A 120,770-nucleotide genomic window follows, 5' to 3' on the forward strand; every position below is an offset into this window, starting at 1 on the left:
TCTATTGATATGTAAACCACTTTGTTAAATCAGAAATTAGTTAACATGATTAATTTTTTGACAAGAAATATGTTGAAGGATGCTATACCTGGCTCAAGCTGGGCTTCTCCACATCTTCCTGGGTGGAAGGCCCAGGTTGTATGTCGGAAGCCTCAGCTGAGGTGGAAGGAAGGGTGGAAGGAAGAGTAGAAGGAGGTGTAGATAGTGATTGCCTGGGTTCACTCTGGACTGACAAAAACCGCAGTCTGTCATAATACCAGAGCCTGGGGACATAAATGTCATCTGCTGCTGCTCCTGATCTCATGGAATCCTGGACCTTTTTGCGCTTCCTATTATATGTGCTCCTCAGGCCACCAATTTTGCACTTCTAAATAGTTGATGTCTGCTGTGGGAATCACCAGCATCACCAATTCCAACAGTTGATCCAGCGCTGCCTTCTTCTTTATTTTGTTGTTATAAAATTGGTGTTTCACTTGCCACAGACAGGGCAGCTCTCTGTACATATCAATGAAGTTGGGGAGGAAGTCGTGGTTATTAAATTTATCCATTTTCCTGACAGACTCCATGGCAGCAACGTGTGGGTTAAGTCCCGCCTCTACTACCCTATAGGACACTACTCCCATAAATCTTTGCTCCCTGCCCCCGGCCGTGTTCTTTTTTTGTCCTCCTCGCAAGACCTAGTGTTGGTCTTCCTACCTGAAGATGTTTATCCCCACGATCAAGGTTGGCCGAGCTGCGACTTGGATCAGGATAAGTCGCATTACTCCGCTAAGCCCTAGCTATTAGCAGGGTATGGAGTGGGGCAATGGAAGAGGCGCAGGAAGAAGCCGTTTTCCCTGGCCACTGGCAGGCGAGGCCGCGCATGGGTTGGATAGCCAGCTATTAGCAGGTGACCCCTTGTTGCCCCTGGAAAGTCCGGTGTTTACCTTCGGCCTGATGATCGTGGTGGGATTGGTGAGATGTTTCCTTGCTATCATGGCAGCAGTTTCTGTTGGAATTCCTTGTTGTTCCTCTCCCTTGTGTGTCTTTCCCCCTCGTCTTACTGTTCATGTGGTTGCAGGCATGGCGGCTGGTTCTTCCTGCGTTCCAGCCGCCGTTTTTACTTTCACTTTGTGTCCGGCCGTACTGCGCATGCGCGGACGGCACGAAACCGAGGCTTGGTTTTCGCGCATGCGCGATAGCGGCAAATCGACGCTAATCGCGCATGCGCACTGGCGTTCGCTCGTCACGGGCGGTGACGTCACTGGGGCGCCCTATTTAAACTGGGAAAATAGCCTGCAGACCCTGGGAATGCCTGCAGGCTGTTTTTGGCTCTTCCCCACGCTCCAGTGAATCAGCTACTGGTAAGTAGCTTTACATACAGGAGGGCTGTCGCTCCCTGGCTCATAGCCAAGTTAATTTGTATGCTTTACGTTAACTTTGCAGTCAGATGGATATTTCTGAAGACATGAGCTCTCCACCGCCTGCCTCTGGCCAGCCTCCTCTCACAAGGTACAAGGGCAGGTCCCATTGCCGAGGGTCCTTAGGCGGGTGGGGGGGTGTATTTCCGCAGATGATCGTTCTTTCTAACTGCTCTGTTTTGTTTCTGTGGTTCTCTGTCTTTTGCTTTAGCCCTTCCAGGTCAGAACAGCGTCGCAGCTCGCACAAAGGAAGTGATTCGTCAAAGTCGCATCACCGGCAATCCTCTTCCAAATCTAAGCATTACGGCTCCTCCTCAAAATCAGGACACCGTAGTGAGGAGCGCTCGCACTCCTCAGTGGCCCACTCCAGCCACTCATCAAGTGTCTGCTGGGGATGCAGATCACAAGTACCTGTCGGTAAATCGCTGTGCGATTCCTGCTTCGCCAAAGCTTCCAGGGAAAGAGGTGATTCGGACCAACAACTTAAAGCCCTAGTTGAGAGGGTTGTGAAGGAATCACTTAAGGGTATTGAGGCAGTCCGGCCTGTTACCCCTCAGGCAGAGCCACCAGGTTCCCCAGTGAGGGAAACTCAGTTGCAGGACACCTGGGAGTCCTCTGTACCTAGCCACCCTTCAGTGGTCAACTCTGACAGTGACTCGGATGAAGATAATACCTGTGTGGGTTTTGACTTCGCTCTGCTACCTCCCTTGGTCAAGGCGATTAGAGAAACTTTAAATTGGGAGGATCCGACGGCTGTCCCTCCCAAACAGAGAAAATTCTTTAAACAGCTAAAGAAGGAGCGAGTTAACTTTCCTTTCTTTTCTGAGTTGGGCGAGATCATCACAGATGAATGGAGCAAGGTGGAGAAGAAAAACTCCATGCTTACTAAAATTTCAAAGCTTTATCCCTTTAGGGAGGAAGAAGTGAAGCATCTGGATTTAGCTCCTTTGGTGGACGCAGCTGTGATGAGGCTGGTGAAACACGTGACACTCCCCTTGGAGGACACAGTGTCCTTTAAAGACGTTCTGGACAGACGGATTGATGCTGATTTGAGGAGAGTGTACCTTACAGCAGGCATGGCTTGCAAACCAGCCTTAGCCCTGGCAGCCCTGTCCAAAGCTATGGAGGTGTGGACGGATAGTGTTCAAGATACGCTAAGGAATATTTCAGATGACACAGCGAAGAACTCGCCTATTCAAGAATTAAGGCTAGCATCGGCTTTTCTGGGTGAGGCCTCGATTGACATCATTCGCCTGGCGGCCCGAGTAATACTCTCGTCGGTCACCGCCAAGCGGGCTCTTTGGCTCCGCCCTTGGCTGGCTGACCCAGCCTCTAAGCAGGTATGGTGCCGAATTCCCTACGGGGGCTCTTCTCTTTTTGGCAACAAGCTGGATGAGGCCATTACACGGGCTACTGGCGGGAAGTCGGGGTTCCTACCTCAGGATAGGCGCCTGCAAGGCCAAAGAAGATCCTTCCCGAAGAGGCAATATCAAGATCGATCCAGAGAGGCTCGTACTTACAAGCCAGGCCGGGAATTCTCCAGATCCTGGAAATCAAGGCAATCGTCCTTTAAGAAGGCTGCAGGTAGTGAGTCGAAAGGGGAGAGGCAACCTTCCAAATCTTTTTGAAAGTGGGCCCGCTCAGGCAGACCGTGTGGGGGCCCGTCTCTTCCACTTTCGGCATGTCTGGGCGGCTTCGATTCACGACTTCTGGACAATCAAGACAGTCTCCTCTGGTCATGCCTGGACCTTTACCGACCCTCCCAGACTCAGGTGGGTACCCACTACTCTTCCGGCATCAGAAGAAAAAAGGACAATACTTTTAGCCTACATAGAATCTTTGTTGGCCCAAGGCGCTGTCATCCCAGTCCCAGTCAGCCAGCAAGGCATGGGAATGTATTCTCCCCTCTTTCTGGTTCAGAAGAAGAGTGGGGCCTGGAGGCCGGTCATAGACCTAACCCATCTAAATCGCTTCATCAAAAAGGAGAGGTTCAAGATGGAAACACTCTCCACAATTCAACAGTCAGTTCAACCAGGGGACTGGATGGTGTCCATAGACCTCAAGGACGCCTATTTTCACGTTCCCATCGCGGAAAACTTTCAACAATTTCTCCGCTTCTCCGTGGGCAACCTTCACTTACAATTTACATGCCTTCCCTTCGGGTTATCAACTTCTCCTCGGGTTTTCTCAAAGGTGCTGTTGGCAATAGTAGCTCTCCTGAGAACCAGGGGGATTCGTCTACATCACTACCTGGACGACCTGCTTCTCTTGGCACAGGACAGGGTGCAACTCATAGCACACAGAGGGCAAGTGATTTCCACACTACAGGAATTCGGATGGATTCTGAACCAGGAGAAGAGCCAGTTAGACCCATCGCAGTCTCTGGTGTTTTTGGGTGCCCTCTTCGACACGGTCAGAGGCACCATTTCGTTACCGGAAGAGAAGATCTCGACATTCAGAGACAGGATCCACCCAGCTCTTTCTACTCCTCATCTTCATGCTCTCCAATGCCTGAGGATCATTGGCACTATGGTGGCGGCGATTCCGATGGTGAGGTGGGCCCAATGGAGAATGAGGCCTTTTCAGAAGGGCTTCCTTAACCAGTGGAAGGGCAGCAAGACCCAGCTGATTCGGATTACTGCATCCATGAGGCATTCTCTCCTATGGTGGCTCCAACGGGAAAACCTCTCCAACTGCCATTCCATCCTTCCCATTGCTTGGGTGACTATAACAACAGACGCCAGCAACAGGGGCTGGGGTGCCCACTGTCTGGCAGAAGTGGCTCAGGGCACTTGGGAATTCCCCTCCAGAAGGATAGTGTCAAACATCCTGGAGCTGAGAGCAGCCTTCCAAGCACTTCTGGCGTTTCGGCATCTCATTCAAGGCTCCTCGGTCCTACTCAGAGTGGACAATACCACAGCAGTGTCATACATAAGAAGGCAAGGGGGGACTCGAAGTCTCTCCTTACTACAAGAGGTAGAGCCAATTATGTCCTGGGCCCAGAAAAACCTGAAGGATCTGACAGCGACATATGTTCCAGGGGTTCAGAATGTTCAGGCAGACTTTCTTTCTCGGAGGCTCCTAGACAACAACGAGTGGTCTCTCCACGAAGAAGTATTCAAGTGGATTCTTTCGTTGGGGTTCCTTCCGGAAGTCGACCTGTTCGCCTCCCCCTGCAACAAAAAGATGGCAAGATACTATTCAAGGTACAGGGACCCTCAAGCGTATGGGGTGGACGCCCTGACGGAGAAATGGTGGTTCAACAGAGCCTATGCCTTTCCGCCAACTCCGATCATCCTCCAATTCCTGAAGAGGCTCAGGGCAGAGACAGCAGAGGTGTTAGCGATAATTCCTTATTGGCCCAACAGGCCCTGGTTCCCTCTCCTAACACTCCTCAGTGTCCGAGATCCGATCCCTCTTCCATCCAGACCAGACCTCCTGTCTCAGGGGTCGAGGCTACACCCTTGCCCGGATCACCTGCGCCTAAGGGCTTGGCTTTTGAAAGGGGAAGGTTGGAGGCGCTAGGCTGCCCGGATGAAGTAATTCCCACTCTCCTTAGTTCAAGAAGGAATAGTACTAACCGAGTGTATGAGAGGATCTGGGCGAAATTTAGCAGCCATATGTCTTCCAGGTCCAACTCCTGTGATAATCTGGCGATTCAGGACGTTCTAAGTTTTCTGCAGACGGGTCTGGACATCTCACTGTCAGTCAGTTCTCTGCGTGTCCAGGTTTCCGCAATATCAGCTTTCTCCGGAGTCGCATGGGCCAAGCACCCTCTGGTCCAGCAATTTTTCAAAGGAGCAGTCAGGCTTAGGCCACAGAGGAAACCTAGATTCCCCAAATGGGATCTTCCGTTAGTCCTGGATTTCTTTGCTCAACTTAACAGATCTCTCTCAGTCAGAGAATTAACCCTCAAGACTTCGTTCCTGATAGCTATAACTTCGGCGAAGAGGGTCTCGGAAATTCAATCCCTGGGGTCCAAGGAACCATTCATCACCTTTTTTCCGGACAGAGTGGTCCTAATACCAATGCTTGGGACAAATCCCAAAGTTACCTCGGTCTTTCACGAGAACCAGGATATCACACTCCCTACCTTCAAATCCACTGGAGGTCCAGATCCACACCCTCTCGATGTAGGAGCTACTCTCAATCAATACCTGGAAGTTACGGCATCTTTCCGTCAATCTGAATTTCTTTTTGTTCTATTCCATGGGAAAAACAGGGGCTCTAGGGCTTCTGTCAGATCCATCGCGACTTGGGTGGTTCAAGCCATTCAATGGGCTTACAGAGAGAAAGGCTTGGCTCCTCCTGAGGCGGTTACAGCTCACTCTACGAGAAGTCTTTCGACGTCCTGGGCGGCCTCACGTCATGTTGCTCCTGATGTGATCTGCAGAGCAGCTTCTTGGTCTTCGATTCATACCTTCATGACCCATTATTGTGTTGAGCCAGCAACCTTATCTTCTGTTAAATTTGGTTTAAAAGTGCTGTCGGCTGACAGTGTTAAATAAATCTTTTGTTCAGCATTTAGCCCACCCGGGTGTGTATGGCGAGTTATTTCCCACACGTTGCTGCCATGGAGTCTGTCAGGAAAACGGAAAATTCCTATCATAATACTTACCGTAATTTTCCTTTCCTGATGGACTCCATGGCAGCAGGAGTTCCCTCCCCGAATGGCTGAAGTAGGCTAGTTACCGAACACGGCCGGGGGCAGGGAGCAAAGATTTATGGGAGTAGTGTCCTATAGGGTAGTAGAGGCGGGACTTAACCCACACGTTGCTGCCATGGAGTCCATCAGGAAAGGAAAATTACGGTAAGTATTATGATAGGAATTTTCCGTTTTATCTGCAAGAAACAACACAAGACAAACCCTAATGTCAGGCTAAACTCTCCTAATCTTGTCCCAATATAGGCCACTAACCACTGATGCCCCAAGTTAAAATTATACCTTCGTTAGCACGATCGGCGCTTACGCTACTCCTTCCTCCGCTAACAGATCGTACGTATGACGCACGCGTGTTAAGCTTTATCTACACTGCGCATGCGTGAAACTCCGCCCCTGATCTTCTTTCTAGTATATTCTCCACCCCTTCTCTTTCAGCGCAGTAGGAGAGCACATGGGGGAGAGACAACAGGTGCATGATAATAGCAGCAACGACGAGGAAAGCCCAGAGCCAGAAACGTCCCGATCCAGGAGGAGATTTAAGGCCTCAAATATGTCCTTTGTAGAGATGGTGGAGATAGTGGACATCTTGAAGAGGGCCAACTATCATGGGAAGTATGGACCGTACCTAAACCCAAATGCGAGAAAGGCCAAGATCATGTCTAAAGTTGTGGGAAGTCTGCACAGGAATTTTGAGGTACGACGATCCAAGGAGCAATTGAGGAAACGCTGGTCAGACCTGAAATTGAGGGAGCAGGATCAGTATAGAAGGATCAGGAAACTGCTTCTAAAAAGTAAGCATTTGTCCTGTGTTACTATAATTATTACTTGCATGCTGCTCCATGTACTTTTCTTTACTGTTGGACAGTTTAAAATGGCGGTTAAAATGGCAAGTATCAGGTTCGCGGGGACAGTAATCGTTCGTAGTAAACATTGTTAGTTCGACCACTAATACAATGTTTTTGGCAGATGCAGGTTAACTACATTTGTTCAGGGCTATTTGTATTAAAATAAGTTTAGTACATTGTTGTCTAAATGGGTTTGTAACTAGAATGAAATGCAAACTTGATTCAGTGTAAGGAGAGGACACTCAGCAGCTGTTTACACATCTGGACACTGGAGCACTAGTGTGGGATACCAGAACACTCTTTTTAGGGTGTGCCACACAGGTACTCCAGTGGATACTGAGGGTGTCTCCATGTGTGAAACTTTACCAAAACAGGTAAGTATTCCAGCTTTAAGAAAGGGAAAAAATCATGTCTTCAGCTTGGAACTCTGCCAAAACAGACAATTGTACGACACTTCCAAGCAATGTTTCATCTTCCTATTTCTGGCCTCAAATATCTGTGTGCTAAGTATACCTTTTTTTTTATTCACATAGGGGAGAAAAGACTCGGGACATCAGAGGACACCAGGGACCCCCCACCTCCTGAAGAAGGGGAAATCCCCACACACCCTGAAGGAGATGTGGAGGAAGGAGCGGTTCATGAATTAGGCGAAATAATGACCACAACAGGTGAGTGTCTGAGACCACAGCTTCAGGTAATAGATGGATACATAATATAACTGGGTACTAACATTTATAGGTAAAGTTGATCCAGGGAAAATCCGATTGCCTCTCGGGTGACCAGGAAGGAATTTTTTCCCCTGCTGTAGCACATTGGAGCATGCTCTGCTGGGGTTTTTTGCCTTCCTCTGGATCAACTGAGGATATAAAATTGGGTATATTGGATTGTACGATATTTTTTATTTTATTTATGTATTGTTTTTAAGGTTGAACTGGATGGACTTGTGTCTTTTTTCAACCTGACTAACTATGTAACTACTATGTAACTATGGATGCCTGCATAATTATAATACATGGTGTGTTTTTTTATTTTTAGGTGATGTGGATGTTGTGGAAGAAGAAACTAATTTCACCAGTGCAAGTGCACATGTCCTCATCGAGGAGATAATGGCGTGCAATCAGGAATTAGAGAAGATAAAGGAAAACATCAATGATGTTGAAAAAAGACTCAACAACATCATTGATGTTTTAGGCAGAATATAAAACACCTAAAAATCTTTACAGTTTGTCATTATGTTTTTTAATTTTAAAAAAGTTTTAAAGTAATTTGAAAGCCAAATTTTGAAGATGCACACAGTGTGTCAACATGTGCTATCTGCCATCAGGGGAGATCAATGTACGCGTATTGTGGGTGCAACCCCTTCTTCGCAACCTGAAGTAGCTGAAAGGAAGGGGTCCATTGATCCCCCATGATGGGAGATAGCACATGTTGACATTAGGCATGGGATCAGGAGGGAAATCCACATTTTGACTCCCAATTTGTGTGCATCTTCAAAATTTGTCTTTCACAGGGGTGACATCACCCCATCTGATGAAGGCAAGATCAACACAGTTTTGACATACTAATGTCACATATTGCCTTCAATTTATCAAAGTTGAACTTTGTAAGTTCCTGAGTGGTGTATGTTATGGTTTTAAACATGCCTGTTTAACCAAAAAAAGGATATTTCGACTGTCAAACATAAAAATGTTATACACCAAAGATGTTGGTTTGTTAAAAAAACCTTTTCTAATGCACATGTGAATGTGCAAGAAGTAAAATGTTTTTTACTCAACAATGTGTGGCTTCTTCTTTCAATGCTCAATACCAGTTTTTGGAGTAAGTTGGTTGTAGTTTACAGTGACAATGGGGGAATTTACTAAAGGCAAATCCACTTTGCACTACAAGTGCACTGCCAAGTGCACTTGCAGTGCACTTGTAGTGCAAAGTGTATTTGCCTTTAGTAAATAACCCCCACAGTGCTCTAAATTTTGCCCCAATCACACCATTTTAGGCTCGATTCACATATATGCATGTTGCTTTTGAGCGTTTCTGCAGTGTTTTTTGTGGTGCTTGCTTTTATTTTAGACTGTATACAGTCTAAAATAGAAAAAAAAAAAAAAAAACGCACAAAACGCCGCAAAAATGCTGTAAAAACGCTGTACTTGCGTTTTTGATGCTGGTCCATTGAATTGTATTACATGCAAAACGCTGCATTTTGCATGAAAAAAAGTCCCTGAGCCTTTCCAAAAACGCAGAGGTACAAAAATGCATTGATGTGAACATGTTCCATAGGTACCCATGTTAAAAAATTCCCATGCATTTCTGCAAAATGCAAAATGCATCAAAAAACGCGTTAGTGTGAATGGAGCCTTAGGGACTCAAAGCAATTAAATCATGGAGCTGAAAAGGATGATTATTGTTATCATTGATGCATTACATACATTAACAACAAAAACAATGTGTGTGTGTGTGTAGCAGACCCACAACATAATAGTTAGCTGAAGAAGAGATTGTCACCTCATGTATCAAATAAATTACGTTTGCGCTATTGAATAAAATGGCCTAAAATAAAAGGCCATTGGAGAACCTAGGAGACAGCTAAAAGAAACACAAGCAGTAAATCAAATGAAATATGAGTTCAGTTTATACTAAAAAAATGTATTTTAAAAATCTTTCACACTTTGGCTGGCGTATCAATGGCCCCCCTACCCGCAAAGTACTCGACATACTTCTGTCTGGGCACTTTGGGGGGCAAGCCAGGACGTCCAGCTTCAAGAGCCGTCAAGGTAGTTGGATTTTGAACGCTAGCCTCAGTCCCAACTGAGGCCACATAGTTTGTAGCATTTTCCTTAGGAAATTGTGAAGAATGCAGCATGCAAGGACAATATGATTCAGTTTATATTCCGCCATACGGATCGCTGTCAGAAATAGGCGGAACTGGCTGGCCATTATTCCAAATGCATTCTCCATGACTCTTCTGGCTCTGGCCAGCCGATAATTAAAAACCCTCTGCTCCGGGGTGAGGGTCCTCATGGGGAACGGCCACATCAGATGGTCACCTAGCCCAAAGGCTTCATCAGTGACGAACACAAACGGGAGACCAGCCACGTTGTCTTCCAGAGGTGGCATGCCCAAGCCGCCATTCTGGAGACGTCAGAAGAACTCCGTGTGGGCGATGACTCTACCATCCGACATCCGGCCATTCTTCCCCACGTCCGCATACAGGAACTCCTATGTCGCAGACTCCACCGCCAACATCACTATACTATTAAACTCCTTATAATTATAATAGTATGACCACGAGTTGGGGGGTGAGACGATGTGGACATGCTTCCCATCTATTGCCTCTCCACAGATGGGAAAGTCCCAATGCTGGGCAAACTGGGAAGACACACTCTGCCATTCCTGTGGGTTTGAAGGAAACTGTGGAGTCAAACAAGAAAAAAAAATAGTACGTTTGCAGATAACATGCAAGCAGATTAGACACAAACATTCTTGGCCAACATCAGTATAACATTTATTTTAAGGCATAAGGCCAACTTATCAGATTCTTCATCCCCTCTGATGGCCCATTGTAGAAATTTTAGGGGGGGGGGGGTTTTGGACAGGTAACCCTCTCCACTTCATTGGGAGATGAATGCATACATAATGTGTGTTACTTTGGCCAGCCCCTCCTTACTTACACTATTGGCAGCCCACTGGACAGGTAAGAAGTGTCATATTCCAAAAATATGAATACACACTGTACAAATTGAAGCACATTTTTACATTCTGCAATTACCTATCAAGATAATAGGAGAACAAAACTTTAAACAGTACCATTTGAAAGTATTCAGGCAGGCCCTTGTACTACATGCTTTGCTAAATTCATCCATAAATATGACCACAAAAGAGGTGGGTATAGTGTGTATGGGTTTGGCAAAGTCAGCAGATAGAGTATTGGTATCGGCTGACTTAGCGATTAGGAGGGAGAAAGGGTTCCAAATGAGTCCCCCCCCCCAAAAAAAAAAGCCTTTGGCACTATGCCTGAATTTAATGACAAAAATAACATTTGGACACATTTTAGGTGGTGTTTGGGGTAAAGCACTACTATGGAGCTGACAAAATACATTGTTAAGTGACTAGGCTAGGTGTGTATGGGCCTAGGATAGCATGCTGGGGAGGTTAGTGAAGGCAAATATGCATGAAGGACAAAATAGGAGCATTAAAAGCTTCCAGCATGCATGAGGATAAAGAGGACATTCACAGCATATTACAATCATGGTATTTATGGAATGATGAAATAAATACAATAGATTAACATCACATTCTATCTATTTAATGTTTGCTAAAGGAGGAAACTTACCTTAATATAGTCCTTCTGCATGACCTGAATGATGGCAGAACAGATCTCTGGAATAATGATTCCCAGAGCCTGGGGGGAGATGCCTGTCGAGAACTTGATGTCCTGGAGCCTTCTCCCCGTCGCCAAGTACCCCAAGGTGGCAACAAGCCTCTGCTCGGGAGTGATGGCTTGCTGCATGCAGGTGTCCTGCTTCGTAATATAAGGGGACAGCAAAGCCAACAGACGGTGAAAAACAAGGTCCGTCATCCAGAGATAATTCCTGAAATCATCAGGATTATTCTCCTGGATCTCCCGCAACAAAGGCATGTGCGAGAATTGGTCACGCTGGAGCAAACAATTCTTCGCCCATGAACTCCTCCTCGCCCTGTTCATGGACTGGACTTGGGTTAAATCAAGAACTCCAACACCAAGCCCCTGCACAGCACGAACTCTACGATGAGTACGTAACCGCAACATGGCTTCAAAACGGTCGGCTGGTCACAACGAACTAACAGAACGCACTGAAAATCAGAAAGAACCTGAGAAGAATGAGCTGAAAATCGGAAACGAGCAGACAAGAACGCACTTGTAAAACAGATACAAACTGATAAAAAGAATGCACTGAAAGACAGCAACGAACTGACAACACGCACTGAAGAACAGATACGAACCCACAACTGAAGAGCAGTAACGAACTGAAAAGCACGAGGCTGAAAAGCAGCAAATCGTCTCTCCCCAAACTTCTACTAACACGAGATAAACACGAGATTAGCAGAAGGAGCCCAAAGGGTGACGCACTGGCTATTGAACTTCCCTTTTATAGTGCCGTCGTACGTGCTGTACATCACCGCGTTGTTGACGTTCGGAATTTCCGACAACATTTGTGTGACCGTGTGTATGCAAGACAAGTTTGAGCCAACATCTGTCAAATAAAAATCCAAATTTTTGTTGTCGGAACGTGCGATGGTGTGTACAGGACATAAGACTGGGATGTCATTAAAGTTCATGTGTGTGTAAAAGCCGGTATATATAAATGTATGTATATATACAGTGTATATAACAATTTTCTATCTATACCCCAAGCACCGGCAAAATTTATTTGCCTGGAGCCGCCCTGAGTCAATCATCAAATCATTAATCTGATAGCGATCGCAGTGTTTGTATTGTACTCTTTGTATTCAGTATTTGTAGAGAGAGGAGCCTATTCTTTATATAAATATGGAATTTTCCGCCGATACTCAGAGAAGAGGAAAGTGAAAGAGGGTGAGGAGTATATAAGAGAGGAGCCAGAAATCTGGAGGAAGCAAACACAACGCAGAGACCATGGCTGGTGCTCCAGGGACGGGTATGACTACATATTGTTATAATGGGGGAATTGTAGGGGGAAATTATGGGGGATTCATGGCCGGTGAAGACGTCTCTGGATTATATACAAAATAACAGAGCGGTGATGAGTCTTTATTAGTTACATTAGTCCAACTGCTGGTTGGAAGCTAAACAGTGGGGACCTTGAGTGGAGAGTGTGAACAACTCTTGCTTTTTGACTGCTGGTGATTGCTGGGTTGCATTTTTAGGTTCTTTTTGGGGCTTTTCCTTGTAGCTTTTTAACACCTTTTTCTGACACTTTTTAAACAGATTTTTTTTCCTTTGCTTCCTTCAGCCTACTAATTAAGGGGAGTGGTTGATTGGTCACAAGTGCCTGAGGCCTATATAACCTTTTCCTGTCGCATCATGGCAGCATACACGTTGGGTTGTGACTCCGCCTCCACAACCTGATAGGACCACATAGCTATAAATTAGAGAGTAGACACCTGCCCCAGTATTCTCTTATTTTTCCTCACCTGTCAGGACGCACGGATCAGCACCCCCTTACCGCTTCGCCCCAGCCAGGTTCTAAGCCTCTCCTGGATGGAAGTCCTTCTTGTACAGCCTCTAAACGAGCTAAATGGAAGGAGCCCCACTCTGGTGATCTCAGGGGCATACTCTCATCTCATTCAGCTGTCTGACCACAAATATAAGCCTTAAACAGGCTTCAAGTGCAGCAGCCCACAAAAGCCTTAAACAGGCTTGCTGGAGGAATGGCCAGGAAAACTTCATTGTGGCCTCATGAAATAAGCCTTAAACAGGCTTAGTTGTGTGCAGCGGTCTCCCCCCCCTCTTTCCCCCTCTCCTACCAGTACCTCTGCCCGTCTGCTGGGCTCTGTGGTTCTCCAGATCTGCTGTCAGGAGCGCCGAGCGTTCTCGGCGTCCTCGCGCATGCGCGGTGCGTCGTTTGGGCACCGCTGGGCTGCTTTCCAGCTTCCAAGATGGCGCCGGGTGTCCCGCGGCGCTACTGCGCATGCGCGAGCGTCCGACGCTGATGGCGGCGGATTTAAAAACCCAGCAGTAGCTGTATTTGCTGCTGCTGGTTGTCTATGCATGACAGATTGTTTGTTTGGACTCCAAAGCGCTCTACAAAGGTAAGTGGCCTTCCTTTACACTGCCTTTAAGTCAGGATTCCTGCTCCCCCTGAAGTCTCCTCTGCATAGCGCTGTTTATTCTTTCTCCCTGCAGGTTTCCAGTCCGCTTTCTCTCCATGGAGACCGCTGCCCCAGCAGATCACCGTCAGCCTATTAGGTAAGGGGGGGAAAGAAAAATGTAAGTATTGAAGATTGAAAAAGAGAGCACTACTAACGCTGCCTAAATTGGTCAGCCCTACCAGGTCTTCAAGAACGTCTGCCTCAAGACAAAGAGAGTCCTCACGCAGGAGAAGTCGCTCCAGACACAGAAGGAGCCGTTCCTATCACAGAAGAAGCCGCTCGAGAGGAAGCCGCAGAAGAAGCCGCTCCCGGTCGCGCTCTAGACACGGCCGATCCCGCCACAGAAGATCGCCCTCACGCAGGCATCGTTCCCCCGCACGCCACTCCCGTCCTGCCGGGAACGCATGCTGGGTTTGCGGCGCAGCGGCTCTTCCGGGAAAACTGGTCTGTCAAACATGCCGGGAAGAGGCCACAAGAGAGTGAATCTTGGAGGTCGGAGATTCAGCTGGGGCTGTAGCCCCCCAGGCCTCGGTATCAGATGTGGATTTCTCCACTTCTACCTCTCCAGCCCGGGCTAGCACATCGAAGGAGCAAGACTCCCTGTCTGATAAAGAGGGTCTGGAGGTATCGGCCGGATTCGACTTGTCTGGTAGAGCCGTTTATAAAATCGGTTAAGGAGGCGATAGGATGGGAGGAACCCCAGGAAGCCCAACCGAAACAGAGGAAGTATTTTCCTCAGCTCAGAAAGGATCCAGAATCCTTCCCGTTCATTGATGAACTTGAGGACCTGATCAAGGAAGAATGGCAGAGGCCAGAAAAGAAGTCTAGTCTGAATAACAGGCTACTGAAACTATACCCACTCAAGGAGCCTAAGGTGAACCCTCTGGTGTCCCCTCCGGTAGTGGATGCATCCCTGATGCGCCTAGCCAGGCATGTTACCCTCCCGTTAGAAGACTCGGTAACGTTTAGAGATGTCCTCGACAGAAAGATCGACACGGATCTCAAGCGGGCTTACCTGTCGGCTGGAGGCGCCTGCAGGCCTGCAATAGCACTTGCTGCAGTAGGAAGAGCCATCTCGAGCTGGTCCACAAGCGCGGAAAAGCTTGTATCAGAGGGGGCAGACCAAGAAACAATAGTAAAGGCGTTGCAAGAATTAAGCCTGGCGGGCGACTTTGTGGCTGAAGCTTCAGTCGACACCATCAGGTCTGCATCTAAATCTATGCTGGCCTCAGTAACAGCCAGAAGAGCATTATGGCTGAAGCCCTGGACGGCGGATCCAGCTTCCAAATCCAACTGGTGTCGTATTCCGTTTGATGGTGAGCACCTCTTCGGAACAAAATTAGACACAGCCATCTCCAAAGTAACCGGCGGAAAGTCCGGGCTCATCCCCTCAGACAGGAGGCCCAAGCAACAGAGACCTCCTCCCTTTAAGCGGAACCTCCCAGAGAGGTATAGGGACGCGAGAGCATACAGACCAGGCAAGGAGTATCGAAGGAGCTGGAAGAATCCTCAAACCTCCTTTATGAAGTTTCAGAAGCCTAAGGCACCTGCTTCCAGTGACCAGAAGCCCTTTTGAAGGTGCGCCCGTCCGACCAGCGGTAGTGGGAGCAAGACTCTCCAGTTTCAAGCTGGTCTGGGCGGAAACCATAAGGGATACCTGGACCCTGGCCACTGTCACCTTTGGCCACAGGTGGTCCTTCAAAAACCGGCCCCCAGGGGATCAGTTCTATCCAACCCGTATTCCCCCATCTCGGGAAAAAAGGTTGTCGTTACTGAACTACATCCAAGATCTTCTCCAAAAACGAGCAATAGTAGAGGTTCCACTGGCACAACGAGGCAGGGGATTCTACTCTCCATTATTTCTCGTCAAGAAGAAGTCAGGGGACTTTCGTCCGGTTCTAGACCTAAAGAACCTCAACAGGTCCATCAGAGTGGAGTCATTCAAGATGGAGAGCTTGCAGTCTATCCTACAGGCCATAAATCTGGGGGACTGGATGCTCTCCATAGATCTCCAGGATGCCTACCTGCATATTCCGATCCACGGGGCATTCCAGAAATTCCTGCGATTCTCGGTGGGTCAAGGACACTTCCAGTTTCGAAGCCTTCCCTTTGGCATCTCAACAGCCCCCAGAACATTTACGAAGGTGTTACTACCAGCAATAGCCTTTTTGAGGGAGAAAGGTCTAAGGGTCCACCATTACCTGGACGACATCCTCCTCCTCTCAAGCAGCCAGGAATCACTCGTCCAACATCGCGAGATCCTGGTTTCCACCCTAATGAGTTTAGGATGGATAATCAATTGGCAGAAAAGCAACACCCAACCTACCCAAAGGATGGTCTTCCTGGGAGCCGAACTGGACACCCGAGCAAACACAGTGGAATTGCCAAGGGAGAAATTGTCCCTACTCATTCAGAAAGTGAAAGAGGCTATCCCAGCGTCATGTCTACCGGCCAGAGCATACCTCAGCCTCCTAGGTTCCCTATCAGCAACCATTCCAATGGTCAGATGGGCGCAATGGAATACCAGACCCCTACAAGCCTCCTTCCTGCGCCAGTGGGACGGATGGTCCATGTCCCAATTGATTCGCATCCCAGAGGAAGCCAGGCTATCTTTACGGTGGTGGACCCACCCCGACAACCTCAGCAGGAGCAAGCAGATAGTCATCCTCCACCAGGAGGTAGTAACTTCAGACGCCAGTCTGGAAGGATGGGGCGCACACTACCTACACTATGCAGCCCAGGGCCGCTGGCCCTTCAAGACCAAGGATGTAGTATCGAACGTCCTAGAGATGAAGGCAGCCTTCCAAGCCCTCTTGGCATTCAGCTCACTCCTGAGAGGGAAGCAAGTCCTCATTCAAATGGACAACCGAGTGGCGGTAGCCTACATCAACAGGCAGGGGGGTACCAAGAGCATCTCCATGATGCGGGAAGTCGGCCCGGTGATGCAATGGGCTCAACTGAACCTGTGGGACCTGAAGGCGACCTATATTCCGGGGTTCAGAACTTACTGGCGGACTCTCTCAGCAGAACATTCGTTTCTAAGCCCACAGGCCTTTGCCCTCATATGCCAGACATGGGGTCATCCAGACATAGACCTCGCAGCAACACCAGAGAACAAGAAGTGTCAGAGGTTTCTGTCGAGGAATCCCTTCCCCACAGCGGAGGGTACGGATTGTCTCCAGCACGCCTGGAACTTTCGCCTAGGCTACATTTTTCCACCAACCCCACTGATAGCCAAGTTCCTTCTGAGGCTCAAACACTCAACAGCTCTAGTACTGGCTGTGATTCCCTTTTGGCCACGGAGGCCTTGGTTCACCACCCTCCTGCAACTGAGCACAGCGGATCCACTTCCACTCCCGGTAACAACGGATCTACTAACCCAGGGCCAGCTACTACATCCGAATCCAGAGAGATTGCACCTAGCGGCCTGGAGACTGAAAGGTCTAGGTTCCTAGATCAAGGATGTTCTCAGAAGGTAGTCGATACCCTGCTTCAAGCCAGGAAATCCTCCACGAATAGCACCTATGAGAGAATCTGGGAAAGATTCTCTTCCTTTGCTCAGGAACAAGGTTGGGACCCGTCTTCCCCATCAGCAGTACAAGTGCTTGAGTTCCTTCACTCAGGTCTAGACAAAGGCCTTAGGTCTAACACCCTGAAAGTCCAAGTCTCTGCCATCTCTGCCTTGACAGGGGTCAGGTGGGCACTTAACCCTCTGGTGGTGCAATTTCAAAAAGCCTGCCTGAAGCTAAGACCGCCCAGGAAACCTTCATTTCCAACATGGGACCTATCGACTGTCCTAGAGGTTTTATCCGGAGAACCATTCTTCCCACTTGAGGATACCTCCCTCTGGGACCTGACTCTAAAGGTATCATTCCTAATTGCCATCACATCAGCGAAGAGGGTCTCAGAAATGCAAGCCTTGCTGATCAAAGAACCGTATCTGATGGTTTACCCAGACAGACTAACCCTGAAGCCTTCAGACAGGTTTATCCCAAAGGTCTCCTCTGGGTTCCACTTTAACCAGGAGATTGACCTCCCGGCTTTGATCACGGATCAGGGCGTCCCTCATCCCCTGGATGTCAAGGGCAACATTCTCCATTACCTTTCGGTAACCAAGCCATTCAGGAAATGCGAGAACCTTTTAGTCATCCCACATGGGTTCAGGAAGGGCCAGGCAGCTTCTGCCCGTACCATCGCCTCATGGCTCGTGAAAGCTATCAAGAAGGCCTACTCCTTAAGCACCTTGCAGATTCCGGGAGATCTAAGAGCGCATTCCACCAGGGCAATGGCTACTTCATGGGCAGCTTACTGTAAAGTTTCAGCGGAAACCATTTGTAGAGCGGCCACTTGGTCTTCGAGGAACACCTTCATTTCTCATTATAGAATAGACGCTGCACGCTTAGCAGCAGTTGAGTTTGGGAGGGCCGTTATACAGGCCAATTCTTCTGTTTCTTGTCAATAAATTTTGATTTTGCATTCCCACCCAGTTTGGCGAGTTACTCCCCAACGTGTATGCTGCCATGATGCGACAGGAAAACGGAAAATTGTATACTCACCTTTCCGTAATTTTCCTTTCCTGTCGCATCTTCATGGCAGCATACAATCACCCACCCTCTAAGGTGACATGTGTATATATTTACAGAGAATACTGGGGCAGGTGTCTACTCTCTAATTTATAGCTATGTGGTCCTATCAGGTTGTGGAGGCGGAGTCACAACCCAACGTGTATGCTGCCATGAAGATGCGACAGGAAAGGAAAATTACGGAAAGGTGAGTATACAATTTTCCGTTGTGTAGAACTCATTGGGGGTTATTTACGAAAGGCAAATCCAATTTGCACTGAGAAGCACTTTGAAGTGCAGTCGCACTAAAACTAATGCCGCGTACACACGGTCGGACTTTACGGCAGACTTTGCCCGGCAGACTTTTCAATGTACTTTACAACGGACTTTCTGAATGAACGGACTTGCCTACACACAAACCACCAAAGTCTGTCAAATTCGTAGGTGATGATGTACGACCGGACTAAAACAAGGAAGTTCATAGCCAGTAGCCAATAGCTGCCCTAGCGTGGCTTTTTGTCCGTCAAACTAGCATACAGACGAGCGGACTTTTCGACCGGACTCGATTTCGACGGATTAATTTAAAACATGTTTCAAATCTAAGTCCGTCCAACTTTTGAGAAAACAAAGTCCGCTGGAGCCCACACACGATCGAATTGTCTGACGAAATCCAGTCCGCCGGGCAAAGTCTGCCGTAAAGTCCGCTCGTGTGTACGCGGCATAAGGTGTAGATCTGAAATGAGCGGAAGCTCTACCGAGCTTGAGTACCTGTGTATTGTCTCGTTGAGTACCTGTGTATTGTCTTGTTGGGTACCTGTCTATTGTCTTGTTGAGTACCTGTGTATTGTCTTGTTGAGTACCTGTGTATTGTCTTGTTGAGTACCTGTGTATTGTCTTGTTGAGTACCTGTGTATTGTCTTGTTGGGTACCTGTGTATTGTCTCGTTGAGTACCCGTGTATTGTCCTGTTGAGTACCTGTGTATTGTCTCATTGAGTACCTGTGTATTGTCTTTTTGAGTACCTGTCTATTGTCTTGTTGGGTACCTGTGTAATGTCTTGTTGAGTACCTGAGTATTGTCTTGTTGGGTACCTGTGTATTGTCTTGTTGAGTACCTGTGTATTGTCTTGTTGGGTACCTGTGTATTGTCTTGTTGAGTACCTGTGTATTGTCTTGTTGAGTACCTGTCTATTGTCTTGTTGAGTACCTGTGTATTGTCTCATTGAGTACCTGTGTATTGTCTTGTTGAGTACCTGTGTATTGTCTTGTTGAGTACCTGTGTATTGTCTTGTTGAGTACCTGTCTATTGTCTTGTTGAGTACCTGTGTATTGTCTCATTGAGTACCTGTGTATTGTCTTGTTGAGTACCTGTGTATTGTCTTGTTGAGTACCTGTGTATTGTCTCATTGAGTACCTGTCTATTGTCTTGTTGAGTACCTGTGTATTGTCTCATTGAGTACCTGTGTATTGTCTTTTTGAGTACCTGTCTATTGTCTTGTTGGGTACCTGTGTATTGTCTTGTTGAGTACCTGTGTATTGTCTTGTTGGGTACCTGTGTATTGTCTTGTTGAGTACCTGTGTATTGTCTTGTTGAGTACCTGTGTATTGTCTTGTTGAGTACCTGTCTATTGTCTTGTTGAGTACCTGTGTATTGTCTTTTTGAGTACCTGTGTATTGTCTTGTTGAGTACCTGAGTATTGTCTTGTTGAGTACCTGTGTATTGTCTTGTTGGGTACCTGTGTATTGTCTTGTTGGGTACCTGTCTATTGTCTTGTTGAGTACCTGTGCATTGTCTTGTTGGGTACCTGTGTATTGTCTTGTTGAGTACCTGTGTATTGTCTCGTTGAGTACCTGTGTATTGTCTTGTTGAGTACCTGCGGGTGTGGAGAGGCGACTCGTTGTACATCTTGCTGCATGTATGCGTTCCTTGATCATCCGATCGAGGGCGAATACTGCTGTGCAAAATGTAAGCACATTGTTTCCCTGGAAGCCCAGGTTCTGAATCTGGGGAAGCAACTGTCAGCACTGAGAAGTCCCCCCATACTAAAGGAGATCCAGGAACGTACACGGCAGGTGCCGGCAGGGGCCATCACAAAGGCGGGTGGAGACAAAGAGGTGCAGGCACTAGGAAAGAGTAGATGGGTGACAGTCAGGAAGGGTAGAGGGGGAAGTGCCAGGGAGGCCGATCCAGGACTGGAGCATCCCAATAAGTACGCTCCATTGAGTGACATTGGTGAAACCAGTCAGGGATCAGCACTGCTGGAGCTGAGGGACTCTCCTAGCTGCCCTGGAAGAACTCCTCCAGTGAGAGTGGGGGGGCAGCGAAGGGAAAGGAAAGACAGATTCTGGTGGTAGGAGACTCAGTTCTTAGAAGGACAGAGAGGGCAATCTGTAACAAAGACCTGAAGCGCCGAACAGTATGTTGTTTACCGGGCGCTCGGGTTCGCCACATCACGGATCTGGTGGACAGATTACTGGGAGGGGCTGGGTAAGACCCGGCTGTCATGGTGCACGTTGGCACCAATGACAAAGTCACAGGCAGATGGAGTGTCCTAAAGAACGATTTTAGGGACTTAGGAGCTAAATTGAGGAAAAGGACCTCCAAGGTAGTATTCTCAGGAATACTACCGGTACATCGAGCCACATCAGAAAGGCAGAGGGAGATTAGGGAAGTAAACAAGTGGCTGAAGAGCTGGTGTAGTAAGGAGGGGTTTGGGTTCCTGGAGGACTGGGCCGACTTCTCAGTCGATGACCAGTACTATCGAAGGAACGGACTGCACCTAAATGAGGAGGGTGCAGATCGGCTGAGATTGAAGATGGCCAATAAGTTAGAGGGGTTTTTAAACGAGGCGATGGGGGGGAGGGTCCAGAGGTAGAGATAGTCAGCGCAGAACATATTCAAGAGTAGGGATGAGCTTCGTGTTCGAGTCGAACCCATGTTCGACTCGAACATCGGCTGTTCGCCCGTTCGCCGAATTGCGAACGATATGGGCCGTTCGCGCCAAATTCGTGTGGCGCGTCACGGCCCATAATTCACTGCGGCATTGCAGTGCATTGCTTGCTGATGATTGGCCAAGCATGCACTATGACCAATCACAGCGCCGCCTGAACAGAGAGCTATAATTGGCCAAAGCCAAGGAGGCTTTGGCCAATTATGGCTCAGGGGATTTAGTACACGCCCCACACTATATAAGGCCGCTGCACGGCGGCCCTGTGTAGTGTGTGTTCCGGCGTTCATTGAGAGAGAGAGAGAGACAGACAGTGTCATTTGATTTGAGTTAGATAGATTAGGCAGAACAGTCAGTCAGTTAGCTGCACTTAAAGTGTATTGTGTATATATATGCATCCCAGGTGTTGCATATATATATATACACTGTATTCAGTTTAGCTAGATCCGTTCCTGTTATCTTCTAGACTATTTACATTTAGTGCAGTGCGTCCTGCTCACAGTGTTCAGCTAGATCCGTTCCTGTTATCTTCCTACTGACAGGCAGGCTTGTCTTGTTACAGTATATAAAGCTACCTGAAGAAAATTACTGGTGTTCTATCCCAGCTTAGTGCAGCTACAGGCCATTAGTATGTCTGGAAGGCCAAGAAGGAGAGGCAGACAGTCACAAGCCAATAAGAGAGGGCAAGCAGGCTCTGTGTCTAGTGCTGGTCGTGGAGACGGTGCATCCTCATCAGCACGTGACCATGGGACACGCTGGGCCTTTTTTTCGGCAGCTGGCCGTGTTGAGCCGCAACATGCGGAAGACTTGGTCGAGTGGATGACCAAGCCGTCCTCATCCTCCTCATCCTCTCTCACCCATGCCCAGGGTGCTTTGTCTGGCAAAGCAGCGGCCTCTTCCCTCAGCTCAATGTCATCAGTGACTCCTTCCCTAGCTCCACCATGTCCTCATGAGGATTCCCTCGAACTGTTTGACCACAGTGTTGGGTACATGCTCCAGGAGGATGCCCAGCGTTTGGAAGGCTCTGATGATGATACTGAGCTCGATGAAGGCAGTAACATGAGCACGGACAGAGGGGGTGCCCAAGAAGGACAGCAATCTGGCAGTCATGCTCCCCCTGCTGCAGCATACTGCCAGGTTTGCTCCAGTGATGAGGAGGGAGGGGATGATGAGGTCACTGACTCAACGTGGGTGCCTGATAGGAGAGAGGAGGAGGAGGAGGAGGAGGAGGCGGCACATCACCAACGAGGCAGGATGTCCTCCAGGGGCCAGCCTAAGGGCAGCACATTGACTGCATCACACCCCAAAGCTCCACATGTGCAGGGCGCTGCAGTCTCTGCGCGTTATTCAAAAAGTTCTTTGGTGTGGGCCTTTTTTGAGACGAGTGCATCAGATCGCACCGCTGCTATTTGCAACATATGTCTCAAGCGTATCTCACATGGCCAAAACATCTCCCGCTTGGGTACCACATGCTTGACCAGACATATGTTGACCTGCCATGCAGTTCGTTGGCAAGCGTATCTAAAAGACCCACACCAAAGAACAAAGAGGATCTCTCCTTGCTCCTCATCAGCTGAGATTTCCAACCCCACTAGACCTCCAGTCCTCTCTGAGACCTGCAGTGAGAGGAATGAAGGTGTAGAATTAGGTGTGTCACAGCCAAGTACTTGTGGGCAATCTGCTTTTGGTACACCGACGTCAGATTGTACCAGGCAAATTTCCCTGCCCCAGCTGCTGCACCGCCGAAAGAAGTTTGCTCCCAGCCATCCACATGCCCAGCGGTTGAATGCTAGCTTGGCAAAATTGCTAGCACTTCAACTGCTGCCTTTTCAGTTGGTAGACTCTGCCCACTTCCGTGAGTTTGTGGAATATGCGGTTCCTCAGTGGCAGGTACCCAAATGCCACTTTTTCTCACGGAAGGCGATTCCGGCTCTCTACCGGCATGTGGAAGGCAATGTCCATGCCTCGCTGGACAGGGCGGTCAGCGGTAAGGTGCATATTACCGCTGACTCATGGTCCAGCAGGCATGGACAGGGTCGTTACCTAAGTTTCACGGCACATTGGGTGACTCTGCTGGCAGCTGGGAAGGATGCAGGACAAGGTGCAGTAGTGTTGGAGGTTGTTCCGCCACCACGCCTCCAAAATGCTGATTGTGACACACCTCTCTCCTCCACCCCCTCCTCTTCTTCTTCCTCCATGGCCTCTTCCTCGGAATCAGCGGTGCTCCGTAGTCGTTCAAGGGGCTACGCAAGTACGCAGGCCAAAAAATGCCATGCGGTGCTTGAGCTGGTGTGCTTGGGGGACAGGAGCCACACTGGGGCAGAGGTTCTGTCAGCTCTGCAGGGGCAGGTTCAGAGGTGGTTGACGCCACGCCAACTTAAGGCAGGAATGGTGGTTTGCGACAATGGCACCAACCTCCTCTCTGCCCTCCGACAGGGACAAATGACCCATGTGCCCTGTTTGGCTCACGTCCTTAACTTGGTGGTGCAGCGGTTCTTGGGCAGGTACCCGGGCTTACAGGATGTCCTGAGGCAGGCCAGGAAAGTCTGTGTGCATTTCCGCCGGTCATATAATGCCAGTGCTCGGCTGACGGACCTCCAAAAGGAGTTTAACCTGCCCAAGAACCGCCTAATCTGTGACATGCCCACCAGGTGGAACTCAACGTTGGCCATGCTGCAGCGGCTGCACACGCAGCAGAGGGCCATCAATGAGTACCTGTGCGACTATGGCACCAGGACAGGGTCAGGGGAGCTTGGTTTTTTTTCACCACGCCAGTGGGCCATGATCAGGGATGCATGCACTGTCCTGTCACCATTCGAGGAGGCCACGAGGATGGTGAGCAGTGACAGTGCATGCATCAGTGACACTGTCCCCCTTGTCCACCTGTTGGAGCACACGCTGCGTGGAATAATGGACAGGGCACTTGAGGCAGAACAGAGGCAGGAAGAGGAGGACTTCCTTAGCTCTCAAGGCCCCCTTTATCCAGACAGTGTTCCTGCGTGCCCGCCGATCACACAGGAAGAGGACGAGGAGGAGGAGGAGGAGGAGGAAGATTGTGTCAGTATGGAGGTGGAGCCTGGCACTCAGCATCAGCAGCAGTCTTTAAGGGATCAGTCCCAAGAAACACATGGACTTGTACGTGGCTGGGAGGAGGTGGCTGCGGACGTTGTCGTCCTTAGTGACCCAGAGGACTCCGGACCGAATGCCTCAGCAAACCTACGCTGCATGGCCTCCCTGATCCTGCAAAGCCTGCGTAAGGATCCTCGTATTCGTGGTATCAAGGAGAAGGACCAATACTGGCTGGCAACCCTCCTTGATCCACGTTACAAGGGTAAGGTTGCGGACCTTATCTTGCCATCGCAGAGGGAGCAGAGGATGAAACATCTTCGGGAGGCCTTGCAGAAAGGTCTGTGCAATGCGTTCCCAGAGACTGGGAGGTTACAAACTCCTGTTTCTGGACAACGTGTTGCTGAGGCTTCGGTCAGTCAAAGAAGGAGCGGTGGAGAAGGTGGCCGTCTGACCGATGCGTTCAGACAATTTTTTGGTCCGCAGCGCCAAGGTATGATCGGTTCCAGCAACCATCGCCAGCGTCTGTTTTACATGGTGCAGGAATACCTAGGGGCAAGATCAGACTTGGACACCTTTCCCACCGAAAATCCTCTGGGTTACTGGGTCTTGAGGATGGATCACTGGCCAGAGCTTGCACAGTATGCAATTGAGCTACTGGCCTGTCCTGCATCCAGCGTTCTTTCGGAACGCACATTCAGTGCTGCTGGAGGCGTGGTAACCGATCACAGGGTGCGTCTGTCCACCGACTCGGTCGATCGGCTGACCTTCATAAAAATGAATCAGTCTTGGATCACCACCAGCTACCAAGCACCTGATGCTGATGTAACCGAATAATTTTTTTTGAAATCTCAAATCCCTTCAAAGACTGCCTATGCTGATGCTGAGTGACTATCCCTGAGTAATTATCCTCTTCCTCCTCAATCATCACGCTGATAGCTTGTAAGAACATTTTTGGTTCTGGGCGCCACCACCAGTGCCTAAGGCACAATTTTTCAGCCCCTGTTTAACAGGGGCGTGTTAATTACAATTTTTGATGTAATACTTTGCAGCAGGGCTCGTTCCTGCATTCCAACTAGAGTGTCTGTGAGGGGTTGCAGTGTTGTGGCACCAGCACCAGTGCCTAAGGCCCAATTTTTCTGCCCCTGTCTAACAGGGGCGTGTAATTACAATTTTTGATGCAATACTTTGCAGCAGGGCTCGTTCCTGCGTTCCAACTAGAGTGTCTGTGAGGGGTTGCAGTGTTGTGGCACCAGCACCAGTGCCTAAGGCCCAATTTTTCTGCCCCTGTCTAACAGGGGCGTGTAATTACAATTTTTGATGCAATACTTTACAGCAGGGCTCGTTCCTGCGTTCCAACTAGAGTGTCTGTAAGGGGTTGCAGTGTTGTGGCACCAGCACCAGTGCCTAAGGCCTAATTTTTCAGCTCCTGTTCAACAGGGGCATGTAATTACAATTCTTGATCTAATATTTCACAGCAGGGCCCTGTGAGGGCTTACAGTGTTGTGGCCACAGCAACACCTAAGGCCCAAATTTCTGCTGAGTATATAGGGCAGGACCCTACTTTCAAACATCTAACTTACAAACGACTCCTACTTGCAAACGGAAGGAGACAACAGGAAGTGAGATGAAATCTACCCCTAGGAAGGGAAATTCTCTCCTGTAAGAGTTAATATGGGAAAACAATTTCTCCTTTCCACTGATGCTTTCCAATCCTTGTTCCACAAAAAACCCAAATTTTCAAAAAACATTTTTCATTGGGACAAAAAGTGAGGTGAAATCTTCTGAAGAGGAGGAAAGACAGCAAAACAAATGTCACAGGGGTGATAACCCTTCCCTATGTTTTCCAAAAAGCTTAAAAAAGATTTTTTGGCTGGAGCTAAACGCTTTAAAAATGTACCCGTTCAAAATTACAAAGAGATTCTACTTAACAACAAACCTACAGTCCCTGTCTTGTTTGCACCGCCTGTATACTGCTGTTCAGAGTATATAGGGCCTTTCCTTATTTTAATTTGGGTGCGGGGTTCCCCTTAATATCCATACAAGACCCAAAGGGCCTGGTAATGGACTGGGGGGTACCCATGCCGTTTGTCTCACTGATTTTCATCCATATTGCCATGACCCGACATGACATTAAACCCGCAAGCAGTTTTAAATGAGATTTTTTCCTTTAAAAATGACATTTGGTGCAGGGACTGTTCTAAACACGGGAAACACGCGTCACTTTACAGGCATACTATAGACACCCCCCAGGTACGATATTTAAAGGAATATTTCACTTTTTTTTTTTTTACTTTAAGCATCATTAAAATCACTGCTCCCGAAAAAACGGCCGTTTTTAAAAGTTTTTTTTGCATTGATACATGTCCCCTGGGGTAGGACCCGGGTCCCCAAAACCTTTTTAGGACAATACCATGCAAATTAGCCTTTAAAAGAGCACTTTTGATTTCGAACGTTCGAGTCCCATAGACGTCAATGGGGTTCTAACGTTCGTGCGAACTTTCGGTCTGTTCGCAGGTTCTGGTGCGAACCGAACCGGGGGGTGTTCGGCTCATCCCTATTCAAGAGGGTAGTATTGGGGGCATTAGTTGTAGGTTGACCAAAGCACATAAACCCAAGGTAAGTATAGTAGCAGGTCCTAGCTGCAATCTCGGAACACCCAATAAGAGGACAGTATGCAACCGGTCTAAACTATGTGGCATGTTCACCAATGCCAGGAGCCTGGCGGACAAGATGTCTGAACTAGAGATACTGTTGTACAAGGAGGATTTGGATTTTGTAGGAATTTCAGAGACCTGGTTCAACAGCTCTCATGATTGGCTGGCAAGCATTCAAGGGTATACCCTTTAATGCAAGGATAGAGAGGGTAAAAAGGGGGAGGGGTATGCCTATATATCAAGAATAATGTACAAGTGAATGTGAGAGATGACATCACTGAGGGAGCTAGGGAGGTGGAATCCTTATGGGTAGAGCTCCAAAGGCATGAAGCTAAGGGGAAAATAATACTGGGAGTATGCTATAGGCCCCCTAACCTGAGGGAGGAAGTGGAGACGGATCTCCTATCACAATTTGGATTAGCAGCAAGGATGGAAATTATAATGGGGGATTTTAACTATCCAGACATAGACTGGGCGGAGGGAACCGCGCATTCATTTAAGGCTCGCCAGTTCCTAAATGTCTTGCAGGGCAATTTTATGGGTCAGATGGTAGATGCACCAACTAGAAATAAAGCATTACTGGATCTACTGATTACCAACAATACAGACCTGATCACGGATGTGGAAATAGGGGGCAATTTAGGTAACAGCGATCACAGGTCAATTGGCTTCAGTATAAATCACACAAATAGGAAACATAAGGGGAATACAAAGACACTGAATTTCAAAATTCCAAATTTCAAAAGCCAACTTCCCTAAACTACAAACCTTGCTAGAAGGCATAAATTGGGATAAAATCTTAGAAACAAAGAACATGGAGGAGAGATGGGTTTGCTTTAAGAACATATTAAATAAGGGCATTAGCCAATGCATTCCATTGGGTAATAAATTTAAAAGAGCGAACAAAAGTCCTGGATGGCTTAACTCCAGTGTAAAAATGCATATAAAAAGCAAAGGAGAAGGCCTTCAAAAAATACAAGATTGAGGGATCATCCTCAGCATTCAGACTTTATAAAGAATGCAACAAGAAATGTAAGGGTGCAATAAGGACAGCTAAGATAGAACATGAAAGACATAGCGGAGCAGAGCAAAAAAAATCCCAGGAAATTCTTTATGTATGTAAACAGTAACAAAGGGAGGACAGACCATATTGGCCCCATAAAGAATAAGGAAGGACATCTGGTTACAAATGATGGGGAGATGGCGAAGGTATTGAATTTATTCTTCTCCTCAGTCTTTACGAGGGAATCGGGGGGCTTCAGTAAACAAAACTGCAGTGTTTATCCTCATGACACAACACAGGAAGCACCTCCATGGTTAACAGAGGACAGAATTAAAATTATACCTGGGTAACTTAACATTAATAAATCACCGGGACCAGATGGCTTGCATCCGAGGGTACTTAGGGAACTCAGTCAAGTGATTGCCAGACCGTTGTTCCTAATTTTTACTGACAGTCTACTGACTGGAATGGTACCAGCTGATTGGAGAAAAGCCAATGTAGCACCAATATTTAAAAAGGGCCCAAAATACATCCCTGGGAATTACAGACTAGTTAGCCTAACATCAATAGTATGTAAACTCTTGGAGGGGATGATAAGGGACTATATACAGGATTTTAGTAATAAGAATGGTATCATTAGCAGTAATCAGCATGGATTCATGAAGAATCGTTCTTGCCAAACCAATCTACTAACCTTCTATGAGGAGGTGAGTTGCCATCTAGATAAAGGAAGGCCCGTAGACGTGGTGTATCTGGATTTTGCAAAAGCATTTGACACAGTTCCCCATAAACGTTTACTGTACAAAATAAGGTGCGTTGGCATGGACCATAGGGTGAGTACATGGATTGAAAACTGGCTACAAGGGCGAGTTCAGAGGGTGGTGATAAATGGAGAGTACTGGGAATGGTCAGGGGTGGGTAGTGGGGTCCCCCAGGGTTCTGTGCTGGGACCAATCCTATTTAATTTGTTCATAAACGACCTGGAGGATGGGATAAACAGTTCAATCTCTGTATTTACAGACGATACTAAGCTAAGCAGGGCAATAACTTCTCCGCAGGATATGGAAACCTTGCAAGAAGATGTGAACAAATGAATGGGGTGGACGACTACATGGCAAATGAGGTTCAATGTAGAAAAATGTAAAATAATGCATTTGGGTGGTAAAAATATGAATGCAATCTATAGACTGGGGGGAGAACCTCTGGGGGGATCTAGGATAGAAAAGGACCTGGGGGTCCTAGTAGATGATAGGCTCAGCAATGGCATGCAATGCCAAGTTGCTGCTAACAAGGCAAACAGAATATTGGCATTAAAAAGGGGATCAACTCCAGAGATAAAACGATAATTCTCCCGCTCTACAAGACTCTGGTCCGGCCGCACCTGGAGTATGCTGTCCAGTTCTGGGCACCAGTCCTCAGGAAGGATGTACTGGAAATGGAGCGAGTACAAAGAAGGGCAACAAAGCTAATAAAGGGTCTGGAGGATATTAGTTATGAGGAAAGGTTGCGAGCACTGAAACTATTAGATAAGCACCTGAACGACCGCAACATACAGGGATATACAATCTAATACTAACATATAATTTGCACACATAGGTTGGACTTGATGGACTTGTGTCTTTTTTCGACCTCACCTACTATGTAATTATGTAACATTGTTGGTGGGAAGACGGGTTTTCTCTTTATTTGGATCCAATTTGTAACATTTTATATCCTCAGTAATAAGACTTTTTTTATCATTGAAATTACACTGCGCTATTGGCATGGCATTTTTAAGGCACAGCATTCATTTTACTGTTAAATAATTTAGTTACCATGTAAGAATAAATATATAAAGTCTATATAAAGTTTATATTGGTGGCTCCTGGCGAAGAGGATAATGTCCAAGAAACGCGTTGAGCCATAAAGACTATTATATGCGAACACACTATAGTATTAATGATGACCTATTTTTATATTTTTGCATTTTATTATGATGTATCTATGTTGTGCAATAAGAGTATATATTGGTGTTCTTTTTAGGATGGGAGGAGATGTACGGCAGAAGCGAGGAGGAGGAGAAGACACAGGATGCCCGCCACTGCCTGATGCCCACCAATGCCCACCAAAGACTGAAGCCTTATGCCCACCGGTGCTCACCGCTGCTTAAAGCCAGATACCCGCCACTGTCCACCGATACCCGATGCCCATCACCTAGCTGGGGTAAGTGCTGCAGGACCGATCGGCAGACAGCGCGTGGGGGCTGTTGCACAGCAGAGCCCCCTTGGTCTGCCATCTCTCTTCCCCTTCCTTTACCTCCCTACTCCCTTTTCCCACTCCAAGCCTTCCACCCCCCTTAACAAGAGAGGGAGGGAAGAAGAAAAGGAAAAAAAGGTGGAGATGATTTCCTACCTTCTCCCTCCCACCCCCCTCCCTCCCCTCTCCCCCCCCCCCCCACTTCCATCCCCCCTTCCCCCTCTCAGTCTCCTCTTTTTTATATCGCATCTACTAAAATGCCATACTTCCCAGAGCTGCCGTACCTAAACACATCAATGGTCAACAGGTACCTGATATTTTGTTGATGAGGTAAAATTGGTCCATTGCGACCATGTTTTACGGAAGCAGAGCTTCTTGCTGATTTAGCGATGCCGTAAGTTCCTCCATTCTCATGATTTCATTTACTGCTCTGATCCATTGACCTATAGTGGGGGAGGGGGATTTCCAATGTGTTGACACACAGGCCCTAGCCATATTTAAAAGATGTCTCACCACTGATTACTGATATTTACTTTTAGAAAGAGAGCTAAGATATAATAGACAGGCTGCTGGATTCTGATCAAGTGCTAGGCCAGTAAGATCCTTAATTATGATACATATATTTTGCCAGTAGGGGCATTTTTCGTGGCATTTTCAGAATATAATGTAATTATTTTACCAAAAAAAAAAATTCAAGTACCCTTTTCCTAATTGATATCCAGCTGTCACATGATCCAGCTCTCTCCCAGCCTGTCTGCAGGGAAACGTCAGCAGGAGGAGCTTCTAGTCCTCTGCTGCTGGTCACATGTTAAAAAAATCAGCCTTTGGAATACAGAGTAAAAATGAATCATTAATATCAATAAACCATTTTAAATTGTCATACAAATTTTATATTTGAAAACAAATCTTTTATTATTTTTTGGCAATAACATGGGGTGGGTGGATTTCTGCCAGTCACAGGTTGTGTCACACCCCCTCCAGCCTGTGTCTTAGAATAAAAGGGAGGTGAAGCCTCCATCAATCTACATTTAAAATCCCGCCCCCCATTGTCAAGAATATGCCAAGTTGGCTCCATCACTTCAAACATCATATAATACTGGATATTCTGTACAAAATTTAACATCCTCTGGCGGAGTATAAATGCCCCTGCAAACCATTTAGCAGAATGCAGGGAAAACTGCTGTCTTGTTGCTGATCCAAACATTGCACAACAGCCTCTGCACGTGTTGGTGGAGGAAGAGGAAAGGAAGGGGGCTGTCATTGTGTATACGTCCACATGTGTGACTCTATAGTCACATGGGCTGCTCAGATGTGATAGGGAGGAAATGCTCAGAATAGAAACTCACTGAAAACTGAGCTGCCACCACTGCACTGCAAAATTCTCAACTGCATTGGTGACATGGACAAGAGGGGGAGATAGAGAGCATGTCAGAAACCATGAATCAGACTGAGACAGAAGTACAGTAAAATCACACTTGTTTAATAATAATAAAAAAGGTATGCAGAGTAAACGTAGTCAAAACATAGCCAGAGTTCAGGAACCAGAACGCATAGTCAGACAAGCCAAAACGTCAGGGAGCCAGAGATGAGCGTAGTAGAACAGCAAGCAGGATCTAGAGCCAGAAGGAATGTCAGCCAAGCAAGTCTTTAACAGGAACACAAGAGAGCATCTCTAGAGATGTGACCAAGGCGAAGGCAGAGATCATCTGGACTGACGGCTTAAGTAGGCAGGACTGACGAGCAGGATATCATCAATAGGGGAGTCACTGTGGAGAGATAGGTGAGCTGAGCGGCCAGCTTTGAGAAGGAAGGGCTGAGCCCAGCCCTGACAGTACCCCCTCCTCAATGACCCCTCCCCCTCGGAGGACCACCAGCCTTGAGGGGAAACCGTCTATGGAAATCGCGGAGGAGGAGACCCAAGAGTGTTCCTCAAGGCCGTGCACTTCCCAATGCATCAGGTACTGTATGCGCCCACGGAACCTACAGGAGTCAACAATGGACTGTACTTCATACTCCTCATGGTTATCAACCTGTACGGGGTGAGGATGAGGCACCGAGGTGGTAAAGCGGCTGCAGACCAAAGGTTTTTTTAAGGAGACATGAAATACATTTGAGATATGCATATTAGAAGGAAGGTCTAATGCGTAAGCCACTGGGTTAATCCTGCGAAGAATACAGAAAGGCCCAATAAACCGTGGTGCAAACTTCAGAGAGGGAACACGAAGTCGGAGGTTGTAAGATGACAGCCAAACCCTGTCCCCAACCTGGTAGGAAGGTGCAGGCAGGCGCCTGTGGTCAGCATGGAGTCTGTACCTATCATTAGCATGTCGCAAAGCCTCCTGGACTTGTGCCCAAGTGAAGCAAAGACCACAGAGATGCTCCTCTAATGCAGGAATACTCTGCGGAACAGACGAGTCAACATGGAAGGTTGGAAACCATAATTCGCCATAAATGGGGACAATCAGGAAGCAGAATTCTGGGCACTATTGTGAGAATCTCCGCCCACAGTAAGAGGTCTGACCAGTTGTTATGATGGTTAGAAATATAGCAGCGTAGGACTTGCTCCAAGGACTGATTGGCTCGTTCTGAGGCCCCATTAGACTGCGGTGATACGCAGAGGCGAAAGCAAGCTGAATTCCCAACTGTGCACAAAAGGCTCACCAGAACCGGGACACAAACTGACTACCCCTGTCTGACACAATCACCTTGGGTAGCCCATGTAAGCGAAAGATCTCCCGAGCAAAAATCAAAGCCAGTTCCTTAGAACTGGGCAACTTCTTAAGTGGAATACAATGGGACATTTTCGAGAAACAGTCAACCGCAATAAGGATAACTGTGTTGCCCTGGGAGTTGGGTAACTCCACAATGAAATCCATAGACAGGTGGGGCCAGGGCCTCTCTCCATTGGGTATGGGTTGTAGGAGGTCCACTGGAAGGTGTCGTGGAGTCTTACTCTGAGAACACACAGAACAGGCAGCTACGAAAGCGGTTACATCAGCACATAGACTAGGCCACCAGAATTGTTGGAAAATGACCCAAAAGAGTTGATTAGTTAATTCCTCCAAGGGTGGCCAGCAGCATTGGGAGAATGGTAAGTCTGGAGCACGGCAGTACGGAGACACTCTGGAACAAAGCAGCGGTCACAAGGTTTCTCAGGAGGAGCATGGACCTGAGTAGCAAGAATTTTGTCACCCAACGGAGAAGTGGTGCGAACCGTAGCCAGAATACGATCAGGAGGAATCACAGGAACCATCTTGGAAGTGGAGCAAAATTGTCATGACAAAGCGTCTGCCTTTACATTTCATATTAGGTTACATAGTGTTGTAATATGTTGGCCAATTTATAATGTATAATATTGGCCAATGTATAATATTGTATTGGAGTATGGGTTGAGCAGAAATTGTCCAAGCCAACTCAATTTTAAGATAACAGTTGAAGATCCTTTGATGTGCTAGTCTCATGCAAGTCTACCTAGGGGTGTGAGGTATGGGCTGTTAACCTAATTGAACATTTCAAAGGGTACATTGTTTAAAGGACCATAGAAGAAATATTTATTGATGGTAATTAGACCTGAGGGGGTAACAATGGGATCAGGAAGTGTTTTGGGTTGGCCTAGCGGAGGCTCCCTCCTGTGGGGCTAATATATCAGGGGGGCTTGTTGATATGCAGGAATGTAGCTATTCCAAGGGCTCAAAAGGGTGTTCTGTTTATCTAATTAATATATCTAAAGGGGACTTGTTGATGTTGATATGCGGGAGTGCAAATTGGGGTGGTTCACGGCTGTTCACGGCTGGGGGTTGTTGTCTGTTTGAAAGACTAAAGCTAATCAAAGTCCTAAATTGAAACAGCCAATCAAATTGCTCAGCCATATAACACGGCATTCAGTCTATAGGTTTTGGGGAGTGAGGCTTGTCTGTGCATGGCTGGTTAGACTGAATTATATGGGAAGACTGAATAATATGGGTCTCTGAATTATATTTCCTCTGTCGGATTTCTTTGTCATCTGTGGACTTTGGACTTTGTTCTGTGTTGGAAGTCAATAAAGTGCATCTCTCTGGAAGAATTGGGTTGCTGCGGAAGAGTACTTACATCATCATTATATAATAACCTAAATATTAATTATCATACCCACTCTACATCATATCACCCAATATACATTAATATATTCGATCACTACACATAGTAGGGGAGGTCGAAAAGTCCATCAAGTCCAACCTATGTGTGTGATTATATGTCAGTATTACATTGTATATCCCTGTATGTTGCGGTCGTTCAGGTGCTTATCTAATAGTTTCTTGAAACTATTGATGCTCCCCGCTGAGACCACCACCTGTGGAAGGGAATTCCACATCCTTGCCGCTCTTACAGTAAAGAACCCTATACGTAGTTTAAGGTTAAACCTCTTTTCTTCTCATTTTAATGAGTGGCCGCGGGTCTTGTTAAACTCCCTTCCGCAAAAAAGTTTTATGCGTATTGTGGGGTCACCAGTACAGTATTTAAAAAATTGAAATCATATTCCCTCTCAAGCGTCTCTTCTCCAGAGAGAATAAGTTCAGTGCTCACAACATTTCCTCATAACTAAGATCCTCCAGACCCTTTATTAGCTTTGTTGCCCTTCTTTGTACTCGCTCCATTTCCAGTACATCCTTCCTGAGGACTGGTGGCCAGAACTGGACAGCATACTCCAGGTGCGGCTGGACCAGAGTCTTGTAGAGCGGGAGAATTATTGTTTTATCTCTGGAATTGATCCCCTTTTTAATGCCAATATTCTCTTTACTTTGTTAGCAGAAGCTTGGCATTGCATGTCATTGCTGAGCCTATCATCTACTAGGACCCTCAGGTTTATTTCCTTCCTAGATTCCCCCAGAGGTTCTCCCCCCAGTGTATAGATTGCATTCGTATTTTTGACACCCAAATGCATTTTTTTACATTTTTCTACATTGAACCTCATTTGCCATGTAGTTGCCCACCCCATTAATTTGTTCAGATCTTTTTGTAAGGTTTCCAAATCCTGCAGAGAAGATATTGCCCTGCTTAGCTTAGTATTGTCTGCAAATACAGAGATTGAACTGTTTATCCCATCCTCCAGGCCGTTTATGAACAAATTAAACAGGATTGGTCCCAGCACAGAACCCTGGGGAACCCCACTACCCACCCCTGACCATTCCGAGTACTCCCCATTTATCACCACCCTCTGAACTCGCCCTTGTAGCCAGTTTTCAATCCATGTACTCACCCTATGGTCCATGCCAACGGACCTTATTTTGTACAGTAAACGTTTATGGGGAACTGTGTCAAATTCTTTTGCAAAATCCAGATACACCACGTCTACAGGCCTTCCTTTATCTAGATGGCAACTCACCTCCTCATAGAAGGTTAATAGATTGGTTTTATTACTTCAAAGATGATGCTGGACTACCTGAGTGGAAGTGTGTATGGTGGGCCAGTAAACAGGTCACAGGCGCTGGCAGGTGAGACTTATGACACACTACTCGAGTGCTGGTGGACAAGGTTCTGAATACAGTGCACACAATGTAAACCCGATCATGTCAGGAGGGGTAGTGGTCAGAAAGAGATGTCCTCCTGACGGTAAAGAGCAGACCCCCTCTATGAAACACTTGTCAGGTGATCTGGGCTCCTATGTTACATGGGCCCTAGGTGTTCTTCAAAGCCCTGATCTGGAACCAGGGGTGTTGCTAGGTGGGAAAAAGACCAGGGGCTTCATGCCCGAAGGTAAATTTGATAACCCCTCCCACATTTTAAAGTAAGTCCAGCCATTGCTCCTCGAACTACCCCCTTCACCCCTGTCCAATGCTGCACCATAAAATTAACCCATTAAGACACCAAATCTTGGAATTCTTCTTAATTATCAATTAATTCAGAGTATATAAACCTATATTTAAGACAGTACTAATCTCTTGCAGGGAACAAGATAGACTATATGTACGCACACACACCCCCTTGTGCCCACATCAAAACACACTGGCAGAAGAGAAAAGTTACCTTTAAAAAGATAGATTATATGCAAACATACTATAGTATTAACCACTTCCGGACCGCCGCAAGCCAATATACGTCCTATCTTTGAAGAGGAATATCGTTGTTATGGCAGCAGCTAGATCCCATTTTATTGCGTTTTAGTGTAAATATGAGACGTGAGGTCTTTTTGTCCCCAGATCTCATATTTAAGAGAAGGACAAAATGGAAAAAAAGGGACACTCCTATAGCCACATCCGTATAAATTGTATGTCATAAAAAGAAAAAAAAGGGGGTCAACAAGGACACCCTGGGTGGACTTTAGAGGCACAACAAACTTGAGAAAGCATAATCAAAATAACAATATAATCAATTTAATAAAATATAAATACATACAGTACAAAGACACTGACAAAAGATAATAAAAAATCATCTATATAGAAATATACATGATACAAGCCCAGATGTGTCTACGCGTTTCATATAGAACTTCTTCAGGACACATTCAGGTTTCAGTTAATACACAAGAGGGTTTCACTTGTAAAGAGGCTTTCACAACCTCAAAAACAGTAGTTCAAATTCATTCATGTATAGACGTCAAGGTCCTAGCAGTAGATGTGGATGACCATCAACTGTTTCCATTTACAACCAATCTCGGGGTTCAGTTCCAACAAGGAAAAAGCCAATAAATAGTCGCAGTGCAGCAACCATAGGAGGGCATCAAAGAGCCCATATTCCTCTGTATCCTCCTGGGAACTTACATCCAATTCTACCTCAAGCCCCCCCCCCCCAGTGCATTTTGCACGGTTCCATATGGACCATTGAGCAGATACGGTCTATGGGCTCTTTGATGTCCTCCTATGGTTGCTGCAGTGCGACTATTTATCACCGGCTATTAATTGGCTTTTTCCTTGTTGGAACTGAACCCCAAGATTGGTTGTAAATGGAAACAGTTGATGGTCATCCACATCTACTGCTAAGACCTTGACGTCTATACATGAATGAATTAGAACTACTGTTTTTGCGCTTGTGAAAGCCTCTTTACAAGTGAAACCCTCTTGTGTATTAACTGAAACCTGAATGTGTCCTGAAGAAGTTCTATACGAAATGCGTAGACACATCTGGGTTTGTATCATGTATATTTCTATATAGATGATTTTTTGTTATCTTTTGTCAATGTCTTTGTACTGTATGTATTTATATTTAATAAAATTGATTATATTGTTATTTTGATTATGCTTTCTCAGGTTTGCTGTCCCTCTAAAGTCCGCACAGGGTGTCCTTGTTGACCCCCCTTTTTTTTTCTTTTTATGACATACTCATATTTAGGAGGTCCTGTCATGCTTTTTTTCTATTACAAGGGATGTTTACATTCCTTGTAATAGGAATAAAACTGACACATTTAAAAAAAAAAAAAGAACAGTGTAAAAATAAAAAATAAAAGGTGCAGAAGCGAATGCATACGTGAGTAGCGCTCGCATATGAAAACGGTGTTCAAACCACACATGTGAGGTATCGCAGCAATCTGTAGAGTGAGAGCAATAATTCTAGCCCCAGACCTCCTCTGTAACTCAAAACATGCAGCCTGTAGAATTTTTTAAATGTCGCCTGTGGAGATTTTTAAGGGTAAAAGTTTGTCGCCATTCCACGAACGGGCGCAGTTTTGAAGCGTGACATGTTGGGTATCAGTTTACTTGGCGTAACATTATATTTCACAATATAAAAAAAAAATTGGGCTAACTTTACTCTTGTCTTATTTTTTAATTCAAAAAAGTGTATTTTTTCCAAAAAAAGTGCACTTGTAAGCCCGCTGCACAAATACGGTGTGACAGAAAGTATTGCAACGACCGCCATTTTATTCTCTAGGGTGTTAGAAAACAATGTATAACGTTTGGGGGTTCTAAGTAATTTTCTAGCAAAAAAAAAATGTTTTTAACTTGTAAACAACAAATCTCAAAAAGAGGCTCGGTCCTTAAGTGGTTATAATGATGACCTCTTTTTATATTTTTGTATTTTATTATGATGTTCCTATGTTGTGCAATAAGAGTATATATTGGTGTTCTTTTTAGGAGGGGAGGAGATTCACGGCAGAAGTGAGGAGGAGGAGAAGACACAGGAGCCTGATGCCCACTACTGCCCGATGCTCGTCGATGCCCACCGCCTCCTGAAGCCCGTCAATACCCGCCAAAGTCTGATGCCTGATGCCCCTCGATGCTCACCGCTGCTTAAAGCCAGATACCCGCCGCTGTCCACCGATACCCGATGTCCATCACCTAGTTGGGGTAAGTGCCGGAGGGCCGATCAACAGATAGCGAGCGGGGGAGGGGGGGTGTTGCACAGCAGAGCCCCCTTGGTCTGCCATTTCATTACCTCCCTACTCCCTTTTCCCACTCCAAGCCTCCCCTCCCCCCTTAGCAAGAGAGGGAGGGGAGAAGAAAAGGAAAAAAAAAGGGAAAAAATGATTTCCTCCCTCCCCTCTGCCCCCCTTCCCCCTCCCAGTCTCCTCTTTCATATCGCATCTACTAAAATGTCAGGGAAACATCAGCAGGAGGAGCTTCTAGTTCTCTGCTGCTGGTCACATGTTCAAAAAAAAAAGCAGCCTTAGGAAAACAGAGTAAAAATGAATCATTAATATCAATAAACCATTTTAAATTGTCGTACAAATTTATATTTGAAATCAAATCTTTTATTATTTTTTGGCAATAACATGGGGTGGGTGGATTTCTGCCAGTCACAGATTGTCACACCCCCTCCAGCCTGTGTCTTAGAATAAGAGGGAGGTGAAGCCTCCATCAATCTACATGTAATATCCCGCCCCTATTGTGTTTAGCTGGTTGGTGGAAGAGGAGGGAGGGGGGGAGTGGGCTGTCATTGTGTATACGCCCACATGTGTGACTCTATAGTCACATGGGCTGCTCAGATGTGATAGGGAGGCTCAGCATAGAAACTCACTTAAAGTACTGAGCATGTGCAGAGCTGCCACCACTGCTCTGCAAAATCCTCAACTGCATTGGTGACATGGACAGGAGGGGGACATAGAGAGCAGCAGGATCAACCAGGTTTTTTGCAGAATACAGAAAAGGAATCTCATAGTGATGAGTGAGTATGATGGGGGTTTAGTGACACTTTTAGTAAGTTCTTTATTCGGTCTGTTTATTATAATTGTCTTTTTTACTTCATTGTTTTAAAAATGTTGCTACACAATTCTTGCCTGTTACATATTCTGTGTGGTAGGCATGAAAACCCAAGACAAAAGACAGAAGGAAAAACAAGAACGCATAGTATACTCCTACAATGAAGTTGCGTGGATATCAGACCCCGGGGCACCCTCCTGGGTAGGAATGAGCTCAGGGGGGTTCAGACGCGAGTCCCAACCCGCCCAAGGTAGGTATCCCACCTGAAAACTGGCAATGAATCATAAGCAGCGGAGGAATTGCCATCTCCCAGCTGCACTTACAGTGCCTTGAAAAAGTATTCATACCCCTTAAAATTCTCCACATTTTGTCATGTTACAACCAAAAAACGTAAATGTATGTTATTGGGGTTTTATGTGATTGACCAACACAAAGTGGCTCATAATTGTGAAGTGGAAGGAAAATAATAAATGATACAAATAAATATGTGAAAAGTGTGTGTGTGGGGGCATTTGTATTCAGCCCCCTTTACTCTGATACCCCTAACTAAACTCTAGTGGAACCAATTGCCTTCAGAAGTCACCTAATTAGTAAACAGAGTCCACTTGTATGTCATTTAATCTCAGTATTAATATAGCTGTTCTGTGAAGCCCTCAGAGGTTTGTAAGAGAACCTTAGTGTACAAACAGAATTATGAAGGCCAAGGAACACACCAGACAGGTCAGGGATAAAGTTGTGGAAAAGTATAGGTTATAAAAAAAAATTTCCCAAGTTTTGATCATCTCACGGAGCTCTGTTCAATCCATCATCGGAAAATGGAAAGAGTATGGCACAACTGCAAACCTACCAAGACATGGCCGTCCACCTAAACTGACCGGCCGGGCAAGGAGAGCATTTATCAGAGAAGAGCCAAGAGGTCCATGGTAACTCTGGAGGAGCTGCAGAGATCCACAGCTCAGGTGGGAGAATCTGTCCACAGGACAACTATTATGCCGCGTACACACGGTTGAACTTTATAACACTGCAGCAAATTTGTGGCAAGTTATCCTTGTTATCTGTGACAGTGAATGGGAGTGTCTTTTTCATTATCAATCAGCTGCTGCAATGATCTAAAAACGAAAGAAGCAGGGTTGGTATCCCTTTAGAAACGATTAGCCCTTTGGGTGTATCTCACCAAAAATGCCATTTGTGTTGCAGGGGATGCCCAAAATCTTACTTGTATATTAGTGCAGAATTCTGGGGAAATCAGTCAGCCAATCACAAAAGCAGGAAGTGACATTTCTGGTGGGGGGGAAGGGCTAGCTTCAATGGAAGTGAGACATGCAAATACACTTTTAGAAGGCTATACTTCATGTAGGAAGGAGTTAATTTATTCCCTGGCTATAGCCCCCTCCTTTATGGAATGTGACCAGGTGTTCCTGCCTCTCTGGCAGAACCTCATATATAAATTGGGAGGAATCTAGTAGGAAAGAGAGAAGTGTGAACCTTGGAGAGGAAGGATGTAGCAGAGAGCTGAGTGGAAACCATGCTGGTTCCTCCATGTGAGCTTCCCTAGATATGGACCTTGAGATACAAGACTTCCAACACTGACCTGAGGGAACAAGGAATAACCATTGTACCCGAAGAGATGGGTTTACTGGATGGAAATCAGAAGTGCCTTCATTGCTTTGCCAATGTTTGGAAATTGTACTCTTTATTGCCAGGTAGAAGAAGATGGACTTTGTTTCTATCTGGAGTGATGTACTTCAAAGATGATAATTAGGGATGAGCTTCGAGTTCGAGCCGAAGCTCATGTTCAACTCGAACATCGGCTGTTCGCCAGTTTGCCGAACAGTGAACAATTTGGGGTGTTCGCGGCAAATTCGAAAGCCGTGGAACACCCTTTAAAAGTCTATGGGAGAAATCAAAAGTGCTAATTTTAAAGGCTTATATGCATGGTATTGTCATAAAAAGTGTTTGGGGACCCGGGTCCTGCCCCAGGAGACATGTATCAATGCAAAAAGAAGTTTTAAAAACGACAATTTTTGAGGGAGCAGTGATTTTAATAATGCTTAAAGTGAAACAATAAAAGTGTAATATTCCTTTAAATTTCGTACCTGGGGGGTGTCTATAGTATGCCTGTAAAGGGGCGCATGTTTCCCGTGTTTAGAACAGTCTGACAGCAAAATGACATTTCAAAGGAAAAAAAGTCATTTAAAACTACTTGCGGCTATTAATGAATTGCCGGTCCGACAATACACATAAAAGTTCATTAATAAAAACGGCATGGGAATTCCCCAAAGGGGAACCCCAAACCAAAATTAGAAAAAAAATGGCGTGGGGTCCCCCTAAATTCCATACCAGGCCCTTCAGGTCTGGTATGGATATTAAGGGGAACCCCGCGCCAAAATTAAAAAAAAAATGGCATGAGGTCCCCCCAAAAATCCATACCAGACCCTTATCCGAGCACGCAACCTGGCAGGCCTCAGGAAAATAGGGGGGACGAGAGAGCGCCCCCCCTCCTGAACCATACCAGGCCACATGCCCTCAACATTGGGAGGGTGCTTTGAGGTAGCCCCCCAAAGCACCTTGTCCCCATGTTGATGGGGAGAAGGGCCTCATCCCCACAACCCTTGGCCGGTGGTTGTGGGGGTCTGTGGGCGGGGGGCTTATCAGAATCTGGAATCCCCCTTTAACAAGGGGGCTCCCAGATCCCGGCCCCCCCTGTGTCAATTGGTAATGGGGTACAAATGTACCCCTACCATTTCACAAAAAAAGTGTCAAAAAGGTTAAAAACCACAAGAGACGGTTTTTGACAACTCCTTTATTAATTTCTTCTTCTTTCGGCTTCTTCTTCCATCTTGTTTCTTCCGGTGTTCTTTCGGTGTTCTTCTTCTTCCTCCATCTTCTTCTTCTTCTCCATCTTCTTCTTTCTCCGCTCTTCTTGTCCCGCATCTTCCTCCAGGCTTCCTCTCTGCTCCATCCTCACGATCCGCCTCAGTGGGAGTCTTCAGCCGTGTGACGCTTCGCTTCTTCTGACATTTCTTATATAACGGAGAGTGAGGCCACCCGGTGACCCGCCCTCCTCTGACGCGGGACTTCCCTGTGGCTTTCCCCGTGTTGTCAGAGGGGGGCGGGGTCACCTGCCGGGTGTCGAACAAATTTTTTGCCTGTTCGCAATTTCTGCTGCGAACTGAACCGGGGGGGGATGTTCGGCTCATCCCTAATGATAATATTTAATAAACCTGTGTGCCACAATATCTAAATAAATATCAAACAAAAACCTAGTGAAGCTGCCACCCAACTTGTGTATCTCACAAAGGTGAGTACACCCCTCACATTTGTGTAAATCTTTTCTTCTATCTTTTCATGTGACAACATTGAAGAAATGACACTTTGCTACAATGTAAAGTAGTGAGTGTACAGCTTGTATAACAGTGTAAATTTGCTGTCCCCTCAAAATAACTCAACACACAGCCATTAATGTCTAAACCGCTGGCAACAAAAGTCAGTACACCCCTAAGGGAAAATGTCCAAATTGGGCCCAAAGTGTCAATATTTTGTGTGGCCACCATTGTTTTCCAGCACTGCCTTAACCCTCTTGGGCATGGAGTTCACCAGATCTTCACAGGTTGCCACTGGAGTCCTCTTCCCCTCCTCCATGATGACATCACGGAGCTGGTGGATGTTAGAGACCTTGCATTCCTCCACCTTTCATTTGAGGATGTCCCACAGATGATCAATAGGGTTTAGGTTTGGAGAAATGCTTGGCCAGTCCATCACCTTTAAGACACACTTGTCTTTGTACTTCTCACCTGGTTGCCACCACACACGCTTTACACCATCTGAACCAAATAAGTTTATCTTGATCTCATCAGACCACAGGACATGGTTCCAGTAATCCATGTCCTTAGTCTGCTTGTCTTCAGCAAACTGTTTGTGGGCTTTCTTGTGCATCATCTTTAGAAGACAGCCATGCAGACCAATTTGATGCAGTGTGTGGCGTATGGTCTGAGCACTGACAGGCTGACCCCCCACCCTTTCAACCTCTGCAGCAATGCTGGCAGCACTCATACGTCTATTTTCCAAAGACAACCTCTGGATATGACTCTGAGCACGTGCACTCAACTTCTTTGGTGGACCATGGCGAGGCCTGTTCTGAGGGGAACCTGTCCTGTTAAACCAGTGTATGGTCTTGGCCACCATGCTGCAGCTCAGTTTCAGGGTCTTGGCAATCTTCTTATCGCCTAGGCCATCTATATGTAGAGCAACAATTCTTTTTTTTTAGATCCTCAGAGAGTTCTTTGCCATGAGGTGCCATGTTGAACTTCCAGTGACCAGTATGAGAGAGTGAGAGCGATAACACCAAATTTAACACACCTGCTCCCCATTCACACCTGAGACCTTGTAACACTAATGAGGCACATGACACCGGGGAGGGAAAATGGCTAATTGAGCCCAATTTGGACATTTTCACTTAGAGGTGTACTGACTTTTGTTGCCAGCAGTTTAGACATTAATGACTGTGTGTTTGAGTTATTTTGAGGGGACAGCAAATTTACACTGTTATACAAGCTGTACACTCATTACTTTACATTGTAGCAAAGTGTCATTTCTTCAGTGTTGTCACTTGAAAAGATAGAAGAAAAGATTTACACAAATGTGAGGGGTGTACTCACCTTTGTGAGATACACAAGTTGGGTGGCAGCTTCACTAGGTTTTTGTTTGATATTTAATTAGATATTGTGGCACACAGGTTTATTAAATATTATCATTAGGGATGAGCCGAACACCCCCCCCAGTTCAGTTTTCAGCAGAAATTGTGAACAGGCAAAAAATTTGTTCGACACCCGGCGGGTGACCCCGCCCCCCACTGACAACACAGAGAAAGCCACAGGGAAGTCCCGTGAATTCCCTGTGTGTCAGAGGAGGGCGGGTCACCGGGTGGCCCCGCTCTCCGTTATATAAGAAATGTCAGAAGAAGTGAAGCGTCACACGGCTGAAGACTCCCACTGAGGCGGATGGTGCGGATGGAGGAGAGAGGAAGCCTGGAGGAAGATGCGGGACGAGATGAGCGGAAAAAGAAGAAGATGGAGAAGAAGAAGAAGAAGGAGGAAGAAGAAGAACACCGAAAGAACACCAGAAGAAAGAAGATGGAAGAAGAAGCTGAAAGAAGAAGAAATTAATAAAGGAATTGTCAAAAACCGTCTCTTGTGTTTTTTAACCTTTTTGACACTTTTTTTGTGAAATGGAAGGGGTACATTTGTACCCCATTATCAATTGACACAGGGGAGGGTGGGATCTGGGGGCCCACTTGTTAAAGGAGGCTTCCGGATTCCGATAAGCCCCCCGCCCACAGACCCCCACAACCACCGACCAAGGGTTGTGAGGATGAGGCCCTTCTCCCCATCAACATGGGGACAAGGTGCTTTGGGGGGCTATTATAAACCTATATTTAAGACAGTAGTAATCTCATGCAGGTAACAAGATAGACTATATGTACACACACACACCCCCTTGTGCCCACATCAAAACACACTGGCAGAAGAGAAAAGTTACCTTTAAAAAGATAGATTATATGCGAACATACTATAGTATTAATGATGACCTCTTTTTATATTTTTGCATTTTATTATGATGTACCTATGTTGTGAAATAAGAGTATATATTGGTGTTCTTTTTAGGAGGGAAGGAGATGCACGGCAGAAGCGAGGAGGAGGAGAAGACACAGGTGCCTGATCCCCACCGCTTCCTGAAGCCCACCAATCTCCACCAAAGCCTGATGCCTGATGCCCACCGATGCTCACCGATGCCTAAAGTCAGATACCCACCGAAACCTGATACCCGATGCCCATCCCCTAGTTGGGGTAAGTGCTGGAGGACCGATCGGCAGACAGCGAGCTGGGGGGGGGGTGTTGCACAGCAGAGCCCCCTTGGTCTGCCATCTCTCTTTCCCTTCTTTACCTTCCTACTCCCTTTTCCCACTCCAAGCCTCCCCTCCCCCCTTAACAAGAGAGGGAGGGGAGAAGACAAGGAAAAAAAAAAGGTGGAAATGATTTCCCCCTTCTCTCTCCCCCTCCTCCCTTCCACCCCCTCCCTTCCACCCCCTCCCTTCCTCCCCCCTCCCTTCCTCCCCCCTCCCTTCCTCCCCCTTCCTTCCCCCTTCCCCCTCCCAGTCTCCTCTTTCATATCACATCTTCACATCTACTAAAATGCCATACTTCCCAGAGCTGCCGTACCTAGACAGATCAATGGTCAACAGGTACCTGATATTTTGTTGATAAGGTAAACTTGGTCCATTGTGACCATGTTTTACGGAAGCGGAACTTCTTGCTTATTTAGCGATTCTGTAAGTTCCTCCATTCTCATGATTTCATTTACTGCTCTGATCCATTGACCTATAGTGTGGCGGGGGGGGGGGGGGGGGGGGGGGGGGATTTCCAATGTGTTGGCACACAGGCCCTAGCCACATTTAAAAGATGTCTCACCACTTACTAATGTAATAGGCAGGCTGCTGGATTCTGATCAAGTGCTAGGCCAGTTAGATCCTTAATTATGATACATATATTTTGCCAGTAGGGCGTATTTCGTGGCATTTCCCAGGCTCTCTCCCAGCCTGTCTGCAGGGAAACATGAGCAGGAGGAGTTTCTAGTCCTCTGCTGCTGGTCACATGTTCAAAAAAAAAAAAACAGCCTTTGGAATACAGAGTAAAAATGAATCATCAATAACAATAAACAATTTTAAATTGTCATACAAATTTATATTTTAAATCAAATCTTTTATTATTTTTTGACAATAACATGGTGTGGGTAGATTTCTAACAGTCATGTGATGTGTCACACCCCCCTCCAGTCTGTGTCTTAGAATAAGAGGGAGGTGAAGCCTCCATCAATCTACATGTAATATTCCGCCCCCATTGGTTTAGCTGGTTGGTGGAAGAGGAGGGAGGGAGTGGGCTGTCATTGTGTATACGCCCACATGTGTGACTCTATAGTCACATGGGCTGCTCACATGTGATAGGGAGGAAATGCTCAGCATAGAAACTCACTGACAACTGAGCATGTGTAGAGCTGCCACCACTGCTCTGCAAAATCCTCAACTGCATTGGTGACATGGACAGGAGTGGGAGATAGAGAGCAGCAGGATCAACCAGGTTTTTTGCAGAAAAGGAATCTCATAGAGATGAATGAGTCTGATGATCACAGGAGAAGATCACAGGACTGATCACAGGAGAAGATCACAGGACTGATCACAAGACTGATCACAAGAGAAGATCACAGGACTGATCACAGGATAAGATCACAGGACTGATCACAGGAGAAGATCACAGGAGAAGATCACAGGGCTGATCACAGGAGAAGATCACAGGACTGATCACAGGAGAAGATCACAGGACTGATCACAGGAGAAGATCACAGGACTGATCACAGGACTGATCACAGGAGAAGATCACAGGAATGATCACAGGAGAAGATCACAAGACTGATCACAAGACTGATCACAGGAGAAGATCACAGGACTGATCACATGAGAAGATCACAGGACTGATCACAAGACTGATCACAGGAGAAGATCACAGGACTGATCACAGGAGAAGATCACAGGACTGATCACAGGATAAGATCACAGGAGAAGATCACAGGACTGATCACAGGATAAAATCACAGGACTGATCACAGGAGAAGATCACAGGAGAAGATCACAGGAGAAGATCACAGGACTGATAACAGGAGAAGATCACAGGACTGATCACAGGACTGATCACAGGAGAAGATCACAGGAGAAGATCACAGGAGAAGATCATAGGACTGATCACAGGAGAAGATCACAGGACTGATCACAGGACTGATCACAGGAGAAGATCACAGGAGAAGATCACAGGAGAAGATCACAGGACTGATCACAGGAGAAGATCACAGGACTGATCACAGGAGAAGATCACAGGAGAAGATCACAGGACTGATCACAGGACTGATCACAGGAGAAGATCACAGGACTAGATCACAGGACTGATCACAGGAGAAGATCACAGGAGAAGATCACAGGAGAAGATCAAAGGACTGATCACAGGAGAAGATCACAGGAGAAGATCACAGGACTGATCACAGGAGAAGATCACAGGACTGATCACAGGAGAAGATCACAGGAGAAGATCACAGGACTGATCACAGGAGAAGATCACAGGAGAAGATCACAGGATTGATCACAGGACTGATCACAGGAGAAGATCACAGGAGAAGATCACAGAACTGATCACAGGAGAAGATCACAGGACTGATCACAGGAGAAGATCACAGGAGAAGATCACAGGACTAGATTACAGGATTGATCACAGGAGAAGATCACAGGACTGATCACAGGACTAGATCACAGGACTGATCACAGAAGAATATCACAGGACTGATCACAGGAGAAGATCACAGGAGAAGATCACAGGACTGATCACAGGAGAAGATCACAGGACTGATCACAGGACTGATCACAGGAGAAGATCACAGGACTGATTACAGGAGAAGATCACAGGACTGATCACAAGACTGATCACAGGAGAAGATCACAGGACTGACCACAGGAGAAGATCACAGGACTGATCACAGGAGAAGATCACAGGACTGATCACAGGATAAGATCACAGGACTGATCACAGGATAAGATCACAGGAGAAGATCACAGGACTGATCACAGGAGAAGATCACAGGAGAAGATCACAGGACTGATCACAAGACTGATCACAGGAGAAGATCACAGGACTGATCACAGGATAAGATCACAGGACTGATCACAGGAGAAGATCACAGGAGAAGATCACAGGGCTGATCACAGGAGAAGATCACAGGACTGATCACAGGAGAAGATCACAGGACTGATCACAGGACTGATCACAGGAGAAGATCACAGGACTGATCACAGGAGAAGATCACAGGACTGATCACAGGACTGATCACAGGAGAAGATCACAGGAATGATCACAGGAGAAGATCACAGGACTGATCACAAGACTGATCACAGGAGAAGATCACAGGACTGATCACAGGAGAAGATCACAGGACTGATCACAGGAGAAGATCACAGGACTGATCACAGGATAAAATCACAGGACTGATCACAGGAGAAGATCACAGGAGAAGATCACAGGACTGATAACAGGAGAAGATCACAGGACTGATCACAGGACTGATCACAGGAGAAGATCACAGGAGAAGATCACAGGAGAAGATCACAGGAGAAGATCACAGGAGAAGATCACAGGACTGATCACAGGAGAAGATCACAGGACTGATCACAGGACTGATCACAGGAGAAGATCACAGGAGAAGATCACAGGACTGATCACAGGAGAAGATCACAGGACTGATCACAGGAGAAGATCACAGGAGAAGATCACAGGACTGATCACAGGAGAAGATCACAGGACTAGATCACAGGAGAAGATCACAGGAGAAGATCACAGGAGAAGATCAAAGGACTGATCACAGGAGAAGATCACAGGAGAAGATCACAGGACTGATCACAGGAGAAGATCACAGGACTGATCACAGAAGAAGATCACAGGAGAAGATCACAGGACTGATCACAGGAGAAGATCACAGGAGAAGATCACAGGATTGATCACAGGACTGATCACAGGAGAAGATCACAGGAGAAGATCACAGGACTGATCACAGGAGAAGATCACAGGACTGATCACAGGACTGATCACAGGAGAAGATCACAGGACTAGATTACAGGATTGATCACAGGAGAAGATCACAGGACTGATCACAGGACTAGATCACAGGACTGATCACAGAAGAATATCACAGGACTGATCACAGGAGAAGATCACAGGAGAAGATCACAGGACTGATCACAGGAGAAGATCACAGGACTGATCACAGGACTGATCAAAGGAGAAGATCACAGGACTGATTACAGGAGAAGATCACAGGACTGATCACAAGACTGATCACAGGAGAAGATCACAGGACTGACCACAGGAGAAGATCACAGGACTGATCACAGGATAAGATCACAGGATTGATCACAGGATAAGATCACAGGAGAAGATCACAGGACTGATTACAGGATAAGATCACAGGACTGATCACAGGAGAAGATCACAGGAGAAGATCACAGGAGAAGATCACAGGACTGATCACAGGATAAGATCACAGGACTGATCACAGGACTGATCACAGGAGACGATCACAGGAGAAGATTACAGGACTGATCACAGGAGAAGATCACAGGACTGATCACAGGGCTGATCACAGGAGAAGATCACAGGACTGATCACAGGAGAAGATCACAGGACTGATCACAGGAGAAGATCACAGGAGAAGATCACAGGACTGATCACAGGACTAGATCACAGGACTGATCACAGGAGAAGATCACAGGAGAAGATCACAGGACTGATCACAGGAGAAGATCACAGGACTGATCACAGGACTGATCACAGGAGAAGATCACAGGAGAAGATCACAGGACTGATCACAGGAGAAGATCACAGGACTGATCACAGGAGAAGATCACAGGACCGATCACAGGAGAAGATCACAGGACTGATCACAGGAGAAGATCACAGGAGAAGATCACAGGACTGATCACAGGAGAAGATCACAGGACTGATCACAGGAGAAGATCACAGGAGAAGATCACAGGATTGATCACAGGACTGATCACAGGAGAAGATCACAGAAGAAGATCACAGGACTGATCACAGGACTGATCACAGGACTGATCACAGGAGAAGATCACAGGAGAAGATCACAGGACTAGATTACAGGATTGATCACAGGAGAAGATCACAGGACTGATCACAGGACTAGATCACAGGACTGATCACAGAAGAATATCACAGGACTGATCACAGGAGAAGATCACAGGAGAAGATCACAGGACTGATCACAGGAGAAGATCACAGGACTGATCACAGGAGAAGAATACTCCAGATGTATTGAAAAGCAGACAATTTATTTCAGATGTGTCGACACAAAAGGGTGATGCTTACAAGCCAAAAGATCGAGCAGAAATCACACAGATGGATGTACAGCCCCCCTCCTAATACTTACAATAATACAGCTATAACGCTTCTGTTGGCTTAGGGAACACTGATAGCCTGCTGGTACATCATGGTATATACTTTATTTGCTAGTCAGCGTTCCCGTACAATCTGTTATCATATATGGCAAAGCTTGTTAGACAAAGACAAAAAGAAGTTAATGCAACATGTGCTTAGAAGCCATCTTAAAATCATTCTCAGTTCTAATAGTCACACAATAAACATTTAAAACTTTTCTAATGTTCCCTCCTCTTGTGTGGCTATTTTATCTCAACACATTTCGATGATAGTCCCTGTGTTGTGCACTTTCGGACTGTATGTCATTGAGTTGAGCTTCAATGTCCACATAGGTCCTCTCAGAGGTAGGAAGGGCTTGATACATCGTTCTTGAGACTGCGGTTTCAATCAATTTTTGTGAAGGTCCTCGAATACAGGGAATTCAGCAGCATTTACAAGTGACCAGAACGGCCAAAGCCACAGCAATTGAGATCAAACATCAAAGTCCAGTCCACTTACCGAACCACATCCTTCAAGCCAGTTTGTGAATGGATTGTTAATACCTGAGTTTTCCGCTAATTCATTGGATAGAGCAGTCAGTCCTTCCAGGGCTCTGGTCACGGTCTCTCCAGGAGCTGGATTATTAGGGATAAAAGTACAACACATGCTACCAAACATTTTGCATACCCCTCCTCTTTCAGCCAGGACCATATCTAAGGCCATTTGGTTTTGCCATGCCATTTACAGCGTCCCTTGTATAATTTACAAATCATTGTTGGTTATAGTATATATATATATATATATATATATATATATATATATATATATATATATATATATATATATATATATATATATATATATATATATATTGTAATAGTCCCTGTCACTGGGAAAAGGGATGGGATCTCTAACCCTGTGTCCATGTCTTATGGAGAGCCAGCAGGTTGTGTGCCCAGGTGCACACAGCCCATATAACGAGGGGCTAGTGAGAGCAGAGGGTGGAGGAAGGTGGAGTGTGTGTAGCTTGTTGCTACTGCTGTGTGAAGACAGACCTGTGTCTGGAGAGTGGTCTGCCCTGTGGGAGTCTGCAGCCTATGTAAAGGGGATTCTTTGCCCAGGGACTGGGAAAGGCTGGCCAGCCTTGAGAGTCGGGGAGACTGAGGAAGCCAGTGAGTCCAGGGGGCTGTAAAGAATTGGCAAATCTGTTGAGAGCAAGCAGAGGAACTGCTGATAAGAGAGCCAGGTGGCTTGGTATGTTTTCCTTATTTTTGGAGTGCTTAATGAAGTTAAACCCCTGCGTGGGAATCCTGAATGGACCTTTTTGCTTTTGTTTTTCGGTTTAATAAACGTGGGCTACCAGGCCCTTAACTATAATGCCTGTCTGAGGTGGACTCACTGCACTAAAAACGCATTTATCGCTTGAGCTAAATACCCCAAACATTACAAGTGGTGTTCGAATGCGGGCAGACAGACGGTGAAGTCCGGGTCTCTGCGCCAGTAGTGAGTCATTTCAGGAATTGCTGCTAGCGGTGTGTGGCAGCCAGGCAAACTGCATTGCGCAGAAGTTAAATTGATGAACTGTGTTTGTGTGCATGAGACAGCACAATCTGTGTGTGCACTGTGCAGGTGAGGAAAGCTTGCATGAAGTGAAAAGCAACTTGCTTTAAAGTAACAGTGCTTCATTTTTTGCTGGAAAGCGCAAAAGTGTGGTGGAGTGACTGCAGAGATGAAGCAAGAGTTTGAGCCTGCCGGAGAATATTGCAGACTGTTTTTTGCTACACTTAAAGGGGAAGTGCATGCTGTTGCCCCTGGCAACGCTGGTGCAAGCAGGCCAGCTATTAAGGTGCAAAGTCCCAAGCTTACAAGAGGATGCAATTTGGGAAGCCCTGTCAAGGCTCTGAAGCAAGAGCGCTGTTTTCGGTGCAGAGAGTGGGGGCATGTTATCTCCAAGTGCCCTTTGTCTCAGTCTCCAATACAAGGCGACACGGCCAGACAGAGGTCTGCAACAATGTTTAGAAAGCCTGATTTAAGTCCCAGGAGTGTCCAAAAGGCTTATCAGAAGTTTGACAAGTATGTGGTTGCCCGTAGCAACGGCAGTGATGTCAAGTCTGTGGACTACGCGAGAAACGTATTGCCGACAGAGGATCGTGGCATGTTTAAAGCAACAATGCTTCAAGGAGCGCAAAGTCGCTGCTTTTGGGAGAGTCAGCAAAGTACAGCTGGAAGAGTGCCATCTCCCTTAGCAACAAGGGATCGGGTGTTAACCGGAAGGAGGAGATACAGTGGAGATGTGGAGCGGCATCCCATTAAAGATATGTGTAAAAATGTACCATGCCTGGAATGTGGTCAACTGGGGCATGAAATTTTTTCTTGTCCCAGGTTATGGAACATGCCTGGAGATGTGGTTACTGGGCAGAAGTCTTTGTCTGCAAGCCCAGATTTTTGTGCAAACCTATTTTCAGTCACCTCTGGCAACAGTGAGGAAGTACCTGTTGTGCCTGCAGGGGGTGCTAAGGAGTCAGAAGTGGCTGCTGCAGTTTCATCCCATGGCCACCAGGGAGAGTTAGTCAGTCAGTAAAAGTGCGATAAAGGATAGACAACGTACTCAAATGAAGCCAGAGTTACCTGCTACAGATTATGGTAAGACTGTTGCAGTTTGCGGGACTGATCCCAGTGAAGTGGGAGTATATCCGGCTGGGAGATCAGCAGAAGTGGTAAAAATGGACTTGCTGCAGTTTGCTACCCCGAGTAGTGGGGAGACACAGGTTGAAGCTCAACCTGCAGCAAGGTTAAGAACTCAAAAAGACTGGACTCTGTATGTACCTGGTGTAATCCACCAGAGTGCTGGAAGTGGTAACCTAGGGGTGACCAATACAGTTTGTGTGCCAGGTTCCCTAGTGACAGGTGCTACAGAGATGCCCAGGGAAACCTCCCAGGAGCCCGCAGTGGTGAGGCACATGGTTTCCCAGGACAACTGTGGAGCCGCCCTAGTGGGCAAAAGAATGCCTTTGGAGAGGAAGGGTGGTGTGCTGAGCGTTACACGGGGTGCTGTGTGTTCTGACCAAAAACAGCCTGTTAAAGCTTATAACACTGCTATGTCTATGGCTGATGATACATGTACTTATTGTGATGTATTCAAAAGTAATGATGATGTTGAAAAGTGTATTACTGACAATGTTGATGGTTTGGTGTCTCCCATGGTAACCACAGGTAGTGCAGCAGAGTTGTCCCAGGAAATCTCAGGAGGACTCCCAGTGTTGGAGCCGGCGGGGCTCCAGGACAGCTCTGATACTGCTCAGGTGGAAAACAATGGGAAAATAGCTCAAATGATGGAGTATGTATTATCACAATCTGATGTGGTTGACAGTGACTGGTGCAGATTGTCTGCTGCTAAACCACTCTGTCCACCTGTGTCTCCATGGGCAGAGGGAGCAGTACTACAGAGTGCTGATGACTGGAGCACAGACAGGATAGACTGGGATAGTCTCGCCATTAAGGTGATAGCGTGGTGGAAAGAAATTTCTGAAGGTAATAGTAAGCTGGACACTATTGCTGCTGTGACAAATGGAGAGGCTGCAAAGCCAGTAGACACAGGTGCGTTGGCTGTTGCAGAACTTAACCCCCTCCAGGCGGAAGGATCGGAAAAGGGCGCATATATAGCAGAAGTTTTGTCCACAGCAAAAGAGATGAGTCATGTTGAGTGCCAGGATGATGGGATAATGGATAGGGACTTGGAAGGGCTCAGTGTTGCTGAAAATGAGACAGTGTGACACATGCATTTAGCGGTGCTCATTGGGAGCCGCAAGTTTTGTCAGTGGCCTCTGAGGTGGAGGTCTCTTTGAGTGTCACAGCCTCTCAAGCCTTAGCAAATGAGCCCCTCCACGTCGTTAGTAAGGGAAAAGTCCCTAGAGTTCTGTGTTTAGATGTGGCATGTCTAGAAATAACTGAGATGTTGTTGGAATTGGTGAAAATCTTTCCGCTGTATACCTGCATGTATCCACCGCAGATGGGCGACCTGGTACTGCGTAGTACCAATCAGTGGAGACACGTGGTACAGGCGATGTTAAGCAATGTTGATAAAAATTGGTTACTGCAATGTTGGTTACTTTTGCAGAAAGTGGTCTCGCAGTTCTCTGCGAGAATGCTTCCAGTGACAGTTATGTGCGGAAGGCGTTCAGGGGAACTGCTAAAGGAATCAGAAATGATAGACATAGTAGAAGTCTCTCCGTATGCTGGTGTGATGAGGTGCATTCCTGCTGGTGCGATCCGAGGTTCAGCTGAGCAGTGGTTGGTACATGGCGCGTGTGCTGTCTCACCCGCTAGACCTCGTGAAAGGGAAGGGCCCGGAAAAGACGCAGCAGTAGTGGGAATTCAATCCATCACTCGCAGGGAGGTGCAGTTTGAGGTACCCGGAGACACTTTGACAGGAAATGGCAGTGTTGGTAACTGTAATGAAAAAGTGTATGAGAAGCACTGTAGAGCACTGTCGGACAACTCAGAGGTATTGGTTGAGGTACCAATGGACACAGAAATGGTTAAAGAGATTGGTGTGGAAAAATGTGGCGCAAAATGTGTGTTGGTAGGACAGTCGCTATTGGAGTGTTGGACAACAGGGAGCGATGTGAAACTGCGGGAATGTCCCATAGGGAGTAACTGCTTGCCTGTAGATGGTCCCTCCCTAGACCCTGTCCTAGCAAACCAGGTGACAAGAGGTCTTGATGATGATGATAATATTGAATTAAATAACCCCTTGTGGAACATTGCTATCGAGGTTAAACAGAAGTATGTGGTGTTGATCTCAGATGATTTGGTTGCCAAGGGTAACCACACAGGGGTTAGTGAACCTGATAAACAGATGTTGTTGGTTAGTGTTGCGTCAGGTAGTGAGAGGGGTCAGTCCCTGACAGATTTCATGGAAATGGGTCCCCAACAGTCCCAGGAGAGTAGGTCTGTGGGAGGGAAAAGGAGGATCCCGTGGCCAGAAGGTGGAAGGGATAGAGAGATTAGTGGGAGCCCATGGTTCAAGGTGAAGTGCTGGTGGAAACATACCCGGAAAAAGAAATGGGCCTACGCAGCGAATGGCTGGCACAGAGGTGTCCCATTCTTAGTGACTGGTTTATGTGTTCCTCCCTCCGGTGCGAAACAAGGGGGGAGTATAGGGAAATGTAGGACCCTGTTAAGATCCAGGGTGGGACGTACCTGGAAGCGCACCCGAAAAAAAGGTTGGGCCTACGTGGCTGACAGCCAGCACAGAGGTGTTCCAACCATGACGGGTGCTGGTGTTCCTCCCTCCGGATCGAAACAAAGGGGGGGGGATATGTAATAGTCCCTGTCACTGGGAAAAGGGATGGGATCTCTAACCCTGTGTCCATGTCTTATGGAGAGCCAGCAGGTTGTGTGCCCAGGTGCACACAGCCCATATAACGAGGGGCTAGTGAGAGCAGAGGGTGGAGGAAGGTGGAGTGTGTGTAGCTTGTTGCTACTGCTGTGTGAAGACAGACCTGTGTCTGGAGAGTGGTCTGCCCTGTGGGAGTCTGCAGCCTATGTAAAGGGGATTCTTTGCCCAGGGACTGGGAAAGGCTGGCCAGCCTTGAGAGTCGGGGAGACTGAGGAAGCCAGTGAGTCCAGGGGGCTGTAAAGAATTGGCAAATCTGTTGAGAGCAAGCAGAGGAACTGCTGACAAGAGAGCCAGGTGGCTTGGTATGTTTTCCTTATTTTTGGAGTGCTTAATGAAGTTAAACCCCTGCGTGGGAATCCTGAATGGACCTTTTTGCTTTTGTTTTTCGGTTTAATAAACGTGGGCTACCAGGCCCTTAACTATAATGCCTGTCTGAGGTGGACTCACTGCACTAAAAACGCATTTATCGCTTGAGCTAAATACCCCAAACATTACTATATATATATATATATATATATATATATATATATATATATATATATATATATATATATATATATATATATATATATATTGTAAATCCAGTCAACATTTTTATTTATAGTCACCCACCAGAGAAGAGACTCAAACCCAGCTATCACCTGATTCCTGGCCTTAAACTCATCCGGCACCCCGCAAGGAACCCCAATCTCATCTATGTAGATCCGAGAGTCAAATGACCCCTTGGGAGAGGTGTCCCTATGATACCGTTGGTGACTCTTAGTCCACGGGTGTTCTGACAGTATTCTCAGGGGCATAGCTAGCTGGACCATAGCACAATCCCCTTGGGCATTGGCCGGCATCCTAGCTCGCAGTTTCTTATCCCCACACATCCACCAGACATCAGCTCTCTGAGTTTCATGTTCAACCTAGTCACCATTGCCCTTGTTAATCCTCTTCCTGCAGTAGTCATCGAGTAGTGACCCAAGATCCACCCCGCTACTGTTCCCTGGGAGTGCAAAACAAGTAAAGTTGCCCGGATATATATAATCAATCTCACCTGGGCTAACACGCACCCTTTCAGTATAATGGTATAATGCATGTTACTTAACCCATGTCTCCCGCATTTCCCAAGTAAACAGACATGACCATGCTTATGTCCTCATCTCAGCAAGACTACCCCTCCTGGGCAGAGGCTCATGCTTTTATTCACACACACAAAGGAAGCCACAAACAGGAAGCCAGAAACAGGAAGCCCTGACCCCAACAGCCAATCGCTTCCTCCACAGGATATGACCTCACAGGATATGACAAAACAAGGATATGATCAAACAAGGATATAAGTTTATACAACAATCAATGACTACCGTTCCTGCTGATGGGAGACTATCTGCAGGTGTATGCCAGGGCACCCCAAATATGTTGATCAGGCATACAGGGGTGACACGAGTGCACATCCACTAAACCGATAATGTCTTTGTAGAGCGAACACACCCCCCCCCAGGGCGAACGTCTGTGCATCGCACAGGGGCCCTTTCGCAGGCAGACATATCCCCACTCTGCAAACACCTCTCTCCAAACTACCTAACAGATCTCAACCAGCTTCAGTCTGCCCCAGTCAGCTCTTTAGAGCGGGTTGCGGGAGAACTAACACTAGGAGACACTATGACAATACATATTAAAATACATCTTCATAAAATTTCCACAACAGTGTGACAGGTAGAATTTGTTTCAGGTTTATAGCTCTTATTATACAACTGCAACATACATTTCAAACCTTCTGGATCTGTATTGTGATCTAGAGGTAAAGGGACCGTTGCTAAATGTGGTCTGGCTCCAGCACAAACTAAACAGTTTTCCTTTTCTAGAGTTTTAACTGTGTACCTCAACCATTCTAACCACTCTTTTTTTTTCTTGGTAACCCGTCTCCAAAGCTATGGCATCTTCTACTGTTAGGTTAGTAAATCTTATAGTTTTACTCAGAACTTCTATTTTAGTATGGCCTTCTTCTTTCCCTTCTGTGTCTACCCTTTCCTGTTGTCTGGTTTTATTGGGTGGTAATACCCCAAGGAAAAAATTACCTAAGGGATCTGTTCCCGACACCCATGGTCTCATAGAATATAACTGCTGATCCCTTTTTTGAGGTTCTTTTAGTGTTATCAGCAATTGGTTGCGATCTCTGCTATGTGTACAGGGGGAATTAGCTGTCTTTGTTATGGTCAGTCTTTCTTTTATTCCACTCTTAGGCCCTGGTAGATTATACCCCCAATCTTGATGCGCTGTGGTCCACAGGGCCTGATCCCATGATGTATACCCAGTCCCACTTGGAAGATAACAAACATATTTATCTGCCCATAGGAGCCTTTTTGCTTCAGTTGTATCCCCACAATCTGCAATCTGACAGAAGTCTACCAGTATAGTGCTAGTTATTCCCTCTATAAAGGTTAAGTTCAAAGCCTTTCCTGTACTTGCCCACTCTAGAGGTTCCTCCACTTTCCAATTTCTGCCTCCCTGTATAGACGTCTCCCCTAGAGTCACCAGTAACCCAAGGATAATTACTATCCCTTTCATCCTAACCAGCTACAGAGCTCCAGCGGATAGGGTAGGGGATTTGGAAGGGGGGGAGGCTTCACCGGTTTGAGACAAGTCCCACCTTGTGTGAGACCTCCCTTTGTAGCCGGACTTTCTGGTTCTCTTGTAGCCAACTGGCCCTGCTCTGCCTGTAAAACCTTTTTGCAATGGGACTGGTGAATCCAGGTAGACCTTTCTGCAATCCTTCCTAGCCGTGGGAGTGGTGATAAGAACCTGATACGGCCCCTCCCACTTGGGTGAGTGCCAATATTTTCTTTTTATTACTTTAACCCAGTCTCCTACATGCACCTTTTCATCTTCTTGGATTGGACCTTTTGGGACAGAACAAAAATCATTAGTACGTTTTTGTCTTAACAGCCTAGACATGTATTCTGCTAGTGTGTGCTCAGAATCCTCAGTAGGTGTTTCATTTGGTAATAATGGTATCTTATATGGTCTACCATGCATCATTTCAAATGGACTTTAACCTGTTTTTGTAGATGTAATATGCATATTAGTTACGGCTAATGGTAGACAATACATCCAATCCTTTCCTGTTTCTTCCATGGCTTTCCTCAGTTTGCTTTTTAGAATGCCATTATGTCTTTCTACCAATCCAGCTGATTGGGGATGATAGGCACAATGGTATTTCACTTGAATTCCCATAGTTTCAGTTAAATGTTGTTTTATGTTGTTTTATTTACAAAGTGTGGCCCATTATCGCTGTAGATCTTTTCAGGGATTCCAAATCTAGGAATTATGTCTCTTAGTAATGCTTTGGCCACAGTCTGTGCGTCCGCACTTCCTGTCGGGAATACCTCCACCCATTTGGTCAAGGCGTCTATGATTACCAAACAATATTTCTTCCTATCACATTTGTCTAATTCAATAAAATCCATAAAAATGTGTTGCAATGGATATTGCGGTGTGGGGAACTTCCCTTTCCGTGGTCTTATGCCTCCTTGAGCATTGTGTCTTGCACATATTATGCATTGAGAACAAAAAGTTTTTTAGTAGTTAGTGAAGCCATAGGCTGTACATATCTTATTTAACATCTCAGTCATCCCCCTGTTTGACACTAGACATGTGCACAGCCAAAAAATTGGTTCATTTTCGTTTTCGTTTCATTAGTTTATTTTTTTTTTCGTTTTTCAGGTCATTCGTTATGATCGAATTTGTAAATTCGTACATTCGTAAATTCGTACATTCGTTCATTCGTACATTTGTACATTCATGAATTTGTACATTCGTACATTCGTACATTCGTACATTCGTAAATTCGTACATTTGTAAATTCGAAATTTGAAAATCCAAAAACCCGAAAATTCGAAAATCTGAAATAGTAATTAACTATTAAATTATAGGTATTGTTATTTCTTTTTAAATTTGGCTGTCAGTGAACGTAACAAACACGAATTTATCCGAAGTTACGCATTATCTGTAATAACGAATGCTGCATCTAAACGAATGGAACGGAACAAATTAATAATAAATAATAATAATACAAAGTTTTTATTATTATTATTGTTATTTATTATTATTAATTCATTACGTTCCATTTGTTTGGATAAGGCATTCGTTATTTTGGATCATTCGTAACCTTCGGATAAATTTGTATGTGTTACGTTCACTAACAGCCAAATTTGAAAGGAAACTACAATACCTATAATTTAATAGTTACTAGTAATAGTAGTTAAGTTATTATTAGTTAATTATTATTTCAGATTTCCGAATTTACAAATTTACGAATTCACTAATTTACTAATGTACAAACGTACGAATTTACGAATGTACAAATTTTTCAAATTTACAAATGTTCGGAAAAATTCGTTAAACGGGTTTTCGTTAATTCGGATATTTCCAAATTAAGGAATTTGTCGAAATTCGTTAAAAAACGAATTTGGAACGAAACAAATTGCACATGCCTACTTGACACATGAGTTACTCCATGTGTCAACACTGCTGCATACCTAAATAAGGATTTTGGCAATACCGGTTTTCCTTCAGGTGACACGTAGATGTTATCTATTATTGTGCAACCTTGTTTTCCATCATTTCTTTTCACTAGTTGGTGCTACATGTTTCATGTCCCTAAGGAATACTGAATATTTATTTTTTTAGACCCGATTTTGAAGCAGAATTTAATAAAACATGAACCCCTTTTTGTTCCCCTTATTCTCTGGACCCAAGCGAAATCCACAGGGTCCCAAAACAGAACATTTTACCAAAACACATATTCTGACTCAGAACTAAGCTTTTTACCTTTATAAATGTATCCAAATATAAACAGCATTGCATCATTAACACTTTACAGTTGAAAGTCTGGAAATTCTAATAGTAATATAGCCAAGAAATATTTAGGCTATTATTTGGACAAACTTTCATACCGAAAATCTGAACACTTCACAGATGCACAAATTAACCTCTGTGTGCTCAAAAAGTTAATGCTGCCCTACTAGTTATCCATCACCATCTCCCTCTCTCTTCTGCTACGTCTGTCAGGCAATCTACATTTTCTTATTTTTGCAGTAAACTTAACACTCAGTCACATCCACATTTATTATTATTTATTTAAGGTACTTATATAGCGCCGTCAATTTAGGCAGCGCTTTACATATACATTGTACATTCACATCAGTCCCTACCCTCAAGGAGCTTACAATCTAAGGGTCCCCAACTCACATTCATACATATACTAGGGACAATTAAGATAGGATCCAATTAACCTACCAGCATGTCTTTGGAGTGTGGGAGGAAACTGGAGTACCCGGAGGAAACCCACGCAGGCACAGGGAGAACATGCAAACTCCAGGCAGGTAGTGTCGTGGTTGGGATTCGAACCAGCGACCCTTCTTACTGCTAGGCGAAAGTGCTACCCACTACACCACTGTGCTGCCCACTACACCACTGTGCTGCCCATTTACTGTCTCTGTCATGGACTGGACACATTTAAAAGTAATCAAAACATCCATCAAGCCATCCATCAAGCCTTTTCTTTTCTCACATCCATCAAGCCACTTGATAATAATTCTACAAACTCTGTTCACTTTCTTTATAGTGCAATTCACTTTCATGTTTTCTATCTACTGCTTTAAACCATCAATAACCTTCTGATAACTTCTGGCATGTGCTTCCTTTAATATTCTGCCATGCTAAAATACTAAATCAATCCGGTCTTATCAGCGCATGGAACCTTTTCCCTTTTCACGCTCAGTTTCAGTACCTACAATATAACCCTTCTGTATTGTCATAGCTGGTCAAGAGTAAACATTTTACAAACACAATCTCTCACTCATGAATTTGAAGGGTGGGGCACCTCACTCCTTTCTGACACAGAGATACACAGCGCAAACAATGAGCAATCTTCTCTCATCTCATCTCATCCAAACGTAATATTATCCTTCTGCTTCTCAAACATTTCTTAAACTTTTAGATAACACTTGCATTGCCTAGTCTAATTCTCTTTTGCTAGACCCATCAGTGATATGCATTATATGATTCTGCTAATTTGACTATTGGATAACACTCTATCTCTTATTCTTTGGGGTCATCTTTCTCAGTTCTAACTGCTATTGTAGCTATCCTTGTATATCACATTTAGCATACTTATAGGTTTTCCATGAACTTCATAGTTCTGGATATCTTGATATTTTTGTATCGGCACCTAAGACATGTGCCTAAGACATGCACCGACACAAAATCCACACTCACTTCACTGCTACACTCATACAAACACAATTCACATCAAACTCTGTCACCCCGAAATTACTGACTGACTGAGGGCCACCCGGGATGCTCTATCATCCAATTGGGTTTTCCTTTTCGGAAGTTGATCAGACTTCCCTTCCCTTCGAGTACGGCCGAGAGGCCGACTGATTAATATTCTAAATCAAAAAGCAGAGATTTTACCTGTTCCTGAAGTTGCAACTGGTAATTTACATATTTATCTGCCTAATACATCGGCTAGCAAGGTATTGGCTGCTTTGCAGAGCGAAACTATAAAACAACTAAACATATATTTAAACTTTTGCAAAGTTTTCCTGCTTCTCTGCGAGTTCCTTATCTGTGTTACTGATAGGCAAGCAGGCTACAGCTCAAAAGGGGGGGGGGGGGTGAGTCCAGTGTCTAACTGCGAGTTTTTGGGTCTTTGGGTCCTAACAATTTAAGTTTATCCACCAAATCCTGACACCCTTTCACAGTTAGTTTACCATTGAATGCAAACTTCCCCTCCCACTTAGTACAATACTTAACAGATTTAGGTTTTTTGCTCTTCATAAATTTCTTATCTCCTTCTAAGGGCACATTAGGAACACAACAGCAACATAAACAGGCACAAGACATTCTTTTGCAGAGACTATTCCCCATTGTCAGCGTTAGTTGGTTCTCCCAACCTATAAAACACTGGAATAGTGACCCTCGGCTCACGGTAACAATAGGAATACAAGAAGAGTAAAATATCAGCACTCCCAACACTATAGGGAGAATCAAAAAATAATTAAAACTTGTCTGTGCAGTACTGTTGTTCTTCAATGAGGTAACAGCGTCAACAGAAAGGATTAAACATGAGAAAGGAGAAACTAAACACACAGAAGAAAGTTAGCCTTGTGATCTTTCTAGATCACTCAGCTAAATAGCGCTTAAACCGTCGGGCAGTCAACCTTCGACGACATCAGGCAATCAACCTCTGACATTTGGTATACCTCAAATCTTTTTTTTGTCTGTCCAGGACAGCAGGGACATCCATTTTACCGTAGGCAAGGCCCCAAGTGCCTCTGTCTTCGAGCATCGGATTACCAAGATATTACGCGATCAATCCCAATGTCAGTAATTACAATTCATTTATAACTCATGAAACCAGAATCAAACAGAAAGAGGAGAAGAGACTTAGAAAGAATTAAGGATAATTTAAATTATCTTACCTTACAAACATCCGGAGGACTGGATCACGTAGGTTCGAAACCAGACGGAGGATCTGGGTCTCAGTGCCAACTAGCCCCTGTTTTGCCACTAACATTGAGTGGGGATTCTTTGGTTCTCAGTGAGCTTTGAGGTCCAATACTCACCAAGGTCTTGGTCGGGACCATCCGACCCGGGATCCACTTGTTGGTTCCGACTCGAAGGACCAAAATGTTAGGATTATTCTTCTCCTGTTATCAGTCAAACTCCAGATGTATTGAAAAGCAGACAATTTATTTCAGATGTGTCGACACAAAAGGGTGATGCTTACAAGCCGAAAGATGGAGCAAAAATCACACAGAGGGATGTACAGCCCCCCTCCTAATACTTACAATAATACAGCTATAACACTTCTATAGGCTGAGGGAACACTGATAGCCTCCTGGTACATCATGATATATACTTTATTTGCTAGTCAGTGTTCCCGTACAACCTGTTACCATATATGGCAAAGCTTGTTAGACAAAGACAAAAAAAAGTTAATGCAACATGTGCTTAGAAGCCATCTTAAAATCATTCTCAGTTCTAATAGTCACACAATAAACATTTAAAAATTTTCCAACATACCCCTTGAAATTTCCCACATTTTGTCATGTTACAACCAAAAACGTAATGGTATTTTATTGAGATTTTATGTGATAGACCTACACAAAGTGGCACATAATTGTGAAGTGGAAGGAAAATGATAAATGATACAAATAAATATGTGAAAACTGTGTGGGGGGGCATTTGTATTCAGCCCCCTTTACTCTGATACCCCTAACTAAAATCTAGTGGAACCAATTCCCTGCAGAAGTCACCTAATTAGTAAATAGAGTCCACCGGTGTGTCATTTAATCTCAGTATAAATATAGCTGTTCTGTGAAGCCCTCAGAGGTTTGTTAGAAAACCTTAGTGAACAAACGGCATCATGAAGGCCAAGGAACACACCAGACAGGTCAGGGGTAAAGCAGTGGAGAAGTTAAGAACAGGGTTAGGTATTTAAAAAAATCGCCTAAGCTTTGAACATCTCACGGAGCTCTGTTCAATCCATCATTGGAAAATGGAAAGAATATGGCACAACTGCAAACCTAACAAGACATGGCCGTCCACCTAAACTGACCGGCCGGGCAAGGAGAGCATTCATCAGAGAAGAGCCAAGAGGTCCATGGTAACTCTGGAGGAGCTGCAGAGATCCACAGCTCAGGTGGGAGAATCTGTCCACAGGACAACTATTAGTCGTGTTCTCCACAAATCTGCCCTTTATGGAAGAGTGACAAGAAGAAAGACATTGGTGAAAGAAAGTCATAAGAAGTCCTGTTTGCAGTTTGTGAGAAGCCATGTGGAGGACACAGCAAACATGTGGAAGAAGGTGATCTGGTCAGATGAGACCAAAATTTAACTTTTTTGCCTAAAAGCAAAACACTATGTGAGGCGGAAAACTAACACTGCACATCACCCTGAACACACCATCCCCACTGTGAAACATGGTGGTGGCAGCATCATGTGGTGGGGATGGTTTTCTTCAGCAGGGACAGGGAAGCTGGTCAGAGTTGGTGGGAAGATGGATGGAGACAAATATAGGACAATCTTAGAAGAAAACCTGTTAGAGTCTGCAAAAGACTTGAGACTGGGGCGGAGGTTCACCTTCCAGCAGGACAACGACCCGAAACATCCAGCCAGAGCTACATTGGAATGGTTTAATCAGGGATCCCCAAACTACGGCCCTCCAGATGTTGCGGCACTACACGTCCCATGAGGCATTGTAAAACTCTGACATTCACAGTCATGACTAGGCATGGTGGGAATTGTAGTTCCTGAACAACTGGAGGGCCATAGTTTGGAGACCCCTGGTTTAGATCAAAATATATTCATGTGTTAGAATGGCCCAGGCAAGTCATGGGAACTGGAGGGAGGGGCCGGATGTGGGCATTGAGCAGGTGCCGATGCTGAGCCCAGGAAGCCTGGGAGACCCCCTCTCTGCGATGCAGGCCTAGACAGAGGCCGCCTCCCAGACCTCCACAATCCCCCTGGCCCCAGCCCCCATGTACCCTCAAGTGCTATAGACGCTGCAGAGACATTACTGCCGGTGCCGCATCGGTGACGAGCGGAGAGCTCCCGGTCCACTGGAGTGGGTGAGACGAACCAGGACCCGGCTGCAGACGGTCCGATGTGTCTGGGGAAGCCAGCGCTCTGATGACTGGTCACTGAGACACCGAGACACTGATCACAGGAAACAGATCTGAAAGCATGCACGCGCACGCATGCAGCGTTGAAGAGCAGCGGAGCGGAGGACAAACGGGGTGCAAGGCTTTCGGAGATGGGAACCCTGTAAGCACCAGTCAGTATAAGGGTAAGTGAACTACAGGACGAGTAGCAAGTAGCAACCCTCCTCTACACAGCGGATCCACTGAAACGGCAAGTAAACTGTTCATTAATGCTGAAGGAGATTTTTTTGTGCAATACGCAGAGAAAAGAAAGACATTTGCAGACTGTGGATAGATTTAAGTTTACTGACAGTTGGGCTTTTATGAACTTCCACACACACTGCCTTTGGTACATGAACCATAAAAACTGCATTTAGAACATACACTATCTACAAATACCAATAACTAGACATGGAGACAAGCTGTGGGACTAAGCTGGAGTGGGAGTATGTAAAGTTGAACTAGGAGAGGAGAGAGGAAGGAAAGAGAAGAAAAAAAGGGGATGCGATTGGAGGACATTGGTGGGAATGGCGGCATCAGTCACATATATTTATCTAAGTCGCATAGTTGCACAACTTTACATTGGAGGATAAAAAGCTTGAATATCAACTACAAGTTTATGGCTAAATACTAACTACCCACAAATTCATTTATAACACATCAGAATATCTATTACTAGATTAAGATAAAGCTGCACTAAGGGAAGGGAAAAGAAAGAAGAAAGAAAGAAGAAATACCCCCCCCACCACCACCACCACCCACCCGGGACTGTGAATAAAACGAAGGGGTAAAGAAGGAATGAGAGGTAAAGCAATGAAGGGGGCTGCAGCCAACCCGCCTAGAATAAGTGTTAGCCCGGGTACCATCAAAAAATATATGTTACAGGAGGGCGGCAAAGAAAGCCTAGGTAAACAAACGGGGATTAAAAGTAAAACCCCCGAGAGTATATCAAAGACAGGACTGAGAAGACAGTTGGCCGAGGTAGATACCCATACTGTAAGCAGCGAGAGATTAGAGGAAGAAGCAACAATGTAGCCCAAACAAAAAAAAAACAGCTACCAACAAAGCGTGAAATGGCAGAAATGTTTGCGAGGTTGGAAACATCTATAAAAGGAGAAATAGCAGCTCTTCATGAAGATGTGAATCATATACTAAAAAGAGTAGAAGATGTGGAAACAAGGCTGGACATGCAGGGGGATGAGATGAAAAGGTTTAAGAACCAGATAGAGGAGATGCAGAATGAACAGAGGAATATAATGTACAAAATAGAGGACCAAGAGAACCGGAATAGAAGGAAAAACCTCCGGATCAGAGGAATACCAGAGATACAAGGAGAAAAAGAGGATCTACAAGAAAAAATGGATAAAATCTTTGGTCATATGATAAGTACATCTGAGGCAAGCAGTAAAATAAAGTTTGAAAGAATCCATAGCATCAGAAAACCTGCAGAAATAGCAGGTGATATCCCAAGAGATGTCATCACAAGATTCCACAACTACCAAGACAAAGAACAGATAAAAGCATGCCTGAAAAATAACCAACTAGTGAAGTTTGGAGAGACTAACCTGCAGATTTTCCCAGACCTGGCAACGGAGACGTTGGCCAGGAAAAGAACCCTGAAACCTCTTCTAGACCTGCTTAAACTGCGTAATGTCCAATACTCATGGGGCTTTCCAGCCTGCCTGAGAGGCATACAATTTGACTAAGAAAGAAAGGTATCTAGGTGGGAACAAACCGTGGAAATTCTTGGCGAAGGTATTAAAAAAAAGAAAACAATCAATTATATTGAGAAAATAAAGACAAGGACAGGGGAAATGAGACATACAACCAGAGAAATTGGCAAGATTTTTTGGGGGGCTTGATTCAATTAATAAAAAAGCTACAATAGAGGAGGCTGAAAAAAAACAGGAGAAAATAAAAGCTTTCTTAAAAGACATAGGACTAAACAAAATAGCAGAAAATAAATTGTGCGAGCTAGAAGCCCCAATAACAGAGATTAAAAAAATGTTAAAAGAAACACCAACCGGTAAAAGCCCTGGGCCTGATGGCCTGAAAAGGCATGTACAATAATGTTATTACGATGTTAAACAGGACAGCATTATAAAAAATCCCGACATGTATCGCCCATAGATCGGGCTTCTTCAGGGGGGCTGTCTTTTGGAAGTACAGGCTTTCTAAAATAGGCAACAAATGAACAAATAACATATACAAAAAATAGTAAGTGACTGAATACTAATAGAAGATATGATATACATATTGCATATTTTGAAAAACTAAGGTAAAAGCAGAATATTAAAGAAGTAAAGTGTACACAATAATCAGATATGCACCTGTGTCTCCACTCCCAGGGCAGTGCTTCTAGCCCAATTCACCTGGAAAATGGGGGCGAAGGTCCCACCGCAGTCTCCTCAAAGGCTGACAATGCTAGTCGGGACCACAAGCGACTGGGGATCCTGAACTCCCTCGCAGATAAGAGTGGAACTCTGATAAGAATTTCCACATGGGTCAGCCACCCCCAGTCGGAGCTCAGCCGCATGCGTCAACCCAATTCGACCATACTTTATCATATTTCTGTGGACAATTTCTACTCTCATAGGTAATACGGTATAGTGGTAAAACATTATTTATCATTTTTTGCCATGCCTCCCTGGATGGGGCCTCCCTTTGTTTCCATCTAAGGAGTATTTCTCTTCTAGAATAGAATAATGAGTATGTTAAGCACAATTTAACATATCGGTCCCCTTCTAAATCTGCCAGGTGACTCAATAATAGGGTTAGAGGGTCCAGTGGTATCGTAACTCCACATACCATTCCTAAAGTATCTGCCACCGAGCTCCAAAACGGGTGAAGTTTGGGACAGGACCAGACCATATGAAAGAAGGTGCCTGTTTCTAGTTCACATCTAGTACAATTGGGGCTAAGTCCAGGATACATTTTTGCTAACCTCTGTGGCGTATAGTAAGCCCTGTGTGTAAATTTCAATTGTATAAATCTATCCTTAGCCGCAATCATGGATGGAATAAATGTACTTAAGCATTCCTCCCATTCCTCCTCTCCCAAGGAGGGAATATCAACCTGCCATTTGGCCATAGATCTATTATTCTTAACCTCATGAGCTACTGTTAGGTGGAGGTATAGGGAGGAGAGAGGTTTGTCCAGCATCCCCGAAAACAGGAGGCGCTCGATTGGATCAGGCTCAAGCGTCACCTGGGAGGGGAATTGGGCCCTAAGGGCATGCTGTAACTGCCAGTATCTAAATAGGAAAGATCTCGGTAGGTTATGAGCTATTTGCAATTCTCGGAACTGAGTAACTCCTTTTTAGTTGAGAAATAAAACAATCCGCTCTGTCAATGTACATTCCAGATAGCAAGCAATTATGCTGCAAGTTTGAAAATGACTTGCTAAAGCTATTGCTAGACTTGCCCGGCTTCACAATTTTGTTGCACAATTGCAGCAAGTCCGCATTGCATGACTGCAGATCAAATATTTTTGCAAACATTCTGCAAGTCTGCTGCAATTTCTGGTTCCGTTATATTGTGCAATATTCATCCCACCACAGGGGGCACTGTGGCTGAATTTTCATGCTGTAGACTTGCGGAGCTCTTGCTGTAGAATCACCACTGCAACTTTGCTCTTGCATGTAAATTTGCTACAGATTAGGGAAGTGTCACCTAGAACTTGTGCTTCAAGTGCTCTGCAAGTGTACAACGTACCACTGAAAATGTGCAGCAAGTTAACAGACTTACAATTCAACACTTCCATAAATTTGTGGCAAGTTATCCTTGTTATCTGTGACAGTGAATGGGAGTGTCTTTTTCATTATCAATTAGCTGCTGCAATTGCAATGCTCTAAAAAGGAAAGAAGCAGGGTGGGCATCCCTTTATAAATGTTTAACCTTTTAGAAGTATCTCACCAAAAATGCCATTTGTGTTGCAGGGATGCCCAAAATCTGATTTGAATCCTAGTGCAGAATTCTGGGGAAATCAGTCAGCCAATCACACAAGCAGGAAGTGACATTTCTGGTGGGGGAAGGGCTGGCACCAATGGAAGTGAGACATGCAAATACACTTTTAGAAGGCTATACTTCATGTAGGAAGGAGTTAACTTATTCCCTGTCTATAGCCCCCTCCTTTATGGCATGTGACCAGGTGTTCACGCCCTTCTGGCAGAACCTCATATATAAATGGGGGGGAATCCAGTGGGAAAGAGAGAAGTTGTGAACCTTGGAGAGGAAGGATGTAGCAGAGAGCTGCGTTGAAACCATGCTGGTTCCTCCATGTGAGCTTCCCTAGATATGGACCTTGAGATACAAGACTTCCAACACTGACCTGAGGGAACAAGGAATACCCATTGTACCCGAAGAGATGGGTTTACTGGATGAAAATCATAAGTGCCTTCATTGCTTTGCCAATGTTTGGAAATTGTACTCTTTATTGCCACGTAGAAGAAGATGGACTTTGTTTCTATCTGGAGTGATGTACTTCAAAGATGATAATATTTAATAAACCTGTGTGCCACAATATCTAAGTAAATATCAAACAAAAACCTATTGAAGCTGCCACACAACTTGTGTATACCACTAAACACAGTATCTCACAGTATCATAAGTGAGTACACCCCTCAGTCACATTTTTGTAAATCTTTTCTTCTATCTTTTCATGTGACAACACTGAAGAAATGACACTTGTCTACAATGTAAAGTAGTGAGTGTACAGCTTGTATAACAGTGTAAATTTGCTGTCCCCTCAAAATACTGTATTTATCGGCGTATAACACTCACTTTTTCCCCCTTAAAATAGGGGGGACGGCATTGGACCATCATAGGATCCGGGCCAAGGGATGGGACTGGGCGTGATGCTGAGCCGAGTACACAGGGGATCCGGCTTTATTTCGGCAGCGCTCGTCCCCTCCTTCCCATCGGTGGCAGCCTATATTTTGGCAAGGCTGCAGATGGACACTGATCAGGCTGGATTGATGCTCACTGACCATTATTTTGCTTCAAAGTGGTTTTATTCTTTCCTGAAACTTCCCTCTTAAATTGGGGTGCGTGTTATACGCCAATAAATACGGTAACTCAACACACAGCCATTAATGTCTAAACTGCTGGCAACAAAAGTCAGTACACCCCTAAGTGAAAATGTCCAAATTTGTCCCAAAGTGTCAATATTTTGTGTTGCCACCATTATTTTCCAGCACTGCCTTAACCCTCTTGGGCATGGAGGTCACCAGAGCTTCACAGGTTGTCACTGGAGTCTTCTTCCCCTCCTCCATGACAACATCACAGAGCTGGTGCATGTTGGAGACCTTGCGCTCCTCCACCTTCCGTTTGAGGATGTCCCACAGATTCTCAATAGGGTTTAGGTCTGGAGACATGCTTGGCCAGTCCATCACCTTTACCCTCAGCTTCTTTACTTCTTTAGCAAGCCAGTAGTCATGTTGGAGGTGTGTTTGGGGTTGTTATCATGTTGGAATACTGCCCTGCGGCCCAGTCTCCGAAGAGCTGTGGCAGAATCACAACTAGTATTTTGGAGGTGTGGTGGCGGAACAAGCTCCAACAATACTGAACCCTGTCCTGCATCCTTCCCAGCTGCCAGCAGAGTTACCCAGTGTGCCGTGAAGGAAAGGTAACATCCCTGTCCATGCCTGCTAGACCATGAGTCAGTGGTAATATACACCTTACTGCTGACCTCCCTGTCCAACGAGACAAAAATATTGCCTTCCACATGCCGGTAGAGAGCCGGAATGGCCTTCTGTGAAAAAAAATTGCATTTTGGAACCTGCAACTGAGGTACAGCACATCCCACAAATTAACGAAAGGGAGCCAAGTCTACCAGCTGAAAAGGCAGCAGTTGCAGTGCTAGCAATTTGGCCAAGCTAGCATTCAGACGCTGATGTGTCATGAGGATAAACACTGCAGTTTTGGTTACTGAAGCCCCTCGATTCCCTCGTGAAGACTGAGAAGAAGAATAAATTCAATACCTTTGCCATCTCCCCATCCTTTGTGACCAGATGTCCTTCCTCATTCTTTATGGGGCCAATATGGTCTGCCCTCCCTTTTTTAATGTTTACATACTTAAAGAATTTCTTGGGATTTTTTTTGCTCTCCTCCGCTATGTGTCTTTCGTGTTCTATCTTAGCCGTCCTAATTGCACCCTTACATTTCTTGTTGCATTCTTTATAAAGTCTGAATGCTGATGATGATCCCTCAACCTTGTATTTTTTGAAGGCCTTCTCCTTTGCTTTTATATGTATTGTTACATTGCAGTTAAGCCATCCAGGACTTTTGTTGGCTCTTTTAAAATTATTACCCAATGGGATACATTGGCTAATGCCCTTATTTAATATGCTCCTAAAGCAAACCCATCTCTCCTCCGTATTCTTTGTTCCTAAGATTTTATCCCAGTTTATGCCTTCTAGCAAGGTTTGTAGTTTAGGGAAGTTGGCTCTTTTGAAGATCAGTGTCTTTGTATTCCCTTTATGTTTCCTATTTGTGTGATTTATACTGAAACTAATTGACCTGTGATCGCTGTTACCTAAATTGCCCCGTATTTCCACATCCGTGATCAGGTCTGTATTGTTGGTAATCAGTAGATCCAGTAACGCTTTATTTCTAGTTGGTGCGTCTACCATCTGACCCATTAAATTGTCCTGCAAGACATTTAGGAACTAGCGTGCCTTAAATGAATGTGTGGTTCCACCCAGTCTATGTCTGGATAATTAAAATCCCCCATTATGATAACACTTCCCATCCTTGCTGCTAATCCAAATTGTGATAGGTGATCTGTCTCCACTTCCTCCCTCAGGTTAGGGGGCCTATAGCATACTCCCAGTATTATTCTCCCCTTAGCTTCACCCCTTTGGAGCTCTACCCATAGCTCCCTTAGTGATGTAATCTCAAAACATTCACTTGTACATTATTCTTGATATATAGGTATACCCCTCCCCCTTTTTTACCCTCTCTATCCTTGCGATAAAGAGTATACCCTTGAATGGTTGCCAGCCAATCATGAGAGCTGTTGAACCAGGTCTCTGAAATTCCCACAAAATCCAAATCCTCCTCGTACAACACTATCTCTAGTTCACCCATCTTGTCTGCCAGGCTCCTGGCATTGGTGAACATGCCACATAGTTTAGACTGGTCGCATACTATCCTCTTGTTGGGTGTTCCGAGATTGCTACTAGGACTTGCTACTATACTTACCTTAGGTTTATGTGCTTTAGTCAACCTACCACTAATGCCCCCAATACTACCCTCTGGAATATGTACCGCACTGACTATCTCTACCTCTGGACCCTCCCCCTCTCGCCTAGTTTAAAAACCCCTCTAACTTTTTGGCCATCTTCATTCCCAGCTGATCTGCACCCTCCTCATTTAGGTGCAGTCCGTCCCTTCTATAGGAATGGTTATCGACTGAGAAGTCGGCCCAGTCCTCCAGAACCCAAACCCCTCCTTACTACACCAGCTCTTCAGCCACTTGTTTACTTCCCTAATCTCCCTCTGCCTTTCTGGTGTGGCTCGATGTACCGGTAGTATTCCTGAGAATACTACCTTGGAGGTCTTTTTCCTCAATTTAGCTCCCAAGTCCCTGAAATCGTTCTTTAGGACACTTCATCTGCCTCTGACTTTGTCATTGGTGCCAACGTGCACCATGACAGAAGGGTCTTCCCCAGCCCCTCCCAGTAATCTGTCCACTAGATCCGTGATGTAGCGAACCCGAGCGCCCGGTAGACAACATATAGTTTGGTGCTTCAGGTCTTGGTTACAGATTGCCCTCTCTGTCCTTCTAAGAATTGAGTCCCCTACCACCAGAATCTGTCTTTCCTTTCCTTTCGCTTCCCCTCCACTCTCACTGGAGGAGTTCTTCCCCCGGCAGCTAGGAGAGTCCCTCATCTCCAGCAGTGCTGGTCCCTGACTGGTTTCACCAATGTCACTCAATGGAGCGTACTTATTGGGATGCTGCAGCCCTGGATCAGACTCCCTGGCACTTCCCCCTCTACCCTTCCTGACTGTCACCCATCTACTCTTTCCTAGTGCCGGCACCTCTCTGTCTCTACCCGCTTTTGTGCTGGCCCCTGCTGGCACCTGCCGTGTACGGTCCTGGCTCTCCTTTAGTATGGAGGTACTTCTCAGTGCTGACAGTTGCTTCCCCAGATTCAGAACCTGGGCTTCCATGGAAACAATGTGCTTACATTTTGCGCAGCAGTATTCACCCTCGATCGGATGATCAAGGAACGCATACATGCCGCAAGATGTACAACGAGTCACCGTTCCACACCCGCTGGGCATCGTACCTACTAAATTTAATGAGGATTTACTTTGTTAAAAAAAAAATAAACAAATAATGAGGATTGGGGATTATACCCTGTCCAAATTACCTAACAACTAGCTTCCCAACACTAATACTCAACAAGACACTACACAGGTACTCACCATAACAATACACAGGCACCCGCAGACGTACGTGCACTCACAATACACAAGTACACAGTACACAATACACAAGTACTAACGATCCACACACACTACTCAGACAACACTCAGGTACTCACACTACACAGGTACTATGACCCCTGTTATAACCTCCTGTTTTAAACTCTGGTTTTTAACTCACCACTTAGTCCAGTTCCACTTGAACAGAGTTCCAGCAAGCTCAAAGATGAGCAGGCTCACAATGAGTTCTACAGAAGGTTATATAGGCCTCAAGCACCTGTGAGTGAGTGTACAGCTTGTGTAACGGTGTAAATTTGCTGTCCCCTCAAAATAACTCAACACACAGCCATTAATGTCTAAACCACTGGCAACAAAAGTCAGTACACCCCTAAGTGAAAATCTCCAAATTGGGCCCAATTAGCCATTTTCCCTCCCCGGTGTCATGTGACTCGTTAGTGTTACAAGGTCTCAGGTGTGAATGGGGAGCAGGTGTGTTAAATTTGGTGTTATCGCTCTCACTCTCTCATACTGGTCACTGGAAGTTTAGCATGGCACCTCATGGCAAAGAACTCTCTGAGGATCTGAAAAAAAGAATAGTTGCTCTACATAAAGATGGCCTAGGCTATAAGAAGAGCCAAGACCCTGAAACTGAGCTGCAGCACGGTGGCCAAGACCATACAGCGGTATAACAGGACAGGTTCCACTCAGAACAGGCCTCGCCATGGTCCACAAAAGAAGTTGAGGTCACGTGCTCAGCGTCATATCCAGAGGTTGTCTTTGGGAAATAGACGTATGAGTGCTGCCAGCATGTGTTCAGTTATTTTGAGGGGACAGCAAATTTACACTGTTATACAAGCTGTACACTCACTACTTTACATTGTAGCAAAGTGTCTTTTCTTCAGTGTTGTCACATGAAAAGATAGAAGAAAATAAAATGAATCCATTAAGACACCAAATCTTGGAATTGTTCTTAATTAGCAATTAATTCAGAGTATTATATAAACCTATCATTAAGACAGTAGTAATCTCATGCAGGTAACAAGATAGACTATATGTACACACCCCCTTGTGCCCACATCAAAACACACTGGCAGAAGAGAAAAGTTACCTTTAAAAAGATAGATTATATGTGAACATATTATTTATTAACTATAGTATTAATGATGACCTCTTTTTATAGTTTTTGCATTTTATTACGATGTACCTATGTTGTGAAATAAGAGTATATATTGGTGTTCTTTTTAGGAGGGAAGGAGATGCACAGCAGAAGCGAGGAGGAGGAGAAGACACAGGAGCCTGATCCCCACCGCTTCCTGAAGCCCGTCAATACCCGCCAAAGCCTGATGCCTGATCGATGCTCACCGCTGCCTAAACCGCAACCTAAACCGAAACCCGATACCCAATGCCCATCCCCTAGCTGGGGTAAGTGCTGGAGGACCGATCGGCAGAAAGCGAGTGGGAGAGGGGGTGTGTTGCACAGCAGAGCCCGCTTGGTCTGCCATCTCTCTTCCCCTTCCTTTACCTCCCTACTCCCTTTTCCCACTCCAAGCCTCCCCTCCCCCATTAACAAGAGAGGGAGGGGAGAAGTAAAGGAAAAAAATGGGGTGGAAACGATTTCCTCCCTCCCCTCTCCCACCCCCTCCCTCCCCTCTTCCCTCCCCTTCCCCCTCCCAGTCTCCTCTTTCATATTGCATCTACTAAATTGCCATACTTCCCAGAGCTGCCGTACCTAGACAGATCAATCGTCAACAGGTACCTGATATTTTGTTGATGAGGTAAAATTGGTCCATTGTGACCATGTTTTACAGAAGTGGAGCTTCTTGGTTATTTTGCGATGTCGTAAGTTCCTCCATTCTCATGATTTCATTTACTGCTCTGATCCATTGACCTATAGTGGGGGGGGGGATGGGGATTTTCAATGAGTTGGCACACAGGCCCTGTAATAGACAGGCTGCTGAATTCTGATCAAGTGCTAGGCCAGTAAGATCCTTAATTATATATATATATTTTTGCCACTAGGGGCGTATTTCATGGCATTTCCAGAATTTAATGTATCGTATATACTCGAGTATAAGCCGACCCGAATATAAGCCGAGGCACCTCATTTTACCACAAAAAACTGGGAAAATTTATTGACTCGAGTATAAGCCTAGAGTGAGAAATGTGCAGCTACTGTAAGTGGAAAAGAGGGTCAACAATGCCCATTTGCAGCCTCACTGTGCCCATTTGCAGCCATAGGTCCCCCGAACTTCAAACTCAGTAGTTAAGGGTTCCTAGATGCCCCCTATCTGCAGCCAAAATTTGGGGTCTCTGGTCCCAAAGGGTCCCGAAATGACATTGCTGCAGATGGAAACAGTTGACCAAATTTTGGGGCCCCCAAATTCAGTTCAGAAAATGTAATTCTCTGCTGCAGAAAAGTGCTTGACATTTTCCAAACCGAATTTGGGGCCCTGTATCTCGGGGCCACTTGGTGCTAGGAACCCCAAATTTGGTGTGCAAACCCAGTGGAACTAGCACTACAATGTATCCAAGCACGAAGTAGCCCCGAGATACAGGGCCCCAAAGTCGGTTTGGAAAATGTCAAGCACTTTTCTGCAGCAGAGAATTACATTTTCTGAACTGAATTTGGGGCCCCGTATCTCAGGGCCACTTCATGCTAGGAACCCCAGCTTTGGATATGTTGTAGTGATAGTTCCACTGGGTTTGCACACCAAATATGGGGTTCCTAGCACCAAGTGGCCCTGAGATATGGGGCCCCAAATTCGGTTCAGAAAATGTCATTCTCTTCTGCAGAAAAGTGAATGACTCGAGTATAAGCCGAGGGGGGCACTTTCAGCACAAAAAAATGTGCTGAAAAACTCGACTTATACTCGAGTATATACGGTAATTATTTTAACAAAAAAATAATCCAAGTACCCTTTTCCTAATTGATATCCAGCTGTCACATGACCCGGCTCTCTCCCAGCCTGTCTGCAGGGAAACATCAGCAGGAGGAGCTTCTAGTTCTCTGCTGCTGGTCACATGTTCAAAATAAAAACAGCCTTTGGAATACAGAGTAAAAATGAATCATTAATATCAGTAAACCATTTTAAATTATCATACAAATTTATATTTGAAATTAAAACTTTTATTATTTTTTGGCAATAACATGGGGCGGGCGGATTTCTGCCAGTCACAGGCTGTGTCACACCCCCTCCAGCCTGTGTCTTAGAATAAGAGGGAGGTGAAGCCTCCATCAATCTACATGTAATATCCCGCCCCCATTGTGTTTAGCTGGTTGGTGGAGGAGGAGGGAGGGAGGGAGTGGGCTGTCGTGTATACACCCACATGTGTGACTCTATAGTCACATGGGCTGCTCAGATGTGATAGGGAGGAAATGCTCAGCATAGAAACTCACTCAAAGCACTGAACATGTGCAGAGCTGCCACCAGTGCTCTGCAAAATCCTCAACTGCATTGGTGACATGGACAGGAGGGGGAGATAGAGAGTCGCAGGATCAACCAGGTTTTTTGCAGAATACAGAAAAGGAATCTCATAGTGATGAGTGAGTCTGATGGGGGTTTAGTGAGACTTTTAGTAAGTTCTTTATTCGGTCTGTTTATTATAATTTTCTTTTTTACTTTATTGTTTTAAAAATTTTGCTACACAATTCTTGCCTGTTACATATTCTGTATGGTAGGCATGACAACCAAAACAAAAGTCCCTGGGGCACCCTCCTGGGTAGGAATGAGCTCAGAGGGGGTTCAGACACGAGTCCCAACCCGCCCAAGGTAGGTATCCCACCTGAAAACTGGCAATAAATCATAAGCAGCGGAGGAATTCCCATCTCCCAGCTGCACTTACAGTGCCTTGAAAAAGTATTCATACCCCTTGAAATTTCCCACATTTTCTCATGTTACAACCAAAAACGTAAATGTATTTTATTGGGATATTATGTGATAGACCAACACAAAGTGGCACATAATTGTGAAGTGGAAGGAAAATGATAAATGATACAAATAAATATGTGAAAAGTGTGGGGGGTCATTTGTATAGCGCCCCCTTTACTCTGATACACAGAACTACAGTGCCTTGCAAAAGTATTCACCCCCTTAGTATTTTTGGTGTTTTGTTGCCTCACATCCTGGAATTAACATGGATTGTTTGAGGATTTGCATCATTTCATTTACAGAACACGCCCACAACTTTGAAGATTTTTTTTTTTTATTGTGAAGCAAACAACAAATAGGACAAAATAACAGAAAAAGTCAATGAGCATAACTGTTCACCCCCCTAAAGTCAATACTTTGTAGAGTCACCTTGTGTGGCTATCACAGCTCCAAGTCACTTTGGATAAGTCTCTTTGAGCTTGCCACATCTTACCACTGGGATTTTCGCCCATTCCTCCTTGCAAAACCTTGCAAGGTCCTTCAAGTTGGATGGTTTGCGCTTGTGAACAGCAATCTTTAAGTCTGACCACAGATTTTCTATTGGATTGAGGTCTGGGCTTTGACTAGGCCATTCCAACACATTTCCATGTTTCCCCTTAAACCACTCAAGTGTTGCTTTAGCAGTGTGTTTGGGGTCATTGTCCTGCTGGAAGGTGAACCTCCTTCCTAGCCTCAAATCACACAAACAGTGGTGCAGGTTTTGCTCAAGAATATCCCTGTATTTAGCACCATCCATCTTTCCATCAACTCTGACCAGTTTCCCAGTTTCGATGGCTGAAAAACATCCCCACAGCATGATGCTGCCACCACCATGTTCCACGTTTGGGATGGTGTTCTTTGGAGGATGTGATGTGTTGGGTTTGTGCCAGACATAGCGTTTTCTTTGATGGCCAAAAAGTTCAATTTTAGTCTCATCAGACCAGAGCACCTTCCTCCATACATTTTGGGAGTCTCCCACATGCCTTTTCGCAAACTCAAAACGTGCCCAACTCTATGGAGTGTACGGCTTATTGTGGTCCTATGTACAGATACTCCAGTCTCTGCTGTGGAACTCTGCAGCTCCTCCAGGGTTACCTTAGGTCTCTGTGCTCCTCTCTGATTAATGCCCTCCTTGCCCGCTCTGTGAGTTTTGGTGTGTGGCCCTCTCTTGGCAGGTTTGCTGTTGTGCCATGTTCTTTCCATTTGTTCTTTCCATTTGCTTATGATAGATTTGATGGTACTGCTAGGGATCATCAAAGATTTGGATATTTTTTTATAACCTAACCCTGACTTGAACTTCTCAACAACATTGTTCCTTACTTGTTTGGAGAGTTCCTTGGTCTTCATGGCAGTGTTTGGTTAGTGGTGCCTCTTGCTTAGGTGTTGCCGCCTCTGGGGCCTTTCAGAAAGGTGTGTCTATGTAATGACAGATCATGTGACACTTAGATTGCACACAGGTGGACATCTTTTCACTAATTATGTGACTTCTGAAGGTAATTGGTTGCACCAGAGCTTTTTATGGGCTTCATAACAAAGGGGGTGAATACAAACACACATGCCAATTATCATTTTTTTATTTCTGAAAAATAGTTTTTTGTATATATTTTTCTTCACCAACTTAGACTATTGTGTTCTGATCCATCACATATAATTCAGATTAAAAAAACATTGAACAAAAGGCTGTAATGTAACAAAATAGGTAAAAAGCCAGGGTGGTGAATACTTTTGCAAGGCACTGTAAAATCTAGTGGAACCAATTGCCTTCAGAAGTCACCTAAGTAGTAAATAGAGTCCATCTTGTGTGTAATTTAGGTATAAATACAGCTGTTCTGTGAAGCCCTCAGAGGTTTGTTAGAGAACCTTAGTGAACAAACAGCATCATGAAGGCCAAGGAACACACCAGACAGGTCAGGGATAAAGTTGTGGAGAAGTATAAAGCAGGGTTAGGTTATAACAAAAATATCCCAAGCTTTGAACATCTCACGGAGCTCTGTTCAATCCATCATCGGAAAATGGAAAGAGTATGGCACAACTGCAAACCTACCAAGACATGGCCGTCCACCTAAACTGACCGGCCGGGCAAGGAGAGCATTCATCAGAGAAGAGCCAAGAGGTCCATGGTAACTCTGGAGGAGCTGCAGAGATCCACAGCTCGGGGGAGAATCTGTCCACAGGACAACTATTAGTCGTGTTCTCCACAAATCTGCCCTTTATGGAAGAGTGACAAGAAGAAAGACATTGGTGAAAGAAAGTCATAAGAAGTCCTGTTTGTAGTTTGTGAGAAGCCATGTGGAGGACACAGCAAACATGTGGAAGAAGGTGATCTGGTCAGAGGAGACCAAAATTCAACTTTTTGGCCTAAAACAAAACGCTATGTGTGGGGGAAAACTAACACTGCACATCACCAACATTATGGGGCATTCGTGGGATATTCGAGATCGAAGTGCATTGCTGTATGATGATTGGCCAAAGCATGCACCTGACCTGCATGCTTTGGCCCATCCTAGTGTCCTCTGCTAAGAGAGCTATAATTGGCCAAAGGCAGGGTGCCTTTGGCCAATCATGGCTCAGGGGACTAATTCCACGCCCCACACTATATAAGGCTGCCTACACGGCGGCCCTGTGTAGTGTTGTTGGCGTGGACGGAGAGATAGCTTGATTTAGATTAAGCAGGCGGGTTAATTCAGTTAGTGGCAGTGTATTTGATATATATATATATATATATATATATATATATATATATATATATATATATACCGGTATATATACAGTCAGTCTAATATATATTTATATTTATATTATACAGTGCATTCCGTGGTGTACTATTTCTAATATACTTCAGGTGGTGTATTTGATATATACATACAGACAGTCTAGTATGTATATATATATGTATATCAGTCAGTCTAGTATATATATACTCTGCATCCAGTCAGTGTAGCCTATATCTACAGTGCATTCTGTGGTGTACTATTTCTAATCTACTTCAGGCAGTGTATTTGATATATATATATATATATATATATATATATATATATATATATATATATATATATATATATATATATATATATATATATATACAGACAGTCTAGTGTGTATATATATATATGTTTATATATATATATATATATATATATATATACAGACAGTCTAGTGTGTATATATATATATATATGTTTATATATATATATATATATATGTTTTTATATATATATATATATATATATACTCTACAGCATCCAGTGTAGCCTGTATCCAACTTCTGGTGGCGTACACAGTACACAATACCGTGCAACTGTAGTGCAGTTGCTACTACTTTTCTGGTGGTGTACACATTACACAATACAGTGCAGCCGTAGTGCAGTTGCTACTACACTTCTGGTGGTGTACACAGTACACAATACAGTGCAGTGCTGTGTTGCAAAACAAAATATACATCATGTCTGGAAGGCCACCGAGAGGCAGGCACTCACAGGCCACTAAAAGAGGGCAAGCAGGCTTTGTGTCTACAGTCAAAAGTGCTGGTCAAGGACATGTGCATCCTCTGCAGGTTGCCGTGCAGCATGCTTGTCCTTTTTTTCTGCTGATGGCCGTGTTATTGAGCCAGAACATGCAGAAGAGTTGGTGGAGTGGATAACAAAGCTGTCCTCATCCTCCTCATCCTCTGTCACCCAGGCTCAGAGTAGTTTGCGTTCCAATGCAGCTGCCAAAGGGGCCTATTCCACCAGCTCCTTGTCCACAGTCACTCCTTCCGTAGCCCCACCATCATGCACGTAGGAGTCCCCCAAACTATTCGACCACAGTGTCGGGTACATGCTGATGGAGGATACGCAGTGATTAGAAGGCTCCGATGTTGGTTCCCAGGTTGAGGAAGGGAGTAATGTGAGCCTAGAAAGAGGGGGTGCCCAAGTAGGACAAGCAACTCGCAGTCATGTTCCCCCAGCCGCAGCATACTGCCAAGTTTGCTCCAGTGACGAGGAGGGAGGGGATGATGAGGTCACTGACTCTACTTGGGTGCCTGATAGAAGAGAGGAGGAGGAGGCACAACTCCAACGAGGCAGGATGTCTTCTAGGGGGCAGCTTAAGGGCAGCCACCCTACTGCATCACACCGCACAGCTCCGCAGGTGCAGGGCACTGCTGACTCCCTGCTGATTTTGAAAAGTTCCTTGGTGTGGGCCTTTTTTGACATGTGTGCAGCAGATCGCACCATTGCTGTTTGCAACCTATGTCTGAAGCGGATCAAGCGTGGCCAGAACAGCAGCCGCTTGGGCACCACATGCTTGACCAGACATGACGACCTCCCATGCAGTCCGTTGGCAACAGCACTTGAAAGACCCACATCAAAGATTCTGCCACAGCTCTCTCTTTCACCCCCTCCTCTTCTTCTTCCTCTATGGCCTCTTCTGCAGATTTGTGCTCTGAACCAGCGGTGCTCCGTAAGCGTTCAAGGGGCTACGTAAGCACTCAGGCAAAAAGATGCCATGCGGTGCTTGAGTTGGTCTGCTTAGGGGACAGGAGCCACACTGGGGCAGAGATTCTGTCAGCTTTGCAGGGGCAGGCTCAGAGGTGGTTGATGCCACGCCAGGTTCACCAGGAAGCTGACAGGGACACTTGACCCATGTCCCATGTTTGGCACACGTCCTGAATGTGGTGATGCAGCGGTTCTTGAGCAGGTACCCAGGATCTCCTGAGGCAAGCCAGAAAAGTCTGTGGTCATTTCCACCAGTCATACAATGCCAGTGCTCAGCTGGCTGACATTTAAAGGGAATGCAACCTGCCCACCAACCACCTCATTTGTGACATGCCCACCAGGTGGAACTCAACATTTGCAATGCTGCAGCGGCTGCACTCGCAGCAGAGGGCCATCAATGAGTACCTGTGTGAGTATGGCACCAGGACAGGGTCAGGGGAGCTTGGCTTTTTTTTGCCACGCCAGTGGCTACTGATCAAGGATGCATGCACTGTCCTGTCACCATTTGAGGAGGCCATGAGGAAGGTGAGCAGTGACAATGCATGCATCAGTGATACTGTCCCTCTTGTCTTCCTGTTGGAGCACACGCTTCATGAAATAATTAACAGGGCACTTGAGGCAGAACAGCGGGAGGAAGAGGAGGACTTCCTTACCTCTCAAGACCCCCTTTATCCAGATAGTATTCCCGCAGGCCCGCCAAACACACAGGAAGAAGAGGAGGAGGATTGTGTCAGCATGGACGTGGAGGGTAACACTCAGCAGCAGTCTTCAAGGGATGGTTTTCAGTCCCCAGAAACCCAAGGAGTTGTACGTGGCTGGGAGGGGGTTGTTACAGATCATGTGATCCTTAGTGACCCAGAGGACTCAGAATCGAATGCCTCTGCAAACTTACGATGCATAGTCTCCCTGATTCTTCAAAGCCTGTGAAAGGACCCTAGGATTCGTGGTATCAAGGAGAGGGTTCATTACTGGCTGGCAACCCTTCTTGATCCACGTTACAAGAGTAAGGTTGCAGAACTCATCCTGCCTTTGCAGAGGGAGTAGAGGATGAAACATCTTCAGGAGGCCTTGAAGAAAGGTTTGTGCAATGCGTTTCCAGACCCTGGGAGGTTACAATTTCCTGGTGTTGGACAACGTGTTTCTAAGGCTTCGTTCACTCAGAGGAAGAGCGGTGGAGAAGGTGACCGGCTGACCAACGCCTTTAGACAATTTTTCAGTCCTCAGCCCCAAGATCTGATTGGTTTAAGCAACCATTGCCAGCCATTACATGGTGCAGGAATATCTAGGGGCAAGAGCAGACTTGGAGACCTTTCCAACAGACCATCCACTGGGTTACTGGGTCTTGAGGATGGACCACTAGCCAGAACTTGCTCAATATGAAATTGAGCTACTGGCCTATCCTGCATCCAGCATTCTTTCTGAACACACATTCAGTGCTGCTGGAGGGTTTGTAATAGAGTGCGCCTGTCCACAGACTCCGTTGATAGGCTCACATTCTTAAAAATGAATCAGTCTTGGATCAGCAGCTATCAAGCACCTGATGCTGATGTAACTGATGTAACTGATTGATTTTTTTATGCATGTGGGATCCCTTGAAGACTGCCTATGCTGAGTGGCTATCCTATTCCTCCTCAATCTTGATGATGCTAGCTTCCAACAATATTTTTGGTTTAGGGCACCACCACCACTGCCTAAGGCCCAATTTTTCTGTCCCTGTCTAACAGGGGCATGTAATTACAATTTTTGATCTAATATTTCACTTTAGGGCCCATTCCTGCGCCCAACAAGAGTATCTGTGAGGGGTTACAGTTTTGTGACACATCCACCACCACCACCACCACCACCAAAGGCCCAATTTTTCTGCCCCTGTTTAACAGGGGCATGTAATTACAATTCTTGATATAATATTTCACAGCAGGGCCCGTTCCAGTGCCCACCAAGAGTAAATAATGAGGGCTTACAGTGTTCTGTTACCACTAACACCTAAGGCCCAATTTTCTGCAGAGTATATAGGGCAGGCCGTATAGTATATATACTTCTGTTCAGAGTATATAGTGCCTGGGGGCCCCCCCACACCATTTTTTTTTTAAATTTGGGTGTGGGGTTTCCCCTTAATATCCATAACAGACCCAAAGGGCCTTGTAATGGGCTGGGGGGGGGGACCCATGCCATTTTTCTCAATGATTTTCATCTATATTGCGTCTACATGGCGTCTGTCCCATAAATACCCTCTCCCAGAATGCAACTCGGAGGACCACCTCCACCGAGCTGTCGCCGGGACAGAGGAGCACCCATACGCTTCGACACGTTGCCCTTCCAACACCAGCCAATGGTAACAACGACACCCACCGGCTCAGTGTGGAACCACACGCAACGTCAGCCAAGCTGGAACAGAGGCAAATCTAACTCCCCCTAACGAGCAATTCACTAAATTTACCTATCAGATGGTAGATCATAAATCTACCAGCGCTACATGTCATTTTGCTGTGGTATTGTTCTAAACACGGGAAAATGGCACCACATTACAGGCATACTATAGACACCCCACAGGAACGATATTTAAAGGAATATTTCATTTTTATTGTTTCACTTTAAGCATTATTAAAATCACTGCTCCCGAAAAAACTGCAGTTTTTAAAACTTTTTTTTGCATTGATACATATCCCCTGGGGCAGGACCCGGGTCCCCAAACACTTTTTATGGCATTAATTTGCTATAAGCCTTTAAAATTATCACTTTTGTTTTTTCACGTTCATGGTGGTGGCAGCATTATGTGGTGGGGATGCTTTTCTTCAGCAGGGATAGGGAAGCTGGTCAGAGTTGATGGGAAGATGACTGGAGACAAATACAGGACAATCTTAGAAGAAAACCTGCAAAAAAAAGTTCACTATTAGCGCCCCCTATATTTTATTACTTCAAAGATGATGCTGGACTACCTGAGCGGAAGTGTGTAAGGTGGGCCAGAAAACAGTGAGGTCACAGGCGCTGGCAGGTGAGACTTATGATACACTACTCGAGTGCTGGTGGACAGGTTTCTCAATCTGGTGCACACAATGTAAACCTGATCATGTCGGGAGTGGTAGTGGTCAGAAGAAGATGTCGTCCTCCTGACGGTAAAGAGCAGACCCCTTCTATGAAACACTTGTCAGGTGATCTGGGCTCCTATATTACATGGGCCCTAGGTGTTCTTCAAAGCCCTGGAACCAGGGGTGATGCTAGGTGGGAGAAAGACCAGGGGATTCAGCCCGAAGGTAAAATTGATAACCCTTCCCACATTTTAAAGTAAGTCCAGCCCATGCTCCTCCCAATGCCCCCCTTACCCTTGTCCAATGTCGCACCATAAAATAAACCTATCAAAACACCAAATCTTAAAATTGTTCTTAATTAACAATTAATTCAGAGTATATAAACCTATATTTAAGACAGTACTAATCTCTTGCAGGGAACAAGATAGACTATATGTACACACACACCCCCTTGTGCCCACATCAAAACACACTGGCAGAAGAGAAAAGTTACCTTTTAGTTTGAGGTAAAAGAAATAACAATGTAGTCTCATACACTGTAGTTAAAATACGATTTCCTACTTTACAGTTATTGCCCATTATTATCTGTAAATACATTTATTATATCCCTTAGTTTAGCACTAGATTTATGTTTTTCAATATCTTGAAAAATAAGAAAAATACTTAGATTCCATACACACCTGACACCAAGGCGATCTATTGCAGTGTGTTTAATACATCTTACAGTATGTTGCATGTAAGCATGCATTGTTGAGGTGCATTGGGGGGCCATTCAAAAAAATAAATAAAAATCTTAAATGTTGATTGTACGTTCCACATAAAATTCTATTATAAAGACAAAAGCAGAAAAATAATAATTTTCTGGTTGTCAGCATTTTAAAGCGTTAACCACTTAAGGACCGGAAGGATTTGCCCCCTTAATGACTAGGCCATTTTTTTGCGATACGGCAATGTGTCACTTTGACAAATTTATGTCCTTTTTCCCCAAAAATAGAGCTTTCCTTTGGTGGTATTTGATCACCTCTGTGGTTTTTATTTATTTTACACAAAAAATAGCGACATATTTTGGAAAAATATTAATATTATAATAAATATCCAATTAAAAAAAAAACTGTTCTGTGCCACCTGGACGGCTGTCTGGGTGGACGTGTGTTGTACTGCCCCGGGCTGCCCCGGGCTGCTAGGCCAGAGCCTGAGGCCTATCCTGGGGACATCTGGCTGCTAGGCTGTCTGAGGGCCTATCCAGAAGCAAGAGAGCAGCGCAGGGTAAGGATTGCGGCTTGCAGTCCAACCAAAAGTAACGGTTCTGCCAGCTGGAGAACCTGTCGTGGTTGAATGTAGGGGGGAAGCTGTCGCCACTAAGGGACCATCCCCCTTACCAAACCGCAGAGCACTGGTGTGAGCCCTCTATAAGGCGAGGTTCACACCTTTGCATGTCAGCCACACAATTGTGGCTTTCCTGACTCACACAGAAACTCACTGTTTATTAGTAGATGTGTGGCAGTGCCATTAATTGTTAAAGGCATACCTCCCAACCTTCCCAGATTTGCCGGGACTGTCCCAGAATTTCAAGTAAATCCCGGTGTCCCGTGCTCCAGGCTGCGTCCTTAATCCTTCCCTATCCGTTGCGCTCTGCTCCACGCTGCAGCTGGCGAGGCTGGGGCTCACTCACTATACAGCACACCCACTCACCCGCCGGTCGTCTCTAGATGGAGTATGAGGAATGAGGAGGAGATGGGTTAGTTCTCCTCCACCTCCTCCCCGTGTCCCCCTGTGCCCACCCTCTACACCCGGCATGCAGCCAATGCTGTGCTATGAAGGGGTTGTGTGGGTGGACACTGAGCAGCCAGTGTACATGATGCCTGCCTGTGCCTGGAGTGAGTGAATTCTCCGATCTCTCTTCTTTCCATGCCCTGTAGTAATTCATCCTTCCTGCCTTCCATGCCCTGTAGTGATCCATCCTTCCACCCTTCCATGCCCTGTAGTGACCCATCCTTCCTGCCTTCCATGCCCTGTAGTGATCTATCCTTCCTGCCTTCCATGCCCTGTAGTGATCCATCCTTCCTGCCTTCCATGCCCTGTAGTGATCCATCCTTCCACCCTTCCATGCCCTGTAGTGACCCATCCTTCCTGCCTTCCATGCCCTGTAGTGATCTATCCTTCCTGCCTTCCATGCCCTGTAGTGATCCATCCTTCCACCCTTCCATGCCCTGTAGTGACCCATCCTTCCTGCCTTCCATGCCCTGTAGTGATCTATCCTTCCTGCCTTCCATGCCCTGTAGTGATCCATCCTTCCTGCCTTCCATGCCCTGTAGTGATCCATCCTTCCACCCTTCCATGCCCTGTAGTGATCCATCCTTCCTGCCTTCCATTCCCTGTAGTGATCCATCCTTCCTACCTTCCATGCCCTGTAGTGATCTATCCTTCCTGCCTTCCATGTCCTGTAGTGATCCATCCTTCCTGCCTTCCATGCCCCGTAGTGATCCATCCTTCCAGCCTTCCATGCCCTGTAGTGACCCATCCTTCTTGCCTTCCAAGCCCTGTAGCGACCCATCCTTCCATGCCCTGTAGTGATCCATCGTTCCAGCCTTCCATGCCCTGTAGTGATCTATTCTTCCTACCTTCCATGCCCTGTAGTGATCTATCCTTCCTGCCTTCCATGCCCTGTAGTGATCCATCCTTCCTGCTTTCCATGCCCTGTGGTGATCCATTCTTCCTACCTTCCATGCCCTGTAGTGATCCATCCTTCCAGCCTTCCATGCCCTTTAGTGATCCATCCTTCCTGCCTTCCATGCCCTGTAGTGATCCATCCTTCCCGCCTTCCATGCCCTGTAGTGATCCATCCTTCCTGCCTTCCATGCCCTGTAATGATCCATCCTTCCTGCCTTCCATGCCCTGTAGTGATCCATCCTTCCTGCCTTCCATGACCTGTAGTGATCCATCCTTGCTGCCTTCCATTCCCTGTAGTGATCCATCCTTCCTGCCTTCCAAGTCAGCCACACGATTGTGGCTTTCCTGACTCACACAGAAACTACTGTTTATTAGTAGATGTGTGGCAGTGCCATTAATTGTTAAAGGCATACCTCCCAACCTTCCAAGATTTGCCGGGACTGTCCCGGAATTTCAAGTAAATCCCGGTGCCCCGTGATCCAGGCTGCGTCCCTAATCCTTCTCTATCCGATGCGCTCTGCTCCACGCTGCAGCTGGCGAGGCTGGGGCTCGCTCACTACACAGTACACCCACTCACCCGCTGGTCGTCTCTAGATGCAGTACGAGTACGAGGAATGAGGAGGAGGAAGGTTAGTTCTCCTCCACCTCCTCCCCGTGTCCCCCTGTGCCCACCCTCTACATCCGGCATGCAGCCAATGCTGTGCTATGAAGGGGTTGTGTAGTGATCCATCCTTCCTGCCTTCCATGCCCTGTAGTGATCCTGCCTTCCTGCCTTCCATGCCCTGTAGTGATCCATCCTTCCACCCTTCCATGCCCTGTAGTGATCCATCCTTCCTGCCTTCCATTCCCTGTAGTGATCCATCCTTCCTACCTTCCATGCCCTGTAGTGATCTATCCTTCCTGCCTTCCATGCCCTGTAGTGATCCATCCTTCCTGCCTTCCATGCCCTGTAGTGATCCATCCTTCCAGCCTTCCATGCCCTGTAGTGATCTATCCTTCCTGCCTTCCATGCCCTGTAGTGATCCATCCTTCCTGCCTTCCATGCCCTGTAGTGATCCATCCTTCCAGCCTTCCATGCCCTGTAGTGACCCATCCTTCCTGCCTTCCAAGCCCTGTAGTGACCCATCCTTCCATTCCCTGTAGTGATCCATCCTTCCTACCTTCCATGCCCAGGTTTTGGTTAACCACTGCATTTAAGCCCTCCCACTATCATGTTTGACCACACCCACTTTTTGCCGCTGGTCACTTTCTTGCGGAAATATCCCTCATTCTCAAAAGTCAGGAGGTATGGGTAACCCCCCACACACACACACACACACACACACACACATCTGCTAACATGCATTTTCACATGCTCCAAACTACAGTGTCTGAAAAGTGAAACATCGGGGGTCTGTTTAGAGCCTTGATATTTCACCAGAGCCCCCCAACTGTTAAAAATGTAATAAAAAAAGAAAAATTGTCAAATTATAAAAACGATATAAAAAATGTTTTTAAAAAATAAATATTTAAGGGCTTGTTCCCATTTTTTGGTCTTCTAAAGAGCCATCAGCACTAAGATTGCGCTTCAGAGAGCATTTGACAGGTGGTAAGGAGCCGTTGTATCGCCTCCTTACTGCCTGCTTTAATCCCTCTGCTTTAAACCCTGCACTAGCATGCTGCAACCATGGGTCCAGTTTGTACAAGGGATATCATTTATACTCCAACAGTGAAGCAAAACATCACGGCCACAGCATGTGTACATCCCCAGGTACTCCCTCTGCAGCTAAAGGGTGTAGCAGTTGAGGCGCCCAGGGGGTGCCAGTTTTCCCCCTCCCGGCCATCATAATTTTTTGGGGCTTTTTGGCTAATTTTAGCCAACCTCACCATATACTGTGTGGTTGTGCTCTTGTAAAATATTCAATCTTTGGTAACTTGCTATAGTGACCATATAAAGATATCATCAATGACTGTTTGTATGTTAATTTTATAGGTAAAGCGTTGTTTAAAGATGGTAAAAGGTTTGTTCGTCAGAAACTAAACGAGGGCCTGAGCATCATAGAGAAGGCTGGTTCCCTGAAAATTTACAGGATGCTTCTGAATTGTGTGAACAGTCAGCAGATATGGGAATTTGGAACGCCAAAGCCAAATAAGCAAAACAAAGTTATCATGATGGTTGGTGAAACCGGATCTGGTAAAACAGCCCTGATTAACACTATGGTCAACTTCATCCTTGGTGCGGACTGGAAGGACGATCACCGGATCCAGCTAATAGAGGATATTGGTAATAAGAGTCAAGCTCACAGCCAAACATCGAGTGTCACCATCTACCAGATCCACCACGAAGATTATTTCCGAATCCCGTACTCCATAACCATCATTGACACTCCGGGGTTTGGAGACACCAGAGGGATAGATCATGATGAGAAAATCATGCGGAAGATACGAGAATTTTTTCAAAAATGCAAATTCACAAAAATCGCCGTGGTTTGTTTTGTTGTTAAGTCATCTTCGGCTCGGTTAACTCCAACACAGAGGTACATCTATGACAACATTTTATTCATTTTTGGGAATGACATCAAGGATAATATAATCTTCTTCACAACCTTCGCAGATGTTCAGGAACCAAACGTTCTCTCAGCAATTATGGAGGCTGACCTTCCCTGTGCAAAATCTGAAGATGGAAAACCTGTGTACTTTAGTGTCAATAACAGCATGGTGTACGCTAATAACTGCCCTGATAAGCCGGGCAATCGTACCCACAAGGTCCAAGAACTACAATGGGAGATGGGAATGGAAAACATTAAAAATTTTCTTTTAGACTTTTTGCCTGGAATAGCCAGTAAAGATTTAAGTTTAACAAAAGAAGTTCTAAAAGAAAGAAATGCTTTGGAGGTAACTTTGGACGGACTTGTCCAAAAAATTGAGGAGGTGATCTTTAAACGACATGAACTGGTACAAACAGAGAGAGCTCTGAATGAACACAAGGTGGAGGTTGAAAAGAATGAGCATTTTCAAATGACGGTGATGCAATGCCGTAAAGAAAAGATAGAGTCATCTGAACACTCAACCAACTGCAATGAGTGCCGGTCTACATGTCATAAAGACTGCCTCGTGTATTTCAACCCCTTTGTTTATTTTTGTGAAGTGTTTAATAAGAAGGGAAATTGTTGTGTGTGTGGCCATAGCACTAAAGTACACTCTTCAGAAAAGTCTTACTATAAAACTTCCATGGTACTTGGAGTGATAACTTTTCCTGAAATAAAAAAAAAATACGAAGAAGGTGGGAAGAAGTTGATGCCTCTTGAATATGTTCTCCAAAAACTGGAGGATGAGGTTCAGGAGGCAGAGAACGAGGCACTGGAACTTATTCATAAGGTCAACAGGATTCTTCAACGTCTCCAGGAGATCGCCCTAAAACCCAACTCAATGTCTGCTTTAGATTACATCCAGCTGCTCATCGAGAAAGAAAATCAGGAAAGAAAGGATGGATTTAGGGAGAGAATCAAAATGCTGGAAAAAGCCATCAAAAGATTTAATCTTATCAGTAATATTCAGTCTCAAGATGCAGTCTTAGACAACTTAATAGAAGAAACTGCCAGAGCTTTTGACATTTCTGAATAACAAGGAACCATTGGAAATCTGGAAGGTCCCAATTATCGTTTTGTTGGATTACGCTGTTCTCTATCTGCCTCCCTGTTAGCATGTTGTGTACACATGAACATACACTACTGCAACAACAATCCTCATATATTATACGTTATATGTTGGGTGTAATTTCCTATCTCCCATCCCCTGCCTCTGTGTATGTTTCTGTTTCCAAAAAAAAAAAGTGAGCAGGGCCAAGCAATCCAATCCTCAGCATCTGACTAAGAAGATGTATCTACAGCAGCTTTCTGACAAGTTATGGGCCCGGCTACAACCAAAGTACCATATACTGTACTGCTTCCAACTACATCTACAGCTCAGTGTGCCAGCAAAACAGTCTCTGAAGAAGAAAGGCCAGAAAGCTCATATGATGGTTACCATAGTCATGATGAAGAACTATTAGTATTAAATATGGCTAGTACTGACTGCTATACCAAAAAAAACCCCACCCTTCCAGTATAATAACCACACCACAACAGATTGGAGTTAAATTGGCTATAGCAGCCTTTTTATTAACCAAAATATAAATAACAAATAATTAACTGATCAATAACACAATAACCTGAACATACAGTGTATTAAAGAATGGATCCACAAGGTCCTAATAGGCATCAAAACCAAGACAGTACCTGCGTGTCACTTCTCAGGCCTCCAGCCGCAAAACCACAGACTCGGAGACAACTCGTAGGAACACATACACCAACCGGCAGCCGTACCTCAGACGGGTCCCTACACCATATCTTTTTGTGCCCATATGAACCTTAAAGGACCTTGCACCCCCGCCAATTGCCATACCCGGCTCCCCACAACACAATTCCCCAAAAACATCAAATGTAGGGTGGGAGGGTGGGAAGATGTTCCCTGCTTGCTGGCCTCCTTCTGAAGACCACCTCTTCCGGGGGAAAACCCACCACTTCCCCCAAAGCTCCACCCAGCTCTAACCCTACCCCAATCAGCCATCTACCTCCCTTGTCCAGCAACAGCCCAAACTTGTATTCCCTTCCTATGTCCAAGCCCCTTTAACCCCTGTCATGCCGGCCCTCTGTTTATTGCCTTTTGGTTTTACTCCGGGCCTCTCTATATTTTCAGCTGTTAACCTGATAAGTTTAAAAATGAAGATGCAACTGATAAGAGAAGATACATGGAAGTGTATACAAGAGTCCAGACTACATCCATCTACAGATGAGTGGACACAGAATGATCAGAAATGTCAGATGCCCATATCCCCTGCAAGAATAGACAATGATCAGATTGTGCACATAGAACAAGAGAACAAATCTTAAAAAAAATAAACTTAAACTTAAAAAATAAACTCTATTTACTATACCAGACTAAGCTGTTCATTGGTTTAGTCTGGGATAGCTTTACAATTAAAGACATCTTATTGCTTTATTATTACTATTATAGGCCAGCACATGAAGGACTACATGAGATGTTCCTTAACAATGGTGGAACACCTGCATGCTATAGGACAGGGATCTCCAAACTTTCTGAACAAAGGACCAATTCACAGTCCTTGATGCTTTACAGGTGCCAGACTGTGGCCAGTGGTATTAGAAACTGCCATGGTGTTGGTGAGAACAAACCGTGCCCCATCATTGGTTTTAGTGGAAGGAATAGTGCCACACAGGGCTGCCGCCACCGTAAGGCAGCTCAGGCAGCCGCCTGAGGGCGCCAGGGTGGAGGGAGTGGTAAATTCCCATACCTCTTGTATTAGCCACCTTGCCGGGATTTGAAGTACGTCACAGAGAGTGGCGGCTGATGGGATTTGTATTTGTTTTTTTTGGGGGGGGGCAAACAGCATGCCACCACCAGTTGGTCAGTGGGACAGTCAGTCACACTTAGCCCATCGCAGCTTCCCATGGTCTCCAGGGTGGCTGCGGTGGAGGCGGCTTCCGTTTCTTCCCTACTTCTCGGTGAAATAAATCGTTAATTTCGGTATTAATAACGATATATCAATAATTCATATTGATGAGGAAAGTTCCATGAAAATCCGTTCAGTTCTCGTGTAAAAACTCAAAAATTGATTTAATAATGAAAATAGCAAAATATTACAAAAACAATGTCAAAATATTATTAATAATGTATTATATTGTTAACTTGAAGATTAAATCAGATATGTCTGTGTGTAAATGTAACAGCAATGTCTTGTGATGTGTGTGTGTAACTGTCCTTGTGGAGTGTAAGTCTGCCCGAATGAATGTGAGCTGCAGATTCAAAACTCTCTGTGCTTTCTACTCCTAAAATCCAACCCTCACCTTTCTAAAAAGGGGGTCAAAGGGTCAAATGGTCTTATGTAAAACCATTTAACATTTACAACATAAGTTTCCTTTTTTCTAACTCAAATGCTACATATATATCAATATATAAATTATATTCATTTAAAACGCAATGTTCTAATTAATATCCTAATCAAGAAATATTGTAATATAAAGGACTTATTATGAATGTGAGCTGCAGATTCAAAACTCTCTGTGCTTTCTACTCCTAAAATCCAACCCTCACCTTTCTAAAAAGGGTTGGTTTGTCTTAAAAAATTTTAATTCACTTGTAGTCCTATAGAAAAACGTGGGCTTTCCTAAGACATATATTTCCTCCCTCCTATCACAAGGGCGGGGGTCAACATTTCCTGGGTGTGGGCTAAGAGGAGAACTATATGTAAAACCATTTAACTTTTACAACATAAGTTTCCTTTTTTCTAAATCAAATACTACATATAGATCAATATATAAATTATATTAATTTAAAACGCAATGTTCTTATTAATATCCTAATCAAGAAATATTGTAATATAAAGGACTTATTATCTTAACTAAAACATTAAAACTTTAGCATCTTAAGTAACAGATGGGGGAGGTGAAACTCAGCTCACTCTTAATTACTGCCATATGTGGGCTCTTTAGAAAAGCATTTGAATCTTCAAACAAAATATACACTTACATAAATATATAAAAGTCTATATATTTCACTTTTCCATATCCAATCACAAATATAAATATATAAATGTATCCAAGTCCATTATTCTCAGAGACCCAATCATTCATAAATTCTGATATTCTAACACTCGGCGGCCAATCAAAAGTCTTCTCTTTTTGGTCAATCAGAAAACGGGTCTCACACCCGATTCTAAATGGCCGGATTGAAGATCAGTGTTACAACAGCAAATTATTTTGCCCCCTCCTCCCTCAGCTCTGATATATACAGTATACATACAGGGGGAGCCCAGAAGGAGGAGAGACATCACTGTGCATGTTCTGTGCTGGTCTGAGGTCTGTGATTATTACACACACTATACATGACATTTGGGGGGGGGGGATTTGAATTGGGAGAGGAAACTCAAGGAAGGAAAGTGAGGGGGACAAGCTGGAGATGAATACTTGCAGAGATTGGGGGGGGATTTTCTAGCAGGATACTGTATGTCCTAGGGGTGCTTTGGAAGGAGAGAGGACTTGTGCTAGGAGGCGGGTTGGATATGAAATCTGTCCACCCCCTCCCCCTCCCGGGAACAAGTCTTCTCTCCTTCCAAAGCACCCCTAGGACATACAGTATCCTGTTAGAAACCCTCCACCCCCACCGCCAAATCAATGAGATGCTAGCTGCTAAGCAGGTGGAACATGGTATCTGGAACCCTGGGCACACCGCTAGAGATGTGGGGCAATTAGTGCCCACATTAGTGCCCCCGCTGCCAGGCAAGTCATTGGAGCCAGGTGAGGGAAGTTTTTTTGGCACTGGGCTCCAGAACTCGGGGCCGGTTCACACCATGAATCTCACACTGTGCATACCTGTGTGATTCACATGCGTTCCAGGTGCAGTGCAATTTCAGACCATTCATTTTAAATTATGCCGGACCGCGCCAAGTTATAAAACGCACAGGACCCGGATCACATGGAATCCAGTGCATGCAAACGCATTACATTTGCAACCTGCATTTGGGGTGTCATTAAGTTAATATTGATACCCATTGCAGATCGCAACTCAAATGCTTTTTTTATTATTTCAGGAAGGTCCCATTAAAAGCAGGACAGTTGGGAAGTATTCTTGATTGATTTGCATTAGAAGGGGGGAGGATGTGTGTTTGGGGGGAGGTTTTGTACTGGGAAGGGGGATTTGCATGGGAGGATTTATGATGGAATTGGGCAGTGTACTTATGCTGGTGTGAGGGATTGGGGGGAAAGAGGAGTCGGTCTGGGAGGTGATTTGGGGGTGGAGTATTTATGCTCGGAGGAGGATTTGTGTTGGGAGAGGACATGTGCTAGAAATGGGAAAAGGATTTACACTAAGAAAAAGAACTGTGCTTGAAAAGGGATTGGGGTGTGTGTGTGTGGGGGGGGGGGGTTGCTATGAGCAGACATTTGGGGGGATTTGTTGTGCTGGGAAGGGGAATTGGGGGGGAAAGAGGATTTGTGCTGTGGGGATTTGGAGAGGGGTAATTGGGTCTGGGGGGATTTGTACTGGAATGGGGGGTTGTGCTGGGAGGGGGAATTGAGGGATGTGGGGATACGTGCTAGGATAGAGGAGAAGGGAGAATTGTGCTGGGACTGGGGATTTTGGAAGGGTGGAGGAGGACTTGCCCTGAACAAGATTTCTGTTGAGAGGGGGTTTTGTTCAGGGAGGGGGAGAAAGGATTTGTGCTGGGGGGGGAGCATGCAAATTAGAGATGGATTATTATTTTTTTGAATGGGAGGGAGTGGGCATAACTCCTCCCCCTCATTACACACTGCCATTTAGTGCCAGTTCAGTACAATTCAAATTTTCAATGCTGTGTGATGTCCTTCACGCTTCACTCCATCACATTACGAGCGCAACATGAAGGCGGTACCAGCGAGGCTGTAGACAGTGGGGGTGGAGGGTTGAATTGTGGAGGAATGGGGGCTGGCAGGAGGATGGTGGGTGGGGGGCACCAAAATGCACCTTCGCACGTTTAGGCAAAAATCCTTGCACCGGACCTTGTGCCACATCATTGGTCTTAGTAGAAGGAAAAGTGCCCTATTGTTGGTATCAGTGGGAGGAATGGTGCCCCACTGTTGGTGTTTGTGGGAGGAATGGTGCCCCATCATTGGTGTGTGTGGGAGGAATGGTGCCCCATCATTGGTGTGTGTGGGAGGAATGGTGCCCCAGCGTTAGTGTCTGTGGGAGGTATGGTGCCCCATCCATGGCGTGTGTGGGATGAATGGTGTCCCCATTGTTGGTGTGTGTGGGAGGAATGGTGTCCCCATCGTTGGTATGTGTGGGAGGAATGGTGTCCCCATCGTTGGTATGTGTGGGAGGAATGGTGTCCCATCATTGGTGTGTGTGGGAGGAATGGTGTCCCATTGTTGGTGTGTGTGGGAGGAATGGTGTCCCAACGTTGGTTTCTGTGGGAGGAGTGGTGCCCCATCGTTGGTGTGTGTGAGAGGAATGGTGTCCCCATCGTTGGTACGTGTGGGAGGAATGGTGTCCCCATTGTTGGTATGTGTGGGAGGAATGGTGTCCCAACGTTGGTATCTGTGGGAGGAGTGGTGCCCCATCGTTGGTGTTTGTGGGAGGAATGGTGTCCCATCGTTGGTGTGTGTGGGAGGAATGGTGTCCCCATCGTTGGTATGTGTGGGAGGAGTGGTGCCCCATCATTGGTGTGTTTGGGAGGAATGGTGCCCCATTGTTGGTGTGTGTGGGAGGAATGGTGCCCCATCGTTGGTGTGTGCGGGAGGAATGGTGTCCCATCGTTGCTGTGTGGGGGAGGAATGGTGCCCCATCGTCGGTGTCATTGAAAGGCATGACACCCCGAGAGATGGATAAAGGCAAGCAAAGGGTCACAGTTTGGAAATTACTGCTATAGGAGAAGAAATAAAAGATTTCATGTGGCGGCTCTGCTACTCCCGGACAGCTGTGGGACAATTGTTGGAACTCTTGATGCTTACCCGGATGATGAGCATTCTGTACCCAAATACATTTTATATAATTACTGTATTTGAGACAGATAGAGCTTTCTTTTCGTAGTATTTAATCACCATTGGGTTTTTTATTTTTTGCCTTATAAAAAAAAAAAAGCCGAACATTTTGAACAAAAAATTTTTTTCTTAGTTTCTGTTATAAAATTTTGCAAATAAATTATCTTTCTTCATTAATTTAGATCAAAATGTATTCTGCTCCATTTCTTTGATTAAACAGATAACCCAAATCAGTGTATGTTACTTGTGAAGGTTATAGAGTCTACAAACTATGGGATATATATCTGAAAATCGATCAATCCTGATGTACTGACGGCCGATCTCATTTCTTGAGGCCTGAAAATGGCAGGACATTACAAATACCCCCCAATGACCCCTTTTTGGAAAGTAGACAGTGACTCCCAGGCAGTGATGTATTTAGGTTTTGTGCTGCCCTCAGCCTGACTAAACTCGTGCACCCCCTAATTTAAATATCATCCATGCCCGGAACCAGACGGAGACTGCGGTCCTGTAAAGAATCCAACATGAAGGCAGTTCCCCCGACTTAGAGATGGACATGCTGAGCCTGCTCCCTCTTCATCAGTCCAGCCTTTCTCTGTGTCCTCACTCCCAGTAACATAATAGAGTCCCACCGTGGACATAGCGTGGACCTCATGCTTGCTCACCATTAACTTTTTTCTTCCTGTACCTTGTGGCCAGGTCATGAATCTCTGTAATGCTGGTCTACTCCCCGTTTCTATGGGAGATGGACCCCGCTCGGGAGGGAGCCAAATAGCGACCCCTCGCTACCAGAGGACCTGTCACCTTACCAGGTACCACACATAATGACTGGTTGCTTTGCGTCTCGAACCTGTGCTTGGTTCCCCTTAGCAATGGCTTGACCCCTCCTTGCCTTGCTGAGTTAACCCCTCCTGACTGACCTGCTTCATACCCCGTATGTGGTTTACTGACCCAAAATAGTGTCGTGTATCTGCCTTTGGACACTCATGCACCCCTTTTGTGACTTCAGACCAGGCTCAGGAAACAGTTAACAAACGTACTGAAAGTTCTGCAGCAGAACGGGTCAAATACAAACATAGGGTATTGCATCCATCCCTAACTAGCTACTCAAGAGTGTGACTGCCCAGGCATACCTTGCAAAGGTGAGAGTCCATTACTTGGTACAAGTCCGTGCTATGACAGGAGAGCTCCAGGAAGATCCTGGGTGGCTGCAGAGGCGTATCTAGTGAAAATGGCACCCATGGCAAGCACTGAAACTTTTTGAAACCCATGTTTCGGATAACCTTAACAAAAAAACAGCTAACAAAACGACAAGTCAAGCTCTTTAATCTTTAATTAACAAATTATGGATTGGCACTTATGTGCTGCACTAATGGGCACTGATAGGAAGCCCTGATGAGCTGCACTTATGGGCACTGATTTGCGGCATTTATGGACACTGATAAGGCAGCACTGATGAGGCAGCACTAACACTGATAGATGGCACTGATGAGCTGCACTGATGGGCACTAATAGGTGACACTGGCACTGAGAGGTGGCATTGATAGATGACACTGGCGCTGACAGGCGGCACTGATATAGGTGGCACTAATAGGTGATACTGGTACTGATCGGTGACACTGATAAGCTGCACTGATATAGGAGGCACTGATAGGTGACACTAATGAGCTGCACTGATATAGGTGGCACTGATGAGCTGCACTGATATAGGTGGCACTGATAGGTGGAACTGGCACTAATAGGTGGCACTGTCTAGCCCTACTGGGGGGGGGGCTTTGGTAACATATCAGGGTTCTAAACAGACCCCTAATATCTCACTTTTGAGACAGAGAAAGGGACTGAGGACAGATATTCCCCAGTCCCTTTCTCTACAGCCTCAGCTGCACTGGACAGTGAATGAATGGGAAGTGCTCTTTGATGAGCAGCTTACCATTCATTCACAAACTGAATCATAGCAACCCCCCCTTTTCCCTGCAGACGGAAGGGAACAGAGGGAAGCGATCAGTGCTGCAGGTAGCCACTGCAGAGTGAAACAAGACACCGGCAGCCCTGTCTCCCTTCGCACCCGGTCCGGGCGGCTTCTCCTACCTGGGGCCTGGAACTGGGTGCAGTGCTCCTTCTGCATCATTCTCCTGAGTGAGCCGAGAGCCAGGGACCGGTGGTGTCCCTTCCTCTTGAGAACCCAGCTGGACAACGGACCGCGCGGTGTGGGACACTATCACTTTCAAGTGCAGGTGGAGTGATCTACCGCACTGCGGCTCCTGACCATTAAATTAAAGCCCTAGCCGGCCTCATCGTATTGCTATAGAAGGGGTCGGACTTTAATTTAATTGTCGGGAGCCGCAGTGTGGTAGTTCACTCCACCTGCACTTGAAAGTGGTGAAATAATCCCTATTTCTGCCCATTATCCGCCTTGAGTTGCAGATGCCAATGCTCCCAGTGTCAGTTTAATTTAATTAGGGGGGGTACATGGGGGGTACAGGATAATGTTGGGGGGTCCAGCCACTCACGAGCGCCCCCTTCATATGACACCCATGGCACTTGCCATATGTGCCATACCCTGGATACGCCACTGGGTGGCTGCTGTCTGTAAAGGGTTACATCTTCTTCTGTGAGCCTCTTGCTCCCATGTGGCTGGAGCTGGAGCAAAGCCCTCCTTGTAAAGCAGCTGGAGATTACATCTTTATGGCTTGTCTCTGTCTTCTTCCCGTGCAAAGCCCCTGTAAGTCCTCACCCCTTTTATGAAAGCACAGGGGGAGAGGCAGAGTCCAATATGACCAGGAACTGCAGAACTGGCACTAACCCTTCCCTAGCCTGGGCAGACTATCTAGTTTGCTAACATGGTGCATTCCCTTTGTAGGCAGCTGCCTACAGCCTGCCAATAAGCAGGCAAAATATCAATCCAGGTAGAAAGCAAAAACATGGCCGAGTCAAGTCAAGACAAGGTCAGTTCAAGTGGTAGGCGGAGGTGTGGCTAGTTATACAGGCAAATGGCTGGTGCAGGCTACAGGCAGAAATGTGGTTTAGAAGACAGGTAAAGGGTTGGTACACAGGACATCAGATACACGCAAATGGCATGTAGTCATGAGAAACATCTTCACCATACCTACACTAATATCTGGTATGGTATAGAGTTGCCACCTCATCCCTTTAAACCCGAACACATATGAATTACTCGGGTTCTGAGGCTAATTTAATGCAGATGAGGCACCAAGTGAGTTTAATTACCACGTTAATCAGCCACAGAACCCAAGTAATTATTATGTGTTCGGTTTTAAAGGGATGAGGTGGCAACCCTGGTATGGTACTGACGGGAGCAGTCTACTATGCAGAGCCCAGGTTGTGAGGGGCATTGGGGACAATAGTAACGTGGGTCACGCTTAATTCCATCTTTGGAGCATACACCACATTTTTTTTTTAAGGGGGGTAGGGTTGGCCTCTTTTGTTGGGAGGAAGATTATCAGGGAAGTGTCTCTCATTTTGACTTTATCAGATCGAAGGTTTTCAGGTACATTCCGGAGAAATTAGGGCTGTTATAACCACTTCTTGACATTTTAGGAAGGTGCCGGATTGCTGTGGACTTGTAGATGATGTAAGAATTGTAAGTGGCCAATTAGAATAGGTAGATGGATACTTTTTCTATCAGTCAAACACCAAGTTACTTAACTGCTAAAGCTGTCAGTTGGGAGTGTGGATACAGGATATATACTGTATATGGAATGTGTTCTGCACACTTCAACAGTGCTTGTTTTATTGGGCAAGGAAAGCAAAGAAAATTAAAACCAGAATCGCTCCCGAAAATTTTTTAATGAAACATCTACAAAGACAGCATCAGAAAATAAATGGAAAACGAGACTGAACAAAATTCGACAATTGAATTCCATGATGGCGGGAACATCAAAATCTTCCGTTGGCAGCACAAGTGCTAATGAACGATGCTGGCACACAAACAGGCTTTTTCGATTTCACTATGTCTCAATCGGAAGAAAGTTATTGCAAAATAGCAAGCAATTACTTTGGATCATTCATACTGCAGTTCTGGGGAAGGTTTAATGGCACCCCCTCCGGTGCCACTATCAGCCTCAGTTGTCTTGACACCTAATTTGCAAACAACAACCATTATCAATTCATCTTTCAGTCAAAGGTTGACAGTCCAAAAATCAGACCAAAAAGAAAAATTGGCCTATTATGAGGACCCAATTTTCCACGTGTCTGATTGTGATACACCACAAAGAGATGACATTAGTATTTGTGAAAGTGTAGAAGACAGAGAAACGGAAGAAACACTGACATATCCTCTAAATTAGGTAAAAGAATTATTATTTTCTAAAGCAGCCTGAATCAATTGCTGTATCAAATGAGTTGTCCAGATCAAGACTGTATTTCGAAAATAAAAAAAATAGACAAACAAATAATTGGAAGTATGGCTTCTGTCTATTCCACATGTTCTGCTGCACATCGCATTAAGCTATGGGAAAGCCAGCCAAAAATCAAAAACTATCCAGCTGGTAACATTTTGCTGTCTGGCGCCATTTATGTAAGTGGAGGTAGCTACACAAAAGTTCGAGAAATGTTCGAACTTTGCGGACTAGAGATATTTGGCAAATCATTGTATAATCGAGCGCAAAACCAATACATTTTTAAAGCAATTGACTACAGTTGGCAAGAAAACAATGGCAATGTGATAAAAGAATTAGAAAACCATTTTTTCTCGTTGGGGATGGCCGATGTGACAGCCCTGGCTTTTCAGCCAAATACTCCACTTACACTTTCATGGATCTCTTTTCCAAAACAATTGTGGACTTTGAGTTGGTGTCACAAACCACTTCATCAGTCACAATAGAGAAATTGGGATTTACAAAAAGTTTAGATAGGATAATTGGCAAAAAATTAGATATTGAATTTGTGGGAACAGATCGACACACTGACATACGAAAATTATTAACAACTGCAAAATACGAAAATATAAATCATCAATTTGACATTATGTGAAAAATTTAAAAAGAAGATTGGTGCAAATTTCCAAAAAAAAATTGTTTACTCCAATTTTGCAGTGGATTGGATCCATACTAAACCATTTCTATTGGCGTAGTAGAGCTTGCCAAGGAAACGAGGATGTTTTTAAAGAACTTTGGCAATCTGTACTACATGATGTGTTAAGTGTCCATGTATGGAAAATTGGAGATATAGAACACAAATGCAGGTACGATGAAAGCAATGTGGATGCTCCGACTGTTCCCTGGTTAATCCAACAGACACCGGCATTTCATGAATTGTCCACAATAGGGATGATCTTCGAGTTCGAGTCGAACGTAAGTTTGACTCGAACATCGGCCGTTCGACTGTTCGTCGAATTAAGAACATTATGGGCCGTTTGCGGCAAATTCGTGTGGCGCGTCATGGCCCATAATTCACTGCAGCATCGCAGTGCATTGCTGGCTGATGACTGGCCAGGCATGCACTATGACCCATATACCAACAAAAAGGAGACAATACGCCCTACTCCAATCCTCCTGTCTCAGCGCTAAAGGATATTCGGTATATACAGATGGAAGATAATAATGGTAATATACCGCAGTGATTTAACCTGATGTCACCATATTCTGAGTGGGATATCTCTCAGCAGCCACTTAATAAAACAAATAGAAATATAAATATGGATGAATGAATGTACTATATGAAACAGCAATTAACCCATCAAAGCAGTGCTATTTTCAGTCCTCAATGCTGACTGATAAAACAAAGTCTTTGTAAATGCAAGCAAAACACATGCAGGCAGGTAAATTCCAACAAAGACACAGCGGTTGGAGCTCGGTCTGGATTCCCTTATATGAATAGTAGATCTGATGGGTGCACCTTTCACCATCTATTGGGACACCTTGTGCTGCACACACCCCATAGGGGTTCAAACTCACCGGAGCCAGGAGGTTAACAAGCCTTGGATCAAATCCTCTCTCTGGTTACTCCCGAAGTCCTCCAGGGTTGATGATCAGATAACAGCAACAATGTCCACATGTAAAAAAGAGACCCTGAATAGTCCAGTACCGTTTTGATAATTTATTGTAAGTCACAAATAAGAGAAAAAAAAAAAAAAAACTAATAAAGTAAATACACTGTAAAAATCAGTGGGCGCAGTTCCTTACAAAGGATAGCCTTCTAGCTTTCAGTTGGTTGGTAATAGTGGATAACTCAAACTGCTTCTCTCAAAGCACAACGGTACTGGTTGTAGACTGGATGGATGTTACACACTCACAGCTGATCAGTCCTTCATTCCACTAGTATACAACTACAAGCATGGAGTGCACTGCGTGTCAACCAGGCACAGCTGATCCGCACTTCCTCCCTCTCGTGTCTGAAGCTTCAGGCTAAAAGCACACTGCATCCTCACGTGATAACGGTTGCCGTGGTATCGTGCTCTGACTAGTTTCGTCAGGAAGACTTTTTCAAAGAGCATCAAGCTTTTTTCAAACAGGTTCCCGGAGCCGATCCAGTGTCGGCCCCTATCCCTGTCTGGTCACAACTGATCCTAGACTAGTTCAACATTTACAAGGAGCAACGCAGCTCATCAATCACTCACTCTCCCATAACACACTCAAAGCCTACCAGACAGCTTGGAAGGCGTTCAATAAATTCCTGACACCCTGCTGCAAAGGACCAACAGATGTCAAACAGGTACTGGCCTTCATTTCATACTGCCGCACTCAGCTGGCCTTATCTTACAATACCATCCGGCTATACCCAGCCGGCATACAACATTTCTTGACTCTTGAAGACCCCGCAAAGTCTTCACTGTTCTCATCACACGCTATACGAGCCATCCTAAGGGGCATTCAGAAACAACAACCAGTGATCATCAGCACCAAGCGCTTACCCATTACGGGGCCCATCTTCAGGGATATGTTGACCATCCTGGCTACTTCTCCATTTGGTCTTCTCCCCAGCACGGTCCTACAAGCAGCCATATATTTGGCTTACTACGGGTTCTTGCGACCTGGCGAGTTCACCTGTAACAACCCCGCAGACCAAGTACTATGCAGACGGCACTTGGTTCGCTACCAAGACCATTTCGTCCTTCAACTCGAGATTTCCAAAACCCAGCAAACAGGCTCTGGAGTGGACATTCACCTCTAAAAAACCAATAACAGCTGGTGTCCAGTCACCGTACTCAACCGTCTCCTGTCACTCCTGCCTGAACAACCGGACACCAGTCCTCTTCTACCATTCCCAGTTAAACCCTTAAGTGCCTGTCAGTTTGTGAAACACATTAGGATACTTCTCCACAATCTTCACCTTAACCCGAGTCAGTACTCCGGACACTCCTTCCGTATTGGAGCAGCCTCAGCAGCATCCCGCCACGGGGTCCCAGACCACGTCATCAAAAGACTAGGCAGGTGGAAATCAGCCTGCTTCGCCCGGTATATCCCCAATCCTCAAGTAGAGATGGCACAGGCATTTTCCAAATTGGCTCAATGAATAACTGAAAACCAATAAAATATTATACCCCTACCTGAATGTTTTTGCCCCCTTATTTTGGCATACCGGCCATTAGACCAAGGCACACTTTCAGGTCCATTTCCGATGGTAAGTCTTATGTTAACTATAAATGTTATCTATGTCCATATCGGACATAGGGCTCCAACTATATATATATATATATATATATATATATATATATATATATATATATATACATATACACTGTATTCAGTTTAGCTAGATCCGTTCCTGTTATTCTCTTCCTAATAATACCACAGGCAGGCAGCTGCAGTATTTTCAGTCAGTGTACTGTATCCTGTGCACAGTGTGCAACTAAAGCTAACTGCAGACAATTGCTGGTGTTCTCTTCCTAATAATACCACAGGCAGGCAGTTGATTCAGCTAGCTGCAGTATATTAGTGTACTGTATACTGGACACAGTGTGCAGCTAAAGCTCACTGCAGACAATTCCTGGTGTTCTCTTTCTAATAATACCTCAGGCAGGCAGTTGATTCAGCTAGCTGCAGTATAATCAGTATATATATACATCCCAGCTTTGTGCAGCTACATCTCACTGCAGGCCATTCCTTGTGTACCTATTCCAATACATCAAAGACAGTATGTCTGGAAGGCCAACAAGGAGAGGCAGACAGTCACAGGCCAATAAAAGAGGGCAAGCAGGCTCTGTGTCTAGAGGCAACAGTGCTGGTCGTGGACACGGTGCATCCTCATCAGCATGTGGCCGTGGGGCACGCTTGTCCTTTTTCTCGGCAGCTGTCCGTGTTGAGCCACAACATGCCGAAGAGTTGGTAGAGTGGATGACCAAGCCATCCTCATCCTCCTCATCCTCTGTCACCCAGGCTACCTTGGCTGCCAGTGCAGGTGCCAAAGCGGCCTATTCCTTGGACTCGAGGTCATCATCAGTTACTCCTTCCCTAGCCCCACTGGAGGAGTCCCCCGAACTGTTCGACCACAGTGTTGGGTACATGCTGCAGGAGGATGCGCAGCGTTTTGAAGGCTCCGATGATTATACCCAGCTTGAGGAAGGCAGCAGCGTGTGCCCAGAGAGAGGGGTTGCCCAAGAAGGACAACAAACTGGCAGTCATCTGACAAATGGGGATGGTGCTGCGCTAATCCTACAATAAATTATACTATCTAGGTGTACTGGGTATCAACTCTTGTCTTTACTGAGGTATAGGATGGTGATCCAAACCACCATGGGGAATATAGCACTATGTGGACGTGCAGGCAGTATGTGCATAATAGAAAAAAATATTAATAAATAAAGGGTGGACCCCACCAAAAAAACTATACATATGTATCTCTCAGCTAAAATAAAAATAAAACCATGGTGCAATCTACAATAAAATAAAATAAAACTTATCCATGTGGTGATCTTGCTCATCCAATCTGGAAAAAATATTACCAACAAGTGGATTGACTGTATCTTCTGAATTCATGGCCTTCGCCTGCTGTCAGAAGCCATGAAATCAGGCTGAGACAGAAGTACAGTTATATGTCACACTGTGCCCATCATATACAGCCTCTGTGCCCATCATATACAGCCTCTGTGCCCATCATATACAGCTTCTGTGCCAATCATACAGCCTCTGTGCCCATGATACAGCCACTGTGCCCATCATATGCAGCCTGCGCTCATATGTGCTGGGGGCGCTTGGGGGGGGGGTCAGATGTGTGCTGGGGGGGGCACTTTGTGAGAGAAGAGGGTCAGTGCAAGGGGGAGGGGTGGGGGGGTAGGATATGTGCTGGAGGGGTCCTTTGGGAAGGTAGAGAGATTGCAAGGAGAGGTTGGCAGATTTCATATCCAATCCACACTTCTATATCTTCCTCCTGCCAAACCCCCCCCAGCACATCTCCTCCTAACCTCTCGATCACTCCACATATTTTCTACCTTGTCCTCCTTTCCAGCTGCCCTCCCCCCTCCCTCCTCCATCTACAGAGCATAATAAAAACTTTCTACAGACCTGATATCAGCATGTCCCTGCTCCCCTCCTCCTCCTCGTGTGTGTACAGAACAGAGAGGGAGGAGGAGGGGAGGAGCTTCTATACACTGACACTCTGCTCTGCTGAACCAAGCTGCTGTCAGGGAGAGGGGAGACTCGTCACTCTCAGTGCAGTCCATGTGAATGATGTGTCCGGGTGTGGGGCAGAAGTAAACCCCAACACATCATTCAAAAACTGGACTGTACAGGTGGCAACCCTAGTGCCGTCCAGGGCCGGACTTAACATTGGGCTTGACTGGGCTCAAGCCCATGGGCCCCGCCCAATAGGGGGCCCCGCGGACCTCAGCCGAGTGTACTCGTCTATACTCATCTAGTTCCGCTCACAGTCACGCCTAGTCCCGCCCTATGATGGACATGACACAGGGACTGGGCATAACTCTGAGCGGAGCTAGCCGAGTACACTCGGCTATGTATGTATATTGGCGGCGCTCGGCTCTGCTCACAGTCCCGCCATTGGACCTGTGTTATGTCAATCATAGGACGGGACTGCGAGAGGAGCCGAGAAAAGTCAACAGGAGCCGAGATACACAGGACTGGCTCCGTGCATCTCGGCGGCGCTATATTTAAACTGCAGTGACACGGACAAGGCTGCAGATGGACGCTGTGCAAGGCTGCATTGATGAGCATTTAAATGTAAGTTTTTTTCCTTAAATAGTTTTTTCTCTTAAAATTCCTTAAACTCTTATCTTGAGGTTTGCTGATTGGTTATTGGCAGTTACGTAGTGCCTCATTTACTGCCGTTGAGAAAACCTGTCTGCATTAGACAGTGATGTAATGGCGGACAAGCGGTATCAGATTGGTGCACCTAAAAGAAAACTAAAGGTTTAAAGTAATGTATAGAAGGGGCCCGAAAGTGACTCAAGCCCAGGGGGCCCCACCGCCCTAAGTCCTGCCTGCCGGTGACGTGATTTGACACTGTGGGAGCCAATCAGCGGGTCTGGGGGACCTTATGTCAGCTGGGACCCGCCGATCGTTCTCGAGGCAGACAGAATGGCGGACTGCCAATATAAACAAGGCAGATCACCATTCTGTCAGAGGGGAAGATGGAGATCTTGTGTTTCTGTCAAGCAGTCAAAGCACCTCCACACAGTTAGAAAGCACTCCCAGGGAACACATTTAACCCTTTGTGCACCCCTGATTTTAACCCCTAACCTTAGTACAGTGACAGTGCATATTTTCAGCACTGATCACTGTATTAGTGTCACTGGTCCCCAAAAAGTGTCACTTAATGTCAGGTTTGTCCACCACAATGTCGCAGTCCCACTAAAAATCGCTGATCGTCACTATTACTAGTAAAAAAAATGTTTGTTTTTTTTAAATTCCATAAATCTATCCCATAGTTTGTAGACACGATAACTTTTGCACAAACCAATCAATATACACTTATTGGGATTATTTACTTATTTATTTTTTTGAAATATGTAGCAAAATACAGATCGGCCTTAATTGATGAAGAACTTTGATTTTTTTTTTTTATTTATTGGATATTTTATAGTAGAAAGTAAAAAATATCATTTTTTTTTCAAAATTGTCGCTCTTTTTTTTTGGTTATAGAGGAAAAAATTAAAACCGCAGAGGTGATCAAATACCACCAGAAGAAAACTCGATTTGTGGGGAAAAAAGGACATTTATCTGTGTACAGCGTCGCACGGCCGCGCAATTGTCAGTTAAAGTAATGCAGTGCCGTATCGCAAAAAATGGCCTGGTCATAAAGGGGGTAAAACCTTCCGGAGCTGAAGTGGTTAAAGCGCTTGTAAAGTGTAGGGAAGTGTTCGTTTGTACATTGAGGTTGTTTACATTCATGCCTGGTAATTATCATAGCATTCTTGCTACAAACAGATTCTTCCTGTTAACAGGTTGTTTCCTGTCCCTGCTTAGGGGTCAGGAAACCCCTCAAGGCTATATATATGGATGTCTTACAGGAAGTGACGGAGAGTGTGGACAGCCACATGCTGGGCAAGTCAGAGGTGCTGAAGGCTGATTTTGTGCTGTATCCATCCAGACTGAAAAGGAATAATAGGCAAGTGTTACAGCACTGTGTAGCTCACTGCTTGTTATATTACTGTCACTCCTGTGTGGGAATCACAGATACAGTGTCTGGAAAAAGTATTCATACCCCTTGACAATTTCCACATTTTGTCATGTTACAACCAAAAACGTAAATATATTTTATTGGGATTTTATGTGATAGACCAACACAAAGTGTCACATAATTGTGAAGTGGAAGGAAAATGATAAATGATACAAATAAATATGTGAAAAGTGTGTGGGGGGGGGGCATTTGTATTCAGCCCCCTTTACTCTGATACCCCTAACTAAAATCTAGTAGAACCAATTGCCTTCAGAAGTCACCTAATTAGTAAATAGAGTCCACCTGTGTGTCATTTAATCTCAGTATAAATACAGGTGTTCTGTGAAGCCCTCAGAGGTTTGTTAGAGAACCTTAGTGAACAAACAGCATCATGAAGGCCAAGGAACACACCAGACAGGTCAGGGATAAAGTTGTGGAGAAGTATAAAGCAGGGTTAGGTTATAAAAAAAATCTCCCAAGCTTTGAACATCTCACGGAGCTCTGTTCAATCCATCATCGGAAAATGGAAAGAGTATGGCACATGGTATAAAACAAAATAAATACAGCGCTGGCTATGTGGATAAACAGATACTGTGCAATGGCACTAGGATCATATACAATTGATACAAGTGCTAAACATATATAGGTGCCATGTAATATAAAGAAAATAGTTATAATAAACATATGTTAGCAAAAAAACGATCCCACAATATATACAGCGTCAGCGATTGGCCTTGAAATGAGAAATATGCGCTGCCGCTGCTATAAAAGTGCTGATAGTTGAAATGTGAAACAAAATAAATATGGTGCTGACTATGTGGAAAAACAAACACTGTACAATGATACTAAGATCATACAAATTATTATGAAAGTACTAAAAATATATAGGTGCCATAAAAACAACCTTGTGTGTTGGCATAAACAACAACGAGAGCAATCCTTCAGCCTATGATAAACAGTCTGTCACCTGCTATGCTGATAAGCTGTAATTCGATGGAGACAATGGAGATGACTCTGGATCATAGTTCATAAGATGTGTGCTTCAGGTTGCAGGATTTTCATAATCCCCATAAGGAATATAAAGAAAAAACACTATGGGGAAGCGCTGTGGAGACAGGATATCAATTGTGCATAATAGCGCTACTCACAAGAATCTGCCCTAAGGTTTTACCCCCTTTATGACCAGGCCATTTTTTGCGATATAGCACTACACTACTTTAACTGACAATTGCGCGGTCGTGCGACACTGTACACAAATAAAATTGATGTCCTTTTTTCCCCCACAAATAGAGTTTTCTTCTGGTGGTATTTGATCACCTCTGCGGTTTTAATTTTTTGCTCTATAACCAAAAAAAGAGGAACAATTTGGGAAAAAAAATGATATTTTTTACTTTCTACTATAAAACATCCAATAAATAAAAAAAAAATCAAAGTTCTTCATCAATTTAGGCCGATCTGTATTCTGCTACATATTTTTAAAAAATAAATAAAAAATCCCAAGAAGTGTATATTGATTGGTTTGTGCAAAAGTTATCATGTCTACAAACTATGGGATAGATTTATGGAATTTAAAAAAAAAATCATTTTTCTACTAGTAATAGTGGCGATCAGCGATTTTTAGTGGGACTGCGACATTGTGGCGGACAAATCTGACATTAAGTGACACTTTTTGGGGACCAGTGACACTAATACAGTGACCAGTGCTGTAAATATGCACTGTCACTGTACTAAGGTTAGGGGTTAACATCAGGGGCGCACAAAAGGGTTAAATGTGCTCCCTGGGAGTGCTTTCTAACTGTGTGGAGGTGCTTTGACTGCTTGACAGAAACACAAGATCTCCATCTTCCCCTCTGACAGAATGGTGATCTGCCTTGTTTATATTGGCAGTCCGCCGTTCTGTCTGCCTCGAGAACGATCGGCGAGTCCCAGCTGACATAAGGTCCCCCAGACCCGCTGATTGGCTCCCACAGTGTCAAATCACAGCGGGAGCACATCACCGGCAGGCAGGACTTAGGGCGGTGGGGCCCCCTGGTCTTGAGTCACTTTCGGGCCCCTTCTATACATTACTTTAAACCTTTAGTTTTCTTTTAGGTGCGCCAATCTGATACCGCTTGTCCGCCATTACATCACTGTCTAATGCAGACAGGTTTTCTCAACAGCAGTAAATGAGGCGCTACGTAACTTCCAATAACCAATCAGCAAACCTCAAGATAAGAGTTTAAGGAATTTTAAGGGAAAAAACTATTTAAGGAAAAAAACTTACATTTAAATGCTCATCAATGAGGCCTTGCACAGCGTCCATCTGCAGCCTTGTCCGTGTCACTGCAGTTTAAATAAGGCGCCGCCAAGATGCACGGAGCCAGTCCTGTGTATCTCGGCTCCTGTTGACTTTTCTCGGCTCCTCTCGCGGTCCCGCCCTATGATTGACATAACACAGGTCCAATGGCGGGACTGGGCGGGACTGTGAGCAGAGCCGAGCGCCGCCAATATACATACATAGCCGAGTGTACTCGGCTAGCTCCGCTCAGAGTTATGCCCAGTCCCTGTGTCATGTCCATCATAGGGCGGGACTAGGCGTGACTGTGAGCGGAACTAGATGAGTATAGCCGAGTACACTCGGCTGGGGTGCCCTTGCACCTGCTGAGCAAATGACAGAAGAGAACTCTGTGTTGGTAAACAACACAGGGCTCTCTACAGATAGAAGCCATGTGTAGTTTTTTTCCCCCTCCTTCTGAGCTTCTGAAGATGACCTGTGGGAGGGGTGAAACACATTAGGTGGAGTCAACCAGTGATGTCACATCTGGCCTGTGGCCATGGCGTTTCCAAATTCAGAAATTATATCTGTCATACCTACCTTTTTAAGTGAGTGTAAATAAAAATTAAAAATAAATATGTGAAAAGTGTGGGGGAGGGGCATTTGTATGGCGCCCCCCGGAGTCAATACTTTGTAGAACCCCCTTTCTCTACAAGTCTTTTTGGGGGTGTCTCTACCAGCTTTGCACATCTAGAGAGGACATTTCTGCCCAATCTTCTTTGTAAAATATCTCAAGCTCTGTCAGATTGGATGGAGAGCGTCTGTGAACAGCAATTTTCAAGTCTTGCCACAGATTCTCAATGTGATTTAGGTCTGGACTGTGACTGGGCCATTCTAACACATGAATATGCTTTGATCTAAACCATTCCATTGTAGCTCTGGCTGGATGTTTCGGGTTGTTGTCCTGCTGGAAGGTGAACCTCCGGAAGGTTTTCTTCTAAGATTGTCCTGTATTTGTCTCCATCCATCTTCCCATCAACTCTGACCAGCTTCCCTGTCCCTGCTGAAGAAAAGCATCCCCACCACATGATGCTGCCACCACCATGTTTCACGGTGGGGATGGTGTGTTCAGGGTGATGTTCAGAGTTAGTTTTCCCCACACATAGCATTTTGCTTTTAGGCCATAAAGTAGAATTTTGGTCTCATCTGACCAGATCACCTTCTTCCACATGTTTGCTGTGTCCTCCACATGGCTTCTCACAAACTACAAACAGGACTTCTTATGACTTTCTTTCACCAATGTCTTTCTTCTTGTCACTCTTCCATAAAGGGCAGATTTGTGGAGAACACGACTAATAGTTGTCCTGTGGACAGATTCTCCCACCTGAGCTGTGGATCTCTGCAGCTCCTCCAGAGTTACCATGGACCTCTTGGCTCTTCTCTGATGAATGTTCTCCTTGCCCGGCCAGTCAGTTTAGGTGGACGGCCATGTCTTGGTAGGTTTGCAGTTGGTATGCAGGTGGAACGCACGCTTACAGCGGCGAACACGGAGGTTACTCTGAATGCCTGTTCACCACTTGATTCTTGTGAGTAGCGCTATTATGCACAATTGATATCCTGTCTCCACAGCGCTTCACCATAGTGTTTTTTCTTTATATTCCTTATGGGGATTATGAAAATCCTGCAACCTGAAGCACACATCTTATGAACTTTGATCCAGAGTCATCTCCATTGTCTCCATCGAATTACAGCTTATCAGCATATCAGGTGACAGACTGTTTATCATAGGCTGAAGGATTGCTCTCGTTGTTGTTTATGCCAACACACAAGGTTGTTTTTATGGCACCTATATATTTTTAGTACTTTCATAATAATTTGTATGATCTTAGTATCATTGTACAGTGTTTGTTTTTCCACATAGTCAGCACCATATTTATTTTGTTTCACATTTCAACTATCAGCACTTTTATAGCAGCGGCAGCGCATATTTCTCATTTCAAGGCCAATCGCTGACGCTGTATATATTGTGGGATCATTTTTTTGCTAACATATGTTTATTATAACTATTTTCTTTATATTACATGGCACCTATATATGTTTAGCACTTGTATCAATTGTATATGATCCTAGTGCCATTGCACAGTATCTGTTTATCCACATAGCCAGCGCTGTATTTATTTTGTTTTATACCATGTGCCATACTCTTTCCATTTTCCGATGATGGATTGAACAGAGCTCCGTGAGATGTTCAAAGCTTGGGAGATTTTTTTTATAACCTAACCCTGCTTTATACTTCTCCACAACTTTATCCCTGACCTGTCTGGTGTGTTCCTTGGCCTTCATGATGCTGTTTGTTCACTAAGGTTCTCTAACAAACCTCTGAGGGCTTCACAGAACAGCTGTATTTATACTATGATTAAATGACACAGGGGGGCGTGGCTTGATGGTGGAGCGAGCGGCCGCATAGACACACCGCTCCGGCTCCTAACTGCTATCCTACAGGCATCCTGTGTCCTATCTTCGCACCGAAGGTCTCAAATTGCTCCCCATGGCTGTGGGCACCCGACAGGCTGGCAACTATGGCTAAATACGGGCTGGCTTGGGCCACATCCACGTCGGACCAGCTGGCGGGCTTTTGGAGGCAAGATGGCGCCGGGACACAGGCTCCTCAGACAGACACGCTGCAGACATGCTCTCCTGCTGACCGGAGCTCTGCTAGTGGGGTGAGTGCCTCTACTCCAGCTATATTTCAGTCACAAATAGACCCCCAGCAACTCCATAACCCCTATTCAGCACAGGACTCTCAACATTTTGCTGATAATGACTCAGAGGAAGCTTCTCCCTCTGCTGAGCCAACCTTAGCCTCCATTATGCTAGCAATACAAGATTGCAAAGCCTCACTCACTTCCCAGATAGCCTCTATAAGGATGGACTTTTCTCTCCTGAAACAAGACGTCCAAAACCTCCGTGACAGGGCTGGGGACATGGAAGAACGCATTAGTTCCATAGAAGATAATGTGCATCCCCTTTCTGTTAAAGTGCGTGATCATACTGGGGAAATGGCGGCCCTCCGCGCTAAAGTTGGCGATTTGGAAAATCGTTCCAGGCGGAACAACCTTCGCTTTGTAGGATTCCCTGAGCGTGCAGAGGGCACACACCCTGAAAAATTCCTTTACTCATGGTTAAGGGACATTTTTGGCACTGATGCACCCTCATTCTCCTATGTGATTGAAAGGGCACACCGTACCCCTCCACGTTCCCTGATAGCACGCATTCTCAACTTCCAAGACAAGGTGGCTATCCTGCGCATTGCAAGAGAAAAGGGTCCGCTTAATAACAATGAGAATAATATTACAATCTATCCTGACTTCTCGGCTGAAGTTCAACGCCAGCGTATCTCCTTCTCAGCAGTGAAGAATCGGCTATGTGAAGAGGGACTGAAATACGCCATGCTTTTTCCCGCCAAGCTCCGTATCATCCATGATGGTAAAGCTCAATTCTACACTAGTCCTAAAGAAGCCATGGCCTGGCTGAATGATTGCTATGGACCCGCTGACAGAAGAAGAAGAAGGAACAGACAGCAAGCCCATTGATGCCTTCCATCTTGTAGTAGCACTAAGATCCCTTATTTACAACGTGCCTGACCCATATTGGATGGTTGTTTACCTTTACTACTTGAACTATAAGTCCCAAGATAACAATTGATTTTTCTCCTTTTATAATTTTTTTTTTTTTTTTCCCTTTGAATGGCCTACTGTTTTTCTCTACCACATAGAAGGACTACCTACTCTCTAAACTTCTACACATTTACAGAGATGAACATCCTGGACCGGGACACATACAATTTTTTCCTTTATTTTTGGTTGGGAGCCACACCGGACTCCACAGTACCCCCTCACCGGTTAGTGGCGTGGCCACGGAATAGTTGAACCCTCGAGAATATCCAAGCTCAGTTTGGCTCCCTAAATGACCCCATAGACTTGCCCCCATTGGAGAGACTGCTGAGACAACCTGATCCTAATAAACTTGTCTCTGCCTACTACGCTGCCCTAATGACAGATTTTAACCACAGATTCAGTAAAGCACAGAAAAAATGGGCAGACATGGACATTTCACTTACGGAGGAAGACTGGACTGAATTTAGTGACACATACAAAAATACTGTTATCTCATCTAAGGACCGGGTCATACAGATCAAGATTTTCCACCAATCTCATCTTACCCCAGCTAGGCTGTGTAAGATGGGGTTGAAGCCCACTGCTGAATGTTTCAGGGGATTTGGGGGAGATGCTTATTTCCTACATTGCTTCTGGACTTGTCCGGTGGTTCAGGACTTTAGGAGGGAGGTGGGTTCTTTCATTTCCTCTGCTCTAGGACTCCCCAATATTATTCACTCTAAAAATGGCTTACTGGGGGTCCTTGGTGATTTACAGATACCAACACAGGCTAAAAGACTATTACGTATCCTTTATTTTCATGTTAGAAAGTCTATACTGCTATCCTGGAAAGGTATACAAACACCTTTGAAATCTCTATGGCTAAAATTAATTAATGATGTCATACCATTGTATAGACTTACCTTTGAACTCAGGAAACAAAAAAAAAATGTTCCACAAAATATGGGACAGGTGGCTGGCTAGCCCCATGACCCTCTCTATATAATGTGTACTCAATTTATACCACTCACAGGTCGTGCCAGAAAATGCATCATATATGTGAATTACTTTAACTCATATTCGTTAATAACTGGTTATGTATAAACTTATGTAATCAATCTCAGATCGACTTACCATTAGTTAGCTGTTTGTTTTTCCTCCTCCCCTCACATATAGGCAATGTACTTGACAGGATACACCAATGCTTAACAGTGATTTATTTAATGACTGTTTGTTGTGCTTGTTTCTTTTTTGTACAACTGGTTTGTATTAAAATCAATAAAAATATCTTTAAAAAAAAAAAAGAGATTAAATGACACACAGGTGGACTCTATTTACTAATTAGGTGACTTCTGAAGGCAATTGGTTCCACTAGATTTTAGTTATCAGAGTAAAGGGGGCTGAATACAAATGCCCCCCCCCCCACACACTTTTCACATATTTATTTGTATCATTTTCCTTCCACTTCACAATTATGTGACACTTTGTGTTGGTCTATCACATAAAATCCCAATAAAATACATTTACATTTTTGGTTGTAACAACATGTGGAAAATGTCAAGGGGTATGAATACTTTTTCCAGACACTGTATCTCTAATTCCCACACAGGAGTGACAGTAATATAACAAGCAGTGAGCTACACAGTGCAGTAACACTTGCCTATTATTCCTTTTCAGTCTGGATGGATGCAGCACAAAATCAGCCTTCAGCACCTCTGACTTGCCCAGCATGTGGCTGTCCACACTCTCCGTCACTTCCTGTAAGACATCCATATATATAGCCTTGAGGGGTTTCCAGACCCCTAAGCAGGGACAGGAAACAACCTGTTAACAGGAAGAATCTGTTTGTAATAAGAATGCTATGATAATTACCAGGCATGAATGTAAACAAGCTCAATGTACAAATAAACACTTCCCTACACTTTACTAGCACTTTAACCACTTCAGCTCCGGAAGGTTTTACCCCCTTTATGACCAGGCCATTTTTTGCGATACGGCACTGCATTACTTTAACTGACAATTGCGCGGCCGTGCGACGCTCTACACAGATAAAATCGATGTCCTTTTTTCCCCACAAATAGTTTTCTTCTGGTGGTATTTGATCACCTCTGCGGTTTTAATTTTTTCCTCTATAACCAAAAAAAGAGCAACAATTTTGAAAAAAAAATGATATTTTTTACTTTCTACTATAAAACATCCAATAAATTAAAAAAAAAATCAAAGTTCTTCATCAATTTAGGCCGATCTGTATTCTGCTAGATATTTTAAAAAAATAAATAAAAAATCCCAATAAGTGTATATTGATTGGTTTGTGCAAAAGTTATCGTGTCTACAAACTATGGGATAGATTTATGGAATTTAAAAAAAAAAAAATTTTTTCTACTAGTAATAGTGGCGATCAGCAATTTTTAGTGGGACTGCGACATTGTGGTGGACAAATCTGACATTAAGTGACACTTTTTGGGGACCAGTGACACTAATACAGTGACCAGTGCTGAAAATATGCACTGTCACTGTACTAAGGTTAGGGGTTAACATCAGGGGCGCACAAAGGGTTAAATGTGTTCCCTGGGAGTGCTTTCTAACTGTGTGGGAGGTGCTTTGACTGCTTGACAGAAACACAAGATCTCCATCTTCCCCTCTGACAGAATGGTGATCTGCCTTGTTTATATTGGCAGTCCGCCGTTCTGTCTGCCTCGAGAACGATCGGCGAGTCCCAGCTGACATAAGGTCCCCCAGACCCGCTGATTGGCTCCCACTGTGTCAAATCACGTCACCGGCAGGCAGGACTTAGGGTGGTGGGGGCCCCCTGGTCTTGAGTCACTTTCGGGCCCCTTCTATACATTACTTTAAACCTTTCGTTTTCTTTTAGGTGCGCCAATCTGATACCGCTTGTCCGCCATTACATCACTGTCTAATGCAGACAGGTTTTCTCAACAGCAGTAAATGAGGCGCTACGTAACTGCCAATAACCAATCAGCAAACCTCAAGATAAGAGTTTAAGGAATTTTAAGGGAAAAAACTATTTAAGGAAAAAAACTTACATTTAAATGCTCATCAATGCAGCCTTGCACAGCGTCCATCTGCAGCCTTGTCCGTGTCACTGCAGTTTAAATAAGGCGCCGCCGAGATGCACAGAGCCAGTCCTGTGTATCTCGGCTCCTGTTGACTTTTCTCGGCTCCTCTCGCAGTCCCGCCCTATGATTGACATAACACAGGTCCAATGGCAGGACTGGGCGTGACTGTGAGCAGAGCCGAGCGCCGCCAATATACATACATAGCCGAGTGTACTCGGATAGCTCCACTCAGAGTTATGCCCAGTCCCTGTGTCATGTCCATCATAGGGCGGGACTAGGCGTGACTGTGAGCGGAACTAGATGAGTATAGACGAGTACACTCGGCTGAGGTCCGTGGGGCCCCCTATTGGGCGGGGCCCATGGGCTTGAGCCCAGTCAAGCCCAATGTTAAGTCCGGCCCTGGGCGGCACTAGGGTTGCCACCTGTACAGTCCAGTTTTTCAATGATGTGTTCGGGTTTACTTCTGCCCCACACCCAGACACATCATTCACATGGACTGCACTGAGAGTGACGAGTCTCCCCTCTCCCTGACAGCAGCTTGGTTCAGCAGAGCAGAGTGTCAGTGTATAAAAGCTCCTCCCCTCCTCCTCCTTCTCCATTCTGTACACACATGAGGAGGAGGAGGGGAGCAGGGACATGCTGATATCAGGTCTGTAGAAAGTTTTTATTATGCTCTGTAGATGGAGGAGGGAGGGGGGGAGGGCAGCTGGAAAGGAGGACAAGGTAGAAAATATGTGGAGTGATCGAGAGGTTAGGAGGATATGTGCTGGGGGGGGGGGGGTTGGCAGGAGGAAGATATAGAAGTGTGGATTGGATATGAAATCTGGCAACCTTACCTTCCCAAAGGACCCCTCCAGCACATATCCTACCCCTCCACCCCCCCTTGCACTGACCCTCTTCTCTCGCAAAGTGCCCCCCCAGCACACATCTGACCCCCCCAAACGCCCCCAGCACATATGGGCGCAGGCTGCATATGATGGGCACAGAGGCTGCATATGATGGGCACAGTGGCTGTATGAATGGCACAGAGGTTGTATGATGGGCATAGAGGCTGTATGATTGGCACAGAGGCTACAAATGATGGGCACAGTGTTTGTATTATCGGCACAGAGGCTGCATACGATTGGCACAGAGGATGCTTATGATGGGCACAGTGGCTGTATGATGGGCACAGAGGCTGTATATGATGGGCACAGGCTGCATATGATGGGCACAGAGGCTTCATATTATGGGCACAGTGGCTGTATGATTGGCACAGAGGCTGTATATGATGGGCACAGAGGCTGCATATGATGGGCACAGAGGCTTCATATTATGGGCACAGTGGCTGTATGATTGGCACAGAGGTTGTATGATGGGCATAGAGGCTGTATGATTGGCACAGAGGCTACATATGATGGGCACAGAGGCTGTATGATTGGCACAGAGGCTACATATGATGGGCACAGAGGCTGTATGATTGGCACAGAGGCTACATATGATTGGCACAGAGGCTACATATGATGGGCACAGAGGCTGCATATGATGTGCACAGTGTTTGTATTATCGGCACAGAGGCTGCATATGATTGGCACAGAGGATGCTTATGATGGGCACAGTGGCTGTATGATGGGCACAGAGGCTGTATGATTGGCACAGAGGCTGTGTGTGCTCCAGAAGATGACGGGACCATTCAGAAAGCTCCCTGCGACTCGTGCATGCGTAGTAGGAAGCCTCAAGGCTTCACTTCCTGTTTCCCTTAGTAAGGGACGGGTCGGTGCCGACATGGCGGGCTCCCTGGACAGGTAAGTGTCCTTATATTAAAAGTCAGCAGCTGCAGGATTTGTACAGTATTTGTAGCTGATGACTTTTCTTTTTTTTTTGCCCAGCCTGGAGCTCCGGTATAAGGAAAGAGTGTGTTATCCCGCGCTACCTTAAAATTGGCGTGTGTGTTTGTCGATCTTGTAATGGGTGGCTGCATACAACCTGATGAATCAATAACAAAAAAATAAATATATGTATGAGGGCATGGGCGCAGCAACATATATTTATTTATTAGTTTAGCTTTAAGGCAAACTTTATGTACAGCAGACTGGCATATGTGTGCTACATATGTGTGGGCATACTATACACTATATTACCAAAAGTATTGGGACGCCTGCCTTTACACACACAGGAACTGTAATGACATCCCAGTCTTAGTCCGGAGGGTTCAATATTGAGTTGGCTCCGCCCTTTGCAGCTATAACAGCTTCAACTCTTCTGGGAAGGACGTCCACAAGGTTTAGGAGGGTGTCTATGGGAGTGTTTGACCATTCTTCCAGAAGAGCATTTGTGAAGTCAGGCACTGATGTTGGATGAGAAGGCCTGGCTTGCAGTCTCCACTCTAAATCATCCCAAAGGTGTTCTATGGGGTTTAGGTCAGGACTCTGTGCAGGCCAATCAAGTCCCCCCCCCCCCCAAACTCGCTCATCCATGTCTTTATGGACCTTGATTTGTGCACTGGTGTGCAGTCATGTTGGAACAGGAAGGGGCCGTCCCCAAACTCTTCCCACAAAGTTGGGAACATGAAATTGTCCAAAATGTCTTGGTATGCTGACACCTTAAGAGTTCCCTTCACTGGAACTAAGGGGCCAAACCCAACCCCTGAAAAACAACCCAACACCATAATCCCCCCTCCACCAAATGATTTGGACCAGTGCACAAAGCAAGGTCCATAAAGACATGGATGAGCTAGTTTGG

General features: G+C 45.3%; 1 protein-coding gene across 1 annotated transcript; it reads left to right on the plus strand.

Moving 5' to 3' along the window:
- The first annotated feature begins 12,295 nt into the window (after window positions 1-12,295).
- LOC141145666 (uncharacterized) lies at window positions 12,296-92,368 on the plus strand. Its single transcript, XM_073632511.1, has 7 exons — window positions 12,296-12,559; window positions 29,990-30,169; window positions 38,248-38,460; window positions 39,413-39,562; window positions 44,976-45,158; window positions 75,104-75,280; window positions 89,910-92,368. Exons 1-7 carry the CDS (start codon window positions 12,538-12,540, stop codon window positions 91,538-91,540), a joined length of 2,556 nt encoding a protein of 851 aa, XP_073488612.1. The 5' UTR covers window positions 12,296-12,537; the 3' UTR covers window positions 91,541-92,368.
- The last annotated feature ends 28,402 nt before the right edge of the window (window positions 92,369-120,770 follow it).

The sequence above is a fragment of the Aquarana catesbeiana genome, linkage group LG05 (genome assembly GCF_042186555.1).
Source record: "Aquarana catesbeiana isolate 2022-GZ linkage group LG05, ASM4218655v1, whole genome shotgun sequence".
NCBI lineage: Eukaryota > Metazoa > Chordata > Amphibia > Anura > Ranidae > Aquarana > Aquarana catesbeiana.

Bases quoted from the DNA above. Each gene is read 5' to 3' on its own strand.
- LOC141145666 (XM_073632511.1), top strand. From the start codon at position 12,538: ATGGCTGGTGCTCCAGGGACGG. The intron at 38,461-39,412 runs GTAAGTGCCGGA...TCTGTGTGGTAG, and splicing joins ATGTCCATCACCTAGTTGGG to GCATGAAAACCCAAGACAAA. The intron at 45,159-75,103 runs GTAAGTGCTGGA...TGTTCTTTTTAG, and splicing joins ATGCCCATCCCCTAGTTGGG to GAGGGAAGGAGATGCACAGC.